Source organism: Pristis pectinata, chromosome 22 (genome assembly GCF_009764475.1).
Source record: "Pristis pectinata isolate sPriPec2 chromosome 22, sPriPec2.1.pri, whole genome shotgun sequence".
NCBI lineage: Eukaryota > Metazoa > Chordata > Chondrichthyes > Rhinopristiformes > Pristidae > Pristis > Pristis pectinata.
Genome location: NC_067426.1, coordinates 17,604,888 through 17,749,066, shown reverse-complemented (window position 1 = coordinate 17,749,066; position 144,179 = coordinate 17,604,888). Strand labels below are relative to the sequence as shown.

Here is a 144,179-nt window from a genome sequence, read left to right as displayed (position 1 = left end):
GAAATAAACAGTCAACGTTTCGGGTCAAGACCCTTCATCAGGACAGTCTCGACCCAAAATATGGACTGTTTATTTCTCTCCATAGATGCTGTCTCTATCCACCTATTCACAGTGCATCTGATTACGCAGCAGCTCACCTAACTGCTGTTTTCAATCCATTCATTTATTGTTTTTCATCCTTATCTATGTTCTCACAGCTTCAATGTGGATTACCATTCTTTTGCTGACACCTTGAATCCTTCCAGAGCTGATCTGAGTATCCCATCATGCTCCATGGTTAAGTTATAGTCATAGTTTATTATAAACATAGATGGAGGAACTCAGTGGGTCGAGCAGCATCTGTGCTGCCTGTCAGAACTGCCAGTCCTGATGCAGGGTTTCAACCCAAAACATCAACAATTCTTTTCCTCCCATAGATGCTGCTTGACCTGCTGAGCTTGTTTGTTGCTCCATATTCCAGCATCTGCCGTCTCTTGTGTCTCCATAGTTTATTATAATCCTGAAAATATTTAAGATCAGAATTTTTATTGTTGAAACTTAACTACAATTCACAGTGATTATAGAGAAGATCGGAGAGTTGAGTAGCGTCCTCCACTACTGCATAATGCCAATAAACTAAATCCGTCCCTAATACGCCAAGTAGATACCCCAGCTATAATTGATCACCAGGGCAGACTCTTTTCATGAAGTAAACCAGAAAATGGTGGAAATGCTCAGCAGGTTCGGCAGCATGTGTGGAAAGAGAAACAAAGTTAACATTTCAGGTCTCAGACCCCGTGTCAAACATTCAACTACATTTGCCCTTATTTCCGTCATAAAGTTAGGAGTTGGAATGTTGGTTGATGTTTACACAATATTCATTTCTATTTGAAATTCCTCTGTAAATGAAGCAAAGCATGCATGCAGCAAAAAAAAGCCTAGCATCCAATCTTTCCTCAATTACAATATTCCAGTCATAGAGCTGTAGAGTTATACAGCACGGAAACAGGCCCTTCGGCCCAACTCATTCATGACAACCAGGGTGTCCATCTAAGCTAGTCCCATTTACCAGTGTTTGGCCCCTATCCTTCTAAGCTTTTCCTATCCATGTACTTATCCAAATGTCTTTTGAATGTTGTTGTTATACCTGCCTCAACTACTTTCTCTGGCAGCTCATTCCACATACACACCACCCTCTATGTGAAGACGTTATCCCTCAGGTCCCTTTTAAATCTTTCACCTCTCATCTTGAACCTATGTTTTAGATACTCCTACCATGGGAAAAAGAGAAACAAAGGACTGCAGATGATGGAATCTAGATGAAAAACACTATGATGCTGGAGGAACTCAGCAGGCCAGGCAACATCTGTGGAGATGTATCAATAACAGGGTGACCAGAACTGTACGCAATACTCCAGGTGTGGCCTCACCAACACCTTGTACAACTGCAACATAAAATTTTGCTAAATCTCCTCTGCAGCTTCTCTCATACAATCACAACTTTCCTGAAATGTAACATATCAAAAGTCATCATGTTGTGCCCTGACTAGTGTTGCATAGTTCTTGCATAATGTCCCTGCTCTTATATTCAATGTCTCAGCTAATAAAGGAAAGAATCTCTTAACCACCTCATCAACCTAACCTGCACAGCCAAACTTGCAACAAGATTGTCCAACTTATGATAAACCAACATTGGCTACAAATTGTTCATATCCCAGCATGCCATGAGGAACCTAGAGACCTATAAATTAATTTTTTAAATAGGCTGTGAGCTGAGGGAGTTAACTGTCTGTGTCGTACATTGAACCCCTGTGGTGTGGCTGTCTAACAAATCTACATAGAAACATCAAACGTTGCAAGAGAATCACTCACACAATCCACTCTCAGTTCAAACAGTAATGTCCTAATTTGATTGATCTTTCATCATGGAAATGGAGAAAATCACATTCATCCTACAGGTGTGGTCCACATAGAGTCTCTGATTGTACAAAGCACAGCACTTTATGCACATTTATAAATTTATTCACATGTGCACATCTTGACCAATCCAAGATGAGAAGGCGCATGGCGAGTCGCTTCTGACGTTACCTTTCTTGAACAACATTCACTTGCCTTACAGCCTACTGCCTTTGAACTGGGTCTGGTTGTCTCATGCCTAAGGCAACTCTTTGTTCAGCCAAGGGCCTGGGTTACCATGGTGATGGTACCAGGGATGGGTCCATTATCTCCAATTACCACATTCCTCACAGGCGCCTTCTGGTATCTTTTGGTTTGTGTTCTATTTTCCAGACCAGGCCTGACTTATCTGTGGGTAAGAAATACACTTTTGACTTACACTATGTTTTGACAACTTGCAGTAAAACATCGATAATTTGCTAATCAATTATTTGGAAATCATGATGTTTTGGAATCTGGTTACCATGCACTCTCTCACACACTGGGGCCTAGGACCCCACACTCCCCTCACACGCTGGGGCCTGGGACCCCACACTCCCCCTCACACACTGGGGCCTGGGTCCCCACACTCCCCCTCACACATGGAGGCCCAGGATCCCTGTTGTGGGAAAAGGGTTCTTTCAGGTCTCAAAGGTAGAGGATTCTGGACACAGTCTTTGGATTTTAAAAAATGACTTTATTTACAAAGAACAACTGCGGGAAAGGAATGAACAGGAATGGATGCACACTCACACACACGCACTTGGGTGATCGCAAAACATGAGGGGAGTCGCAACGAGGGTGAAGTGCACACACACACACAGTGAACTAGTTACAAATGATCAGGGAAACTGCAATACGGTGCCTGAACCCCCTGACTCTGGGCAAGCATCGGCTCTAAGCTACTGGGAATCTACTTAAGACGCTCCTAAAACCCTGTGGAAGCGCACACTCTTACCAACGGTCCCTCAGCGTGGTTTTGACCCTGGCAGCAATCAAAAAGAGAGAGCCACGCACGTGTGGTATCCTTTATAGTGCTGGAGAACTGGGTGGAGCTAGCTCAGGTAATTCAACAGGTCCAATGAGTCATGGCCAGGTATGAGAGGTGTGCACGGGGACCAATGGTCAAGGGTGTGTGCTAATGGGTGGGTGGAGCTAGACCTTTCGACCAGTACGCGATAGGGTCACATGACATCCATGACCTTTCACACTACAATCCCACACTCCCTCTCACACATGGGGGCCTGGGACCCCACACTCCACCTCACACACTGGGGCCCGGGACCCCACACTCCCTCTCACACATGGGGGCCCGGGACCCCACACTCCGCCTCACATACTGGGGCCCGGGACCCCACACTCCCTCTCACACACGGGGGTCCTGGTCCCCACACTCCCCCTCATACACTGAGGCCCGGGACCCCACACTCCCCCTCACACACTGGGGACCCCAGTCCCCATACTCCTCACATATGGGGCCTCAAGTTCCCACACTTCCCTCTCAAACACTGGGGCCCGGGCTCCTGCGCTGGCTTTCACACACTGGGCCCTGGTACTTCTGCTCCCTCTCACGTACCAAAACATGGGATCCTGCACTCCCGCTCACACACTGGGGCCCAAGGTACCACACTCCTTCTCAGACACTAATGCTCTGGTTTCTGCGTTCCCTCTCATACACTGGGGCCATGGTTCCCATGCTCCTTTGGGATTCACCTGGTTCTGTTTCCCATGCTCCCTTGAACTGTGTGGTTAACACTGAAACCTTTGAGCATGATGGGAAAAAGAAGTCAACTTTACACGACTTTGGAAAAAGGAGTCGCCTTTGCACAAACTCCCTAGCCTGGTATAAAAAAAAGTGGAATCAGATTGCCCCTTCAGCTAACTAAACTGATTTGAAGGTTGCTCAACTTTGATGGAGGCCCAGGTCACTAAATGAATGATGGAAGAGGGAACAGATGTGTCCTGTTTACCCAACCCTCGAATAACGACCTCAGTGTCATGAGATCCTGGGCAGGGTATGTCAACGAACGTTCTAGATCAGAAGAAACCACATAAATAAGGGGCCATCAAGGACACCAATGGCAATAATCCAGGAACAAACTTTGCAGAAGGAAGACCCTGAGTTTGGAACTCAGAGAAGATTACAATCCCCATCGGAGCGAGCCTGGCCAGTTCACCTTGCACAGGCAGTGTTAGTCCAAGCCGTAAGTCTTGTGTTTTAGTATAATGAGAGGTAAGTTAGAACAGTGAATCAAATGTGGAGGTATTGGAAATTAATTGTATGTCAGCATGTCAAAGTAACTTGAGTACTAATAAAGTTGTACTAACTAAATTGTACTGTGATGATATTGAATGTACTGTCCGAGAGCTCTAAACGTAAGTCAAGACTTTAAGTTCTATCTGGCACAAGTATCTATGAGTACCCTCACTATAGGGAGGTCATACTGTATCAACCTACACTTCAAGGACTAGTTTACTTCACTACTTTAGTCTCTATGGAAAGGTGTAGCTGTCAATAATCACTATTTCGAGTGGTGAGTCCCTCCTCCCAACCAAGGAGAAGATACTTCCAGCTAACTGAGCAGTTTAAGCAAGCACAATTCTTACAAGCTAAAAGTCATACCGACAAGTTGCAGACGGACAAGTCATCCATCACAAATACCAAAGGCTGAGGAATGAATTCTGGGTCTTCTTTCTGTAATGCCTTCTCTCTGTCATTCTACCCCCCCCCCCCCCCCCCCCCCCCCCACCCCCTCCACTGCTTTCTAACATTTATGCTGTTTTTTTCACTTAGTTGACATCAGTGGCGTGTGATGTTTTTTCAACCACATTTTCAGGTCAGGTCACTGGAGTGTTTAATTAAGTAAACATGGATCCTATTGTTCTCTTGTTTATGTTAAGAGGCTGAGCAGGGAATATTGGTTAGTAGTTTAACTTAGCAAACAACAAATATCTTGAGCTTTGGACAAATTCTGCTGTTTTTGCAAAAGGGATTTTAGCTTAATGAGCAACCACTTCTTGACCTTTGGACAGGTCATGCTGCTGTGCTAAAAAGATAAGGTTAGCAATAAGCCTTTTTGGGGCGGGAAAGTGAATATCCATTGCAGTACTAAAGCTAGTTTGAGAGTCTTTTTGTCTGATGTGTCAATTAATATCGAAAGAGGTAATTGAGTCAACAGTTTGTTCTATCCATGTAAGTTCCAGGGAATGTGGGATACTCAGTGAATGTCCTGATGGGCAGGGTCTGTTTGATCTCAAGCACTGAGTGGCACAAAAAAGTCACAGCAATTTGGTTTCATTTATGTTCTCCTAAGTTTCATTTTCTTTTTCCGGAAGTGCAAAAAAACACAGTACAACTGAAGACGTGTTATCTTCATACAATCTAATTTCTGCTTTGGCTGAATTTGGCTGACTGTTTAAAATGGTATTAAAAACAAGTTGGAATGTTTGAAGCAATGAGCAGGCAGAATTAGTTAATTTGAGTTAATTTACATGTAAAAGTCATTTTGTTTTACCGAGGTGATTGACCATGGAACAGTTCCAGAGCTGGTAGAAGCACTCGTCTTTTGCGGTTTATCTAGAAGAAGTTTGTTGCATTTTGGTAAAAAAATAACATAATGGAAAGAAGGTAAGATGAATAATTCTGTGGAAGGTGTTTGTTGCTTCTCAAAGGTCGTCTGTTCACATTTGAGAGGATGTAGATGAAGGGGGCCAACTATTAATCATTTCTTCCCAGAGATGTAGCAGTTGTGCCGATGAGTTTGGCATCAAACGGGGTGAAGGCAAATGCCAGCTTCTTCATGCCCTGATGCACAGTATTTTAAGGCTGTAGTGATTTCCTAAAGAAAGAAGCAGTTGCATATTTGTAGCATGTAGTCATCTGTGAAGAGGAAAGCACCTCGGGATGGTAGATTTTACAGGGCTGTTATTGTGCAGATTTTAAGGTGAAACCAGTTGAGATGGCTGTGTGCAAATGTCCACTTCTGTCACTGCCTCAAAACAAACCGCTGGAGGAACTCAGCAGGTCAAAAAGCATCTGTGGTGGCAAAAGGAATGCTGACGTTTAGGGTTGAGACCCTGTATCCGGACTGAGAGTGCGGAGGGGAGATAGCCAGTATAAAGAAGTGAGAGGGAGGGGTGAGGCAGGGGCTGGCAAGTGATAGATGGTGGAACCAGGTGAGGTGGGAGATGATGTGTAGGTGGAGATGTGGAGGAGGGGGAGGGATAGAGTTAGGATGCAGTGGCTGGTCAGTGGTAGGTAGAGACAGATAAGGAAATAGAAAAAAAAGGGGGCAGATGGAGCCAAATGGGGAGGGTGGAGGATGGAGGTAAAGACAGAGGCTGGAAGATGATAAGTGGAAACAAGGTGCTGCAGACAGTGGAACCTGATAAGTATGGAAGGTGATAAGTGGAAGCAGATAGGGGAGGGATAAGGGACAGATGGAACCAGTTGGGGGATGGGAATGAAACTGGGTGACGGGGGTGGAGGGACCATAAGCAGAGAGAAAGGAGCACAGGGAGTGTGGGTTACCTGAAGCTGGAAAGTTCAAAGTTTGTACCACCGGGTCGTAGATTACCTGGGCAGAATATGAGGTGCTGCTTTTCTCGTTGCATCTGGCCTCACCCTGGCAGTGGAGATGGCCGAGGACTTCTCTTTGTGGTTTTATTACAACTTATCAGTTGGTTCGCAATTTTGCAAATAATATATCTCACTCATACTGTGGCTGAAGATAAAAACTTTGAATTGCAATGAATCACCTGAAGATGTTTTACAGCTTCCCTCATATGACCTATTTTTATCTATACATTCATAATGAAAGATCTGTATCAAACTGTTCCTCTTTTTAGTACATTCCTCCCCACAGATTTTGAACACTAAGTGTTCAGATTCCGCTGTTGACACCTTCAGAATCACTGGGGAAAGTTACACAAAGTTATTTAAGAGAACTATAATCACTAATACAAGGGTGAACAGTTCCCTGGTATGATAAGATGGACTCTTTGCCTCACAATCTACAATTTATTCGGTATTCAGTTATTGCTTTACCTTGTACTACCTCAATGCACTGTGTAATGAATTGATCTGTATGAACAGTATTCATGTCAAGTTTTTCACTGTACCTCGGTACAAGTGACAATAATAAACCAATTCCAATTCCAAAGTTGTGGTTATGCAATGTGTTATCTCAGGACAAGGTGGAGCTTGTCCTGAGACAATACATTGTATAACCACAACTTGATGAGACAGATTTTGTCAAACTCCCTTAGGTTTGGTTAAAATATCTTGATACCCTAATCTGTAAATGCAGGCGTTTATGTGGCTATGATCCAGATAACAGGGTTCTCGGGTGATGGGCAGTAACTGGATTGTTTGCCAACTCTTGACAAAGGTTAATTCCAGCCCTACAATGGTCTTCTTGAGTAGAGCTGTGTATCTTGGGTTTGGAGGGTTTGAGAGCTGGGCTCTCCAGATTGAAGGTGGTGCTCAGCACCATAATGAGAACTCAAATAGATTCTTTCTCTTAATTTCTGGTGTGCTTCAAAACAATAGCAGATTCCACCTGACTTTGATGGACAGTCACTATTCCTTTGTTTAAAAGACATTTGGATAGGTTCATGGATAGAAAAGGTTTAGAGGCATATGGACCAAATGCAGGCAAATGAGACTAGCTCAGGAAGACACCTTGGATGACATGGATGCGTTCGGCTGAAAGGCTTGTTTCTGTGGTGTATAGTTTTATAACTTTACAACTCTGTGAGAACAGGGTGTGAGGACAATGAGCAAAGTTCAGATTATTTGCTTTCCACATTATCAGCATGATGTCATGGCAGATCTAGTGCTTGTTGGTATATTTAACATTGACAGCACAGGGAGTGAACGTGAAACCTGACGGATAACAATCTTTTGCTTTGGACAAAGTGAGAAATCTTGAGACACGAGAGATTCTGCAGATGCTGGAATCTGGAGCAATACACACAAAATGCAGGAGGAACTCAACGGGTCAGGCAGCATCTATGGAGGGAAATAAATAGTCGATGTTTCGGGTCAAGACCCTTCATCAGGACTGAGAAATCTTGAGAGTTGGGTTCAGTAACCCAGAACTACAATGTTTATGAGCAAAGGCATAGATGACTCATTGCACAAATCACAACTTGATGAGACAGAGTTTGACAAATTCTCTTGATCTTTTTATCATTTACAAACTAAATTGTAGCTACCCATTGCAAATCAGAATAACTGTTTCTCTTACACTATTTTGTTCACAGAAGCCTTCTTAAATGACATGAACTAGAAGCTAAAACAAATCTTTCAAAGTTTGTAATGCATAGTCCAGTCATGGTTTCATTGTGTTCTCAAAGCCAAGTTAATCAGATGTTCCAGCCAGCTACACTCATTCCTAGATAGACCAGTCACAGGGTATCTCCCTATCTCTAGCATAATCTGTTCATATAGCTCCTGCCTTTTATTTACCCAATTTACCACCTATTGTGAATTCTGATCTCACTGTGACGTGGTGTAAGATTATGAGGCTTGATTTGAAGTGCCTCTTTAACAGACCACATATTGATGAGTGTGGCAAAATCATACCTAGCAAAGGGGAGACTGTGATCAATGAAGCTGATCTCCCAGGGCGATGCTGGTGAAGGCAATGACAATGATGACGAAGAGCAGGCCGGTGGCGACGGCATTTCGAGATCTTTCTCTGAATGTGTAGCTGTGTGATGACAACATAATCTGCTGACGCAGAGGCGGATTTCTATGCTGCTTGGGGACCATTCCAATTTCTCTTTCCAGCAGCAATAAGTGGCCATAACCTGTTCCTTCATGACGGCTATTATGGTGAATCTGGCTGGAGGGCAGGGAGTTCATAACACCATCAGGGTGACAGTGAAGAACCTGAGTGATGGGAACCCCGTAGACTGCAGATGCTTCTTAAAGAATGTTCTGAACTGCTGCAAGTTCAACGCCAGGGACATCTTCTGTCTCTAGGACTTACCTGTAACAGAGATTTTGATTTTAACTTTAAGAATGTTGCAGAATGGCAGAAGCTACTGCAAGCTCTCCAGGAGACGGGCAGTGAAACGTCACTTTTGCTGATGGAGACAGAGCTGCTTTTCACCCTCGCCATGCAGAGGTAAGTACAATCACCTTACACCGGTTCAAGCGCCATGTTCTTGCTGCCAGTGTGCTTGCTTCCTGTCCCATTACATCGAGGGAGCAGGAAGCTGCATCAGTGTGAACAATTTGGAATCTGTCTGAGCAAACAGCAGGTCAAGGTCTTGCTGAGAGTTGATGAGAAGGGAGCCATCATCCACCTGCCCTCTGTGTTCGCAGTTGGAGTAAATCATGGATACCTGGTGCATGCAGGGTTGCCCGGAGTGTGCCGTAACTGCGACAAACCGGGACATCTGGCAGCCCAGTGCAAAGCAATCATCTACAAGCACTGCAAACAGACCAAGCACTGCAAAGAGACTAACTGCAGCAACCTATGTGGGGAAGCAGGACACTTCTGCCGGAGTCTAACCCAAATGTGCTTGTACTAATGCCCAGGCAATAAGAGGGGGTGCTGGCAACAAATCCTCAAGGAATGAAGAACACACCCCCTACTTCCCCCAGATGAGTCTCCAGAAGAGAATGAGACCAGGCAAAGTGAGGGAAGTCCAAACATCTCAAGCTGCTAAGCTCCAGCTGTCAACCTCCGGTCTCTTCCCAGGATTCGGAGCTGATGGAAGAGGAGGATGCAGAGGAAGAAGCAGGGGAATGAACCTCCAAAGTGACCTCAGAGAATGATAAGACAAGTGGGAAAAAGTGACTGTTGTCCCAGGATGAAGCGGCACCAGCAAATTGACGTTGCAGGCAAAGGAAGTGATAGAATGGGAGGTATGTGAAGGAGGAGGATAGTCAGGAACCTGCAAGGGAATTAATCAACCTAGCGATCCAGGAGACCAGGAGCAGTGCAATGTCCATTGCACCCCAGTTCTGGGAGGTTGAGGATACCAACACAGAGCAGAAACAGCTGGAGACAACAACATTAATGGAGAACCAAGCTGACCTCCCCTCAGCAACACCGCCAGCCAGCCTCAGCATAGGGGAACCCATCCCCGCGGGGAGACCACTGCCTGTACATCAGCACAAAAACAGTGCAGAACTTGCTAAAACTGTGGGCAGGTAGGCACAGAACAAAAGTCTGAGGCAATGTGACTTTGAACTTTAAAAGCACAAATTCTGTGTCTGCAAATCTGATCAATCAATATGCACAGTGTGAAAAGCACTACACGATGTGTGTCAGCTTGGGATACTTTGCGAAGGTAGAGCCTGACGTGATGCTTTGGTAGGAGTGTGGCCTACATACTTCTGTAACTAAAGTGAAGTGGTTATGGTGATGGTCCCGTGGGTCGTGGATATCATTACGAGGTGGGGAGGGGTGCAAGGCAATCATTGCTGCGTCTGAGGCCTGGGTATTCTACTGCAACTTCACTATCAGTGGTCAAAGAGGTGGTTGGTGGGCACGTCCTCATTGCAGACATAACTTACAGAAATGCTCTGCTCCAGCTAGTCAATATGTACACCTCACCCGGCAGAATGAGTGCCTGGCTGTCCTCCAGTGGCTCCCACCACTACTGGTGAAATCCTGACCTGTTGTTCTGGTTAGTGACCTGAACTGCTTCATCAATACAGCTGGACAATCCAGGAGGGCCAACTGAAAACTGTACGGCACCTTCAGACTCCTGATGGAAGTGAGGAAAGATACAAAGCTTCAACAGCCCTATAGATGGAGCGCAACAGAAAGTCAACTGGTTGAGACCAGATGGTTCAGTCCAGTCCTGGATAGACTTCCTCTTTGATTCCAAGGAACTTAGAGTCAGATACAATGATGTCATGCCAGTGCTCTTTTCTGACTACTGCCTCCTTCTGGCTGTCTCTCAGTTACAGGAAGACCAGAAGGCAGGCAGGGAGACATGGAAACTGAATGTACAGGCACTGACCCCAGAAAACATAGAGGAACTAAAGAGGGATTACACAGGTTGAAGGCCCTCTTTGATTCCCTGCTACACTGGTGAGAAGCAATCAAGGAGGACATCAGAAGGTCTTCATCCTCAAAAGTGTTCAGAAGGCAAGACAGAGTCAAAGGGAATTGCATCAACTCCAGAAAAGCATGCAGGTTCTGCTGGAGTGGAGGAGGGGAAGAAGACCACTGAGGAATGAAGAACCAACAAGTGTCGTTCTTCATCTCCATCTCCAAGGTCATCATCCAATCCAGAATCTGCTCCCTGGAGCAGGATGAGACATGTTCACATTACTTCTTCCAAAAGATTCACACAGAGAGTTCTGTGATCCACAGCCTTCAGAAAGAGGACAGCTCAATGATATCCTCAGAGCCAGACATATATTAAGGATCTGCAAACTCTTCTATGCCAATCTATATGACAGAAAGGCCACAGACAGAACAGCCTCCTGGAACTTTCTGTGCTTTACCTCTGCAGGTTTAAACGACAGAAAATATGAGACTCTGGATCAGCCACTGACCCTAGAGGAGCTGACGAGTTCAATCTATTCCCTTGAGATAAATAAAACCCCCAGAGACAACAGCTGAGTTGTACTGGGCTCTGTGGGACTGGATGGGCCTTGACCTGCTGGAACTTATGTTTCTAGCTGGCAGCATGTCAGAATCCCTGTGGAAGGGCATCATCGCCTTCATCTACAAGCAGAAGAGGAAGAAGGAGGACATCAGAAATTGGCAACTTGTATCACTGTTGAATGTGGATTACAAGAGTCTGTCAAAGCCTATTCTGGGACAGCTGATCCACCTTAACCAAACCTGCACCATTCACCAGCACACAGATCAAAACCTCCCTGTACACGAATGATATCACCTTCTTCTGCTCTGACCTGCAATCAGTCTGCTGATTGAACACCATTGTTATCAGATTCAACTGGCCTCGAGGACCAGAGTCAATGGCAAGAAGAGCAAGACCATGTTCCTTAGGAACTGGCATGACCAACTTTCTGTCCCCTGCACCTTCAGGGCTGACTACCTGAAGGTGCTGAGGATTTGCTTTGGAGGAGCTGGGGTGTGTGGCAGGTGGGAACTGCTGGGGGATAGCCAGTGGTTCATTCTGAAGGTGTGCACGTTGAATAGCTGGAGCAGAACGTTTCTGTACATTACGAATGCCATGAGGACAAGTTCACCAACTACCTGTATTGCGAAGGGTCGTGGCTGTCATGTGACAGCACTGCCCATTACCTGGTCGAAAGACACACCACTGCCAATCAAGGTTTGGCTCCACCCCATCCATCAATGCACACCTGACCATTGGTCCCTTTAAGCACTTTTGTACTTGGCCTTGGGCCATTGGCCTTTGTGATCGATTAGACCTTGCTGGCACTGGGGCCATTGGCCTTTGTAAATTACCTGAGCTGGACCCCCCAGCCCTCCAGCACTATAAAGAGTGCCACAAGTGCTTGGCTCTTCCTCTTTGTCTGCTTTGAGGGATCATCCTGCTTCACTCCAGGCCGAGGACCGTGGATGGCGCTGGAGAAATCATTGGTGAGGTGTGCACTGTTTAATGGTTGGGAGCATCTTAGTTAGTGTCCCTAGTAGCATAGGACTGTGCCTGCACTGAGTCAAGGGGTGGCGGGTATCGTATTGTTTTTCCTTTCTTTTTCTGTACCTAGTTCATCGTGTGTGTGTGTGTGTGCGCGCGCGCGCGTATTTTACCCCCGTTGAGATTTTCCCACGCTTGCTATAAACTGCACGTGTGTGTGTGTTATTCCCATTACCATTTCCCCATGTTCGTCTTTTGTAAATAAATCATTCATCTCCAGACTGTGTTCAGAGTTCTTGGCTTCTGAGAACCTGAATCTGTTTCACAACACCACCCAAACTCAGCAATAATGAAGTTGCCTCCTCACAACAGAAAACCCAGGCTGGAGACACAGCAACTGTTGCCCCCGACCACACTGACAGCCCCTGTGACCATCATCACAACCATTACCAGTAGCTGTGGAGACGTGGTAAGCCACACTCCTGCAAAAACAGCACATCAGCCTTGATCTTGATGAGGTGTCCTAAGGTAGCAACAACTCACACTGTGCTTCTCATGTGGCACACATTGATTGACGCACTTTGAACACCCATAAAGGCATCACACTGGTTCATCTAGTAAAGCAGCTGCCGTACAGCTTTACTAGCAATCCTGACGTCTGGTGCTGTCTGTGTGCAGTTTGCACATTCTCCCTATGACAGTGTGAGTCTCCACCAGATGCTCTGGTTTCCTCCCACATCCCACAGATGTCCAGGTTGGTAGGCTAATTGGCCACTGTAAATTGTCTCAGAGTGCAGTGAGGAGTAGTATCTGCAGGAACATAGGGAGAATAAAATGGAACACAGAAATAATTAATTCTCCATCCCGGGGAATATCCCTGTAACTGTCTGCAGCACCTAGTACTATACTACATTCCAGGATACTACTGGTGCTGTATAACAATTTGGAGGATTAAGATAAAATGAGATATCTTTATTAGTCACATGTACATGGAAACACGCAGTGAAATGCATCTTTTGCGTAGAGTGTTCTGGGGGCAGTCTGCAAGTGTCGCCACATTTCCGGCGCCAACTTAGCATACCGCAACTTCCTAACGTGTACGTCTTTGGAATGTGGGAGGAAACCAGAGCACCCAGAGGAAAACCCATGCAGACACGGGAAGAACGTACAAACTCCTTACAGACAGCGGCCAGAATTGAACCCAGGCCGCTGGCGCTGTGATAGCATTATGCTAATGGGTAATGTGCTTAACTGCAGCGGCAAGTTTCAACCAAACAGGATGTGCAGACAATGTGCAGTGCATGTATTGCTTGGCTTCCTCAGTCTCTTTTCTCTTGGCAGGGCCCAGTGACTGTTTGTGGTTATACCCCAACCTCCAGAGTATTTAGCGTAATGCCAGGACAAATCTATTGTTCCAAACATTGCTGCCCACTGCAGACCAGTAATTTTTTTTTGTTAAACTGATTGTTTTGCTCTCTCTCAAATGCTGTCAGACAGACAGGTTAGGTCAAATAATTCAAAATTCAGTCCAATTCATTGGTGACCATAATGATTTCATTCTTGAAGCTTTTTGGCAAAGCAAAGTTGTTCAGATATTCTCGCTGACCACACCATTCATGATTGGACAGATCAGTTGTGGTTGTTCTACCTCCCTGTTCTTCACTGAAGCTGGATGTGCAGGTTCCTGCTTGAGATTTCTTCAGGGGACCATCCTATTGTGATATCTGATCTATCAGCTCTGTGATGTCATTGTTAGAATTTTCCCATTCAATGGACTAGGCCTCAATGTGGCAAAATCCCCTGGGCTTTAGTTTTCAAAGTTGATGCACTAGAATGCAATAAACAGATTTCCATATGGCTGGGAATGAGGTAATGGGTGGTGATAGTGATGTTTGTCTTCTCTTGGTAGAGGATGGTTGTAGTTCTCTTTAAAATGCTGGTTGACTTCCAAAAGGCATCTCTGTCTCTGGGTTTCGGAGTTCTGTGGAGGTTGTCAGCTGCTGTTGGTCACTGGTGTGGAGCTGCAGGTACAGGTCTGTGATTGTACTGGAAATCATACATCGGGTCCTACTGCTGTGATGGAGGGTTGCTGGTAGGGCTTTGGAAGGAGCTGAATCCAGTTCTCACTGGACTAAACTTTGGAGGGAAAGCTTTTCAACATGTCCCTGAGAGAATGTCACAGAAGATGAAACAGTTCTTTTAATCTCTATTATGTCTGGAGAGAAATCTCTTCGCGGGGTGCAGTTCAGTAAACAATCATGACTATTGGCTATCCTCCAAACTAGCCCAAGCCAGGGATAAGAGAACTACCAATGATAAGTACTGGTATGTGTTTAAAGAACAAGGTGGAGTACTGCGCTTGAGCGAGGGGAGGAGCCTGAGAATGAGCCTCAGTAACTATGTTCAACAACTCAAACTCCCTGATAGTAAAGGCGTTGAAGATCTACCTTTGACTGAACAATTGCTACCAACTTAGCATCAATGTTACTGTATCCAATAAACTGTTCATTCAGCTTACATATTTGCTACAAGTTAAACAGGGTAAGACAGAGCTTTTAAATTTCTCAACTTTTCTGTCTAATCTTTCAGACCATAATATTTTCATTGTTCTCATTTCAAAGCAAAGCTGTTCCGATGTTCTAACCGACTGCATATGCTTCTGAACAGTGTATCTCCCTTCCTTTAACCCAGACTGGTCATGAAGCCCCCTCCCTTGGATTTACCTAAATTACCAACCTATTATGATGCAGAGTGTGAGTGTGAGGCTTGCTCAGTAATGTCATAGTATGAATTGTCATGTTAAATGAACCACAAAATCCTTGGGCTGGGAAATGTCTTGCTACAAAACCATTTAAAAATGAATTTCTAAATGTTAGTGAAAAAGCTGCTGGGGTGCCGGGCAGGGTTGGGTTTATTTGCATTCTACCAATTAAATAAATGCATACATTTATAACCAGAGGGACCCTTTGGAGCCATTTAACTAGATCTTGAATTTTCTGTTTGCCTCCATTTGCCAATCTTTGGCCAATTTATCAACAAAAGTGTTTGAGCTGACCACCCAGTTCCTTGAGTATGCTCTATCATTCAATTAGACAACAGTAATCTTACTAATTTTATCATATCTAATCATGATTTTGAAGAACAACACACAAAAAGCTGGAGGAACTCAGCAGGTCAGGCAGCATCTATGGAGGGAAATGGACAGTCGATGTTTCAGGTCGACGGTCTCTTGTCTCTCCATGATTTGGAAGATCTCTATTAAAGTTCCTCTCCACCTTCTCTGCTCCATGTAGGATAGCTCCAGCTGTCTCTTTGCATAACTGATTTAGCTTTAACAAGTAATTATTTCAAAGATCCTCACCACAAATGTTAGGCTGACCGTACTTTCTGGTTTATACTTTTCCCCGTTTTGGAATAGGATGCCCCAGTTGCTAATATCCAGTCCTGAGGTGTTGTTTCCATTTCTAAAGAGTCTTGCAAGATTGAAAGCCATCCAGTGTTTCATTTTCCCACCCCAAAAAGGCTTATTGCTAACCACAGCTTTTCAGCACAGCAGCATGACCTGTCCAAAGGTCAAGAAGTGGTTGCTCATTAAGCTAAAATCCCTTTTGCAAAAACAGCAGAAATTGTCCAAGGCTCAAGATGTTTGTTGTTGGCTAAGTTAAACTTCTAACCAATATTCCTCTAAGTTAAACTTCTAACTAATATTCCTCAGCCTCTAAACATAAACGAGAGGACAATGGGATCCATGTTTACTTAAACCCTCCAGTCACCTGGCCTGAAAATGTGGTTGAAAAAACATGGGCGGCACAGTAGCGTAGCGGTTAGCGCGATGCTATTACAATGCCAGCGATCGGGGTTTGATTCCCGTTGCTGTCTGTAAGGAGTTTGTACATTCTCCCGTGTCTGTGTGGGTTTCCTCCGGGTGCTCCAGTTTCCTCCCACATTCCAAAGACGTATGGGTAGGTTAATTTGGGTTTTAAAAAATGGGCGGTGGGGACTCGTTGGGCCAGAAGGGCCTGTTACCACGCTGTAAATAAAATTTAAAAAAAAATCACATGCCAGTGGTGTCAACTAAGTGAAAAAAACAGCATAAACATTAGAAAGCAGTCGGGGGGGGGTGGGGGGGGGGCAATGACAGAGAGAAGGGGTTACAGAAAAAAGACCCAGAATTCATTCCTCAGCCTTTGGTTTTGTGATGGACGACTTGTCTGTCTGCAACTTGTTGGTATGATTTTTTAGCTTGTAAGAATTATACTTGTGTTTGGAAATCCTTTGTAACTTATGAGTTGTTGTTAAGAATTACTTATTAGAATTAAATATGTCTCACATAAAATAAAATAAACTGTTTAAACTGCTTAGTTAGCTGGAAGTATCTTCTCCTCGGTTGGGAGGAGGGACTCACCGCTCGAAATAGTGATTATTGACAGCTAGACCTTTCCTTAGAGACCAAAGTAGTGAAGTAAATTAGGTGCAGTCACGACAGTGTAGTGGTTAGTGTAATGCTATTACAGCGCCAGCAACCCGGGTTCAAATTCCAGCCACTGTCTGTAAGGAGTTTGTACATTCTCCACGTGTCTGTGTGGGTTTTCTCTGGGTGCTCCGGTTCTCTCCCACATTCCAAAGACGTACGGTTTAGAAAGTTGTGGGCATGCTATGTTGGCGCCAGAAGCGTGGCGACACTTGTGGGCTGCCCCCAGAACACTCCATGCAAAAGATGCATTTCACTGTGTGTTTTGATGTACATGTGACTAATAAAGATATCTTATCTCATCCTTGAAGTGTAGGTTGATACAGTATAATCTCCCTATAGTGAGGGTACTCGTAGATACTTATGCCAGATAGAACTTAAACACTTGACTTAAGTTTAGAACTCTCAGACGGTACACTCAATATCATCACAATGGTAAGAAGGTTTGTGAACTATGTGGTTGATGTATAGTAAGAACAAAATTGCTGGAATCATTCAGCAGCTCAGGCAGAATCTGTGGAGAGAGAAACAATGTCAATGTTTCATGTCAGTGACTCTCCATTAGATGTATAGGTCGGCCAATATTATCCATTACCTCTTGTGTACTGACTATTATTGACTCTTGATCATGTAACGTCTTCATTTAAAAATTCTCATTCTTGTTTACAAACCCATCTGTTGTTCCCTTTCCTATTTCCTCTCCACTTTCCCTCACACTCTCTCTGAAGCTTCTTCCAGCTCTACAACCATCAGATCTCTGCAGTTGTCCAGTTCAGGTAGCTTTGCCCAAAACTTCTTCTTTATCTCTTTCCTCCTTTGTTCCTAAAGCTCTTTCTCAGTTCTGGTGAAAGATCTTGGACCTGAAATGTTAACTGTTTCTCTTTCCCGCAGATACTGCCTGACCTGCTGAGTTTTTCCAGCGTCTCTATTTTTGCTCCTTATAGCCCGCCTATTTGACCAGACTTTAATTTGCCTGTCCCTCATAGGTTCTGTGTGCAAGTCTCAAGCTTTGTTTGATAACACTCTTGTGCAACTCCTGGGTATTTACTGTATTAAGAGCACCAGATGTTAATTGAATGGCAAAATAAGTTTGAAGATGAATGAGCTGCTCCTCTACCTTTACCTTCTTACAAATGGACCTGCTATCTTACAGATCTTGACCCAGATATGACAAGTGTTATCATACTTCATTCTCCACAACATTCCTCATGATTACAGCACCATTGTAGAATGAAGAAGTAATCTGAAACTCTCCACTTTCCATGGCTAAATGCTGCCTTCACTCCCTTCGTTGTGTCTTCACTCACACCTCAAACAACCAGCACAAAAACTCAATCATTTTGTCACAAAGCTAGAGATGATTTATGCAGCTGGCTGCAGTATCCTCCCTTTCCTCTTGGTACAGGACTCAGCCCTGCCTCTGACCCTCTCAAGGTTGTGAACAAGGCCAAGGAGAGGTGAATCTTGGGCCATTAACTCATTGTTTACTGTGATGTAGGTTGCTCGGATACTGTTTGTCAAAGGCACTTCTGAATCAAAGGCAAAAGCTTTTATTAAATTTCAGGGACTTTTTCATTCACTGTATCGATCGACTTTGTCAGTCTCTGCACGTGAAGGGGACAGCAGGAACACACCAAGAAAGAATCTTGAGTATTTATCATCAGAGACTGGTTTCTAAAACTTTACTAAGAATTATTGTGAATGTCTTGATTTAAACAGCTAACTCTGTTCAATTGTCACTATCACTATTTTGCTGATATTGCTACTTTGACAAATCTGGTTTGGAAATGTGCTATTATTCTATGTGAAACAATAGGAGACTATTCTCCAGTAATTCATTTTATAGTTATTTTTGGATATGTTATTAGTTCTAAATTAAATGGCTTACATATTGAAGTGGTAGTTTAATAGAATAAGTGAAGATAGTGAGATAGGGAGAGAAGCTTAATGTAACAATGGGGATTATTGTGCAGTTTTCAAAATGTAATTAACTGTATGTACTGAACCCTCCAGGTTTAAGAATTTATCTTTGAATTTTCCAAATTCTTGGGTGAACTGTCTTTTAAAAAAGTACTAAAAAAGTACCTCTCCACCCTTTTGTTCATGTTTTCTTTTGGTTTGTTAATAATCAAAGTAGTAACAGATAAACCAATAATTATAGCAATAAATTTGCATTTTAGGGAAAGTTTTGCGTATCATGGTCAGCGTTATAAAGACCCCCTTTGTCAGTAATGATATTATAAACTAATCTTTAATCTAGTCTCTGATGTAAGTAATTACTGGTGTGTTGATGTTGACAATAACTATCCGTATAGCCTTGTTGAATGTTGATGGAAAATGTGAGACAATTTTATGGGCCCATGCCTCTTTGAACAGGCCTGAAATCACCATGACTTGTTTTGAGAAGAAATTTAACATTCAATGGTGAATCTTTATTCTAGCAGTCTTGTATTGATTGGAAAGCTTTTAACTGGTGCACAGCTCAGCTTTCATATTTTTTCTTTCTAGTAAGGAATTCTTCTGGGATACTATTGATGAAAATGGTTTACTTTGTTTTCCATGTTCACTTGTGTTCTAATACAGGCTTGTACACCTTCTTGGAGTCATATAGTTATAGAGTAATACAGCATGGAAACAGACTGTTCAGCCCATCTTGTCCATGCTGACGAAGGTGCCCACCTGAGCTTGTCCCATTTGCCTGAGTTTGGTTTGTATCCCTCTAAAGCTTTCTCATCCATGTACTTATCCAAATGTCCCTTGAATGTCGTTATTGTACCAGACTCAACTACTTTCTCTGGCAGTTCATTCCATCTATGTACTACCCTCTGTGCCCCTTAGGTCCCTTTTAAATCTTTCCCCTCTCACCTTAAACCTATGCTTGGTTCCCTTTCCCTGGGAAAAAAGTCTGTGTCCATTCACCCTATCTTTGTCCTTCATGATTTTATACATCACTATAAGGCCACCCCTCAGTCTCCTATGCTCCAAGGAATAGAGTCCTGGCCTGCCCAGCCTCTCCCTACAACTCAGGCCCTCGAGCCCTGGCAACATTCTTGTAAATCTAAATTCTTGTTGGGAGGTACAGTAAAACTCTGATAAGCCAGCACCCTGGGATTTTGATGGTGTCAGATTATTGGAGTTTCTGGACTGGTGGATATTACTCCTATTTATAACCAACACACTTTTAATTCACTTTTTTCTAGATGTTACACAGTAGTATAATACATTTTCCAGTGAACCAGGTGAGTTTAAATGGACCAAGGGAAACTGGACCCCTGTTAGCTTAAAAGTAGTACATAACCAGGTCCTGGTCATTTAAAGGGAGTGGAGGATAAAGATCCAGGTGAGCCAAATGCTGAATTAGTAGGATTTCTGAAAAAATTGAAGTTTTATTGTAATAGGCATACATTGGTGAGGTTAATGCCTAATGGGTTTGGTAATGATGTTTGTAGAGTCATTGCAACTTGGTTTATGTGTGGTAATTTGTCTTCCATATTTTTGATTTTTACCAAATTTCAAGAATTAATTACCAGACCTTTTTATTAATGGAACTTGACATTTACTGAGTAACACCCATTTTCAGTTATTCATTTTTCTCAAATGTTGATAACTCAGATGAAAATCAAAAATAAATTCTATGACTCAGATTTATGTTAACCTGTGAAGTGCATTTACAATAATATGAAGGTTAAATTTCTCAGCCAATCACAAATGGCAAGATCACATGATAATCACATTAAGTCATGTGATCAGTAAAAACGGCTGCTTGTAGCCGTGGAAGGTTTGTCCTCTCCTACTCCATTCTGAAAACTATTTGGAAGAAGCCCTGGAGTCACCAGCAGTGGCCATTTAAAAAGGCACAGGTAAAAAAAGGAGCAAAATTCCCAAGTATCATACAGGATTTGGTAGTTTTTATGCTGATTTTTTCACCTCCATTTCAACCCAATTTTGATGTAAGGAAAATAAACCTCAAAAGTCTTTTCAAAAAGTAGATGAAAATGTGAATCACAAAGGATAGTGTAGCAGAGATCTAACCCAATGAAAGAAATAGAAGCAGGATTAGGCCATTCCGTCCCATACACCTGCTGTGTATTGAATGCATTTGTGGCTGTTTTTTTTTCCTCAGCAGAACCTTTGTTCACTAACCCCACTTCCTTTGATTCACTAAATGTAAAAAAAGTTATCAATCACTGTCTTGAGTATCTCTGGTGACTGACTGACCATACACAGCACTCTAGGATAGAGAATTTCAAACATTAATTAGCCTCTGGGTGATAAAATATTTTGTTATCTCTCCTGTAAATGGCTGTCTCCTTATATTGAGAATGTAATCCATTTTTCTAGGCATCCCCCTCCCCCCACTTTGTGAAAACATCATCCCAGCTGTACCTCGTAAGCCCCATGACATATTATCTAAATTGCAGAGAGTACAGGCCTGTTCTGCTTAACCCCTCCTCATACGCCACTAGCATACCTCCATCCCAGGAATCATTCTGGTGAACATTTATTGCATTCCTTCTGTCAGAGGTATATCTTTCCTTGGGTATTTCTGTACATGAGGCCATTTTCTTACCAATATATTTGCTGTGAGCTGTCTTTGGTTTTGTACAGAATGAAGTGCCCAACTTGTTGATGGAAGGGATTTCTTTTGCTTTTAGTTGCACTGACCTCTTTAAAGTTTGACCTACTTGGGGTCAGATGCAACCTTAAACTTGGTCCACATTAATGTTTTAACTATTTGTTGAAAAAGAGACCTGATTATTTACCACAGTTTCAAGCTGTATAAACTGGAACATATTTCATACAATGCAACTGGAAGACTTTTATCCCAAAAAGTTAATGTCAGTTCCTAGAGCATTCCCTTCTGTCCCATTGCCCTCCACATACACTTATTTTCCTATAACATTTTCTCACTCACATGGTCATCAACTGTCCCTGATTCTCCTACCACTCACTATACCAGGGTAATTTACAGTAGCCAGAAGGTTTAACCTACTATAATTTAACCATTTTACTGATCACGTGACACTCATGATTATAGTGTGATCTCGCCACTTGTGATTGTAGTAATAACTGACCTAACCAAATTTAACTTAACAGAAGGTTTTTGGGATATGGAAGGAAACCAGAGTGGTATGGGGTCTTAAGTAGAACGTGCAAACTCTAAACATCACACCCAGTGCCAAGATCAAACCCAGGTTACTGGAACTATGTGCCAGCAGCACTAACTGCCAAGTGTACCAGCTTAGTGGCAGCATTCTCACCTTCCAAATCAGAGGGTTATCAGTTCAGGTAGCACTGTTGAGAAAATGTTATAGGAAAATAAGTGTATGTGGAAGGCAATGGGACAGAAGGGAATGCTCTAGGAACTGACATTAACTTTTTTGAGGCTATAGGTTGCTATTCCATTGTAGCACTGCATTATTAGAGTGCTGGTGGTGTGCTGCCCTCTATGATGTGCTGTCTTAGATGATGTGTCATCTGTGGCCAGGAATGTTCTCTCAGGAAAAGAACAGGGATATTTCAATGTCCACTCACTAAGCAACATCAATGAAGCATGATCTAGTTGATATTAAAACGTGGGACCTTGATGCTATTTTCATCACACCTGACAACTGAAATCACTTGGCCAAAAGAGCTGGAGGTAGCAGAAGATGTTCTGTGAGGGCAAGTCTTTCCTTCAGATACTGCACCCCCCTCTTCACCTCTTGGACCTCTTATTTCAGGCACGTAATTAGGAATGCTGGCAGCAGTCCGTGCAGCATGTGTTAGCTGGAGTGCATGCAGCTTCATTGAGGAAAATTGCAGCAAACCAGAAGGTGGATGCGCAGGGGGAGCCCAACCAATGAAGAAACAATGATCATGGCATTGTTATCAACAGGTCCCATGATTTGGAGGGAAATTAAGTGGACATAATGTTCTCCCTGCACTGAGGACAATGCAGATACATGAGAACCAGGGCAAATTTGCCCCATGTCTATTTTAGTATGAGGAAGGGTTACAGGCTATGTGAAATATCTAGTACAACCTTAAGGGAAGTACAAAGAGAGAACCAGATGGGGGACCTTTGACATAAATCTTTGAAAATGGCCGGATAAGTTGATAAGACTGTGACAATGATTGAGGAATATATTCCGATGAACTCTTCTGCTGTTCCATTAATGGACCAGTGTGGACTATCAGATCAGTATCTGGAATGAGAATTGGTACCATTGACCTGATAGTAGAAGCAAGAGCACTTTTACTGATCCTAGATCAACTCTTGGGTAGTGAAATGCAGATGTGATGTAATTAGTAATTAATGCAAGTATAAGAATTTTTAATAGATGTACTAGCTAACAAATGCACTGTAACTAAGCTGTACATGGGAAATCTTTGTGACTCATTAATGATTAGATGATAGTTTGTCAATCATGACAGATTTTTACTGGACATTCATGAGGCTGCAGGTACTGGAATTTGGAGCAACAAACAAAATACTGGAGGAGCTTAGCGGTCAGGCAGCATCTGTAGAGGGAAATGGCCAGTCGATGTTTCAGGTTGAGACCCTTCATCTGGACTGAAAGCTAGAGGGGAGATAGGATGAAGATGTGAGGGGGAAGGGGTGAAGCAAGTGCTGGCAAACTATAGGTGGGACAGGTGACAGGCAGAGAGAGGAGGGAAGAGTGGAGATAGCGACAGAGGCTGGCAGGTTGTAGGTGGAGGCTGCAAGCAACAAAGAGCTGCAGATGATGGAATCTGATAGGAAAGCGAGATGGGGAAGGCAGATGGGAACAGCAGGGGGAGGGGATCCAGTGTGTTACATACCAGCAACAGTAGAAACACAACGAGCCATCTAATAAGTGTTAGAAACTATTTTATTACTATGTAATAATAAGAAAAGTAAAAACATTAGAAATTAAACATTAACCCCAAAAATATAAATTTGAATTGTGTGTGTGGCAAATTCCCAAACCCCAAGTCTAGGAATAGTTCTCAAAGTTCAGTTCAGCAAGTCATAAGGTGAAACGTGAGCAAAGGCTTTTGCAAAACCACCGTTGACTGGAGAGAATATATGGAGAGAATGTAGACAGAATTTACGAAATCCACATGTTCCGCGATGGAACCCATGTGACACCTCAATTACCGAAGATCTCCATTGCTTTGTTCCGAAGTATCTGCCACCCAGAAGGCATTTGATACGTGGCTGCCCACAGGAATACCTGCTTTCCAGTACAGGTTAACAACAAAGTGGACTCCACTTGATTGCTCCAAAAATCCATACATGGATTGTAGTGACAGACACAGCTATTGTTCTTCATCCATCGATACAGAGACCAGCAGTCAGTGTCTGTCTGTCTGTCTGTCTGTCTGTCTCTATTGCTCTCTCTCTCTCTCTCTCACTCTGCAAAACAGCCAGCATGCTGTTATAGTCTTGCTGTCTTGGAGATAACACCACACACACACTACTACTCTCCTGTCCAGGTGCCTTAAAGGGATATTCACCAAATAGCAACCTGGCTCATAACAAGTGGAAGGAGTGTGTGAGTGATGGGCAGAGGGAGTGGGTAGAGGAGGGGAAAGAAACAGGGTGATGGGGGCTTGGGGCAGTTGTAGGAAGGACTGGGTAGATCAGGTGGAGAGAGAAAAGGGACAGAGAGATTGCAGTTTACCTGAAAATGGAGAACTCAATGTTCATGCCTCAGGTTGTAGAGTACCCAGGTGGAATACAAGGTGTTGTTCCTCACCCTGGCAGAGGAGGAGGTTGAGGACAGACAGGTCAGTGTGGGAATGGTGAGGAAATTAAAATGGCTAGGTATCAGGAGCTCCAGAAGGCCATGGTGGATGGAGTGCAGGTGCTCGGCAAAGCATTTCCTAGTTTTCTGTATTTTTTTGTCATTTTTGAATATTTAAAATAACATAGGAGGAGAATACTGTTCAAATTGCTCCAAAAGAATGGTTAGCAACCTACTGTTTGAGCAATTAAAATCACGTATTTCTACACACATCTTTGAACTGAATTTTAACATTCAGTCGCACCTGTAGTGTTTACCGCACACCATTGAGTCACTGTCATACTGATTTAACTATCTTGTACGTGATGTTGGTGAAATGGAAGTTGAGAATGACTGAGGCATACAGGGCTCAGTGGAAAATACCAATGCACAACAGTCATTGAACGCAGTTTGATGCTAAATTAGATTGTGAAAACTGCTGAATACAATTAAGAGACAATGATGATCACATTGTTTAGCCCTCTGGCTAGCTTGAATTCTGCCTTCTGCTCTGGTTGCCAAGCTACAAGGGAGATTTTCAGTGTTCCGGGAAGAGGCTGAGTTCCCATGGTGGGGATCTGAGTCATGAAGGAAGAATAAAATGCACAGACTTTGTAACCTGGAAAGATGTTTGAGAATTAACATAGAACAAAATACAAAATAAAAGGGAAAAGCTAAAAGATCAGTACCAATAACTCAAAAGATTCTTCTTCACGTATTGTGGAGTAGACTTCCCGAAGTGTGGGTACAGAAACCCGAGAATCAATTAAGAAACGATTGGTTGTCATGGTTTCAGGTTCTTTCTGCATAGAAAATTAATGACCCTCTCCATCTTGTGATCCCTGGAAGTTCTTTAAGGGAGAGAAATTCACTGAAAATTTGAAATGTACCTTATAGTTTAGGAATAAATTATTTTAGCAATGAAAAATAATCTGAAGCTATTATGACCCTTTAAAAAGCATATTAAAGCCAATGAAGTGTTTTTGAAATGTAGGAAAGTTGAGTTTCTTCCAGTAGCTTGTCTGGTTCACTTAAAAAAGACTGTGAACTGAATGGAATGAACTTCTGAGAGAAACAAAGGACTGCAGATGCTGGAATCTAGATGAAAGAACAACAAGATGCTGGAGGAACTCAGTAGGCCAGGCAGCATCTGTGGAGAAAAGTAGACGGTCAATGTTTCAGGTCAGGACTCTTCTTCAGGATTGAGGAAAGGAAAAGGGGAAGCCCAATATGTAGGGGGGGAAAACAGAGCAGTGATAGGCAGACAAAAGAGGTGAAGCAGGGTGGGCACAAGGTAGTGATGGGTAGATGCAGGTAAGAGATGTAGGCAGGTGCAAGGGAGGGGAGTGCAGATCCACCAGGGGATGGGTCAAAGGCATGGAGGCAGGTGGCGTGGGGGGAGGAGAAAAAGGGGAGAGAGAGAGAGGACTGGAAAGGGAAGAAAAGATGGGATGGGTAGGGGTAGGGGTGGGGGCGGAGCAGTTGTTTTACTTAAAGTGGGAGAATTCGATGTTAATGCTATTAGGCTGTAAGGTCCCAAGACGGAAAATGAGATGCTGTGCCTCCAGTTTGCATTTGGACTTCTGGCAGTGGAGGAGGCTGAGGACTGACATATTGGTGATTGAGGGAGAGTTGAAGTGACGAGCAACAGGGAGATGCAGATTGCGGTTATGGACGGAGCGCGGGTGTTCTGCAAAACGGTCACCTAGTCTGCGTTTGATCTTGCCAATGTAAAGGAGGCCACACTTGGAGCACCGAATGCAGTATATGATATTAGGGGAGGTGCAGGTAAATCTCTGCCTCACCTGAAAGGATTGTTTGGGTCACTTGGTGGAAGTGGTGTAGGAGCAGGTGTTACACCTATGGCGGGGCAGTGGAAAGTCCCCAGGGTGGGAGCTTGATGGGTGGGGAGGGAGGAATGAACTATGGAGTCGAGAAGAGAGCAGTCCCTACGAAAGGCTGAAAAGGGTAGGGAGGGGAAGATATGCTAGGTGGTGGGGTTCCATTGGAGATGGCAGAAGTGGCGGAGGATGATGTGTTGGATACGTAGGCTTGTGAGATGAAATGTGAGGACAAGGGACCCTATCCCTGTTCGGCCTGGGAAGGGTGGGTGTGAGAGCAGAGATGCAGGAAATGGCAGGGGTATGGGTGTGAGCTCTCTCAACCACAGTCAGGGGGAAGCCACGGTTAGTAAAGAAGTCTCTGATGTCCTGGAGTGGAAAGCCTCATCATGGGAGCAGAGGCGAAGAAATTGAGAGAAAGGGAAAGCGTCTTTGCAAGAGGGTGGGAGGAGCTGTAATCGTGGTAGTTGTGGATGTCAGTGGGTTTGCAGAAGATGTCGGTGGATAATGAATCTCCCGAGATGGAGATTGAGAGATTAAGAAAGGAGAGAGGTATCAGAGATAGTCCAAGTGAATTGGAGAGCCAGGTGAAAGTTCATGGCGAAATTTATGAAACTGTCAAGTTCCACACGGGTGCAAGAGGTGGCATCAACGCAGTCATCAATATAACAGAGAAAGAGTTTGGCAGTGGGGCCAGAGTAGACTTGGAACAGAGATTGTTCAACGTAGCCATTGAAAAGGCAGGCATATCTGGGGCTCATGCGAGTGTTTGTGGCTACACCCTTGGTCTGTAGAAAGTGAGAGGAATCGAAAGTGAAGTTATTTAGGGTGGGGACAAGTTCAGGCAGGTGGAGGAGAGTGTTAGTGGAAGGGGACTGGTTCTGTCTCTGGTCAGGAAAGAAGCGGAGGGTGGTGAGGTCATCATGATGGAGAATGGAGGTATATAGGGGCTGGATGTCCATGGTGAAGATGAGGTTGTGCGTGCCAGAGAACTTAAAGTTATGGAAGAGTCGGAGAGCGTGTGAGGTGTCACAGATGTAGGTGGAAAGGGATTGGACCAGGGGACAGAATAGTGTCCAGGTACAAGGATACGAGCTCAGTGGGGCAAGCACGCAGAGACAATAGGTCCTGCCGGGACAGCCCTCCTTATGGATTTTGGGAAGAAGATAGAAGCGGGCAGTCCTAGGTTGCGGGACTATCACGTTGGTAGTTGTGGGGGGGAGATCTCCCGAGTGATGAGGTCAGTGATGGTGCAAGAGATAATGTTGTGGTGGTCCTCAGCAGGGTCGTTCTCCAGGGTTAGGTGGGAGGAAGTGTCCGAGAGTTGGCGTCTGGCCTCTGCAAGGTAAAGTTCAGTATGCCAGACCACCTTTGTCAGCTGGTTTGATGACTACATCAAGGTTGGTGCGGAGAGTGTGGAGAGCAGAGCATTCAAAAGGAGTGAGGTTGGAGTAGCTGAGGGGAGCAAAAGAGTCAAGACGCCTGATGTCATGCTGACAGTTAGCTATGAAGAGCTCCAGGGAAGTTAACAGGCCCGGTGGAGGAGTCCAGGTGGAAGAAGAGGGCTAGAGGTGGGAGAGCGGGTCAATGGAAGGAGGAGAGGACTCCCTACCAAAGAAGAATGAACCATTTCCTTCTCTGAATTCCTCTGGGGTGTCTGTTCATAAGTCAAGTCTGGAGAGAAATAGCAACCTTGGTTCCACCAAGGAGACCCAAGAGACTGCAGATGCTGGAATCTAAAGCAACGAACACTTTGCTGGAGGAACTCAGCGGGTTGAGCAGCATTTGTCGGGGGAAAGGAATTGTTGATGTTTTGGGTCAAAATCCTGCATCAGGACTGAAATGTCAAGATTCCTTTCCCCCTACACAGATGCTGCTCGACCCACTGCGTTCCTCCAGCAGATTGTTTGTTGCTCTGGTTCCACCAAGCTTGGATTCTCAGAGACACGAGTGACTACAGATGCTGGAATCTGAAACAACAAGCAGTCTGCTGGAGGAACAGGTCGAGCAGCATCTGTGGGAAGGAAAGGAATTGTCAGTGATTCGGGTCGAAACCTTGTACCACGACCAAGCTTGAATTCGTCCCTGAAGCGTTTGGAAATCTGAATATTCCAATTGTTGCTGGATTGAATCCCATCAACAGCTTTTCAAAATGCTGCTTTAAAAAACAGAATGCTTTCCATCCCAATACATTTGTGTGATAATGGTCAAAACATCAAAAAGTACTATGTTCCTTTGAGAGGACAATAGGAACCATTTTCGCAGACTAGCTGCAGACAAGGTTGAGATAAAAATGTTCAATCAAAGGGGGGTTGGTCAATCACATTATCATAGGTATGTCTGTTTGTTTTACAAGAGAGTTGGAGGTGTGATGGATATTCACTTTCCAGGCACCAATGGTGTCAACTAAGTGAAAAAAAAGTATATATGTTAGAAAGCAGTCAGAGGGGAGGGGAATGACACAGAGAAGGGGTTACAGAGAGAAGACCTAGAATTCATTCCTCAGCCTTTGGTTTTTGCAATGGATGACTTGTCCGTCTGCAACTTGTTGGTATGACTTTTTAGCTTGTAAGAATTGTCATTGTGTTTGGAAATCCTTTGTAAGTTACAAGTCGAATTACTTATTAGAATTAAACGTCTCACTTAAAATAAAATAAACTGTGTTTAAATTGCTTAGTTAGCTGGAAGTATCTTCTCCTTGTTGGGAAGAGGGACCCACTGCTTGAAATAGTGATTATTGACAGCTAGACCTTTCCGTAGAGACTAAGGTAGTGAAATAAACTAGTCCTCGAAGTGTGAGTTGATACAGTGTAGTCTCCCCATGGTGAGGGTACTCATAGATACTTGTGCCAGATAGAACTTAAAGTCTTGACTTAAGTTTAGAGCTCTCAGACAGTATACTCAATATCATCATGGGGAACTTTTGGGCAACTTTCAAGTAGCTCTGGTTAGAATTGTTCCTTTACACACATGGGAACAGGTTGTCTGAGGGGTTGCTGCAATGAGTTATTTATTCAAAATCTTCTGGAATTAAAGAGAAATATACGTGTGAGTAATACTTAAATTTTAAGGCTGTTTGCAAAGAATCTGTGAAAAAAGGTGATTGCACAGACAGGAATGAGTTCCTTGAGTTTTGCTGGAGCAATTTTTGTTCAGAGTTAGAGAGAAATACCTGAGATTGAAGTTTCAGTTAAAAGCTAAAGTTGTATGTTGTTAGAGTATAGAGGACATGTTACTGCAGGGCGTTATATTTTATAATCTTCAGTACTTTTGTAATACCTTATGTTATATTATTTGCAGGGCTGCAATTTAAATTATTTGTAACAGTTGCTCAGTCTTAATACATTTTTAAAGATGGTGAGTTGTGCTGCTCTGTGAGGCAACACATATAAGACCGAAACGGTCAGCATTGCTGCATTGTTTCTCATGTTAAATGAGTGGTGCATGTAAAGAGCAACTTATTTGTTAGTGAAGAAGAATAAGAATGGGGGCGGCACAGTAGCATAGCGGCTAGTACGACGCTATTACTGCGCCAGCGATCGGGGTTCGATTCCCGTTGCTGTCTGTAAGGAGTTTGTATGTTCTCCCGTGTCTGCGTGGGTTTCCTCCGGGTGCTCCGGTTTCCTCCCACATTCTAAAGATGTACGGGTAATATAGGGGTTTAAAATGGGTGGTGCGGACTCATTGGGCTGGAAGGGCCTGTTACCACGCCGTAAATAAAAAAAAATTTAAAAAAGAGTATCCCACTGTGAATTTATATTTGATAGGGAGACAAGGTTACAGCCCTTTCCACTAATTCCATAAATTTGTTAATTTCTGAACATCTTTTGATTTGTCAAACTTAGGAGCTAAGTAAAAACAGAAAATGTTGGAAACAACTCAGCAGGTCAGGCAGCGTCTGTGGAAAGAAAAAACAGTCACAGGCCCTTAATCAGAACTAAAAGCTAAAATCCTTGTACTGTTTACACTTTCTGTCATTGCTTCATTTTACTGTGAAATATAGTTGTGGAAGTAATTCTGTCTTGCCACTGTGCACTTTGTATTTGCTTCCATTAATTATATTAAAGTTAATCACAAAATGACTTGTTCTTCATTTACTGATGTTGGAGATTGGAGCAATCCTAATTGTAATTTGACCCTGGGACATCTTGACACTATAAATAAACCTTGTATGGTTTTAAATAAACCTTGTATGGTTTTAATTGAATTTCAGGTTTGATTTAACAATGAACGCTGTTGAAATACATGTCTGATTTATATTAGAATATACTGTAACAGTAATGGTGTTTTATGGATTTCAATTTTGGGAGGTGTTCTGTGATTCACTTGTCACTACAAAGATTGTGAATTCATGACTGTTTCTCACTGATAGCATAGCCATTAATAAACTGTCACTACAGTGGTAATTATACAGCAAACTTTCTTTGGAAGCAGTTTACTGTTGAGGGATTTTGAGAAACCAAAGAATGCATATTCTAGTAAACTTAAAACAGTTTTGTAAGCCTTTTAAAGAGGTTCTAGCTGCAGTCTATTAGTTTTTACAATAGTGCAGTGAATCTAGTTAGTAGGAGGATTGGAACCGCTGACCATTTAAGCATCAGTAAGTCACGGCCATCCCTGCACGCACAGCAAATGTGAAGTCCAAGACCTGCTGTGAGACAGATGACTTGAAATATGTCACTCAGTACGCAACATCTGTCACTAGGCTCCACTTTGAATCCAGCAGTGGATTCTACTCTTGCTGGAATTCTTCACCATTACACTGAGGAATCACTTCTCCAATCCTGCTGCAGGCAAGATCTGGCAAAGTATGGCAAAGATCTGGCAAAGATCCCATGGTTTCAGTAAGATACCAGACCTGTCGATTGGTATTGGCTTATTATTATCACTTGTACTGAGGTACAGTGAAAAACTTGTCTTGCATACCGAACGTACAGATCAATTCATTATACAGTTAAATAATTTTTGTTTACTTTAACTTAACATATTAATTTATTTCTAGTGTTTTAATTAACTGCATTTTTATTTTTCGAAGAGATTTTTCAAAATTGTTTAATTTTGTATAATTTGTAAATGTCTCTGTATGCAAGAGATGGATAACAACTTGAAGTCATAGAGACGTACAGCGTGGAAACAGGCCTTTTAACTCTTGACAGCTTTGACAGAAGGCAAAACTTTTCCCCAGTTCTGTCTTCTGTCTAAATCTGTCAGGAGTGTTCCAGGAGTAAGGCATGTGCACTATCCCACCAGAGTTACAATTTGTGACCCTGACTTCATGGAGCAGAGGACCAGTGAGGTGAGTCTTCCACATCCAGACAAGGTGAATATGGGTGGCTGGGGCCTTCAGTGACTTCCATTGTACCAGAATGGAAGCTTTATTTTGGGCAACTCTTTTGGACCAAGTATCATTGGTTACAATGCAGAAAGAGGCTATTTGGCCCTTTGTGTCTGTACTGGACAAAAGCCTCAACGGTGAATGGTTCAGCTTCTTCCTCCACTAGATTTGTCATGTGAATGCAGGGAGTTCAGTTCTATATCCAGATAATTACTATCAATGATCTCCCCTCCTGTTTCTACACCAAAACCTCTGGAACCTGTCAAAAATCTATCCTCTTTTCTTCTCCCCCCCCCCCCCCCCATTCCTTGTCTCTAAGCTGCCCATTGTTGACATCATCCAAAAACGTCATAGTTTCATATCTTTACTGACAACACCCAGCCCATCTTACCAACACTTCACTTGCCCTCTCAGATGCCAGTGCAAAGTTACACTTCTCATTCAATATACAAGAACATACAGAGCCTGAGAAATAGAAGTGGGAGCAGGCCATTCAGCCCCTTTTGTCTGCTTTGCCATTCAGAAAGATCAAGGCTAATCATCTACCTCAGATGTTTTACTACCCTATCCTCCTATCTCTATATCCCATGATTCCTTTAAAAACCAGAAATCTATCATTTTTAACATAATCACTGACTATATTGCAATATCCCTCCAGAATTGAGAACTCTTTAAAAAAAAACTCCCCACCCACTGAGTGTAGAAATCCTTATTTCAATCCTGAAGTGGTCTACCCTTTCAATATGAGAATATTATATGGGATTGGATGAGCTTACTCATTAAATGTTGGAAAGATTGTAACCATTGTGTCCAGTCCCTATAACAATCTCCTGTTTGCAGCTTTGGCACCGACCCTTTTAGTGTTGTCTAAGACTGAACAGAACCTTTTGTAGTTTTGAGATGTATTTGACCCTCAGCTGTACTTTTGACCCCACATCCTCTACATCATTAAGTCCCTTGGTGTGATCTTACTTGTGATCAGCCTTGCCTCAGCTCATCTGCTGAAACTCGCATCCATAACTTTGTTGCTTCCAACCAACTATTCCAGTGTACCCCTGGCTGACCCTCTCACCTTGTATTCTCTGTAAATGTGTGGTCATCCAAGACTGCTGTTTGTGGCCTAGCATGCACCAGTGTCCCTTTCTTCACTGACCTATGTGGCTTCTAGTTGGCAATGCTTCGGGTTTAATTTTAACTAACTTTTAAACCCCCTTCATAGCTTTACCCTGGCTTATCTATGGAACCTCTTGCTGCTCTCAAACTCTCAGATCGAGACAATTTCCCAAACCTTGCTGGCATCTCTGATTTTGATCACTCACTGTCAATGGCCCTACGTCCTGCTGCCAGTCTTCTCATTGTCAATTTCTCTTTACTCATCTTCTCTTCATGAATCCTACTTCTTTGACTAATCTTTTGTCACCTAAGCTATTCAGTTCTTTTTTTATGGGCTCAAATTCTGTTTGACAGAGCTCATGTGAAATGTGCTAACATGCGCTAGTGTCCCTTTCTGCACTGACCTATGTGGTCTCTAGTTGGCAATGCTTCTTAGGAGCATTTAACTGCGGGACATTTGTCCCCTTGGGGCATTTAACTGTGTTAAAAGTGCTATATAAATTTAACTTGCTGCTAGCATATCATCTGTCCTTCTAAAAACCCTACAATAAGTTTATCAATAAAGTATATATATGTTTTTTAGGGGGACGAAACAAATCCACTATGAGTAAAATAATGGATGGAGCTCAAAATGGTATCTTTTGCAACGTTGAACTGAAGATTGAAGGTAATGATAAGGCACCTGTTGGTTGTGCTACAGCAAAAGAATTGTGTGTTCCTCAATTCAAGAAAAGAATTTCACCCATTACTCATCTGCACGCTCCATTCAAAAGGCCAAGAATTGTTGAAGAAATGTGTTCATTGCCTTGTGGTAATAAACTATGTTCTAAAATGATGGAATCACCAACAGGCCACCGACATTATGCTCAGTCAAATAACTTGACAGGAGATCCACGTGCAACAGTGTCTGCAGACACACGGCATGTTTCTTCATCTCTCACATCAGATGAGAATGAAGACCTTGATGATTCATTGCTGGAATTGGAGGAAAAGGAAGGTGATGGGGAGGATCTAATGAACCTTACATCAGAGGAAATAGATAAGATTCTCCAGGAATCAGATGATAACATTGTTGATAATTCTGATTCATTTAAATTAGGTGATGTGAGTGGAATAGGTGATGACGCACTTGGTGAGCATAAATATAGTGACATTAGTTGCTTCTCTTTGTCTCCCCCAAGTACATCACAGTTGCCCAAAAACTACCTTGTTACTGATGAATTAGAAACAAGTTATTTAGGTAATGACTTGACAGCAGATGTTTCTGTATTGAAAGTGGACAAAGAGGTTAATCAAAGTGTCAAGTCTGAACAGCATAATCACAATTCTGTTCATGAAAATACTGAGATAGAGAAACCAGAACAGCCTTATTACATATCAGTTGACAAGGTTGCTGTGATAAATCCTATGCAAAATGGTGCGGATGTAGAAACTGATGAGAGAGACCACATACCAAGCAGCAACGAAGCAGGTCCTGAAACTCAGGATAAGATGCTCATAGCTGTCTCGCCGGGCACTTCATCAAACATGCTCAAGGAAGACAATAAGTCGATATTGTTGGAACAAAATATTTCTGAAGAAAAGACAGATCGTGGAAGGGTGAAAGAACACACCACCATTCCTGGATCTCGTGAAGATGAAGTTCCTGATCTGAAGGTAAACAGGCTCTAAATTATTTTTATGTCTTAACATTGTATAAGAAGGTTCCATTAGTTACATAGCAAGTATGTCTTGCACAGCTGAAGTAAATTAAATAATATGTGGAAGTCTGTAACCAAGTCTTTGAGAATATTATCATAACCATCACAGTACTTAATATGATTGATTAGCATGCATTTTCTTAGAAGCTCAAGCACAAAATTGAAGGCAGTACTGAGGGAGTTCTGCCCTGTAATACATGACAGTTTTTTAGTAAACCAAAATCTGTTCAGTTCACTTGGGTTCATGTAAAATATCCCAAGACCCTATTTTGAGGAAGTGCAAGAGTGAATTGCAGGCAGCATTAACCTGTAGAAGCTAATATCACTCGAGCAAGGATTTATAAGGAAGAAAATATAAATTAGATTTATTTAAATGATACACATAAAGCTAATTAAACAATTAGAAAACACAGAAGATTAAAAAATTACAAGACCCATTTTATGCTACAGATTGTTAATCAAGTACCGCTCTGGATCTTTTCTAGCGCAGGATTCAAGTCTTGATGTTATTGTTAATTAATTGTACAGTTAATTAATGTTTTAATTATTTATAAATATTTTAGTAAACTTTAAAATGTATTAAAACTATTTAAAAAATGATTTGTTCTTAAACACTTAATTTTAATTGTTAATGTTTCTGATATCAAAGATAATCAAAACATTTTGCTTTGCTCCACCCATTCCCCTCACATCTTTATACCAGGCGATCTCCCTTCTATCTTTCAGTCCAGATGAAGGGTCTTGACCCAAGACGTTGACTGTCCATAGAATGCTGCCTGACCCGCTGAGTTCCTCCAGCATCTATTTGTTGCTCCAGATTCCAGCATTTGCAATCTCTTGTGCTTTAACAAAGCTGTTTCTTAGTGGAAAATTAGCCCAAGTTCATGCCTTGAGGATTGTTGCATTGTATATATGTGGGACCAGGAGATCTCTACATTGGCACATTTTAACTTGCCGTGTGTAGATACCAAAAGTTCTGTCCATATTTATAACACAGAATGTGCTTCACTAAAGCATTATTCATACAGGGAAATCTGGCCTGTTATTTTTTCCCCATGGAACCTCTGTCCTGGTAAAATCACGCAATTGATTTTATTTCCTTTCGCTAAGTGATACCAAAAATTGTATGGAGTTCTAATGCACTTTTATATATTTTTTATTGAATGGCATCTGACATCCCTTTACCAGCATTGTGACTTGATCTGTTTCCTCAAGTTTCAGTTTCCTTAATCCTATATTTTCCTTGCTTCCCATTGTCCTTGTCAATGGAGGTGGGTAGAATAGATAAGGTATCTTTATTAGTTACATGTACATGGAAACACAGCAGTGAAATGCACCTTTTGCGTAGAGTGTTCTGGGGTCAGCCCACAAGTGCCGCCATGCTTCCAGCGTCAACGTAGCACGCCCACAACTTCCTAACCCGTACGTCTTTGGAATGTAGGAGGAAACCAGAGCACCCAGAGGAAACTCATGCAGACGGGGAGAACATGCAAACTCCTTACAGACAGTGGCCGGAATTGAACCCGGGTTGCTGGTGCTGTAAGACGTTACGCTAACCGCTACACTGCCATGCCGTATTGTAGGTTTTGTATTATAAACTTGTTGACTATATTTGGAAAATGCTCTAATGTCTTATAGGCTGTCAGCGAGCACAAGCAGAGTGTTGCGGAATCTCCAAAAGAGAAGGGGCAACAGAAATTTAAGCCAGCAAAACAGGCAGAGCACATCCAGAAACAAGACAGAAACAAGGTAAATCGTCACCTATGAATTTACAAAATGGCACAAAAATTGTTGATACTGTTTTTGTTATAGACTGCATTCATATCATAAATAGCAAATTATTTATTTTAACATAAGCAGAGGGTGGTGGTCAAGGGGTGCTTTCTTACTGGAAGTCTGTAACCAGTGCTGGGATCATTGTTTGTCATTTGTAAATGACTTGGATGAAAATGTAGGTGGAACGGATTAGGAAGTGGAATGGTAGATAGCAGGGAAGGTTGTGAAAGGATACAGAGAGGCATTCTCAGAAAAGGAATTCAGCATGCTTGCTTTCACAGGCCAAGGCATTAAGAGTTAGGTTGTCACGTTGCATCTGTACAAGGCATTGGTCAGACCGCACTTGGAGTATTGAGTACAGTTCTGGTTGCCACCCACTACAGGATGCGGTAACATTAGAAAGCGTGCAGAAGAGATTATTTAGCTTTACTTATAAGGAGAGATTGGATAAACTAGGTTTACCTCTCACTGGAATGTAGGAAGCTGAGGGTGACGTTATAAAGTTTTATAAATTTGAGAGGCATAGATAGGTGGGATAATCGCAGTCTTTTTCCTAGGGTAGGGGAGTCTAAAACTAGAAGGCATAGGTTTAGGGTGAGAGGGGAGAAATTTAAAGGAGATCTGAGGGTTATGTTTTTCACTCATAGGGTGGAGGTTATGTGGAACAAGCTGGCAGAGGAAGTGGTAGAGGCAGATCCAGTACAATTACAATGCTTAAAAGGAACTTGAACAGTTTCTTGGTTAGGAAAGGACTAGAGGGAAACGGGCCTAGTGCAGGAAAATGGGATTAGTGTAGATTGGTATCATGGACCAATTAGGCTGAAGGGCCTAATTCTGTGCTGTACAACTCTGACTCTATAGGACAGCAATTAGTAGAATGCTTTTTCATGTCTATGATTTAGGTTTAGTTTGGAGATCAATATGTCATCAGTGAAACCAGTAAGCACAGTTCAGTTCCCAAGAAATGTCATTATGTTTGTAGTTTATTCCCAGAAAATAAACTTTTTAATATTGTTTTGATACCTTATTTTATTTTCCACATATTAATGCACATCTAGTTTATTATCTGTCTTAAACTATTACTTCCAGTATTCTCTTCAGCCTCTAGATGGAAGCAATGCATTATGCCACCCAGAGCAGTTATTGAGCCTCTGTAGACGCTTGCGTTTATGGCAGTAGGTTACACAATTTCTTTTGTATTCCTTGCACACACATTATCTGGTCCATTAGCTTGGAATGTTTCCAATCTATATCGTCATGTATCTGTGCAAAAAAGGGGCTCGGCTTTAATTGAAAGAGGGAAAACAAAGTCTTTTGCCCAGGATTATTAACAAGTTCATATGTTCTTTTCAGATTGAAATCTGCATTTAGTGAGGAGATAGAAACAGCAGAAACGTACATATCTTAAGCATGTTGCAAACCACGTGAAGGAAAGTTATAAGAATCAAGGTAACCTGTAGTGCGTGGAGTAACAACAGTGTGTTGGAGAAGTTTGAAATAAGTCTGTGAATTCCTGAAATGTGTTTGTAATTTTGAATCATCTTTTTCTTCTAAACAACAAATGCTACAATATTATAGGAGGGGGAAAAGGTCTAATCTCTGAATCCAATGAACATGGAAATTTTCCATTCGTAAAGTTCTTAGGTTTGTGATGATTTTGGTTAACCTGTAATGAAAGTAAGTTTCATTGTTAAGGTAGCAAAATCAAATGCATTCTCTGTAAATTGGACCGCATTTTATTGCACAGAATCCAAAGAGGAAATCCTTTCCATTAAATATTTTTATTTTCTTAATGTTCCTTTTCCTCTTCCTCTTAGGCTTTCAATATTTATTCTTTAAAATGTAATTTTCAATGCAAGCAGGAAGGTGAAAAGTTAGTAATTATATTATTTTTTCATTCCCTATTTTGTATGTATTTTTTTCTGTTCTCTCAGATATGGAAACATGAGGCAGTGAAGTTTTAGAATATTTTATGTGGTGACTATAAACCATTATCATGGCTAATCTTATTGTTATCAATTTGAACAACAAAAAGCAGGATCATATCTGGTGGTTATTTCCATATTTGCCACAGACATTTTGTTGTTGAAAGCAATCTTCTTTGTCTCATATCTAAGTTGCATAAGATGCTGATAATGGTACTGGGGAACAGATTGTATTGATCTTATTTTATAACTTTGCTTATAGAAATGGTTGAAACAATCAGAACCAATTAACATTTGTGATGCCAACTTGTGTAGAGTGCTACTTTGCAAAGGTTGTACTTGTGTTGTAACACATAGTTTATAGGTCCCTACCACGCACTGACTTGGTTTATCCTTCCTTCCCCATACTCAGCTCCATCTGCCTTTTTTCTTTATCTGTTTTCACCTATCAGCCATCAGCCTCTGTCTCTAAACTCCCCCTCCCACACTGGGTTCCATCTGCCCATCATCCCCCACTTCACTTGGTTCCACCCATCATCTACCAACCCCTGTCTCGTCCCTCCTTCTCACCTCTTTGTACTGACTCACTCTACATTCAGTTTTATTGCACGTCCTCAACCCGAAATGTTGACCATTCCTTTGCCTCCGCAGATGCTGCTTGACCCACTAAGTTCCTCCAGCAGTTTGTTTTTCTTCCAGATTCCAGCAGTCTCTTGTGTCTCCTCTCTGCTTATTCTAGTTAGCCAACTGTAATAGTTAACTGGCACTAAATCTTTGTCATTGTTCTAGGCATTGAGAGAGGGAGACAATAAAATCCTTTGCCACATAACCTTTATTTGAGTCTACTGAAGGAACTCTTCACAAATTAGTGAAGTCCTTTTCACAGTCCTGATGCCTCAAGTAAAACTTCTGGCCCCCAGGACTCCTGTAGTAATTGCCTACAGATATTTGCTCTGTTGTAGTGATGCAACAAACATGTTTCAACCCAAAACTTCAGATGTTCTTGGGATAGTGCTTCCCCTGCCCAAAATCGTTGGTAAAAATGTAGAGTAAACTCTTAATAGCAGTAATTGATATTACATTAATCAGCTACTTTAAAAGTGTTGCCATAAAATGATCTTGTGCTGTAGGGACATGACATCATAAAGGACAAAACATGAGAGAATATTAACGGTTCTGGCAATAAAACAATTAAAAGTTGATGCTGTGGTCAGCGTTCAGACTAAGGCTTTAGGATTTCCAAAAGATATCTCCAAAATAGCAGCAAATTTTAAGAAATCTGATCACGTTCGATGTGAGGAACAAAGGACTGCAGCTGCTGGAATCTAGATGAAAAACACAACGGTGCTGGAGGAACTCAGCAGGCCAGGCAGCATCCGTGGAGAAAAGCAGGCGGTCAACGTTTCGTGTCAGGACCCTTCCTTACAACTGAAGATAGGAAAAGGGGAAGCCCATATATAGGTGGGAAAAGCGAAGCAGCAATAGTGGACAAAAGAGGGGAGGTGGGGTGGGCACAGGGTGTTGATAGGTAGATGCAGGTAAGAGATAGTGCTAGGCAGGTACGGGGAGGAGGGGAGAGCAGATCCACTGGGGGATGGGTCAAAGGTAAGAAGAGAGGAAAAAAAAAACAAAAGGAAGCTAGGAAAGGGAAGAAGAGAAGAAGGATGGTGGGGGGGGGGGGGGGGGGGGGGGGGGGGGGGGGGGGGGGGGGGGGGGGGGGGGGGGGGGGGGGGGGGGGGGGGGGGGGGGGGGGGGGGGGGGGGGGGGGGGGGGGGGGGGGGGGGGGGGGGGGGGGGGGGGGGGGGGGGGGGGGGGGGGGGGGGGGGGGGGGGGGGGGGGGGGGGGGGGGGGGGGGGGGGGGGGGGGGGGGGGGGGGGGGGGGGGGGGGGGGGGGGGGGGGGGGGGGGGGGGGGGGGGGGGGGTGGGGGGGGGGGGGGGGGGGGGAGGTGGAGATTACTTAAAGTGGGAGAATTCATATTCATACCATTAGGCTTGCAAGGCTCCAAGATGGAAAATGAGATGCTGTTCCTCCAATTTGCGCTTGGAATTTCTCTCGCAGTGGTGGAGGCTGAGGACTGTCATATCAGTGATAGTGTGGGAGGGGGAGTTGAAGTGACCGGCAACTGGGAGGTTTGAGCAGGTCGCGGTTATGGACGGAGCGCAGGGTGTTCTGTGAACAGTCACCTACTCTGTGTTTGGTCTCACCAATGTAGAGGAGGCACACTTGGAGCACCGAATGCAGTAGATGATCTTAATATCAAAATCTTACAGCAAAGTAAACCACAATGAGGTGACTGAAGACGTAGGCTGTTTTAGTGGAGATGAGCGAGGGATAGATGTTGGGCTCTCCTTTCAATTGTACAAAATTATGGTATATGTGACCATTGGATAGGTCAAATGGGAAGGGTCAAACGGAAAGAGGGCAAATGGGAGTTTGGCTTGATAATTCGCCCAGAAGATGTCACCTGCAATAATGCAGCACTGCCCTAAATGCTGCACTGAAATGCCAGCCTAGATAGTGCTGAGCACCTCACCTCCCAAGTATGTTGCCACTAAACCAAGGCTGACACCGATAAAGGTTGCATTACCTCTAGGTCCTTTTCATAAATATTAAACAATGGTATATAAATTGGATAGTACTCTTCAAACTATTTCTTCATCAGTCAGGGAATGACCAAGGTGATCCAAATTACTTTTTTCCAATAATTAAGCAATTCTGGTTTGAAGTCATGGCCTCTGATACTGATAGTAGACATAAAAATGCAGATTGTCCTTCCCTACTTAAAATGAAATAGCAATCATGGCAACTTAATCTAGCAATCACAAATACCTTTTGGCCGAGCTGTCTTGCACCTATTATTGATCTATCAAACTGTTTGATTTGGAAAGCACAATAAAAATGTGAATCTATAATTTTGCTAGAATTAGGGAATTGTTTATTGCAATATTGCTCTCCAATGCAGAAATGGACAGATTTTCTTTCTTGTCTGTGTTCACCCTATAATTTGTGGGGGGAAAAGAAGCTATCTTAATACTATAACTCCTTAAGCATTCTTGAAAATTCAGTTAAAAAAATGTTGTGCCCGATGGAGTGAATATACTGTATGTTGTAACTAACCTGGGCGTTAACCATTGCAGCAATCGTGACATTCAGTTTTCCAATTTTAGGTAACCTCCCTTCTGATGGATTCCTTCCCCTTTTTCCACTCCCTTTCCCTCTCCTCCCCTTCAGATCCTCCCATTTTTTTTTGTCTCCTTTTCCTCAACTCCCCAGACCAGACCCCCCGTCACTTACCTTCACTCCAGCCTTCCCCCACTGGGTTCCATCCATTCACCTACCTCGCAGTTCACTCACATTCTCTCCCCCCCCACCCCACCCCACCCCACCCCCCATCGCCAATCTGGTTCTGATTCCATCTGACATTCACCTCTACCCTAATGGCTCCTGTTATTACCTCCTTTACATCAGAGTCCAGCAATGGTAACCCTTTGTGCTCCTGTTTATCTCCCTCCAGCAGCTGTCTTCAACCTTAACATTCCCCTCTCCCACCTTACTCTGTCTGCCTCTCAATTTTTTTTCTCTTTGCCTCCATTTATCATTAACTTGCCACTTTCTCACCAAATCTACCCTCCCTCCCTCCCTCCCTCCCTCCTCCCGTCCCCCACCTGGCAACCTGCCTGTCATATTTCAACCCCTCCTCAGTCCACCAATCACCTCAACTCCTGTCTACTCTCTGGACTGGCCATCTCTCCACTCCAACTCTCAGTCCTGATGCAGGGGGTTCAACCCAGCACTTTGACAATTGCTTTTCTCACACTGCTGGTAGGATCCGCTGAGTTCCTCCAGCAGATTGTTAGTTGCTCCAGCAATCGGTGATCCTTGCAAAGGGAAAGCATTTCAAATTGTAATTTTCATTGTAAACCATTTCAAATAAAACCACTCTCCCAATGGGGTATGGGGCTGAATTGTTGCATTACAAGTGAGGGCGTTTCTATTTTATGGATGCTGGCATCTTTTTGTACTCAATCCAGGTGTCCTTTCATGCTTGGTCATGCACTTTGAGAATTGGACAGTTTAACCATAAAAGACTTCTTTACTGAAGATCATCCTGTGTGCTTAACATATCTATGTTGACAACATATCTATATGGAAAGAAACAATGGCTAATTTATTTTCTTGTCCCTAAGTGAACTGTGCAAACTAGGTGTAACTCTCCAGTTTGATCCACCCCTCTGTAAGATTAGCTTTATGTAAGATGGCTGTGGAAATACGATCAATATTGCTCTGTACTACACTGAATGTAGATATAATTTTAAGCAAGATACAGCTGTGTACTCCATCTTGTCGTTTAGGAGAAAGATTTCCACCAATGTGCATAATTAATTTATTTTGATCATAGTGTCATCAATTCTCTGCATAAAATTGCTGGAAATACTTGGTTAATTGAATAAATCAAATCATAAGTTAGTCAAAGCTATGCAGCTGTAACCCCACAGGTCCTGCATTCTTCTCAAGTAATAAATCCAAATTTGGAAGTAATTTCAGTAATACTGTGTGCACACATATACATTGATTGTAATGGACAGGGAAGGTGGTTCGCTTTATCCATTGAAAGTTGTCCAATCTTCACAGTGTATCAGACACATTGTACAATAACTCCAAACTAAGCTGGTTATTCAGACAAGTCAAGTTGGATGGAACATGTTTAAATTATTGACACAAATGAAGAAGCTGGAAAAAGGAAATCAACCAAATAAATAATTTGACTTCTTGAACTCTGAGAATGAACAGACAATTTAATTTTGACAATCAAATATTTATCTATCACTGTGCCTTCTTGAACATTTTGATAAATTAAATGGACAATATATGACTTATTTGTTGGTTTAATTGATTAAGATGTAAAATAACTCCTTTTAGAGATTGGAATATTCCCCAACTTGAAATATAGTTGGGTATAACCTGGTGGCTTTTTTTTCCGCTTTGTAAATGTTCCCTTGTTTTTTTTAACCTTTGGGTTCAAATGAGATGCCTTTGTCTACCATAGATTTTTATTGTTCAAGTATTTGAGAGTCTTCAGTTTGCATAGTCTACTACCATTCATTGTGTATTCCTGGTGAAACAAGTTACATGTAGTATTAATCTGACTTTATCTGAAAAAAGTGGAGAAGAAATCTTTGCAAAACCTAGCACACAGTTCAAGCAGCATAAATAAGTGCATAAGATATACAAATAAAAATGAGCTGACCAGCCTTTGAGAAACATATGACTATAATTTGGAAACATGTTTTCTATTCTGTGACTTTCAACAGTAGTTGAGTTTCTTTGCATTCCTGTTACATGACAACAGTTACAAGCATTCCACATACAACTGCTGCATCTTGAAACTTTGGAAAACCAGATAAAATGTAAGATGTGATTGTAAAATGACCACAAATTTAATGGTTTTTATTTTGCAGAACAGATGCAAGAACTGCAGTGTTTGGTGGACAAGGTGGCTGACAGAGGTTATTTCAGTTTTCGGCAGCACTGCTCAGACCTCACAATCAGGTAAAATAAACCTGAAATAATTGAAGCATCGATTTTTTAAAATTGAACATTTCGCTGCATTTTTATGGCAAACATTGTTTGCTTCACTTTTCCCCTCAAACTACTCACAAAATTGTGTACCTCCCATTCCATGAATATTTTTCTGAATTAAAGGATGAGGTGAAATATTGCAGGGCTCTTAGTGACGGTTACTATGCCTTTCCTCTTTCCTTCACCTGTCTAATATTGGTGCTGGAGTGTGAGAAATAACGGGGAGAACTTAAAGCAATTATTTTATATTAAAACAAAAAGGTTACACAAAAAAGCATTAACTGAAACCTGGTTGCCAACTGGACAAGAATGGACAAAAAATATATTTGAGATTATTATTACATTAGATGTGTGGTATCTTTTGTTTGCTGAGCACGGTGATGATTTGGATAGAGGGCCTCACGTAAGTAGTGTCAAATATAATGAGTAGATGTAGACCACTTGGCCCCCTCCAGCCTGCCCCACCATATAATATGATCATGGTTGACCTGTCCCAGACCTCAGCTCTTTAGTGCCAGTTCTCCATAGCCCTGAATTCCTGACCTTACTTCCACAATCCTCCAGGGTAGGGAATTCCAGGGATTCACACCTTCTGCAAGAAGAAGTTCATCTGCATGTGAGATTTAAAATGACTGCCCCCTAACTTTTAACTATGTCCCCTCATTTGAGAGCCCCCACTTGACAACTATCCTATCATTCCCCTTTAGGATCTTGAATGTTTCAATAAGATCATCCCTCATTCTTCTAGACTCCAGAACGTTGATATAATTTCTTTACCCAAGTTTGCAAAGAATGGTAATAAAGGAGGCAATGGTGATTCTTTAAAAGATCAAAGAATACTGATAATAATTGGTTGGAAATTGACAGATGAAATTCAATTTCATTTAGCATTAAGCAATATATTTTCAGTATATTCTAAATGAAGTAAGTTCAATGGTGTGGATGTTCAGGAGGATTAGGATTACATATACTCAGGGCACTGAAGATAATGTCTCATATTAATAACACTGTAAGGAAAGCTAGTGAAAGTGTAAATTTTGTTGTTAGCTAAAGAACATTGATGAGCAACTGATATAATGCCGACCGTCTGTAGTGTTGGGTTCCAATACAGTAAAGATTCTGCACTGCAAAAAAAATAAAGAACTTTGCATCTGTATACAATGCCTTGATTTATAAGATGAAAGATATCATTTAACTTTAACAATTTTATCAATTAATTTTTCTGCTACTCAGCATTTGTGGAAAGAAAAATTAGTTATCCTTTCAGATTGAAGCCCCTTCATCAGAGGCTAGTGTTTCCTTTTCCACAGATGATACCTGACCTGCTTTGTGTTTCCAGCAGTTTCTCTTTTCATTTCAGATTGCCAGAATCTGCAGTTTTTTGATTTTGCTGCTGTCACCTGGTCCTGGAGAGCAGGAAATTTTTTTTAAAATCTGGGTTACTATTTTATGTTGGGGTGAGTATTCCACAACTGCCACTAATTGAATCTATACAAGCCATGGGAGAAAAAAAAAACAAGAGTACATATAAACAGGGAAGAGACTGACAATCTCAATGAGAGAAATGCTGGGAAGGTCAATGGTTTTATCAAAAAACAGGAAAATATCACATTTCTTATTTTATGGATCAGCGGTCTTGAAATTGGGAGCAATAATTTTTCATAACCCATTGGTCTGTGCAAGTAATTGCTTCTATCCAAAGAGACCTTAAATCTGACTGGTACCTAGAAACTTCAGATGGCACTTGCTGTATTTTGCTTACAGTGAAATATTTTGCGAATTTGCTTTAATGTTGTAACGCTTGTTTTTTCAGAAATTATATGAACCGGTACACGTGTAGATCCAAGATTGATCTCAATGAATGGGCAAGCAAGAATGGGAGAAGTCCCCGTTTCAGTGAAATTGCACATTTTCTCCAGCGTGGTCCTCACCCCTAAATTGCACAGCCTAGAATCAGTTATATTCTGCGGACAAAGTACAAAGTTTCAGGTTCAGTCTATGTGGGTTTGTTTTTCAAGTTTCTGGCAGATGTTTATCCTATGCTTCTTAGAGAAACATCGTATTTAGTCTTAAAAAGATGAGTGCCTGATTGAGTGTATGGATATGTACTTGTCTGTAGGAATGGGGGTTGGCGGGATGGTCAAAGCCATATTCTGCTCTCTGTCTTGAGAATCAAAAGAATCCCAGGAATGTTGTATGAACATGCACAGCTACAATTTTTAGTTTTGAGGCAGTGTGCACAATTATAAGCTGCCAATAACATGTCTAAAGGAGTAGCAATTGAGAGGCATTATATTTTTGAGTCATGTTTAATCCTGAACACAATAATATCTGTACTTGCAAATTATACCCTACAATTGCAGATTGCCTGAGAAATTCAGTTTTGTTAATGAATGTAGTAATTTTAGAAATTGAAGGTAATTCATCTGGGCATTTAGAAGCAGGATTCTACAGCACTGGAAACTGCTTTGCATTATTCACTATTTTGTGAATATGTAACTGGCAATAGGGTATAATTCATGTGATTACTTTTTCAAAGCAGTAGTAATTTGGTAGTGATATCTGGAAAACAATTCTGCTTGTCCTTGAAACTTTCAAGTATGAGGAAGAAAAAGAAAGCAGTGAATTGCTTTTAACCCTTTATCTCTTATTCCTTCTGGGTTCAGTGCAGTTTGAGTGCTAGTTACGTTGTGATGACCTTTTAAATTCCACACACTAGGAACTGAAGGGGAAGTTGTTCCAAAAACAACTTTTTATTAGCAGTCTAATGCTTACACTCCACTCTGTGCCATTGCTGTCTGCCCCAAAATAGCAGTTTGAGCACTATTGTCAACAACATTAATGGTATTGGTACCAGACCTGCACCACATACCAGGTTTTGAAGAAATTTGCAGCCTGGGAGTTGTTAGAGTTTTGGATTGTGTCACATATTTATTTTGCAGTAAAGAGTGCAATTTATCTTCAGACTTCATTGAGAGAATTGAATTACAGTAAAGCATATTTCCCTTATTTACTGTGCCTTTAGTTAAAGAATTGTAATTTTTATATTTTTTTGATATCAAACAGCTAATTTAAGTCATTGACCCTTTTATATTTTCTATGACAACTGATTGACAGTTATTAATTCACCGTCTAAGTAACCTGCCAATAATGTGGAATAGTGCTTAATATTCTTTGATTATTTACCTTTTTCTCACACTTGTATAATCTTCTTCATGCTGTTTTTTGTAGCAATGTTTTAATGCCTTTTGTAGTTATGTATCAGCCTTTAGATAATTAAGACCATGATTGGACTGTGATTGTATCATCGATGTGAAGTGATTTTGCCTTATGCTAGTATTGTTGCAGTGCAGTTTAAAGCTTGGCACAAACTGACTGTCACCTGATACTAAATCACGGTAATGTGCAATTGTCAAGCAAAAATTACTCTTGGCACACTGTGAATCAAACTGATACAAATGATGCACAATGGCACCAAAAAGTTTTTAAAAACAAATTTGGCAATTGTGTGGGTGATTGCTGTATACTGTTAAACTATCATAGTAATATGCAATGTTGTATAATAATTTAAGTATTGGTTGTAATTTATTTAGATTTGGTAGTAATGTTAGATTACCCAAGTCATCAGCCTTTGAGGAAAGAATTACATTTATCATTACAGCAGGCCTCAACAGGTGGGTTGCTATAGCTTAGCCTCTTACTGCGGTCTCAACTCCAGGCTTCTACCTCTAGTTCTTACCTGCTTGAATCCTTCCATGTTTAATGATTTTGAAAGTTTTACCAGAATTAGGGATAATCACTTAAAGCAGGTTGGAGGCTCTTCCTGGTGCATCACACCAGTGCCACACAGGAACTGCAAGTAGTGGATCATCCAGGGGCAGCACTTCCGTAAACTGAGGAACCTGGAATAGGGCAGACCATTTTAGTTTTCAGTTGGTTAAAGACACATTGGTTACAATGAAAGGAGGGGACACTGAAGCCTATTGATTCTGTAAAACAAAATCAGTATTGAATAATAACAGCTTTTACTTTGAATTGTGTACAAATATATTGATGGGTGATTAAACATGCACTAAGAGTGTTTAACGATTGTTAGTTGTGCTTTGCAGTTCAGTCCAGTTAGAAACGAGCATATTTGTGTTCAGTCTGCCCTGCCCATTATTGAGAGTTATCGGAGAGGAACCTCATAGCATCGCAGAAAAGAGAGTTCTACTCAAGTACCTAATGTGCTGGCTTCAACCATCAAAGACAATGAAGGAGGTGACTGAGAGACATGCAAGTGTTATAGTTTGAAAGGTAGTTCGAAAAGCTGGTCAAATGCATTTCGCTTTAAGCAATTTGAAGGGACTTGTTTGAAGTGAAGATTTGTTACAACCACTCAATGTTTTGATATATAGCCCAGATTACACAGGAACAAAGTATATTGGTTAATAAAGGGTCTACTGAGGCTGTGAAAAACAAACTGCTTTATTTGACGATGTCACTTGCCAAGAATACAGATTGCATAATGAAAAGTTGCCAATGTAGTCTTTCATTTATATCAGTTTCTTGTTGTAATTTTTGTTGGTTTTATATTTCTTCAGATGTTCAATTAAAGAAGTTTTCTTAATGTTTACCGATTTGTATATTTTTCATTTGTTACTTTAATAAAATATTTAATGAAATATTCAACCCTGATAAGTGTGAAGTGGTTCATTTTGGTAGGTCAAATATGGTGGCAGAATATAGTCTTAATGGTAAGACTCTTGGCAGTGTGGAGGATCAGAGGGATCTTGGGGTCTGAGTTCATAGGACGCTCAAAGCAGCTGCACAAGTTGACTCTGTGGTTAAGAAGGCATATGGTGTATTGTCCTTCTTCAACTGTGGAATTGAATTTAGGAACCGAGAGTTATTGTTGCAGCTATATAGGACCCTGGTCAGACCCCACTTGGAGTACTGTGCTCGGTTCTGGTCGCCTCACTACAAGAAGGATGTAGAAGCCATAGAGAGGGTGCAGAGGAGATTTACAAGGATGTTGCCTGGAATGCGGAGCATGCCTTATGAAAACAGGTTGAGGGAACTCGACCTTTTCTCCTTGGAGTGACGGAGGATGTGAGGTGACCTGATAGAGGTGTATAAGATGATGAGAGGCATTGATCACGTAGATAGAGACTTTTTCCCAGGGCTGAAATGGTTGCCACAAGAGGACTCAGGTTAAGGTGCTGGGGAGTAGGTACAGAGGAGATATCAGGGGTAAGTTTTTTTTACTCAGAGTGGTGAGCGCGTGGAATGGGCTGCCGGCAACGGTGGTGGAGGAGGATACGATAGGGTCTTTAAGAGACTTTTGGATAGGCACATGGAGCTTAGAAAAATAGAGGGGTATGAGTAAGCCTAGTAATTTCTACGGTAGGGACATGTTCGGTACAACTTTGTGGGCCGAAGGACCTGTATGTGCTGTAGGTTTTCTATGTTTCTATTTGTGACAGTTTATTCTGACCAAGTAGTTTAGACAAATTATGCATAGAAGTTAGAAAATGCATAATCCAAAGAAGTGCAATTGTTTTGTGAAATCCATAGTAACTGCTTCCAGGAATATGGAATTTTTGAATGCATAGTGGATCTCCTGAAATATTGCTCATGGTGATTTGGTGGATGCACAATTTTGTAGTTTCCACCAATTCCCTGCATTACACATTGTGACAATTGCTTCAGAACAAGAAAAGCATAACTACTTCTCCCTACAAACAACAAAATGCTTTTCCACATGATTCTTTTTATATCACTTGCCATGTATCTATCTTGTATTTCTTTCCCACTCAGCCTTTCTCTTAGTGTACATTATTAATTTTTCTTGCAGTGAGTTTACTATGGTTTCATTTGTCCTGGAGTCCATTATTTTCTCACATCAGAGAGCTCTTGGTACTGTTGTCTTTGTAGCTGGGTAAATGAATATGTCTCTGTTGAAAATCTGTTCTTTAAATGTACATTAAAATATTGGGATGGAATTTGCTGTGAAATAATGCCAACATTAACCCACTGCTGCTGTCTCCTTGATAAACGTGAGGACACTCAGGACTCATGCACAGATTCAGTGAAACTGGTGAAGCTTAGCCATTTATTTCTGGCCTTGACTTCAGCATTGAATTCTTTATAGAATCCAGCTGCATCACGTTAGACCTGGCAAAGGAATAATGAGCTCATTCATTTGAATGAAGAGTTGAATTTGCTCTAATGCTTTTAGTGTTCCAACTACTTTAAAATTTTTTTTTAATGTTTTTAATTGACTGTTAATAGGTTTTGAATATCTAGAATATTCAAAGGCATTCTAAAGTTCTTGCTAGACTTGACAGCTAGCAAAGCCTGCGTGCATGGTTGGTATCTGTGTAAGTGGCAAATTCAGGTGGCTCAGAGCTGGCAGCAAATTCTGACCCATAGCATGTAACTCTGTGTTACTTTTGGTCATGCAATAAGGTGTGATGTTATAGTTTGCAGAAAATGATTATCATATTCTTTTCATAATTTTTCCAAAAGCAATGCTGTTGCAAAGTACCAGGAATTTCTCGTGGGGCACAGTATTGCAATAACATGTCTATCAAATAGACTAACACATATTGTAGATCAAATATACAATGGACAGTTTATGAAAACATACACATAATAGAGTAAAGCATAGTTTTCTAATTGTAAATTTTCTGTTCCTGTTGTTTCCTTCATCTGCATTTCCATGTTCAGTTACAAGTCCATAAGTTCCAAATTATAGTGCCAATTAATTCCCTCAATGAATAACTGAATCAGAAATGTTTGTAATTTATCTCTTTGGTGTTTGTGAAGAGCTTATGCAAATTGATTTCTGTGTTTATGCATTACCACAGTGACTATATTTAAAGTGCTTCAATAACTGTAAAATGTCTTCACATTGACAAAATAGTTATGTACGTCACCTTTTCTATTGTAATAGTTAACTGTCATTTTAGTTGCAGACATAATATGTAAGCATTCTGATATACAAATGATATATTCAGTTCATTCTGATTTCAGTTACAATTCTGTTCAGTTATTCATTACCAAATTCATTGGTAGTACTTGGGAAATAAATCTCTTCTGAAGTATTGCACTAGCCACAATGCCTCATTAATCTGCATATCTGAAAGGTTTGTTAATATGCAAGAGTTAAGTAATAAGCCTTACACATTTTTGAAAAGTTTGTTGCTACATGCTCTCACTGCCACAGTATCCTCCATTTCTGAAACCTCAACTTACATTGACAATATAAATCCAGGTATATAAAATTACCTGTAACATTTATCTTTTAAGTAATACTTTGGCTGAAATGGGGTAATAATTAATCAATGTAAGAGTTATAGATTGTCACCAAAGGATGTTTAAAATAATCTCTAAGCTATCTATTGTGAGAAAAAATAGATAGTAAACACAAGAATATAGTAGCATAGTTTTTATTTTGAAAATATGCTCATACATTTTTGTATCATTTTACAATATGTAAAGTCATTGGTAAAAATGTAAAATCCTCTAATTTATATACAGCAGTAAGTAATCATGCTAGCCCTCTTAATAGTTAATAATATTTAACATATTTGCAAAATACAAAACTCTTGATACCCCTAATTTTTGTTTGTTTAGCCGCCATGCCAATATTTTTCTTGACAAAAAATTCAGATATCAGATGCAACTTTAAATGAAAGGTCAACAAATGGCAGGTACATCAGAATTTGAATAAATCGGTTAACAATTACAAGAATGGAAAGCAATTTAAGTAGAGAAGGTCATTCCTGTTACCCAAGAGATTCAAACTATCAACTTTAATCACATCCTCCTGCCTTGTTCCTGTGCCATTTAACTTATTGCAATGTTTTTGTTTAATAGTCAAGACATTATTGAATTGTCTCCATTAATTATTTGTAGCAATGCATTATTGCAATTAGCCATTGGGTGTTTTTTTAAAACCTGTTTGTACCCCCTTGTAATTGGTTTAATGTTAACCTTTGCAACAAACAATTTAATGAGCTTGACCACTTCTATCACTGCTAACAGTTTAGGGCTGCTGTGTGTTCCTGATACAAGGACCAAAGTTAATTAACACAATCCTGAATGCTCTTTTTTCACTTTGAGCAGTCAAAGGAAGCTTTGTGACATCTGTGGATCTTTTCCTCCATCTGCCTGATTATCTCTTCTCTGTGATACTACTAGAGATAGGGTGGCTTTTTTGGAAATCTGGTGCTGGGCATGTGAATGATGTGGCCTCCCCAGTGGAGCCAACCTTGAATATATGGACAATTGAGCCTCCAATTGGAGAGCGAATTCCAAAGGTCCACTACTCTCTGAAGAATTTTCTTGTCTCTGTGCTGAATGGCTGACCTTTTATGTGAGACTGTGACACTTCAGAGAATAGAAATGTCAACTCTGCATTTACCCTGAGATTTCATGTCATCTCTGTCTTAAATCATCATTTGCTATGGTTTTACTAAGGCTGCCAAACAATTTTTCTATGACTAAAAAATTGGGTGGTCTGTAGTTAGCCAGCTAATCCCTTTATCATTTTTTTTTGGAGTTGGGTAGAGTATTTGCCATTCTCAACAACTTTGGTGTGATCTCTGTTTTGAAAGTACCTTAGAAAGTTATTCCTGGGATGTGTTGTTAAACCTCCTTTCAATTATTAGTCTAGTACAGCATTTCACTCTTATCGCCTGCTATGTAAATTTCTAAAGGTTTCATTTCAAGTACTTGTGAATAAGTGCTCACATAGTATCTTTTACCTTTTGCCGTCATTCCTTAGACATTCCATGCTTTGATTTATATATAAACATCTTCCTTCTTGCTATTCATATAGATTACTAGTCTTCTGCCATACTCATGATCTTCCTATTATGTGCCTTCATTTCTCCGCCCTTTTTATTTGTAATATTAATGTAATTTAGTCTCATTTATATATAGCTATCTGGACATTCATGCAACACCATTACACCTGAAGATATTTTCGTCTTTGCCAAATTCACTCTGCACCTGATTACCATTCAGGCCTGCATTCTGGGATAATTTCATGGGCTGAGTGATCTGATTCCATTCACTCAGAGGTTTTTTTTCGAGTAAACTGGCACCTGAACCACAGACATAAGAACATTTTATAAAGACAGAGTGTATGACATTTTGTGTTATCTTATTATCAGAGCAATGTGAAATTAGAACAATTTTAAGCAGAGAATTGTACCCCTCTGCAGTAGTTGAGAATTTCCTCAGAAGTGTTCTCCATCTGCTATTGGACATGCAATTGGGGTCCATAAAGTGGAGTTACCTCTTTCAGGCAGCTCTGAAGAAATTCTTCAGCTATGTTGCACATTTAGTTCCATGCTGATGCTCAAAATTAATACATGATCCTAAGGACTTTGATGGATCACACACCAATACATGAATTGATCAAAGCCCAACTCTTCAGAGTGAGGGTATATTGCAAATCATAGTTTAACATCCAAGTAATTTCTGGGTACTCTGAGAAAAACTTTCACTCTGCTATGTTTCAGGTATATGGCCACAAAAGAGTTGAAAATAGCCAATCATCCCTTTCAAGGTAAATTGTACTACCAGCAGCTTAAGTGAGTGGAATAAATGAAATGCTGTATTTCCAAGATGGCAGCATGGTTTGCAAAGCAATCTGTTTCATTAAGTACTTTTGTATTGCCCTTAACTCTAGCTGTATGTTGTAATATTATTACCACAGGGATCAGACTTGAAATAGAAACAGCTGCTATGTTAATGCCATGGGCCACAAGAAGTAGCAAGGAAGATCATGGGTGGAAATAGAGGATGGCCCTTCATGAGAAGGGTATCACGTACTGTATATTAACTTTTAATTTTGATCTCCCTGAAACACCTACCAGGAATAAGTGCTTCACCTATTTTAAGAGGAGGAATCTTAATTTGTATGGAATTTGGGATAAAATTTGGGCACAGGTTGCTAAGATGGTTTGTGCTTTTCCAGTTGCATTTTCCTGCAATTTTGCATTAAATATGAAAGCATCTTTAGACCCTTGCATCTGTTTTTTATTTGCTGCTTTGAATACCTTAGACTATTTTGTTAGGCCCTCTGGTTCTTCATTCTTTCCAACAGTTGTAAATTTTAATTTCAGTAAATTAAAATTCTTCCATTGACATAGAAAGTTAGAAAAGGATCACATTGTTTTAATTGTTTTAAATATGTTTTTGTATGTTTCTGCCAGCTATCATTTTGTAATTTGACTCTTTCATTTATTGACATTTATTTCTTGGCAGAATCTCTCATAAGTATGTAGCTTTAAGCAATCATTGTAAATATGCAAAAATAATAAAGGTGATTTCATAAGCTTGCACATACTTGTATAGATAATTAATTACCCAACTTCTGAAGGGAATTTAAAAGACCTGGAGAACTAATTTGAACTTGATTTTTATAGATCATTCAAAATCACATAGTGGAAAAACTTTTGTAGTTGGACGGTAATACAAACTTAAGTTACTTTTTACTCTTGCTCTTTGGAACATTAGTATCTCCTTCCTGTGCAATATATTATTCACAACTGTGATATTGGTCTGTGCTCAGATCTTTACCATTTTCACTTTGAAAGAAATTTAGGAGTGCAATCTGAGATTTTAGGCACGATATTTTGTCTCTGCTTGGGATCATTTTGCTTATCACTGTTAAATGATCAGCTCAGTACGCAGGAGCTTAGCTACAGGTACCAGTTTTTTTTATCAATACAGCATGATACAGAGTGCCACCAGATATTTGTAGATAGAGTCTCAGAATGACTGGATTATTTCTCAAATAATACGAACTGCCATAAGCTAACATATAAGTGAGTACAAAGGGGTAGTTTTCAATGTTCCAAGACATTCCAACACCATAATGAATATAAATAGCCAGTGAACTCCTCGATAGACTCCTCTATTTTTAATTTCTGAAACCTTTCAGTAACTTCCTCCCAGTAAACTCTGTCAATGGAAGTGAGAGGTTCTCAAGGTTAGGCAGTTTAAGGCAAAGCTACATCCATACTGAGGCTGGGACTATAATAGCTGTGCTTTCACTCTGTACAAGATACTGCTCTCTTAACAATTAACCCAGCTTTCTGATTGTAGGAGAAGCCTGTCACTGTTTGGCAATGCCAAATGTATGCGAGAATATTGGTTGCCAATTTACTCACCTTTGCCATTTGGTTCTACTGAAGTCGATGGAATAGAATTACAGAGGTAATTGATACAGCAGCTGAAACTATTGTGTGCATCTAGTAAAGGCAACCCAAAACTCATTTCAACCCCAAATTATCCAAACAATGCTTGTTATAAAATATAAAGAGGACACAGGAAAAGCACATAGAACACTACAGCACAGTACAGACCCTTCGGCCCACAATGTTGTGCCGACATTTTATCCTGCTCTAAGATCTATCTAACCCTTCCCTCCCACATAGCCCCCTATTTTTCTATCATTCATGTAAGAGTCTCTTAAATGTCCCTAATGTATCTGCCCCCACAACCTCTGTCGGCAGTGCGTGCCACACACCCACCACTCTCTGTGTAAAAAAAAAACTTAACCCTGACATCCCCCTTATACCTTCCTCCAATGACCTTAAAATTATGTCCCCTTGTGTTAACCATTGTTGCTCTGGGAAAAGGTCTCTGACTGTCCACTCAATCTATGCCTCTTATCATCTTGTACACCTCTATCAAGTCACCTCTCATCCTCCTTTTCTCCAAAGAGAAAAGCTCTAACTTGCTCAACCTATCAGCACATATGTGGATTAAATTATCTGGATCTATGACTCTAAGAGAGATACAGCACAGAAACAGGCCCTTCAGCCCACGTAGTCTGCACTGACCATCAACCACCCATTCACACTAATCCCATTCTCCCTACATTCTATCAACTCCACAGATTCTACCACTCATCTACACACTAGGGGTAATTTACAGTGGTCAATTAACCCAGCGACAAGCACGGTTTTGGGACTTGAGAGGAAACTAGAACACACAAAGGAAATCCACATGGTCATGGAGAACTTGCAAGTTCCAGTTGGCACCTGAGGTCTGAACCTCGGTCCCTGCCCCTGTGTGGCAGCGGTTCTACCAGCTGCACCATTATTACCGCCCCACAATGACTTGTAAATTAGAAATTGTTTATTAGAGAGATGAAGATTTTTTTTTCACCCAGAGAATGTTAGAAGTGTGGAATTCACTACCTGAATCAGTGGGGGAGGCAGAAATCCTCATCACGCAAACATTACTTGGATGTGTACTTGAAGAGCTGTGACCTGCAAAGTTTACAGACCTAGTGCTGGAAGGTGGCATAGCAGATGCAGAATGGGCTGAGTGGACTCCTTCAATTGTGTAAACTCTCAATGCAAATAACCCAAGTAACTGGAATGACCTCCAAAGCTTCACAGCTTAAAGGTCAGTGAAATTGGTACTGAGCAGTGCTGCCATTTTTTCTGGGTTTGGGGTATGGTGTTGCAACTAAAGTGTAAACTAAAGCAAAAAAACGAGTGGCTGGAGGAACTCAGTGGGTCAGGCAGCATCTGTGGAGGGAAATGGACAGTTGAGACCCCTCATGTGGACTGAGAGTACAAGGACGATAGCAGCCCCTCACCTCTTCATAGTGGCTATCTCCCTTCTACTCTTTCAGTCCAGATGAAGTCCAGTCCACCCTTCATCTGGACTGAAAGAATAGAAGGGTGATAGCCACTGTAAAGAGGTGAGGGGTTGCTACTCTCAGTTCAGATGGTCTCAACCCAAAATGTCGACTATCCATTTCCCTCCACGGATGCTGACTGATCTGTTGCATTCCTCCAGCTGCTCATTTTTGCTCCAGATTCCAGCATCTGTAGTCTCTTATTTTTCCCATGTAAACTCAAGCAAGTTTAGAGTTTTAATATCTATTTTTGAAGACTGTAAATAAGGGTTATATCTTGGCTCTATACTCATTAAAATTTATCTTTAATTATATGAAGATAGATTGTGGGATCTAGCAATGTGCAAATTGGCTACCACATTTACCAAACAGTGATTACATTCCACAAGTATATTGTGGGCTGTAAAAGGTACTTCTTTTAAATGACAATATTTTCCATAGAAATTCACTGAAAATAGTGATTAGAAAAAAATCTTGACAGATATTAATAGTATACAACATAGAGTGAATAAAATATTAATGACAATCTACTGTTGCATTGCATTAATGTAAATGAAGTCCTCTTGTATTATATATTATAAAGCTGGAGTCAATCCAGCTAACATTGTTAAAACTAATAGCACTGGCAGAATTCATTCTCTGTAATTTACATAGCCCAGTAGCAGTATGTAATCAGTAGTTCAACACACCAGACACAAATGAAATATGGCCATTTTTTGATGACTTTTGTAAGCTTCATGAATCAAACTGTAAAACTGTCTTAAAATATATAGATAATGTCTTTTTTTTAGGTCTTTACTAATGGCCAGTATATTGATATTTATATTTATCTCATATTGATAAAATGCTGTGAGATTTTAAATGTATTGCAGGAAATCTTTACCTTATAAACATGACATGGAAGAGTTTGGAATATATTATGACACCCCCCCCCCCCCTATTTTTCATTCCAATAACTGGGATATGGTGGAGTTAATGATGTCTGTCACTGTCATGAATGCTATTTCATGACAGAATATCAGAAGAGATGGCTGAGGAAGAGTAGACTGGTCTATTTTAATTTCCCCCCTCTATAAGTCTCCTGGTGATAAGATGCCTCGTTTCCATGTGCTGTATCCACTGATTAATCAATGAACTGTTTCTGAAATTGAGTCAAGTATCTGGAGAGATGGCTATTCTCAGTATCAGCCACTCAACAGACCTTTTTTAGTATATTACTTATGGAAATCAATCAGATTTTACAATTGCAGCCAGGTTAAATAAAGTTAACCTTCTCTGGAAGTCAAGCAATAGCTATAAACCCATAGTAAAAGTTGTCTCTTGTGCACTTATATAATGCATTTTAAGATCTGATACATCAGTAAGCTATCTGTAACAATACAGGATCATACAATTCTAAACTATCTCTCTCGAAGGGGAATATTGGTCATAAGCTTGGATTCATAGATGTACACAAATGTGGCAAAAACAATGGAAGTTCAAGACTCTAAAGAAACAGAATTTATGTCAAATGACTTTGTTATGGTTTCAAAAAAGTGTGCCCCTTGCAAACTATAATCTCTAATGATTGAAGAAGGCTTGAGGAGAGAGTCATAGGTGAGCACTGAATGCTATGTTAACCTTTGTGAATTTGTCTCTCGTATCATGTATGAGTGAGACTGCGCTGAGATTACAATTAAAGGAACATGGTGCCTTTGCAAGGAACTTAAGTTAAATGAGAAGTAACAGAAATGACCTTTGTTGCATCCTTTTTTTTTCTTAGAGGCAACTATTCCAAGTTATCTCAGTTGCATGGTTCACATAAGTACATACTTGATAGAATTAAAGTGATCTACAATTGTATTTATGCAATACTGTAACAATATAAACATCACAAGTTGCTTTAACATAATTTTGAAGTGAGTTATGTTTGACTAATGTTATGTAGCCAAACATAAAACCTGAAGTAGTTCTGTTACAAGCAGCTTATTCATGAGAAATATTTTCTCCTGTATATGTTTAGTTTGCTCAGAGATATTCAGTGTGTAACAGCAATAATGAGCATGACTACAAGGAAGATAGTCTGTGGATAAAATAAGAACTTTTGAGTGTAATGCTGCAATAATATATTAGGACAAGGTTGAAATCAAAGTTATCTCAAATCTGGAATTTTGATGATTATAATCAAGCTTTGAGCCATTCTCGAGGAAGAAGTGTTGCTTTAAAGAAATTGGATTTGAAAAAGAAACACATTCTATAAAAAGCAGGATATTTGGGAATACATAAATGCATGATTTTCTAAAGGTCAGTTTTTAAATCAATCACAAATAACAATATAATTTTACTTCAGGGAACATTGTAAGGAATAATATGACTTTATAGGACAGGTCAGTGAAAAAATAAGAAGCTAAACTTCATCCAAACTCTCATCTGACTCATTCTGAACTAAGGTATGGATAGCCATGTCTAGTGGAGTCATCTTACCATAATAATTATGTAAGATTAATGAAGGTAAGTTTACAGGACCTCTTGGATCAGTTGGCTCACATTCTATAAAAAATAGTCTACATTGTACACAGGAGACGCAAATCATTGGCATTTTACTAATACTCTTGGATAGCATTATCACGCATATTTAAGGAAGCATTGAAATTTTTAAAAATAGCATGACATCTGATTGTGACACTCCCTAATTCAAAAAATATGGAATCCATGTCATTGAATTATGGATTTAATATAGAGTGACAATTAAACACACAAAGGATTATATCATCATCTTCTGGGAAATTACTCTCTATTTATAAAGGCACATCTTTTAAACAAGTTTGCTTCTATTTTAAACTTTTGTTTCATTTTAATCCACTGCAATCATACTACGTATTTTCATTGCCCCATATCACGTTGATCCGAGCTCCAATTCACAGTTCTACTTGAGTACAGAGAGGGAAAGTAATAGGGGTGGGTATTCCTCTCTGTTGTCTTTGGCAAAGGTAGAGTTTGTGGACAACATGAGGAAGGAAAACCTTCAAGTCTCTATCATCAATAAACATCCAAAGTACTTCCTTGGTGTCCTTGGCAGTACAATGTAGACTCGACATTGGTAATAGGTTTCACTGGGATACAGAAAGGAAGAGGGGAATCCCAGTCTCCCAGCTTACCTCGGTTATAAAATAATCACTGGTTTGCTCCATGTGTGTCTATATAGGTAGGTGGGTGGGAGGGAGGGGAATGGTTGAGTGTCTTGTGGTGGGTAACCCTTGAAGATCAACTCAGCCTTTTTTTTTGTCTAAAGGGCTCATTGCCAACAACTAGTGGCAGGTCTGGGCTCCAGCCATGGGGCATGGCATTGCAAGGGGTGCATCCTACAAAATAAACTGTCACGCACAAGGAAGCAGAAGGCCTCCTCTCTGATATTCTGTAAACATCGTCACCAGAGATCTTTCAATTAGATCTTGGCTGACCTATACCTTAGCTCCATTTACCCAGTTTAGGCCATATACCTTGCTATTCCATATCCTGGTGAAAGGCTTCAGCCAACAGCCCAGCCCATAGTCTTGAGGAAAACAAAGCACAAAAAAAATGTCAATTTGAGTTCTGTGTTTTGATGGATTGCTCAGTACTATGAATTTAAAATTTATTTTAAAACTGTCAAAATAGAATTAGATGTCCCTATTTTACCATTTGTCTGCAATTTTAACATGCAAATTTACACAAGAACAGAAGAAAATGGAGCAGGAGTAGGCCGCCTGGCCCCTCAAGCCTGCCCTGCCATTCAATATGAACATGATTGATCTGTCCCAGGCCTTACATCCTGTACCAGTACCACATAGCCCTCAATTCCCTTATCTTTCAAAAAATTATCTACCTGCTCTTCAAATGCCTCCAGTAATCTAGTCTCCAGAACCCTTTCAGAAATTTTCCATAGTCTGGAAGAATAATCGGTTTTAAATGAATGACTACTCCCTTGTAATGATGTCCCCTCTTTTGAGGCTCTCTCATGACATGGTGGAAACATTTCAACATGTACCATGTCATGAGCACTTAGGATCTTGTATGTTTTAATAACATTACCCCTCATTCTCCTAAACTGCAGAGAGATTAAAATAAAACAGTTTAGTATCAGGTTTTAGTATTTTTGTATTAACACTTATTGCTCCACAACTATATACATTTCAAATGAAATGGTAGGCAACACATAAATCACCACAATTCACTTGTACTGGTACCTGCAGAAACATACCATGGACAGCACTATAAAAAAATGCCAATGTTAACATTGCTGCAATAGTAGTTTTAAAGCATAACCATAATTCTGTCCAAGGATTCCTCCAATTAATTAGATAATACTAATTTGTCATTTGCTTATCACATCACAAGAGTTGGCCATTCAACCCATCAGATCCACACCAGCTCCCAGATGAGATATCCCATCAGTCCCTTTCCCCTCCTTATTTCCCTACAGGCCTGTAACTTATTCCCTCTCACATGCCCATTAATTCCCCTGGTCAGAATCAAAAGAAAAGAAAAACATATATTTTGAGATCACTCTGTACATCAGAGACACGGTGTGAAAACAAATAGGTTCCATAACCTGAACCGCATTGATTGCACTCTGGATTATGAACACATTTTTGCAATAAATAAAGTTTGTCTTTACCAAGTCTTCTCTGCTCCCTAGTTTGGTATAGCTGCACATTACAGTTAAGAAAAAGAAGGTAAAAGAAAATCCTCAATGTCTTTTTTTTTGTAATTAAGAGTTTGGTCACCTTTATTTTTAAAGGTGTACTGTTAATTACCATAAAGATAATAAGAAAAGAAATTGTGTAGATGAATTGTGCTGGCTGATGTTAATGGCTCATGGGAAGAAAAGGCTGGAAAAATTAAAGTGCTATCTCTTTGCAGATTAATTTCATTTTACGGACTGTATGATAGAGGAAATATCCAGCTTGTAAGTCAAAAAATCATTCATAAGCAAAACAGAGATTTAAAATCATTCAGTATGGGAATAGAAATATAATAACCTTTGCAATAAAGATGTTCTTGATGAACTTCAAAAGTCGTCTTGCCATTCTCCTTGTAGAGAAGCTACCCTTTATTGTACTTAGATCATGAAGTGATGTCACCTTAGAAGTTGTGGTCCAAATCACATTCCTCATTGTTTCTTTAAAGATACTTAATATCCTTTAAGGTCTGCATGTCATCAGTCGCTTGCATTTCTGCAACAGCTTTTGTCAATTGTTAACATTTCATCCAATGAACTCTCAGTGAAAGAATTTTGAAGCAATGCAACCATTTCTAAATGTTTGTTTCTGTATCAGAATATCCCTTCACAGGAATGTAGAGATGAAATCTTGGTTAAATTACCTTTTGCTGCAACATAAAAAATGCTCAAAACCTTTGAGTCTTTTCCACAGTTGAGGAATAAAAGTGTCTCTTGGCCTTGTTGAAGATGATCTTTCTTAGGAAATCTTGATTAATATGTGCTTTTAATTCTGTTTATGAAGCAGGGCACTCACAGTATTCCGATGCTGGCTGCTTCCTCCCATGAGAAAGTTAATGGATTAATTAAACCATCCTCTTGGCCGCATAGCAGTCAGGCTTCAATGATATTTACAGAAGGCTTGTTCTTCGGAAACTGAATAAAAGGATGAAATTGTTATTTTAAACAGTATTTCATTATCACATGATGTTGTCAGGACTGGCTTTACAAATATGGATGATCTGTTTGATGCTTAGCCATTGGATAGCTCTTGTGAATTTAATACTTAAGATAGTTCATGAAGGGCAAAGCAAAATTCCATTTGTTTGGAGATTCTTCCCTGAGATGATAACTTATCATTACAATACTACAGAACAATAGGAAGGCATTCTACCCACAAAGTTTGTGCTGGAAGGTATCACAACCTGGTTAGTGCCATTCCAATCATTTCCTTTCACAATTGTAGACTGAACTGACCACAACATAGAAAACAGGAGCAGGAGTAGGCCACACAGACCTTCAAGCGTACCCCCATCATTCAATATGAACATGGTTGATTTGCTTAAGTCCTCTTCTGTGCCCTCAACTCCCTGATCGTTCAAAAATGTACCTACGCCCTCTTTAAATACCCCCAAGATCTTGCCTTCACAACCAAAGGTTTCAGGCTTTCTAATTAAAAACAATATTTTTAATGCACTAATTTATTCCCCCTTTGGGTTCATATGGACATGTGCCATTACACACTTTCTCAGTATGAAAGTTAGATAACCTGGAACCTGCACTACTATTAGCTGAAAAGATACTTATGTCTGAATGCCGGCATTAGGCCTGGAATCACCAAGCATTCTCCTAATACCCAGTTATGTACATTAGACAGATAACCTGACTTTACTGAACAATTTTCAGATCTAGGGCAGATCAATACAAGCAGTAAGAAACTCAAATTTCCCTAGTATGGAATAGAAAGCAGAAGTCACAGTATCTTGAAGAGCTGCTTTAATTATTCCCTTTTCTATCAATTGCACCAGATGGCAGCTTTAGCCATTTTGTTTTTACGCTTAGCTAAGTAGAGCACAACACATATCTAATTTTCGAACTGCCATAACAATTATGATTCATGTGCAACCAAGATACACACAATAAAAACCTTCAATGTTTACACAGATCCTTCTTATGTTTGTTGATAAAGTGATTGCATCAGTGATAGAAAGAGCATTATTTTGGCTGCCACATTAGCAACATTGCCACAAACTGCATACCCTTTGCATTATCAGTTTAAACAGTTAATGTCTTGCAATTAAGTCCATTTCTTTGAACTCGCAGAAGTTTTTTTAACAAATTGTCTTTATTCTGTATAATTCAGTACAATTCACAGTCAACTGATCTTAATATAAAAAATGAAGTGCTTGTTGCTGTTTCTCAGCCTACATTTTGACAAACTCAATAGCTTAAATTGCCACAGAGGGCAGTGGAGGCCAAATCATTGGGTGCATTTAAGGCAGAAGTTGATAGGTTTTTGATTGGTAAAGGGGTTAAGGGTTATGGGCAGAATGTGGGAGAATGGGGTTAAAAAGATCAGCCATGATTGAATGGCGAAGCAGACTCGATGGGCTGAATAGCCTAATTCTGCCCCGATATCTTACGGTCTCATGGTCTTAAATGTTGATGTACCTACTCCTAAGTACTGGGGAATTCTTAAAATTTTATTTGCTTATTTGAAAATTTGCATTGTTTTTTAAATAAACACTTTAGACTAGAAGCTTTCAATGTGTGAAACCTCATTGCTGTGGAAAGTGCCTGTGTCAGTTTGATGCTTGGTCTGGAGCCTTTGTCACTTCAGTGAAAGGGAAGCCCAAGGTTTGTGTGAGGTAGAACAGGCCATACCCATGCAATTGGGTATGTTGTCCATTCCCCTGCAAGCTCCTGCCCTTCTTCAGAATGGTGATCAAGAGGTAATGTGGTGGTCAGCATATTGGGAGTGGGGGGAAGATGATCACCACCAAACACCAGGGATTGGGAAGAGGATCCCAATGGTAAGAGATCAGCAGGGGCGATAAGATCATTGGTGGAGATGCTGATCAGCAAGATAGGAGGAAAAAGAAACCCATCTTAATGAAGATACACAGCTTCAGAGTCACCAGTAATGTCCAGGTGAATGTCTTAGTATTCAAGGCTTGTGCCATTCACAGGCCCCAGAAGTGTGGTTGGATTTTGTACAAATGACATGACACAGGTGTTTTCTCCTTGATGTCTCTGCAACTGTCCAGCAGTGTCTGTAACTGGATCACATTTATAAAAGTGCGCTACTAGCACACAAAGTTCTAAACATAAGCTTTGCAGAAAATTCTCTTGTGTGAGGAATTAAAAGTTGGCATTACTTGAGAGAATTTTTGTGTTATTATCTTTTAAGAATTTTTCATTCTGGAAATAATAGCTTAAATATCCTAGGGCAATGTTGAAAGATTTTCTGTTTATGTAAATAGTTTATCTTTGGTTTTCCAGAGAGATTGTGAGGTCATTACTTTTCATAGCAGTACAGCCTTTTTGAGAGAATTCATTCTTTCAATCCTTCGACACATGCTGATTTACTCACTGCTCTTGCCACTGTAATAACACAAACAATTGGCAGAGCTTCTGGTTAGGTATATGGCATTGTTGTTGGGTACTTTCTTAAAGTTCTCCTACTGCACAACTGCAAATCTGCAGGTATCTGTCACTTTATTTCTCCACAATGGTTTCTATTGAACCTCTAGCAAAGTAAATTCTTGGATTATGTTTCAGAAGTCTGTACAAGGAATGTGCCAGTGTATGCAAATGGTCTCAGATACAAAAATTATGTATAAATTAAAGGTGGCTTCATCTCAAAATATGTAAAACCTGTGCCACAATGCACTTTGCAAATTATATTATGTACATATTATATAAATACACATATAACCTCTTCACAAGATTATCTCTTATGTTGATCCCGCACATAACAATGAGAAGTCTCCTCACATTTACAGGATTTATTATAGATCTGTCATTCTGCCTCTAGTACGGGGAGTTGGATCCAATAGTATAGAAACATAAAGTGGTGGAATACTCAGCAGGTCAGGCAGCATCTGTGGAGAAAGGAATAGAGTTAACATTTACCTGAAATGTTAACCCTGTATCATTCTCTGTAGAGGCTGCCTAACATGCTTGACAGTTTTCAGCATTTTCTGTTTTTAAATCAGATATCTCATACCCATAGTATTTTGCTTTTGATGTAAGAGAATGGAGAACTGGTTCACGGAATTTCAGAATTCAAAGTAAGTAAGTGCAAGAAGAATGTCTCTCTAATTATGGAAGGAGGTGGCCTTTCATTCATCTCTTTCTTCCAGAAGGATGAAATTACAGCATCCAGTTGTTTCCAAAACCACCTACATGTTGTGCAATATTGTACAGACCTATATACAGGGATTGAAATTGTAACATGGGGTAACTGCATTGTGCTGCACAATATAAAAGCAGCTTTAAATGATTCAAATTTTTACCTTCACATAGATCCAGGAGATATAATGCAAATGCTTGTTACTCTTCTGCATATCAGTCTAGAATTTGCCCTACCACAGCCTGGGCCCATGCCTCTGATCTGCTGCTCTAATTTATTCTGAAACAATGTATTAGCTTTCAAAGCATTTCCAAGACTATACATCAGTGATGCCAGTTTCATAATATGTAAATATTTTAATCAATTTCCTTAAAAATCATAAGCCAAGACTATCATTATTTTTCTCTCCCTGTACCTATTAATCAGGCTATACAATGCCAGAGTACGTGTACATTTCCTTGTGTACAAAGTGGATGACAATGCTGTAATTAGCACTGAAATACACAACCAAAGAAACACTGCTGATCTAGTCTGCATAAGTGTCCAATGGAACTGACTGTTGTGATTCCTGCAAGGGTCAAATTCAGGATGATCTACAATGCCTTGTCCTGTTGTACAATAAATGGATTCACCTCACTGTACTGCACGTTTTGCCTGTAAACAACAGCTTGGATTTGTACCGTAGTATAGGTGTAATAAGAGCTCCCAAGGCATTTCATAGGAATGTTATCAAACAAATTTCACACTGAGCATCTGTTGTATTATAGCATATGACCAAATGCTTAGTCAAAGAGATAGATTTTATGGCTATTAACCAAGGGATATTGGTTGGAGAATATTCAGAGACAACTGACTGAAGGTAAAATTGGCTATGCGACGTATTTATTTCTGCTTTTATCCACCATTTGCATTTCATATGAATGGCAAAATAACATCTTAAAGCTGTGAATTACACTTTCATGAGCTAAGTGTTCTTCATTTGCCATGGTTTGTCTATATTGTTTCCTTCTGGTGTGATCTCTAGCTCTTTTCCTTGCTGGAATCCATCCTAGTTTGAGCTGTTGTGACAGAACCAAACCTTGCCAAAACAGCAGTATTTGTCAGTATGTGACAACATATCAAAATGTGTTAGGAGCTAACTGTGAGGATTTTTTTCCATTGTTGCTTGCTGTTGCTTCTGTCACAAATGAGATCTTTGCTGAGATTCTCAGTAATTGTTTCTTAGGCTGAGTATTTTAAGGATCACCTCCTAAACTACATTTTAAAATTTAAAATTTGCCAGGGACATTTTTTTGCAAGGTAAATACATGAAGTAGTTAAATTGGATCGCTCCAGAAAACAGGCACAGGGTTTGCAATGTGTAATTAAACCATGCTGAATCAAACTGGTGAAGGTAGTATATAAACGTAGCATGATTGTAGCATCTTGCTCAGTGCACTGTTAAATTGACTGGTGCCGCAGAAAGGGAGTTTAAGTTAGAGAGTAGCAACACTGGCTGAAATTATTCCATACTACTGAAAGGAAGGCTGCTCCTTTTAAAGGGGAGGAGAGGTGTAGTTTCGAACACTGATGTGAGTGAGGGCTACAGCACAGCATGGACAACTACAGGCTCCACACTTGCCTGCTGTTGAACTGGACGCTTAGTGAGAGAGATGACAATGACTAGACGTGCAGTTTACCAATGAAGGAGAGGAGCATGGGGAAAAAGGGGGGCAGGAGACTCAAGTTCCTCCAGGGCCACACAGTGAGAACAGTGGAAGATGGTAGCTCAGCAGGCGATGGTCTGGAGCCATGTGTCGAAAAAATGGATGCAGTTTTGCAAACCTATGACAAGGACAAATGGTTAAGGGCAGGGAGTGCACCTTCAAATGGCACTTCCCACCAACTCTACCCCTAGCCTCACACTGTGCTCAACACACCACTTGACCACCCTCATAAGCCAACAATACCTGTCAATCAGGTATTCATATATATATATATATATATATATATATATATATATATATATATATATATATATATATAATCAGGTATTCATATATACGTGAGACCAAACCCCCACAAACACTTTGGTGCCACAAGATTCATTCTCATATTTCAAAGTCTGTGCACACTGCAGCACATCACATTGAGCACTAACTCACTTCCTCTTCCTTCTCTTTGGGAAGACAGGGTAGGACATAATCTCTGGCAGTGGCAGCTAGTATCACATAACCATTCTTATTCTATGAATATCCCAAAGATAAGGCTGCAGCAAATTGGAGTGGCACATTGCTGGGGCTCTGACCAATGAGGATGCTGAAACTTATGGAGATGAATGAAAACATATCTCTAATTCTCCTCCTTGCATCCTACTTCCTCCTTACTCCACAAGCTGAAAATAATGTAAGAATTCATCTATCCTACAGAGTAAAGGTCAGATGTGCTGCTATTTGACTTTAGAAAAATCAGCATATGTATCTTTCTTATTGACATCTTATACAGTTCAATCTTTAGTTTTTAAGTAAATCTGGAGTTAATATTTTCCTGAAGACTTTCTACAAACCAATAAATCCTATTGAATGCATCCAAACTGAAGCAATAAAAGCAGAGGGGACAGAAGAAGTTCACGTGAAGGCCTTCACACCTGCTGCTCTGGGGAAGGAGGTGCAAGACAATTAATCCATTCTAAGGCACTCTTGAACTTGCCTTTAATTACTCCTTGTGGAAAAGCAGCTCTCCTGTCTGTGGTGATATTGCTAGGGATTGACCAGCCAGATGGCAGAAAATCAAGGCAGTGAGTTTAAGCATTCTGTTTCCCATCACTAATGTGTCAGCAGCTGATGAACAACAGGAACCAGGATACAGTGAAAACAGGAAGTTTGGTAAAAGAGTCCATAGCAATATGAGGAAAAAAGTAGTTTACATCCCAAGTTTTCATGATCTGCAGTGCACTGCCCTAAAAATGTGATGGAAGATGATTCATTGGTATCTCTCAAAGGGGAACTTGCTCACAACTTGAAAGGGCAAAATAATGCAGGGTAATTTGGCAAGATCAAGGGAGTGGCATTGATTGGATGGCTTTATCAGAACAGGCATGATGGGCTAATGCCTCTTCCTGTGTCATTTCATTCTATGATGCTGTGATAATTGTATGTCAACTTAAATTAATTGGGGAAAATGTGAAGAGCACAAATCTCCCAGGTGAAAGAAACCATACTAAGGCAACAATATTGGTTGTGTCTCAAGCAGTAACACTCTCACTTCTGATTCAGAAGGTTATTGATTCAAGTCCTACTCTTGAGTACGATAAAATAAGTTGAGGGTCCAGTGTGTTGCTGAGGGATTGCTGCATTGTAAAAGGTACTGCCATTTGGAAATGTGGTTTAGTTAGAAATGTGTCCATTTTCAAATGTACCAAATATAGAATCCACCGGATATTGTCCTCCATTTCCAAATTCTGGTTCCAATGACTACATTGTGTATTTGGGCTACATAATATAGAAAAATTTTGTTTTGCCCATTAAACTGAGAGATATTTCATGGGCCTGAGGATCCTGAAAGGACCCATGGCACCACATGAAGAAGGACAGGAGAATCATCCTCAGTATCCCTCGATCAACATCAAATAAAACAGATAAACTGGTTTTTCATCACACTGCTGGTTAGGGAATTCTGCTGTACACAAATTGGCTGTGTGTTTTCTACAATACAGAGGTACTGCATTGGTTGTAGAACACTTTGAAATGTCAGAGGTCATAAGTGCCAAATAAAACATATTTGACTTTCTTCATAATTTTTACAACTTAGGAAGTAGTTCACCAGTTGATAATAAGCACATTATCAAGCAAAATTGACCAGCCAGGAAACAGTATAGGAAGGTATAATATTTATCATCCTTAGTAAGGAAAATTGAATACTGAAACTCCTTTTCTCAACATGCTGTAGAAAGTTTGCCCTTTTTTAATGATGCCAATAATTAGTGCATCCCGGCAACAGATACTGGAATTAAGACTCCCAGTGCTGTTACCCAACATTCACAAGTTTGTTGCTGGTATTCCTTTTGACAAGAAAAGCCCTTTTCTGGAATGTGTGAACTGTTTTGTTGATGATGTGTAATCTTGCTTAAGGAATCAGAGTCAGGTTCTCAGGTGAAGAGTAAGGAGAAGCTTGACAATCTACAAAGTGAAGATATGGAAGTTTTGGGATTGAAATTATTCTTCAGCAGTAACACCATCTGCTGCCATGGCAACCAGTTTGCATAGTGCCACTTAAGCCAGTGTAGAAGTGTAGTCCAAATGATACACCACCAAAGACTAGTTTGATTACCATTTTCACTCCTGTCAGTAGGAAAAACTATAGACAGTCTTTAACAGTGTTGTCAAGGCTACTAGGATAATTAAAATCAGGGCCAGCTTATCTCCAGGCCAGTGTAAATTATAACTTCATCATTGTTCCAGGCTGGAGATCTTAACTTATTTAACAAAGTGACTAATCTTCCTAAATATTTATTTGGGGAGCAGTGATCATAATACTGTTTAGAATATTTATAGAAAAGGACAAGGATAAAGCATAAAAATACTTAACCAGAGGAAGTAATTGTGTGGGGACTAATTACTGTGAGTTGAAAAGCAAACTCACCCAACAGATAAGAACCAGAAACTAGAAGGAAGGATAGTAATTAGACAATGGGAGCACCTCACAGAGGAGATGGTTCAGGTACAGAGTAAACAGCAAGCTCTGAGGGTGAAAGTAAGGGCACCCTAAGATATAACTGTCCGATGACAATATTTAGAGGTGGAAATTTGTTATTGATTGCTTTAATTAAAATGGCAAGATTATCAGTTGCCGGTTGTCCTCACCTGCTGCACATTAAAGCTAAACATGGGGTGAATACTCTTGATTTGCTTTCGCTGGGAAAGAGAATGTTACCAGTGTAGATGAATGGAAGAGACAGTGGTAATCTTGGCTTAGATAAAAATAACTAAACAGGAGGTATATAAAAGACTGACAATCTTCAAACTAGAAAATTAAAGAGACCAGGTAGCATGCATTCTAGAACTAAAAGAAATAATGGTTGAAATTCTGCAGAGTCTGCACACAATCTTGCAAACCTGCTTGAAAACAGGGGAGGTCCCAAGTGATTTCTGGATTGTAATTACTACAACATCTGATGGAAAAAGAAAGGAGAGATACACCCAGTAACTGCACCACTGTTGGCCCATTGCCTTTGGTGGAGAAACCTCTAATTTCTGGTTGCCTCTCACGTACATTCTCCGCCTCCCTCTCATTCTGGTCTTTGTCCTGAATCTCTTGCACTGCTTCATTGCAGATCAGAAACAACAGCTCACCTTCCAACGATGCTCTTTGCAGACTTCCAGAACTAATGGTTAGTGCAACATCTTAAGAAAAATGCATTTTTTGGCATTTTTACTCCAAGCATATGTAATTCCTTCAACATTTCTTTGGTAATTTCATATGACCTAGACTTTTGTTATCTCACACTATCACTCTTTTTATCTTTTAATCTCTTCCTTCACCCCAAGATAGACCTTCCCTTTTTCCTTGTACTCCCACTCCTACCCCTTCTACATTATAAACCCTTTTTTCCCTCTATTTCCAGGTCTGATGAAGGTTCAGCAACTTTAAAAAAGACAAACTCCGTTTGTCTCAGTTTGTCATGAGCACTGAATTTCCCAGTCTTCCTTTCCGACTCCTACTGGATCACCGAGGCTCTCTTACCCCTTTTTCCTTACATGTTCCACCTATCACCCACCCGCCTGTCTCTGTACTCCTCCCCACACTCCCCTTTCCACCAGGCTCCATCTGCCCATCACCCCTCACTTCACCTGGTTCCACTGATCACTTACCAGCCCCTGCCTTATCCCTCCCTCCCACCTCTTTACACTGGCTATCTTCCCTCTACACTCTGAGTCCTGATGCAGGTTCTCAAACCGAAATGTAGACCATCCCTTTGCCTCCACAGATGCTGCTTGACCCACTGACTTCCTCCAGCAGTTTGTGTTTCCATAATTGCTGTCTGAATCTGTTGAGAATGGCCAGACATGTTCATTCAGGTTTTGATGTACAGAGGGATCTTGGGGTCCATGTCCATACCTCCCTAAAAGTGGCAATGCAAGTAGGTAGAGTGGTAAAGAAGGCATATGGCATGCTTGCCTTCATTGCTAGGGATATAGAGTACAAGAGTCAGGAAGTCATGTTGTATTTGTATAACACTTTGATCAGGCTGCACTTGGAGTATTGTGTGCAGTTCTGGTTGCCCCATTACAGGAAGAATGTGAAGGCTTTGGAGAGGCCTCAGAAGATACTTAACAGGATGCTGCCTGGATTAGAGGGTATTACCTGTAAGGAGAGGTTGGACAAGCTTGGCGGGTTTCCTCGGCGGGTCAGAGGTTGACTGGAGACTTATAAAATTATGAGAGGCATAGGCAGAGTAAATAACCAGACTCTTTTTCCCAAGGTAGAAATGTAAAGTACTAGAGGGCATGGTTTTAAGGTGAGACGGGGAAAGTTTAAAGAGGATGTGCGGGGATTTTTATTACACAGAGTGGTATATGCCTGGAATGCGCTACCAGAGGTGGTAGTGGAAGCAGATACAATAGTGGCGTTCAAGTGGCTTTTAGACGGGCACATGAATATGCAGGGGAAGGGATATGGACCATGTGCAAACAGAAGGGATTAGCTTAATTTGGCATCATGATCAGCACAGACATGGTGGGCCGAAAGGCCTGTTCCTATGCTGTGCATTCTAATGTTTTATGTTTTCAGTACCTACAGTACTTTATTTTGTATATTTGAGGGTAGCAGAAGGCTTTTTAATACAGACATTGATTGTAAAAGTAAGGAAATTATGCTAAAACTTTATAAACCGTGAGGTAGCTCTCAGCTGAGGAATTGTATTCATTTCTGTACAAGAGACTTTAGGAAGCTAGATCTAAATCTTAGTGGGACATACACTGCACTCTTACCACATTATCACTGAAACAAATCTGTAGCATATATCTTGTAATCTAATAACATAACTGTCAAACAAACCAAGGAATGACAAACTTCAGCTATACAGTTAGGACCAAGAAACTGAGAAAGATGAGAGTTGTTCCAAATTGTAAACAGTTGCGTTAAGAGTAAATGAGGCAAAGCTGTTTTCAGCTGTGTAAGGATTGGTAACCAGCAGATCCAATTTAATAGCTGGCAACATAATGAGTTGGCCTGATCTGTAGTACTCTCCCTGAAAGCAGATTCAATAATTACCTTCCAAGGAGATGTGATAAATACTAAAAGGAAAATATATGTGACTCTGATGAAAGAATCATGTGTCGGGACTGATTGAATGGCCTTCTCTGCTTTGTATTATTCTGTCACTCTTAATTAGTGTGAGGAATTTACCAATACTTAATGGGTGACCACAGTTGATTGACAAACAACTTACCTCAAATGGAGGTTAGAATTTCTGTGGGTTGAAATAAAATTTCAGCAAATTTGGTGCATTTTTTACTCTTCACCTGAGAATCTTTTCTGATTTTCAGTACTTTTCCCGATGAAGTAAATTCCAAGAAATCATTTGATGTAGATACAGGAGACTGTGATTGTTTTTTTTAATCAGATGATGACCTCCAGAGTGTTTTTAATGGATCTAAGAATTAGGATTATTAATCAGTACAGAATTGCTTGTCACTTTTTTAGATTTTTATCTGCACATTAAACTGCTAAATATCATTCCTAACTTTTATGGTTACAATGATTTGTTTCACAGCTATATGACTGGTTTAAAAGTTATATCACTTTATACACTGCAGACATTTAAGGAGGGAAGTGATGACAATAGTCAGAAGTGGAGTGAGAATAAAATCTATGGAAAAGGATTAAAGGATGGCACTGTGAATGAAGTACAGGTTGGAGACTGGCTAAGAGTGGATCAGGAGAGCAGGCAGCAGGTTTCATGGAGGAAATTAATTCAACAAGCCCTGCAGTAGCAATGAGTGGAGGATATGAAAGGAATTAGAGAGAATCTAGCAGAAAAAGACTTAGCTGAGAAGATGGAGTGGGTCACGGAAAGAGAATGTAGTCTATTTTTATTGAACTCAGTTTAACCTTAATAGTCCCTACCCTAATAGCTGTTTAATTCACTAGTGATGGAGATGATGAAGCAGTGCATTGCTAACAATCTAAGGGTATTTGTTAGTTTAGAAGTGATTTGAAACTGTACATTTTTGACATCCACTGATTAAGTCTAGATAATAAAGAGCTCTATTGATATTCATTCCTTTACCTATTATTCATTGAATCCTGTTGAGAGTTTTAGAACAGCAACCACCACACTTGGCAATGAAACATTAGATTTCTTTTAAAAAACATCCTGTGGAGCCAAGAAGAGCAGGAGTGCTCCCCAGCTTCACAAATGAAGCAACTGGCCCAATAGAAACCTGGACGCTGGCTCACTGTAGAGAGGGGTTGGCAAAGACAAACACATATGTTTACAGAAATAGATTGATTGAAGCTGGTACGGTAACAACAAGAAGGTGTTTTATTGAAGTATATGATGCAGTTAAATCAAGTTTACTTTCAATTCAGGATCAAAAACTGCTTGAATATACAGCCAGTGAGTGGCTGATGTGCAAGTTGTTACAATTTCATCATTTTGCTTCTCCCGTACACATTCATTCAGCCTTACTATATGCTGGCATGGTTTTATTTGTTCCAGTATAAACTCTTAGAACGGCAGCCATTTTCTCCTACCTTGCTGCGTAACAGCCCTCCTGTTGGGTGCTCTGGGGTGCTGTATTCTGAGGAGCTCTTGGCTTTGTCCTTATTATTGTTAGGTTCATTGTCTTTTATGATATCATATTGCCTGCAAAACAAAGCTATCACACCTGACAAATAGAAAAGAAGAATCAATTGTCAGTCAGTACTGAGGATGTAGAACTAACTAAACCATGCAGGGAGAGCACGTGTAGAAGAAAAAAAACTAACAGAGCCACATTCCATCTCACATCCATTGTGCTTCATCAGCAAAATTCTTTAGCATCTACTTAACTCATCAATTAGTATTTCTGGTAGTTCTTAAGTACTCAGAGGATAGGGAGTTTATAGATTAATGGATTTTGTTGCTTTGTAGGAAGCAAATTGGCCCATTGCTCCATCTGAGAAAGAGCTGTCCACCTGAGATTGTTTCTTTAGCCCAAGGGAAATGAAACTCAAGCATCAGAGGGGCAAGTTTTTCACACGGAGGGTGGTGGTTATATGGAATGAACTGCCAGAGGAAGTGATACAGATACAATTACAGGATTTAAAAGGCATCTGGATAGAAAGAAGTAGAGGGATACGGGTCTAATGCAGGCAAATGGGATTAGTATAGATAGTCAACATGGTTAGAATGGACGCAGGCCCGTTTCTGTGCTGTACGACCCTATGACTCTCTCTATGACTCTATAACATGACGCAATTGGTCACCTGTAAAATGCCCCTAGTCAGGTCTTTCAGAAATGGGGCAGTGACTTGTACATGTAAATCTATTCAACAGATGGAACTGTCTCAAATGAGCCAGAGGCATTGGCAGCTAAATCACTTGGGCCTTGTTGTTCATAACTCTGTTAACATAGCAGCTGTGACATGGACTTCTGTCCATGAGTGTTTTGTTTATCAAAAAAATTTGCACTGGAATGCATTATCATACTTTTTGAACAAAGCACTGCTGTAATGGATCAACACTGAGATGGTGTTGTGCAGAACAACTTACCACTGGGCGTCTACTACATTAACATCATTCACAAACAATAAGAAGTTGAAATCTACACCTGAGCCATTAGCTCCTGGAAAGGAACAGATGAATTGGTTGAAAGTCTCTAATCCGGCATTCTGTGGTACGGCATGTTTTGAATATGTAGTACAGATCTGTATTAATTAACTGATTCCAACTAAGATCAAATATTGACTAAGATCTGTACTAATCTGTAGCTAATTAACCTTACAGTGCAATTTTTGCAATCTCAGCCCACAACAATTTCAGCCAATAGCATATCCGACAGGGAAACTTTAGGTTATGGACAGATCTTGTAACCCTTATGTGACCCACTAAGAGAAACAACAGTTTCCTGCTCATAAGAAGATGATTGGGGTTAATTTATGTGGTCCAGGTTTTCTGTGGTAAGGCACCAGTCAGGTCCCAAGAGTGCTGGACTAGAGAGAGTTAACCAGTATTCAGACTGTCCAATCTTTGTCAGAATTGACTGGCCCAGTTACAGGGCAGCTGAAATATTGTAAATGACCCAGTATAATTAAAGAAATGGACTGGGCAGTTGCAGAATTAGTGGAGGTAAAGGAAGACATAGGCATAGGTACTGTGAAGGCTTCTGAAGGTGGAGAGAGTAGTAGCAATATGGAGGAGTTTAGTGAGAGAGTTACAGAAAGCAAAGAGCTGGACATCTTAAGGTTCTCTTATTGTTTGGATGTTGGAGAGGAGGCCTTATTGGAGGCCGGGTGCAGAACATCAGTGGGGGTGGAAGAGACTTGAAGAGATAGCGGAATGATTCATATATAAAGTAAGAATTTTAATTTGGTATGCTTGAGATCCCTGTAGGTTAAAGACAGGGTTGCCGGAGAAAATAAGAGGACGTTAATTGCAACATGGGAGATTGGTAATGAGAACATATCAGAAGTGAAACTTAGAGGTGATGAATTAATTAATCAGTTTAGGCACAAGGGAGGCAGTAGGAATGAGTTAGAGATGGTGGGGGTGTAGAATTGCGTACACTAATGATAGATAGGTACCAGGTAGGATTATAAGAGAGATCTAAGTGGTGTAATTGCCTACATATAAAAGATTAGCAAATTTTTAGGTCTACAGGGTTCAGTCTGATCTGGTGACAGGTTAGTAAGCACATGACCCAGATTCAACACACACATCTAATAGTATTTCTGAACAGGATAGTAAAAATATTAAATATTGAACAAAGTGGCTGTAATACTGTTTGCCATATTCTTTAAGTGCACATAAAAGGTTTCTGTATTTGAAAGGTAAAATTCAGACCCTCTCACAGTGCCAGACTGAACAGCAGGCAATGCAAAAACAATGCTGTATTTCCTTGACTGCTGAGAGGATAACAAGTGTAGAACAATCACCCACCTGCCCACATGACTAGAACAACCACAATGATGATCATCTCGCCTGTTCTTAATTGTGTATATCGCCGCTGCAGCATCTTTGTTGTCACCTCATCTGTAAGATAGAGGTTAAATGACTGAGTGACAGATACACAAGATATAATTTATGGGGTCAATTAATAAAACTACATAACTACTGAGAAATCTCTGACCACTTACCATGGAATGACTAAAGTTTCTATTTACATCATGGAGGATAAATATTAAAATATATTGTATAATAATTGCATAAAAATTATTTGTTCAAAATCTGAATATTAGATGTATATAGAGACCTAAAGATACGTTGAAGACTGTTATATACAATTATAAACTGTAGATGTATGTTACAGCTACAGGGAGAATTTTAAAATACTGTAGTTGTTATAACATCAATAAAATGTACACTTTATATGTAGGTTGGTGATTTTGGTGAATTCAGTAAATCCAGTATATTTCCCCTCTAGCCAATACCATGTTAGATTTATCTCCTAATTTCTTCCTCCCCCTGCCTCCTTTTTGTCTCTTCATCCCTCACCATCTGCTTCCCTGTCTTTGGCAATATCTGCTTCCAGGTTTGGCTGCACCCCACCCACAGTGAGGACTGAGGAAACATTAGTGGGACTACGTTGGCTGAACTTTGAAATTTTGATTTTATAAAGAGAGGCAGCGGGAGAGAGATAGAAGAATGCTGAGAATTTCAAGAAGGTTTAATGAAATGGGAAGTTGAAGCAGTATCCTTTTACTGTTTGATATTTTAGTGTAAATGTAGATGCGTGCAAACAGGGATGAAGTACGTGCCAGAAGGTTATTTGTCCATTTAATACTGTTATGGGAATTGTTTTGTTCCAAAAGAATCTGCAAAATTAATAAGACAAGGAAATAAACAGATGTTGTTAAGAGGCAGTCAGGAAAGAGATAATTTAAAAGAGAATGTTAAATCCAATCATTCCTGCCATTAGAGCTTAGTTTCTTTACTTCAGTACAGTGCTGGGAGGAACAGATGTAATACTGATGACTGCCATCAGCACTTACTCACTGCTGCCCTTCTCCACCTACAGTTTGCAGTCCAGCCCAGCATCATTGCCAGCTGCTTTTGAGGGCTCAACGATTCAGGCCACCTACTCACCGTGATTTTGGATGAGGATCAAGTTATAATTTAAAAGGAAGTTTTGTGGATTCACCTTTGGGCTCTTGCTCAGGCTGTGTTGCCCATTTTCTCCAGAACCTAGTGTAAGGCCAAGAGCACTTCCTTGCCCTTGACTCTGCTGCAGAGCCAGGAAGAATGATTAGGATATTAAAATAGCTTATGACTATGCATTTCCAGTTGCTAGAGTCAGGCCTTCCTTTGACTATGGTATATTTGTAAGTAAATAAGACACCATCAGGTTCTTGAACTGACCTGCACAACCCTAATCCTAGCTCAGCAATGGGACACTACAAACCACCCCTTGCACTATCATGGACTTGTCCCTGATTGTGTCTTTTTCTTGCATTAATGTCTTGTTTCTGCACAGTCATTTTTTTTCCTCTTCACTGCCTTGCATAATAGATGCATAGTTTATTTTCCGTGTGTTGTCTGTACCTACGTGCCTGTGATGCTGCTGTAAGCAAGTTTTTGATCGTCAAGCAACAAAGAATCTGCTAGAGGAACTCAGTGGGTTGAGCAGCATCTGTGGGAGGAAAGGAATTGTTGACATTTTGGGTTGAAACCCTGCAGAGTCCTTTCCTTCCACAGATGCTGCTTGACCTGTTGTGTTCCTCCAGCAGATTGTTTGTTGCTCCAGATTCCAGCATCCGCAGTCCTTTGTGTCTCTAAGTTTTTCATTGTACCTGTACCTCACTGTAATTGTGCACATGACAAATAACTTGACTTGACTTGACATGCAAGTCTGTAACATAATGATTTCATATATGTGATGTATCCGCACGTTAGTTTTTGTCAGTCTGCTTTAAAGTGCACGTCCTTCTTCCAAAGCTCCTGGCGCCTTCTGGAGATTATTATAATTAGAATTTACAAGCACTATAAGACCGGCACACAGACCACCTGCAAGCACATAATTAGTATCAAGGATTATCACCACAACCAACACATATATAACCTGTAAAAACAAACGTGGTGATTTAAAGAAGTTTTTTGTTGAATATACTGATTGATGGCTGTCACCACAGGACCTCAGGATTCTGTTTTCCAGGTCTTCCTGGGTGCAAAGTGAGTAGATAAATTTATGTTGGCAGTGGCAATTAATCCAATAAAACAAAGACCTGGGTCACGTGTAGCATAGAGAGAAATACTGATTATGGGAGAAGTAAACAGGGAATAAGTGCAGCAGTGTGTTATTGTTCAGGCAGGAGGTGGGACAAGGTAGTGGCTGAGTCAGACGGGCTATCTAGGTAGGTGGGGGTGTCCGATTGATTATGGGAGTCATTTACAGCTTATGTGGAAGAGTTGGAATAGTTCTTTATGAGGAACAATACTTGAAGAGCAGGCTAGTGTTAAGAACACAATGGCATGGAATACTGCAATAAAAGAGCATAAAATGTAGATTATTAACAGACTTTTGGAGACTGGCTCTGAGACCTATCACAAGCTTAATAATCTGGTAGCACTATTAGAGAACTAGTGCTGTTCTCTTCAAAGAGATTGGAGGAATATTTTAATTCACAGCCATTAGAGATAGCAGAGAGCTATAACTTTGGCACAAGGAATCAAAGAATTGAAGAAACAGTTAGTGTCTATGTAGTTGTGCTGAAAAAGCCCTCTTGTCTTTGAAACTTTGGCAATATTTAAACTATGCACTAAAGGATAGATTTGTGGCTTAAATGATGAATGGATCCTGTTAAAGTTGAAAGACACCAAGAGTCTTATGTTTGATCTGGCTTGAAGGACTGTAATCTTGACAGAAAAGGCAATGAAAAATGCGAAGGAATGTCATCAGTGCCAGGCACAAGTGTATCAGTTCTTATAGTCAATAGGCAGCGGTGAAAGCCCCATTCCAGAAGCAGGATCATGGATGTAAGTGGCACAAATCCATGTTGTAGGTGAGATGACACCATATTATATGATCTGTACCTGAGCCACAATGACTGTTTTTCAATATTACATATTAATTAATGACTGTTATACGTTACAGTCTTTAGCCCTAGAGTCTTTGGTACAACAACAACATGCACTTATGCATATTCTTTAATGAAGCACAACGTCATAATACAGGAGTGTTATCGATAAAACTCAGAATGGTCAATAAATACTGATTATGCCAGCAATACTCACATCCTGTGAAAAGAACCAAACCAAACAAAATTATTCTTGTGTGAAGCTAGATAGTGATCATTGGTCTATGTTCAACTGTCACCATCAATCCCAATCTTACCAGGTGTTTACATGTGATGATTTTCAATGGTATTCATTTGACTATGATTAGGAATAGACTCTGTGACAAGTTATTCTCTCCCTATTGCCTGGGAGCATTAATTACAGTGCCCACACACATTGCGGGTGAAAGCAGGAAAAAGGAGGCAATGTCAGAACTGAACTAGGTAATTACGCAAAGGATGAAGCTGACTTTTATAGCTTAGTGCAGGAATAACTACATAACGACATTAACCCTGAATCATTAACACAGTTATGGCCTATTTATCCTATACTGGCAAACAAGATTTGGATTTACTTCAGGTAGTACTGAATTACTGTGATTCTCAATTAGTTCACAAACATCAAGAATATAAGATTACAGGGTAGTATACAAATTGGTGCCTCTTATGTTGGCTGCAGTGCTGATGTACATAAAGAATGATTGAGGAGAGAAAGATGGAAGTTTATGTGTTCTTCTATTTATATTACATTGACATAAATTGTGGGATACTAATGTAGGAGCAAAAAGTGCAGGTGTCTGAAATTCTTTCATTTATTACATTAGGTTGCTTAAAATGATTGGCCCTGATAAAGTAGAAAGCTGGATGTCATAAGGAGACTCAAATATTTGTACAATAATGTGCCACAGCACAATTTCAAGACCTATGAGTTTAATGCAGATTACTCATATTCGGGAGAAAAGATTCCCTCTGCTGCAAGTTTTACAATTTGATAAATAAACAAGAATCTCAGTGCATCAAGAGATTGCCCTTCAATGAAATCTGAAGTAGTTCAGAGAGTATTACCAGAGATAGTACATCAACAATAGTGCAGGCAGCTAGGTAGAGATAACACTCACATTATTACACATTGCACATTAAATATTCTAATTGGTGATTATTTATATTTACTCAAAGAAATAACACAATTATGCAAGATGAATAAATTGAAATTAATTCTACACTTAAAAGACACTGGTGGTAAGTTATTGAGCATGTTTCATTTCATCCATGTATTATGGCCATCCAATTGATTATTACATCATTTCAGCTAAATTCCACTATTTGCAGTACATTTTTTGTTGTCTTGATGCCAGCACTTTGATTTATTATTCAGAAGTAATAGAGGATGCTCACAACGTTTATAAAATAGATTTATAACAGAGGTAGAAGTAATTCAATTTAACAGCTTTGTCTTTTGGTCTGCTTGTCAAAGGACTTTTATTATTACAGCACTTACCTCTTGGGTAATGGTTACTTCCTTATAAGATTTCTGAGGACATGTGTATGTTTTAGGTATAATTATACTATGCAGCCTAGTTGGATACGAAACATGCACCATAAGGAACTTAGATGGCAAGGGAATAAAAATATACATAATACGATATTAAAAATATTGCAGTAAAAATTGAAGATCGCAACTTAAATGTTTCATAACCATTAGTACAACAATTTTCCTAGTAATAAACTAGTTGCTTTCAGCTTACTATTATTGCTTTTGTACATTGCTTGTACACTATTGCAGTAGGATCTACAGGAACATTGCAGCCTAGTGTCAACTAAACAGTCACAGAAGCAAAATGTACTCCACAACACAATGTCTCTGTATGACAGGATGTTGGAGAAAGAATATCAGTAGGCTGCCTGAGCCAATGACTAATGAAGTCCAACATTTAATATAAGAAAAGCACTACTTACTAAAAGGTTGCTGCGTTATTAAGGTTATAATCTGTTTTGCTTAAAACTGTCAATTTTCATCGATTATTCACAAACCTTCAGCAATCCAATTTATCGATCTCTCTTGCACTCACAATGATATAGAGAATTAAAATGCATGCAGCTTTTGGTTTCATTATATACATTGCTATTTTAAAGAATAAAAACATTTGAAACCTTATTTTCATCCAATGAATTAGGTACTCCTATGCTAGATTCCAGCCATGGAAATTATTTTTTCTTTGTGCCTACTTATCATGTTTTATTGGCCTTAAACAGACCAACTTCCTGCTCCCTTAATGTGATTCTTACTAATTTTCTGACCACCCGGCTTCCATTTCTGACACCTACAATAGGAGGGGGTTCAGAGAAGATTTATGAAGATGATTCCCAGAATGAATTCCCAGAATGACAAACGGGGAGCGTTTGTCTCCTCTTGGACTGTAGTCATTGCAGTACAGAAGAATGAGAGGGGACCTCATAGAAACGTTTCGAGTGTTGAAAGGACTGGACAGGGTAGATGTGGCTAAGGTGTTTCCCATGGTGGGTGAGTCCAGGACAAGAGGGCACAGTCTTAGAATTAGAGGGTACCTGTTTGGAACAGAGATGCGGAGAAATTTCTTTAGCCAGAGGGTCGTGGATTTATGGAATTTGTTGCCACGTACAGCTGTGGAGGCCCGATCACTGGGGGTGTTCAAGGCGGAGATTGATAGGTATCTAATTAGTCAGGGTATCAAGGGATATGGGGAAAAGGCTGGGAATTGGGGCTAGATGGGAGAATAGTTTAGCTCATGGCGAAGTGGAGGAGCAGACTCATTGGGCCAAATGGCCTACTTCTGCTCCTTTGTCTTGTGATCTTGTGCACTGACGTTGTAAAGGAGTCTCCCACGTCAGGCACTATTGGGGGCTCCTTTCAAAACCATCAATTAAAAATAATCACCAATGGCTCCTTTGCCCATGTAAGCTCCCTACGTCTTCAAGGGACATTTTCTTTCCAAAGTGATCCTCCTCCAAATCAGATTCATCTTTTCAAATAATCCCTGTTATATCTCACCAGTTTGATTTCTCTATGCCTGACACCACAACAAAACAATCTCAATCAAAACCACATTCTTATATACAGTGACTGCTTTCATCACATCCTCAATATGTTGAATTTTCGGTTTCTTTATCGTCATCCTCCTTCAATTCTTCTCCACTGTTTGGTTTGGTGGAACCACCCATATTTGGTTTGCTTCTCACCCATCTGACGAGAACCAGATTACAAACTCAGGCTGAATCAGCCTGTTTGCATTATCATATTCAAATCCAAGCTCAGCCTATATCCTCCCTTTCACTGCTGTACAATGCCTTTTTCACCCTATCTGTACCTAAAATCCACATTTATGACATTGTCACTTCCATTCTCAACTTTTCCAGTACTCTATTTCCCAGTCTTCATCCCTTCATCCTCCAAAACTGCATCTCGTTCTAAATTATCTTCCTGTATCCCATTTCGACAGACACATGAACAGGCAGGGAATAGAGGGATACAGACTAAGTACAGGCAGATAGGGTTAGTGTAGAATGGCATCATGGTCAGCATAGACATGGTGGGCCAAAGGGCCTGTTCCTATGCTGTACTGTTCAAGGTTTTATGTTTTATGAGAGTTGCATAGGTGGGTGGGAGTAAAGCCCTTACTCCCTATGGACACAAGACATTCTCCACTCCGCCTTCTCCAGAGGCCTCCAGTTCCCTCTTTGACAGCCTGTGCAATACGTTACTCTTGACCTCACAATCTAACTCATTATGACCTTACACCTTATTGTCTACCTGCACTGCACTTTCTCTGTAGCTGTGACACTTTATTCTGCATTCTGTTGTTGTTTTACCTCGTACTACCTTGATGCACTGTGTAATGAATTGATCTGTGGGAATGGTATTGAAGAAAAGTTTTTCACTGTACCTTGGTACGTGTAACAATAATAAACCGATTCCAGTAAGGATTGTACTTAACCGACTCTTGAATGTCAAACCTGCAGGTTTCTGATTTAACATCTCCAGGTAAATTCACATCATATTAATCAAAAATTAGGACCAAGGTGTGGGCTAAAGCCAGACTTTCAAACCAGTGAGTTTCATCAGAACTGCATCCATTTCGTCTTCTTTCATTCACTGCCAAAATAAAACTTTGTGTTTCTGTTGATGCTTCAGTGAAGATTATTAATGAAACTTCTGCCAAATTAATGTCAGTCAACAAGCCACATAGTTAAAGTAATTTATTCATATATACATAATTAAACTTTATTAAAAGTCCTTGCAAATTATTTTGAATTGTTCTAATTTTGCAGAATGCAGCTAGTAGTCAGATGGTTGATGATTAAGCCGTTCTATCAAAGCGTACAGATTTACTGTTACCTTTTAAGGCCAATTTCTCAGCTTCCTTTGGGGTCCTGAAGGAGATAGGCTCACTGGCTGGGCTAATGCCTGTCAGACTGATGGACTGAACATGGACGGTGTACTCAGTGTCCTCCTCTAGATCCCACAGTATGCAGGAACGCGTTGTGGTATTCACTTCCTGGATAAGACGCAGCATTCGCACATCCTTTCTCTAGAAATAAGAAGTATCTTTTTAATGCTGGAACAGAATAAAACTGAACTTTGAACATTTTTAAGAAAACAAATGAGCTGAAAAAGAATTTGAAGTTCGGACACAACTCCTTAATATCAGTAAGTGCTATTTATGTTCTGCAATTAATTCTCTGATCACAGTCAGATTAGTGAAGTACGACAGTTAATTTGTGAGCTATAAGGAGACTGGTGGCAATGGTTGAAAGACGAGAAACAAGTTTTACCTTTTCTTGGTAAATGGTATCTTTGTTAAAGTCTGGTTTGTAAGATTGTCACAGTAATCACCTATAAGTACATCATACATGGTCATGCCAGTTTACACCAAATTATATTTTGTATGGTAGCTGTGCTCAACAATATTCCAAATTGGAAATTTTGCAAACTCTGATCAAAGATGTTAACACAAAAAAATAGGAGAATAGAAAATAGGAGCAGGAGCAGGCTGATCTGCCCCAGACCTCACCTTCTCTTCTGTGCCACTTCTCCACAGCCCTCAACTGGCCTTTCTTTCAAACAGTTATCTATTTCCTCATAAATATCCCCAGTGATCCAGCCTCCACAACCCTCCTTGGTGGAGAATTCCAGAGATTCACCATCTTCTGTAGGAAACTGTTCTTCATTTTAGCTCAAAGAGTGACTGCTGGCTTACAGCTCAGTGATGGTTACTTTACTGCTTATTTCCCTGCCCTGTTAAATATTCAGGTCTTTATTCCCCAATGACTGGGGCTATTCCTACTGAAAACTTTGTGGCATTGCACGCAGAGAAGTCAAGATGTTTTTATTGCTTTAGATAAATAAAGCAATAAAGAATAGTCAGAGGAACTGCTGTGAATCTGGCTTCTAATTATTATTACTGCATTCATATTTAATTAGCTGGATTTTCCCATCAATGCAATTCATTAAAGGAAGAAATATTGTAGCTTGTTGCATTAACGATGGCGTCAGACAGGTTATTGTGTTTAGTGGTGCTGTGCAAAAGTAAAATGCAAATTTACAGAGCTGTGCCTCTTTAACTGTGGAGGTTGTATTTAGAATGATGTTATTTGTAAATGTCTGTGTGATATGCAGGGATTCTAGAGGACTGAGCCCGTATGACCAGTTTGTTTGGAGTGCCCAAATTTCCTTTTGGCCATGATTGATTCTATATAAGGATAAATCTATTGGATCAAGGAGGTGGTGGTCTGGATGCTACCTGGATATTAAAGGTAGCATCAGTTTAAAAGGATGGTTAAAATGGAAGTCCCGTAAGAGATTCAGAAGGATTTTGAATAATACAAGTAAATGAAAACAGGATTTTCAATAACTTGACATTTCTGGATAACTAATGTTCTTGATTGTATTCATGCTTGCCAGAAGCTTTGATTTGCTTGTCCATGGTCCTCATATCCACTTACATGGTGCTATTTCCTGTGAGTGAGCTTGCACTAATTTTCATGATTGAAATGTTAATCACTAACCTGTGTGAATTAGGACTGCATTACACACACTCAGGACCAGGATAAATATCTTCCACCCTGTGGAATTCTATATCTTCCTGAGGTTTACAAGGCTGAAGGGCATGTTGTCTTTGGGCACTCTTGACCACAGACTCTCTCCTGCCTTTTGTACATCAGCTGCACCACCTTTATTTCCCCTTGGCAACACAATACCTCCCCACAATGCCTCAGGACAAATGCTGACCTAAAGAGATGGACCAGGGTTGGGGCAGATTCAGAGCATTGAACTGCAGAGGAAAATCACGGCCTAGAAACACAAAGATTATTCTGAGGGAAAGAATAAAAGAGAGAGGGCAGTGTAGACAAATAGAAAAATGGAGCAAAGATGGGAAAGGTCCTTTACACCAGTTTTATAATGTAGTGGTGTGGTTTTGATAGACTAGATCTGAAGGCATGAGGCTTTTAGTATGTCATGCTTTCACTGTATAAATTAAAAGGTACATAAATCATTTCCACAAAGGTGAACACACTTCTCCTGACAGATGTATGTGTGAAGGTAATAAGAATAAAAAAATTTTAAGGCTTTCTTCCGAGAGAATATTAAAATTATATTTGAGAATTGTCTCAGAGTATCCAGCAAGGCCCAAAAGGCATAATTCAAATTTCAACTTCTCTGCATAAATTATATGAAATTCCAAGAGCTATTTCATTCTGTGCGATGATTTCATTATCAAAAAAGTGCCATAATTATTTCAGGGATTGAAAATGATTCTGAGGGAACGCATCATGCTGAGTTTCTCCCTCTGCTGCCTACATTTATTAAATTGTTATAATTGTTATCTGGGTATACTGCCCTCCCAGCAGGCAGTCACTTTACATCTCAATTCCTCAATTTTCTGCAGCTTATTATTGTATTTCATTGCTTGGCCATCGAGTGCTATTGGATGATTCCTGATTTTCTCTTCCCCTTTCAATAACAGTGCTTCAACATCTCACTGTCTGTTCATGCACTGTAAAATTCATCCAGAGAGAACTGCGGAGTAGGATACTAGGCAAGTCTTGAAGTGAAATTGACGGAAAGGCAACATAGTACATTGGTAATCCAAAAGCCTGGACTAAAGCTCCAGAGAAAGGAGTTCAAATCCCACAGTGGCATCAGGGGAATTTAATTAACTAACCTGAAATGAAAGGCTAATATTTATTTCATGATTACCAATGTCGAAAAGCCCACCTGGTTCACTAAGTTCCATCAGGGGAGGAAATGTGCCCTTCTTTCTAGTCTTGCCTGCCTATGACACCATACCCTCAGTGATATGGTTGACTCTCAATGGCTACGCAACAGTACCAAGCTTCACTTTGGAAGCTGTAAGGATTCAAGTTGACAAAGCCGCTCCTCTTTCACAAGCAACACACAAAACACTGGCGGAACTCAGTGGGTCAGGCAGCATCGAATGGAGAGAAATGGACAGTCAACATTTCTGGTTGAGACCCTGCCCATTTCCCTCCATTAGATGCTGACCCACTGAGTTCCTTCAGTGTTTTGTGTGTTGATCCAAATTTCCAGCATCTGCAGTCTCTTCTGTCTCCTTCACAAGGGCAGTTAAAGGATGGGCAGTAGGGCAGTAATTGTCGATGTTTCCAATGATACCGTGGTTTAAGAAGGGAGCGCACCACCTCCCATGAGAGAATAAAAATAGGAAAACCAAATCCACTGCAGGAATTCAATTGTACCAAAGCACTTATCACACATTTACACCTGGCACTGTTTACAGTGCACCTTGATTCACTGCTTCATAGGCCATTTTTATCTATGTGTTGAAAGTATTGTACCTGGATTATTTTGTTTTATTGACGTTACATGAACTTTACAATGATACATTACATTTCTCTGTCAAAAGCAACCTTAAAATTGAACTAATATTAACATAGCAGGTATATGTCAAATGTTAGCATTCGGTTATTACATTTCACTGAGCACAGAATAGTGAGGCTCTGTTCCTAAGTTCTGAAAAAATCTATTTAAGCAGTCTTATTAACATTAACCACATCATCCAGACTTGCTCATCACCCTTCCACTGGCTGATAATGCTGAATATGTGACTATTCTTTAGTCTAACAGAGACTACTGGGTCTTTTGACATCTCACCTTAGAGGGCAGTGAGCTAATTAAAAGAAACTTTAATATTCAGATATTTTGGAGGAGTGAGTGATATCCATCTTGATTTTCACAGAATGACATTTAGAACTCTTGGTTTAGTAGATTGCTCCTATCTGAATAGTTTCTACAAACAATCTGTCTTATGGTTATAGTACTGCAGTGGCAAGGAAAGTAATGCCATTAAATTGATCTTTAAATCTCTGTTTTGAATGGTGTCGATGACTAAGACTCCGTAGGTTTAGAAGTCCAAAGGTTCATCATCCACTGAGTGAAGAAATTTCTCTTCATTCCAGTCCTAAATACCTTTGAGACTGTGACCCTCTGGTTCAAGACTTCTTGCCCAGGAGAAACATTCTCCCCATCTCTGCCTGTCAAGCCCCCATAGTATTTTGTATGGCTTATTAAAATCACCTTTCACTCTTCTACATGCAAGAGCATAGTGATCTAGCCTGCTCAATCTCTCTTCATATGACAGACCTGCCATCCTAGGAATCTTTGTTGCTCCCTCTATAGCAAGTATATTCTTCCTCACATAAGGAGATCATAATGGTACACAATACTCCAGATTTGGTCTTACCAAGGCCCTATATATTTGTAATAAGACACCTTTACCCCTGTATTCAAGTCTTCTGATGACGTACCATTTGACTTCCGAATAGCTACACCTGTAGATTAGCTTCCATTACAAGGACCTCGGACTCAACTTTACAAACATCAACTTTTTAAAAAACTTTACTATTTAAAAAAATACTCGGTCCTTTTGGTTTTCTGACCAAAGTAGACAATCTCACATTTTACCACATTACCTGTACTATAAATACATCATGAATGCAGCATGTAGCATCTACAAATTGTGTCTCGGCTACTCCAACCACACACCTTCTAAACTAGTGATCCTACAACCAAAGAGGACAAGGGGAGCAGGCATAGGGAAACACCACCACCTCTCCAACTTACACGCAATGCTGACTTGGAAATAAATCATCACACCTTGATTGTCTAAATCCTACAACCTCTCCCCACTGGCCACGGGAAGTGTACCTTCACCAGAAGGACAGCAGTGTTCAAGAAGATTGCTCACCACCACCTTGTCAAGGAGAATTAAGCAATGGCAATAAATGATGGCCTTACCAGAGATGCCCACATCCTAAAAATTGACCAGTTTCACATTTCCAAGCATCTGCTTTAGGACTCTGGTGGTGAATGTTGAATTTACTCTCCACTCACTAAAACAGTCCAATTTTGCAATGTTTATGCCATATTAAGACTACTGCTGACATCCACTGTCTCTATGTATATGAAGACAGAGTAAAATAGTCAATTTTTAATATTTACCAACTTGATTAATATTTAAGAACCTAAGAATGCCAAACCATTTCGAATTTTGTTTCCAGTGTAGCGGTTGCTACCGAGGAATAAAACAAGACTCACTCGGAGGATTGCCAAACAGAACTGGTTTATTTTCCCGCCTTGCGCAGGCCCTTTAAGGGAGAAAACTCCCGCCCAAAAAACCGGCAATGACGTAAGTCCCACGTCATCAGGACTTTCCCGCGCGCGGGTTCTCCCCGTCGCTCGGAAAGACGAGGCCCGCCGCCATCTTGGGCCTCGTCGCTCCGACACCGCGCGACCCGACTGCCGAGCCGGTTCGCCCGACTGGACGGTGAGTCGCCACACCAGTTACAATACCCAGAGCAAACACTGAAGCAATATCTGAAATAGTCATTCTGAATTCATTTAGTCTTTAGCATCATCTGCCCTGAGGTCTGTCCTGAAAGAGTAGCAGCTTTTCCTTAAGTAGCAATTAAATTGTAAAGAAAACAATCTACCTTTGCTGTATTTGCATCCAAAAGAAGTAATTCCAAGCTACTTTTATTTCCTGTTTCCTTCTCACAGTGCAAGGCACATATTAGGCATAAACACAAAGTAGGATGGGAGGAATTTGTATCCGAAAGTTCCAATAAAGCAAATACAGTAATACCTGTTGTGATATAGCATAGCCAATGACAGCATCTCCATCAGGAACCTCCCATGATACCACTGCCGAGTTGGCCTGCAGATGTCGCACTGTGACATTGACAGGAGCTGCTAATAGGTCTACAAACAGAGAAAATAATCATATTAAAACAAATCTCTTCAATTGCTACTCTTCACATCTCCTTTAAAAATACTGATCACTTAAACAGTCCTTTTTTGTTTGAATTTGCACAATATCCATCCAAATGATATTGTTCTCAATTTAGTTTCTAATCTCACTATTATGAGGGATGACAGACCATGAGAAATAAGTCAGGTAAAATGCAACACAGCATATCACACAATCTCCGTCTAATGTACACAGAGTTTAATTCAAAGTAGAACTGATATGTCAGTGGCACCTTATAGTAGTGTATTTTTCTGGAATTAATCCTCTCAAACAGATTTCATTTATTAACATGAAGTGTATAAGTTGATAACTATTTAAGTTTATCCCTGACAGTACCATCAAATTACCATGATCAGTAATTCACAGAATAAATCTTGAAACATTTTTTTCCTTTGAAATAAAACACTATTTTTGTTTTTGCTTCTAAGTCCTATGAAGTGTGGCCATCGGCTTTGAAGCTTAACAAGGATCTTTCAGCAAAGTAAATCACAGAACTCAAGTCACATCCCCTGCCTGATCTTGGATACTGTAAGTGCTTGCACACATCTGCTTCTAACAATAATAATCAGAGATGTTCGGTATAGAAACAGGCCCTTTGGTCCGCCATGTTCTCACCAACCATCACACACTCATTTACCTTAATCCCATTTTATTTTTCCCACATTCCCATCAACTCCTCCCAGATTCTACCACTCAGCTACACGCTGGAGGCAAAATACAGTGGCCATTTAACCTACCAACCCACACTACATGTCTTTGGAATGTGGGAGGAAACCCAGAGCACACAGAGGAAACCCACCTGGTCATGGGGAGAATGTACAAACACCACACAGACAGCACCATAGGTCAGGATTGAACCTGGGTCCCTAGAGCTATGAGGCAGTAATGGGACAGGTCTTCTGCCAAGCTGGGTTCACCAGTCATCTGCACCCTGGACCACACTTTGTCTTCCAGCATGGTCTAGCATACAATCTTCCACCAGGACCCACATCCCAATACATCAGCAAATGACAGGGCAGCAGAGGGGTTCACTCGATGCAAGTGGCTGGCTGCACTGACAGAAACAACTTTGAGGCTCTGCACTCCACCCTGCTCCCACTCCAGCTCACCATCTGCCACACCTGTCAATTAAATTGAATGTTTGTGAATATCTTTGATATTCATAACCACCTGTGAAAAATAAAAATGTTAAAAAATTGAAATAAAAAAAATTAAAGAGCAAAAACACATGCAGATGCACTTGAAAACAATTAAAACATTTAAATAATCTTAATTAAATCAAATAAAAAGCCTCAACTTATTTTTCCTTGTAGTTGATTTCTCTCATTGATTTCACTGGGCTCTCTGTACTTCTGCCTGCTTAACTTTGAGCTAGGTAATCTGCAGAAGTTCCTGCTGCCGCATTAGACTCTGGCAGGACAGAAGTCCTGTGGTGGGTGCCATGCAAACTGTGCTACAACCTCTGCCCAGGAACTGCCCATTTTGGGGCATATCCACAGCAGATCTATTGCCACTGATTTTTCATGACAGTGGCAAGATTATTCACTTGAGCAAAATACCTCAAGTTGGACTAGAGGTTACTGAGCACAAATGAAAAATGAAAATTATTAGTCTCCAAAAACTGTGTTCAAACATCAGTTTTATGCAAAGTTTTATCCATGTTTCTCTGAGGTGATTTTATTTTAACTGTCATTTTGTACTTGTCTCAAAATATTCACATTGCTTGTGCTCATGAGTGACCTACCTGCCTAACCCACTTTGAGCTGGAGCACAATCCCACTGCACAAATTTCCTTTGGGGAACTTGCTATTAGTTAAAGAAACTCTTCTCATGCAGCTTCTCTCTTGGGCAACTTAGCAACTTACTGGCTATCCCATTTAACTACCTGCCTGTTGTCACTGTTGTCATAGCCCATTTATAATTTAATTACTGAATGTTTATGGACTTAACATTACTGTGCCTCAAAATGTGGCCATTCTAAATTGTCAGGGACTTAATTTGTAATACATTAACATCATTAACTGGCTTCTGGAGGATTTAAACAGAAGCTGACACTTATCTCCTTAACTACCATATTGAAACTGCTGATTTTACAATGGAGTAAATTAAATTAAATTTTAACTGCATCCAAATTAGCCCTGAAGTAATGTTGGATTACTTTATCAGTTCCTTACAATATGTGTAAATGTTTCATATCTATTAACTTCACTATTTAGAACATACCGTTTGCTACTCAGTTATAATTCATTCTCTGGGTATCTATGGAGAGTAGTATCTCAACAACTTCTTGCTTCATTACCAAATGGACTTGGGAAATCATTGAAAATGCAGCAGCAGCATCAAAACTCTCTTGATATTTCTTCAACTTCATCTTATTTTAAAATTTATGTCACACTATTATTTTCAAAATATGTATCCCAGAAAAAAGTATTATCAGAATCAAAATGGTCCAAAATACATGAGATAGACTAGGTTAGTGATACTTCACAGTGCCTGTGACCTGTGTTCAAACCTGATCTCTGTCTCCATGGAGTTTGCACATTCTCTCTGTGAGCTCATGGGCTTCCTCTGGATGCTCCAGTTTACTCCCACATCCCAAAGGGATGTAAATTGGTAAGTTTCAATTGGCCGCTATAAATTGACTCTAGTGTGAAGGGCCTGTTTCTACACTGTGTACATCTTTCCTTCCTTAGCAGCTTAATGGATAAGGGGTCTCAGCAACAATGATTCCATTCTCTAATAATTGTTTTATTCAGTATAAATTTTGTTTCGTGTCTCTGTGGCCCTAATGCTGCAATGGTTATTTCAGGCTGTGATTACACTAATTAAAATGTGCCCTATAATTGATGGATTACAACTGGAGCAGTATGGTCCCAAAGATCTAAGCAGTGATGCAAGAATCAGATTACAATGCACCATAATATTAATCATAGATATAATTGCCTAAGTTCAATTTTTCTATTAAAATATACACATGAAAATGGAATACATTTCTCACAATAGAGGGATTTATTCCCGATTCACTCTTACCTAAATCTGTGGGGAATACAGTTCAGAATTGAACTCAGCCACCTTGTGGGTTAACCTTGTGTGCAATCCTTTCAAGACAATAAAGTTACCATTCCAACAAATTTGTACAGCATTCAGGTCCCATTCTTCAAGATTTTTCAAGTTGCTTCTTAATTTAAGTCTGTATTTTTTACTATTTTCATTATACTATTAATATAGTCAGCTCCAACAATTAACTGCAGTCAAGGAAATTGCTTTTATTGCTCTGCATGTGAGATGCCCTTTACGAGTCTCATCAGTCAAGCAGACAGTAAAATCGTAATGTTCATCCATTCTCTACAGGATAAATTATCAGTCACTTTCTTTGGCAATTAATTTAAAAAAATTCATAGAAGCAAAAATAATATAGGCATTTTTTCAAACAATATAATGTTCACAAAATTTACAAATTACCATATCCAAATGGTCAATTCTACATTAGCTCATCCAATGCTGTTTGCAGCTTTCCTTACATTTTTACCATATAAAACTATTTATTTGGATGAACTATGTACATGTTATCTTGTTTCTTAGCAAACTGAATGTAGTTTCCCGATGGGATGAGCTGTAACCATATGTGATACAAAAACCCATGAAGTTTGATGTATTTTCAACATCTGTTTAGCCTTTTTGCCACAGCTGTTGACTATTGAAAAACACTTCTGTCACAGAGTGGTATGACAGTCACGGTTCTCAATACACTTTGGAATTTCATTTAATGACTGCATAAGGTGATGACAGGCAGTAGTGACAGGTCGATATTGTCATTTAAAATTGATTTTCCCATTAGAGCACCACGTAATATCACAGCAGGATGCAGTTTCATGTAGTGACAATTAACACTGGAATTCCTGTTGAAAATATTAACAGAGATGATTTGAAAGAAGTGCGTACACTACACAAGCTTTTGTTTCAATAAGATACTTAGGTAGATAAAAAACCTAACCAGGTAGAAAACCTAAACTACTTAGGTAGTTGAAAGGAAAAGCTTTGGCTTTTATTTATGCTTGAATTATACTCATGGCTATTGAGAACTATTTGGTGATTCAATAATGTCCCAAGTAAAAAAAGTTACCAAATATTTTACAATGATGTTCAGTACCAAATATTTTTTCCAATAATCCAGTAAGTTTTCTGCATCTAATTGGTTTTCCAACTACTAGCCATGTTTTATATCATTCTTGAATGGTTCTCCAGTTCCTGCCAGATTTCAGTCCCTTTCATGCTTATCATGTCTTCACACCATTTTGCAAACATCCTGTGACCCATTAAGATTCCAGCATTTTCCAGAAGCCTCATCAATTTTTAAGGTACAACTATATTAAAAAATCAGCACCCTGTGCTGTTGCAGATTTTTGAGAACATGTACGAGAGGACATGGCTTTGGGGTGAAAGGGGAAAGGTTTGGGGGAACATTAGAGGGAACTTCTTCACTCAAAGTGGTGGGAGTGTGGAATAGGCTGCCATCTGATCTGGTAAATGCGGGCTCGCTCTTAACTTTTAAGAGTAAATTGGATAGATACATGGACGAGAGAGGTCTGGAGGGGTATGGGCTAGGGGCAGGTAAATGGGACTAGCAGAATAATGTTTCGGCACAGACTAGAAGGGCCAAATGGCCTGTTTCCTGTGCTGTAGTTTCCTATGGTTCTATGTATGAGTGCTCACCAGGGTGAGGGTTGCCAACCAGTGCTTACAACCCAATGGTCTCACCACTCACAAAACCCAAGTGGAGGCAAGTCATCCTCAATCCTCAATGATAATTCTGTGGTGCAGTCATTAAATCTACTTGATCTTTGAGTTAAGAGTTACAGTGATGGGAGGAAACATACATACAGTATCTAATTAAATTCAAAAAGAACTTTATCATTCTAAAGAAGTGTGCCGGACCTGAAACGTTAACTTGGTTTCTCTTTGCACAGATGCTCCCCGACCTGCTGAGCATTTCTAACATTTTCTGTTCTCATTTCAATATCTAATGCCAATTCTCAGTCCTAATAACTTGTATTTTACATTAATGTTGCCTTTAGTAATGATAGAACTCTGTGGATTGCTTTGAAGAATAACTACTGGAGTTGTCATGATAGTTCTTGATATGATGATAGAGCTGAAGGAGGAAACATAAGGGAAGTGTTTTGCTAACAGAATTTTCTGGCCAATGTTAATTTAGCTGACTCCTAGGCAAAATATATTTAATCTGAGGAGAAGAGTAATGATTAGGAATCCTAGAGTTAAAGACAATCTCTACCTGTAATTTCACCTCTCCTATCAATCACCATGGAGGTGACACCTGCTTTCAACTGATATATACGGATCCTTCTCGGCAATTTGATAGATTCTACCTGATAATTATGTAGTTTATTTCAGCTGGTCCCAGTTACTTTGTACAAAATCGTACACTTCTACCAAGAACCTAACATCTACAATTGGAATCCCAATGGCAAGCTTTGCTGCATTTCCAGGAGTATTATGCATTATACGGTCATAGTGGACTCTGTTATTTAGTCCATATGTAAGTACAGTTGAGGTTCTTCAAGGTTTACTTGAAGAGAGCATGGGCAAAGGACATGATATTTGATGCTCAAATGAAGAGTTGTTCACATAACCATCACAGGCTGGTCTTTGTTAAACAATGAAATGAATGGAAAATAATTATTGAAGATTTATACCACAGAAAGAGACCTTTAAGCCCATTGTGTCTGACCCAGGTGATAATGACTACCTAAATCAATCCCTCCATCCAGCATGAGATCTATAGCCCTATGGGTCACAGCTTGTCAACAGATGGAAGGAACAGCTGGATACTAACACATTATTGTTCATTGTAGTGGGTCATGAGAAATCCTTGTATTGCCACAAAGATTTCCCCATAACCTTTCCTCTGTATAATCAATCACCTGTATTGGACTATTAATACAGGTACATAATTTTACACAGGTTAAAGTGGTATCAGGTGTTTGGATAGTGATTTTTCAACGTGCTTCTGAGAAATCCTGTGCAATACTCCACCTCACAACTCTATTTGGTGAAACAGAAGTGTATTAATGATCACAATATCTTAGCGCAGAAGCCAGTCATTCAGCTCAAGACTGCTCCCACTCTTTATGAATAAACCATTTCAATCCCATCTCCTGTCCTTCATTTGTGGTCATATAAATTTATCTTTTCCAGAAAGACACTTTATCGGCACAAGCTGATAGGTTATGGCAACCTGGTGATTGAGGCTGTGGGCCCATTGCAGTCACACCAGCAATATTTTATTCAGGTTATCCTTCACCCAGTAGCAAAAAGAAGCCTTGATGAGGGCATCCAAAAGCCTTTTAGATAATCTTGCTGAATAAGAAATGGACTCTTCAGAGAGCTGAGTGATCCATGTTGGGCTGGAGTTGGTGGTTCATCCGTTGAAGCATCAGTAAGTCTTAGACGTCTGTATGTGTGCTGCTGAACGTGGAAATTTGAGACTTGCTGAGTGACAGATGATGTCTCAGGATCGCTCGCATAGGGTTAGAGTCCCCATTCATTTCAGTGGCAATTCCAGGCCTTTAGTCTGAAGCTAGCAGGCTATCTCCCAGTCGGCAGAAAATATTTTTTGTATGTATATCAAGGAATACTGCTGCAAGACCAATAAGGACCCAACACAAATTAAAATAGTTGTAGCTCAGCAGGGAGGCCTGAGAGATGAAACTGCATCTTAAGAGCTGGTTACTGATTGTAAATCATTCCAGACTTCAGGAGGTATTTCCAAATAAATTAAAATACGGGCAATGATAAAGTAGTGTTAAGAGCAGGAACAGTGTAATCTATGGGCCATTTTTATATTTTTCTCATGTATTTGGGCAAGTACTTGTCTTCTCTACTCGATATCTCATCTTGGCAGATATAATTCATTATGGTTTGATGTGCTGTTGCAAATAGAAAGAGCCCGAGCTGTTAAATTGCACAGGATTTGTGAGGGGAATGAGGCCTTCAGTCATAATGTTATTTGCAGCAACATCAAGGATCCCTGTAGTTAAAAGATTTCCAAGGCACTTTAACAGAGTGAGGACCTGGGCAGAATTTTAGGCTGATTACGGAGCCCAATTACTTGTTCTTTTGACTAAGGCCGAGTTTTATGAATATACAGGCTAAGAGTAACCTGAACAGAGTTCATGCCTAAATGACACAGTTTGCAAATGTTGGCTCAGCTGATGTCCATGTACCGATTTTCTGAGATCCCCAAGCTTCCCTGCAGACAGTTCAAGGCCTGATTTTCTCCCTTACTCTGGCAGAAAATTCAACAGCCTTTGTGTTATCCCTTAGTGGATTGTGAGCAATTCAACCGCTGTACCCTCACAGTCCTGTCTGAGGTTTGTTCTGTGAGCAGCAATCTTGGAGGTCCCCAGTATAAACTGAGAGCATGCTATATATTTGATGGAATTAAAGACAAAAAAAATGAAATAGTCACTGCAGAATTTTGAAAGTAGGGAAACAATTGTTAAGTAAAAGCCTTTTCAATTAAGAATAAAATGGACAATGCTCTTTTCCACACTTGGATTGCAATTATTGCCTTCTCATTCAAGTTCATTTGGATTCAAACAATACGCAAATTTGGAGAGCTTCCATCCTCCTCTGGACACTTTCACCCCCCTCTCTGGGTGCTAATCTTTAGACACCTTCTCCTTTGCAAGGATTGATGTCCTTAAAGTGTGTAACTTCCCCCTCCCATCCCTCATGTAAACCAGAGCCATCAGTGGAACACATTCCTGAGGTGTTCCCCACTGTTGTTCACATTTCATTTACCTGCTGTCATTTGCCAAGGCAATCCCTTCTTTCCCAGGCTGCACAACACCCACAAAAGGTTGGTCAAATGTTTTGGAGCTGGAAGTGTCTTTTATTGTTATCCCACTTTGTCCTGTGGCATATCTACAACTATTTTTCATGGTCACTTTCTCATCCTTTTTCTTTTACATTTTATTAGCTGAAATCACAACTCAGTATATCCCTAGAGCTTCTATATAATCCAAAAGCAGAATACTACAGATGCTGGAAGTCTAAAATAAAACAGAAGATGCTGGAATTATTCAGCAGGTCAGGCAGCGCATGTGGAGAGAAAAACAGAGCTGATGATCCATGTGGATGGTCCATGAACCCATGAACACTACCTCGGTTTTTTTGCACTATTTATTTATTTTTGTGATTTATAGTAATTTTATGTCTCTGCACTGTACTGTTGCTGCAAAACAACAAATTTCACATCATATAAGTCAGTGATAATAAACCTGATTCTGATTTCTTCAGAAGCTGCCAGGCCTTCTGAGTATTTCCAGCACTTTCTGTTCTATTCGTTTAAAAACTAGGTTATAATTTGTATTTGCATCATATACCTGGATAATAACATCTGCTGTTGATTTATGTTTGTGCTCAGGCAGAAAGCACATGACATCACATTGTAATGTGCAAAGAAAATTCATCTAAGGGTAAAATCTTCCCTGTTTCTAAACATTATGCCAAATTAACAAATTGTTTTTCATTAAGTATTGTGCTATTTACTATTGCCTAAAAATTAATAGCAGGGTCCCACTGCCTGTAGAACCACTGCCTGTAGTCTTCATACACTCATACTTACTTGGGTTTGGATAAGTGTTGGGCCATTATTGGTTCACCACATACTGGTGACCAATGCTATAACTTGACAACCCATCCCTCAGCTTTGCCAGCTGTAAAAGTTGTGATATTTAATAACCTTTACATGTCTCTGACATTAAAATTGAAGTAAATAATTTAAAAAAAACTTTAAAGTAAAATAAACTAAAAACATGCAATCAATTATAAACATAAAAGGAAGGCAAATTGATTATTAAGTTAATAACTTGCATCCCCTTTTCCCTCAAGCTTTTGCCCTACAATCCAATATCAATGGGGTTTTGGATTCTCCACTGGGTCTAATCTGTTGCAGTATCAGAAAAGAAATTCCCCCCAGTGAAGATTCACAGCAAGTCTGGACTCTGTTAGTTTGTCCCAGATTTCTGGTGACATCTGCCTGTAAATCTGGGACCTCCTACCATTTAGACAGCAATAGACAGTGAGATCTGGCCAAACAGCAGCATGTTCACTGAAGCGCATGTAATAGCAGTGTCTTATTCTCCATCCTTCACAAAAGGCCTTATAGAAACCGATCCCATTGGTAGAAAGGTCAAGAATTTCAGGACATAGAATGAAGGTGATTGGTACTTGCAGGATATGAATTAAGTGCCTTGTTTCTTATATTACAATAGAGACTGCTCTTTTAAACGACTTCATTTCTGTGAAGTACTTTCAGACATCCCAAGGAAGCAATACATGTTGTACAAATGAAAGTGACATTTTTGAGAGAATTGCCGAGAAATATCTCCTAACCTCAACGCTAAATGGCCTGAAACTATAATTCCTCACAGATTTTGGTACATTTTAAAGGGTGTTTTAGACTTTAACAGGCTGGTTGGCCTGTGAGTTTATGCATCCAGTCCTATTGAGCCAAAGGTGTAACCATCAATTGCTTGATGTTTCCAACAGTGTAAAAGGCATGAACAGGGTTCAGAAAGTCAAATGAGCAGATAGGTAACTTTTTAACTTAAATCTTTACTCTTGTGATTTTCCTTTGGAATTTTGCCACCTCTAAACTGGGGGAGGGATATGGCAGAATCCATTATTTACCACTGTGTGGTTTTTTGTGTTATTCTGGTAATTAATCCAATGAACAGAGAGAGTTTCGGGTTCACGAGGAACACAGTCTGCTTCTGTTGACAGCTATCAAGCTGTAAATACCAGAGCCGGCATCAGAGGGGAGAAGTTTCAACTGTTACACGGCAACAACAGTTTTCTTTCCTGTTTGCTAACAGGGAATGTGCAAATATATTCAGGATTTTTCATGGTACTTACTTCACACAATTGAAGGTGTCAGAAAAAGCACCGGAGAGGGGAGCAGAGCGGTGGGGGGGGGGGGGGGGGTGGTGGCGGGAGGTGGTTGCTGATGATGTAAATTAGGGAGCTGGTCCAGGAGGAATCATTAATGAGAGCTGCAATGTGACTATAATGTCAAATGTCTGGAGGATGATAAGGTGCAACAGAATCGGTGATGGCATGCGAGGTTGTGATGAACTTGCACGTTGCTACTTGTCGCAAGGTGGACATTGGAATGTGGCAGAAATGGTGGCCAAGTGATTGAAATGCACTTCACTACCCGATTAAGCAATGTTCCTTTGGACCTTTGCCTGGGAAATTAGCTCATTCTGAGGAGTTCCTGTTGTTAGGCACTCCATGACCATATCAATTCATAGCATTGTTCCATAGATGCCAGCAAATTGTTTGGTTTCTTGGAGCTGGTCCCTGTCCAGTGCTAAAACCCCAGCCCAGATAGGTCTTCTAATTTTTTTTTAAGTACCCCAGTGGGCTACCCAAGCCCCCTTAACATCTTGATGACACCAAATGAATGGAATGAATATTGGAGGCTGAGTACAATGCACAGATGCTGCTTTCCAATGCATTTAGCATTACTGACTGAACTTCTAGACAGGTGTGTCATGCACGATCCCGAGGTGTGCTTTGGGCCACATATCTGTACCCTCCGTAAGATTAACTCCACCTCAGCAACAGCGGCCAGCTCTGCCCTGCTTTAGTTGCCTGCTGCTGAAACGCTCAATCACACTCTTGTTACCTTTAGATTTGATTTCCTCAATGTGCTCCTGGCTGATCTCCTTGTTCTGCCCTCCATAAATCTGTGGTCTTCAAAAGCTCTGATAGTCATTTCCTAACCCACGCGCCAGGCCACTCACCCACCACTCTTTGTTGGCTCCCACTTGATTCTACGGTTCTCACACTTCTAATAAGAATCCCTTCTATGTAGTTTATTGTTAACTCTGTTACCTCCTCCAGTCCTACACCCCCTTGAGTGGTGGCGTAATGGGGAGGGATTCAAATCCCTGGGACAGTGGAACAGGTTTTGAGGGCGGTGGGACAGGACCACGTGGGCAGGACCAGGACCGATGTTTCGGGGGGAGTGCTTGTTAATGCTGCTGGGGAAGGCTTGTACTAAAATTGCAGGGCAGTGGGAGTCTCAACAGGGTGACGGGGAAGGGGAAACAAGGATAGAAGCAGAAGGCAGGAAGGGAAAGCAAAGATGAAAGACAGAGAAATCAAGGCAATAAACAAAGTGCAAATTAATGATAAGTGGACAAAGAATGTTAATAAGTTAAGCATAAAGGTTTTGTGTCTTAATGCATATTCACAATAAGGTGGATGAATTAATGGAACAAATAGATGTATCCAGGTATGATATGACTGGGATTATGGAGACATGGCTGCAGGGGGACCAAGGTTGAGAACTGAGCATCTAGGATAGTTCAATACCTAGGAAGGACAGGCAAAGAGGAAAAGGAGGTGGGGTAGTGTTGCTGGTTAAAGAGCAGATTAGCACCACAGTGAGGAAGGATACTAGCTCAGATGATTTGGAATGTGTACGGGTGGAGCTAAGAAATACCAAAGGGGCGGTACACATTACTGGGAGTTGTAAACAGACCCCCAAACAGTATTAGTGACACAAGGGGTGCATTAAATAGGAAATTAGAGGCATGCGCAATATGAGTACAAGTCTAAGTCATGTGTGACTCTACACATAGTTGGGTTGACCAAATTAGGATCAATACAGTGGAGGAGGAATTCCTGGAGTGTATTTGGGGTGGTTTTCTGGACCAATACATCAAGGAATCAACTAAAGAGCAAGCCGTCCTAAACTGGATTTTGTGTAACAAGAATGAATTAATTAGTAATCTTGTTGTACAAGGCCTCTTGAGAAGGAATGAGCATAATAAGGTAGAATTCTTCATTAAAATGGATAATGATGTATTTGATTCTTAGACTAGGGTCTTGAATCTAAGTTGAGGAAACTACAATAGTATGAGGCAAGAGTTGGCTAAAATAGATTGGGGAATGTTACTTATGGGTTTGATAATTGATCAACAACATTTAATGAACAACAATGTTTTCATTCCTGTCTGGCACAAAAAGAAAACAGGAAGGGTGGCTCAACTGTGGCTAACGAGAAAAATCAAGGGTAGTGTCAGATCAAAGGAAACATTTAATTTGGCCTGACAAAGCAGTGAACCTGAGGATTGGGAACAGTTTAGAAGGATCAAAGGGTTGCATTAAGAGGGAGAAAGTAGAGTGTCAGGGTTGGCTTGGAGAGAATATAAAAACTGGCTCTAAAAAGCCTCTATAGATATATGAAGAGAACATGGTAATAACAAATTTAGGTCCCTTACAGTCAGAAACAGTGAAATTTATAATGGCGAGCAAAGAAATGTCAGACAAACTGAACAAATACTGTGGGTCTGTCTTCACAAAGGAGAACACAAATAATCTCCCAGAAATATTAGTGAATCTACTGTCTTGTGAGAGGGAGGAACTGAAAGAAATCAGTATTAGTAGGGAAATGGTGTAGGGAAACTGATGTGATTGAATGCCAATAAATCCCTGAGCCCAGTGGTCTGCTCCTCAAAAAGTGGCCCTAGAAATTGTGATTGTATTGGTAGTCATTTTCCAACAATTTTTGGACTCTGAAGCAGTTGCGATGGATTGGAGGGTAGGTAATGTAATCGCACTGTCTAAAAAAGGAGGGAGAGAGAAAGCAGGGAATTATTGATTGGTTAGCCTGACATTGGTAGTGGGGAAAATGCTAGAATCCATTTTTAAAGATGTAATAGCAGAGCATTTGAAAAACAGTGACAGAATCAGTCAAAGTCAGCATGGATTTATGAAAGGGAGATCATGATTGACAAATTTACTGGAATTTTTTGAGAAGGTAACTGGTTGAACAGATAAGACAAAACATAGGACATGATGTATTTGGACTTTCAACAAGGTCCAACATAAAAGGTTAGCATGCAGAATTAAAGACTGTGTGATTGGGGTAATGTACTGACAGGGAGAGTGAGCTGGTTGACAGACTGGATACAACAGTAGGAATAAATGGGCCCTTTACTGAATGGCAGGCAGTGACTACTGGGGTACCACAGGGAACAGTGCTTGGACCTCAGCTCTAAACGATAACTGTTGTGAATTTAGGTGAGGATATTAAATGTAATATCTCCAAGTTTGCAGATGACTCAAAGCTGGGTGGGAGTGTGAGCTGTAAGGAGGCTGCAGAGACGTTCCAGTATGATTAGGCAGGTTTGCTTGAGCACGCAAACGCATGGCAGATTCAACATAATGCAGATAAATGTGAGGTTATCCACTTTAGTGGCAAAAACAGGAAGGCAGATTATTATCTGAACGGTAAGAAATTAGGAAAAGGGAAGGTGCAGTGAGACCTGGGTGTCCTTGTGTATCCATTTGATGAAAGTAGCATGTAGGTGTAACAGATGGTTAGATATGAAGTCATTCACTTTGTTAGAAAGCATGGAAAACTGGAGGATTACTTAAATGGTGAGAGAATGAAAGGCGTGGTGTTCAGAGGGTCAGATGTCCTGGAACATGAATTAATGTGAAGATACAGCATGCAATTAGGAAAGTAAACAGCACTTGGCCTTAATTGCAAGAGCATTTGAGTAAAAATAAAGATATCTCACTGACATTACATAGCAGCCTTGTGTAACCTCACCTGGAATATCGTTTCTCTCTATACATGCAAAAGATGGGAGTATAACCAAGATTCACCAGATTGATTCCTTGGATGAGGTAATTGATCTTGAAGGAGAGATTAAGCCCATTTCAAGATAATCATATAGGTCTGAAAACATCTCAATTAAATACTTACTGCCAGTAAAGTGCGTGTTAACCACTAAGGGATAAAGAGCAAATCTTCTGTAGTTCACTGGCTGGATTAATGACTCACAGAGTTTCTGAGGTTTGAACATGTTTGTCTCAGTTGGGTGAATCTCATCGGTCCTTCATTGAGATACCACGCGATAGGCTGGCAAGGCACTTGGGCCTGGCAAAGATGAAGAATTAGGAACTCATGGTGACAGGATTTACACAAGTGCTAAACACTGGCTTCCAACAGACTGAGAAATCTTAGAGGCTTCTATCCATTAAGGGTTATTTAATTCCATTTTTAAATAATGAAGTGGTCATGGGAGGAGTGAGAGACTCTTTTCTATCCACCAGGCAGGGTAATTCTCCTGGCCAGCATAGATCTCTCAATCAACACCACTAACACAGATGAACTGATCATATTTTGTTGCTGTTTGTAAGATCCCATTGTGAGAAAACTGACTGCCTTACTTGTCCATGGAACAGTAACTAAGTTTCAAAAGTAATCCAGTGACAGTTAAGCATTTCAGGGTCACCCTGAAGATATGAAAGGCACTACATATAAATTCATATGTTTTCTTTGCTGAATGATTTGGGAATAGTTCCCTTAGGTTGAAAACTTGCAAGCATCATTTTGCTATTTAAGGAAGATGAAAGAGAGAGAGAAATCAGGATATTACTGGCCAGTTAATCTAACATCATTTGTCCATAATTAAGGAAACAATGAGAGAAATGGGATGTTATGTTGAAGACGTTGGTGAGGCCAAACTTATTGTGTGCAGTTCTGCTCACCTACCTACAGGAAAGATATCAATAAGCTTGAAAGAGTGCAGAGAAAATTTACACGGATGTTGCCAGGACTTAAGGACCTGAGTTATAGGGAAAGGTTGAATAGGTTAGGACTTTATTCCCTGGAGCACAGGAGAATGAGGGGAGATCTTATGGAGGTATACAAAATTATGAGGGGTATAGATAGTGAAAATGCATGCAGGATTTTTTCCTTCAGGTTGGGTGAGACTAGAACTAGAGGTCTTAGGTTTAAGGTGAAAGGTGAAATATTTAAGGGGAATCTGAGCAGGAACTGCTTCACTCAGAGGGTGGTGTGAGTGTGAAATGAGCTGCCAGCAGAAGTGTTGGATGCGAGTTCAATGGTAGCATTTAAGAGAAGTTTGGATAGGTGCATGGATGAGAGGCATGGAGGGCTATGGTCCGGGTGCAGGTAGATGGGATGAGGCAGAAAACCAGGCAAGCATGGACTGGATGGGCTGAAGGGCCTGTTTCTGTGCTGTAGTGCTCTATGACTCAATGACTCAAACTGTACTTAATAACTTGTGGAGATAATAGAGGAGTTTAAAGGTTTCCCTAAACTTGCTTTAACAGATTTAGTTTCCCTAGAACATAAAAGGGATGATTCCAAGATCCCACAATCCTGCCACAAATAATAATCAAAGAGACTGGGGTCTTGACATTAAATTGAAACTCCTGTGCAACACAAACTTTTGTCTTCAAATTTATTCTTGCTGTGTACGACTGCAAATACTGTCTTTGTTTAATATATGATTTTGGGAATAACAGAATTAGTCATGGATGTTTATCACAAGAAAATAAAGGAAGGTGAAAGCATGCTTCTTCTGCACAATGAATCTTAGCTGATAAATGTGGTGAAACTTAATGGTGTATTGAAAAGGACAGTTAGACTATATATGAAAATATGGAGGGAGGGATTGTTCATTGAGATGTTAATAGCTAAACATGCCATAATTCAGAGAAATGGAAATTCATGCAGCAGCAACTTTTAATGTCTTGGAAGAATGCCAACAGTTGTAGGAGCAGAACAAAATAAACATTGTGGAAATTAAATAAGGAGACATCGCTGAAGAATCAGGAATGGGACCAAGTTAGGGCTGGAGAGGTGGAAGTAACACTGAGAAAATGAGCACATGAATCAAAGGAAGAAGCAACTGGGGTTAGTAAGGTAATAAATAAAACACCGCCACTAACTGTTAAAGCAATAGGAATGGAGAAGCTGATTTAAACTTCAATAGAACTTTGATTCAACTACACTTATTAAAAAATCTGAATTTAAATAACCATCATGCATCTTTACAGAGTACAAAGATATTTTTCTCTGCATTTATTGTATTATTAACAGTTTTGATTTCCATAATTTAAAATGGATATAGCAGGATGGAAAGATTCAAAAAAGGTGAACGGGGACAAGAACAACAAGCTTTCCTATGACAGGAAAGTTTGGATGAATTCCTGTTCTGGGATTGATAAAGGACTTTCAGATTACAAATGGTTTAGATGGAATAGATGCAAATTTCCACATGAGGGTAGACAGAATCAGCAGAAATAAGTGTAAAATAGTCATTAATAATCCAAAGAATTCAGGAAGTAGTCCTTATTCAGAGATTGTTTATAGTTTCCAATTTACAATCACATGCATTGGTCAAGGCAATTAGCAAAAATTGCCTCAACCAATGCATGATATTTAAGGTGAAGCAGGAAAGATACACAAGGGATTAAGGTCTACAAGGTTAAAATAATCTGGAAGATTATCGTAAGGAAGGGTGCGCCTTATGTGGAACATAAGTATTGGTATGGACCAATTGGGCAAAATAGACATATTCTATAGCGAGTCAATGGGGTGATTGCACCTATTCTGGAGGCTTTGATCTTGTACACCAGTTACCAACCTCTTGCTGAATTGATTGGGTTGCCTAATCTTCTTGTAAGCATTTCATAATATTTAATCACATGACATTTGACAATCAATTTGTCTGACCACTCCAATGCAGAGAGCTTTGTTTCCTGAGCTCTCCTGATGCCAGCTCTCCAGAGTCCAGCCAGATGAGGTGTAAGGAGTTAGGATGGCACAGTGGCATATTCTAGAGCTGCTGCCTCACAGGTCGAGAGATTCGAGTTTGATCCCGACCTCCAGAGCTGTCTGTGTGAAGTTTCAATGTTCTCCCTGTGGCCGTGTAGGTTTCCGCTGACATCCCAAAAAATGTGCTGGTTGGTAGGTTAATTGGGTAATAGAATCTGAGGGAGTTAATGGGAATGTGAGGAAAATAAAATAGGACTAATGTAAATTTAGTGTGAATGGGTGGTTGGTGATCAGTGCAGACTCAGTGGACCAAAGGACCTGTTTTCATGTTATATGACTCTACGGCTGTGGCTCTGAATCTCCTGCAATTCTTTCATTCATTCATAGGATCCAGACATTTCTGGCAAGGCCAGCATTTATTACCTATCTCTGAATGGTTGTGAGAAGTGGATTGCGATCCATCCACCTTCTAGAACCACAGCAATCCTTCTGGTGAAGGTTCACCCACTGTGCTGTTGAGGAGGGAGTTCAAGAAATTAGACCCAGCAACAAAGAAGCAATGACAAGTCAGGATGGTGGGTGACTTGGTGGGGAATTTGCAATCTGTGACGCTGCTCTTGGTAGTGGAGGTCAAAAGGCAATGCTCAGGGAGGGGTTCTTGGAAACAGCCAGTTATTCCTGGAGGGTTGAGAAACTTACTGAATTCAATGGGTTCACACCTCAATTGCAGCTAAATGTGCTTAACAGTTTGGTATCTCAATGTGCTACCATCTGACTGAAATGTTGTTAGGTCATCAGAACTCTTCTACTTTGCCTGATGCCTCTATCAACGATGGCACTTGTTAAAAATAAATTTGGCTATTGGCAGCAGAAACTAGTACACCAATTAACTTAAAAAGCAGAGCCAAACAATCTTGAAATTTTACATCTGCATTTCACTTCCAATTCTTGGTCCCAGAGTGTCTATTGGTAACATTATGACAGTCAATAAGTTGGAAGTGAGGTATGACATATGATATGGCATACAACTGTCTACTGTACAGCAAAAAAAGTCAATTTACACAAAAAGTAGAATCTATTTAAAGAAAAATGAAGCAGAACGGATGACCAAAACTACAGCAACTTCTCATGATTGAAGCATGGTAATTTCTCCAGAGTAATATGGAGCCAGACAATATTTACCCTTAGCTGTCAATTTTTCAGGGCGCCACTGGCTATCTGCATCCCAACATTCAGCTCGCCCTGACTTCCACACCTGTGTTCTGAAATTTGAAAGCCTGAGACAAGCTAGAGGTCAGGATGTGATGCACCTGACCTTCTGTTCCACCAATGGATTCAGCACTGAGTCCAGTGGAAGTGCACGGGTGCTGCCACATGCATTTTTCTTCCAGCCTGTCACCATTTTGCCTGGGATAGCTGGCGTAAGCAGAACAACCCCATTCAATGATTGAATGGGAATGCTGACAGAGTGAAATGAAATTGCAGGCAAGTGGTTTACTTATTTTTATTTATTTTAACTTAATATTTTTAATTAAGTCCTAGGACTTTAAGGCATTTTTAATTAAATTCAATTTTTAATCATTTTATAATTTAAGCTTATTTGAACTGTTTGTAAAAGACACTCTAAAACAGTTCAAAGGCCATTGACAACAATGAAGTATCAAAAGGTCATAAGAGTGTTGCAAGGCTGGGCCTTCAAATCCACCAACCGCGTCCTTGCCGAGAATTCCTGAACTCACACACTTTGATTAAAATTAGGTTTCAGTTACAATGAAAGGTTATAAAAGAATGCAAGTCCAACGAAACAATCACAGACGTGAACTGACCATGAATAAATCAGCAAGTATAAATTAATCAGACTGAAGAACCCTGTCACTCTTCAAGTAAAAATCTTATCGAATAGATTCTCAACCAAGGCCATAAAACAGTTAGACAGATATCAATGCCAGATTTGAATCCATAGTCTGACTTGAGAATTAATGCAATGGAACCCATTTCCACAAAAACTTTTTATCATTAGACAGGATATTACTTTAATCTTTACAGATAAGTCTCAGTTCTACTACTACAGTTCCTTTCTCCAATAAATAGTCTGGTATAATTTTCAAGTGGTGAAATTGGTTCTCCCTCCTCCAAGATGAGCTCACATTTGATGATCATTGAAGGAGGAATGCTTAAAACAAAAATCAAGTCATTGCTTTCACAATGGAATTGAGAGCCCTGCTCTGTCTGTGCTGCTGCTGTTGGGGATATTTTTTACTCCATTATCAGGCAGGTCAAGAACCAGTAAAGCTGTGACTATTTATTAAACTATTCTCTTTGGAAATACCAGCTGGATATCGTTCCACCTGGATTAAGTAAAGTCACTGAGTTCAGATTATTGTGAATGCTGTTTAAAGCGCATTGCTGATTTGGACTCAAATCCCACTGCACACGAGAATGAGGCAGGATGATTACAGAAACAGAGCTAGAAAATGTACCCCCACTGTTAAAGTGGGATCGGGGGTGGGGTGGGTGTGTTGCTGCAAGAGTTTAATGGGAGGCTCATGGGATGATATTCTATAACAGGGGTCCAAGGAATCACACATGATACCCTGTCCCTTTAAACACACTAAAAAAAGTTGTTTCATTTGTGCACTTACACTATTGCCAAGCTTGCAGAGGGAGTGAGGTTGAAGAAGGAGAGGAGAAATTTTCAGGGGATAGCAAAATTTGGATGGGGCATTAAGCATGATGCTAATTGGAGTGAGCTGGGGAGATGATGTGAATGGTCAGTCAGGAAGAGGAACAGGGCTGGGTACTGGGGCCGTACAGGGATACCTGATAACTAAGGCGGTGAGTGATCAGAAATGTGGAGCTGAGGTTACATTCAGATCAGCCGTGATCTTATTAAATAGCAGAACAGATTTGGGGAGGGGAGGGGAGGGGAAGAGGCAAGTGGCCTCCTCTGGTTCCGAATTCATATCCTTCCATTTTCGCAGGTATGTATGAGGTGGTTGGGATGGAGTTGGAAGCAAGAGTGTGGGGTAGGAGCACTCACTAAGAAAAACATGAAAGGAGAATCAACCTGGAGGAAAATATTTGCTTCAGACTTCCTGGCACTGTGTCAGTGTGGCTGGGCTCCCTAACTTATGCCAGAGAAGTGCTCAGCTGGTGAAGGGCAACTTCAGTATTTGCAAAGCCTGAACAATTTGCTGGTGTTGGATGCGTGAAATAACTTTGACCAAAATGAGGACTCTGCATGGTTTGATTTCACTTCAGTCTTTGGGTGTTCCTTTATCATATTATTGGAAGATTGAGAAGCATTCCATTGGTTGACTAAATCCCTGATCACACTTAGTGCATGGGTTTTTGATAAAATTCCACCCTGTAATACATTGCTATACAATGAATTTTCCGATATAGTCAGAGTCTTTTTCCCAGGATGGCAATGTCAAATAATAGAGGGCATAGTTTTAAGGTGAGAGGGGGATAGTTTAAAGGAGATTTGTGATCCAAGTTAGTGGCTATTTATCCAAGTTTTTTTTTATACACAGAGGGTGGTAGGTGCCTGGAACATGCTGCCAAGGGAGGAGGTAGAAGCAGATATGAAAGCAACATTTAAGAGGCATTTAGACTGATGTGTGAACACACAGGGAATAGAGGGATACAGACCACGTGCAGGCAGATGGGATTAGTTAGACTGGAATCATGGTTGATGCAGTCATCGTGGGCCAAAGGGCCTGTTCCTGTGCTGTACTGTTCCATGTTCAAGCTATAATCTTTCTGGATTTTTAGAAACCCCATATTGCTAGACAAAAATTCATAATTTAATTTGCTATAACAAATAAAAAAGTGTCAAGGGCAAGAAATAATCTGCTCCATTAAATCTGGATTCCCTAGACCTCTGGTTCTCCAGGGTAACAAAGTCTAATATCTGTTCTCAATTTAATTTTTAACAAAACTAATTTGTCTGCTGGCCTTACAAACTATACCACTTTGTAACGTTCTATAATTAATCATTTTAGAAAGTTTGACTTTTTGTAAAACTGCACCCTTAACTGTCTTTCTTATCTGTACTGCCGAGCTTCAGTACCTCTAATTTCTTTACATTTGGGATTATTCTTGTTTATTGTTAAATCCAGTTCAAGAAATATCCTGCACTTTTCATTAAAAAGATAAAATACTGCAGCTGCTAGTAATCTGAAATAAAAACAGAAAATGCTGGAAATGCTGAGTGAGTCTGACAGTGTCTGTGGAGAGAAAGACAGAGTTCACATCTCAGGTTAATGGCTATTTATCTAACTTTCTCTCTCTTTCTCCCACTCCACTGATTATCATGCTGATTCCAAATGTATTCCATAGTAAAGATATGGTTTGTTATTTAAAAACTATCAGAGTTAGTCATCTCTGAAGAGTATAGAGGTAAACCAACTGAATGCATGGTATACTTCCAGAATAAAACCTTGCAGTCAGCATTCAGAACAGAAGGTAATCAGAAGCGGACAGACACTCAGTCATTATTTATCTTAGGAAATGGACACTAGAAATGCCTCCCAGCTACAAAGGCCCTGGAAGGAGATGAAGTTTATGGAAAATAAAACATGAATAAAAAATTTCACAGATAATGTAAAATTGATTGCTTAGGCTATGAATTTTTGGCCAGCTTTACCAAGCAATTTTAAGGTTAGTCAGATTAATTAAAGGGCAGTTCTAGAGCTCAACTTTCCAAAGGAGCAGGTTATCATTAACTCCCTGCTTCAGCGCAGATAGTCTTTAACAATACTTTATAATCATGTATGTTACTGTGCTGAGTTCACTTTGTTGTTATCTTGTTAATGCTGCAGAGAAACAGTTCCACTATTGGTCTCTCATCCAAGTAGGCACCACTAATATAATTGTTTGAACAATCAAAACAAGAGAAACTTATATTAATATGAGATCATTAATATTCCCAACCTGATCAATTAAGTAGTTTCCAATCACAGAAGGCTTTTTAATATAAAGATAAAAAAGATCTTTTTAATAAAAAAGATATGATAGGTGGGTATAGACCTACTGATCTATCTATCTCTTGTGACACTTTTTGAATTGCAGTACATATGACTTGCCCCTAAATTAGAAGCTGATTCCAGGCAGAGGAAAACGTTTGATGCAAACCAGAATGGTAACAATGGAGAATTGGCTGCAGGCTTCCTTTGTTGTCAATGACTACAGAAGACCATGTGAACACAGGAAGAAGAAGCAGGACTAGATCATTCAGACCCTCAAGCATTCTTCATACATAGTAAGATTGTGGCTCATTCTTTGCCTCATCCCCATTTTCCCTTAGAGTTCAAAGATCTATTGAATTCAATCTTAAATAAACTGTACAGAATTCCAAAGATTTGCAACAATCTGAGTACAGAAATTACTCCACATCTCAGTCCTAGATGTCCCATCCCTTACTGTGACATCATACCCCTTAGTTCTAGGTTCCCCAGCCAGATAAAATAGACTCTCAGTCTCTACCCTTCGATTACTCTCAAAATCTTAAGTTTCAATGAGACTTTGCAATCACCAAGAGACCTTATCAGATTACCATTATCAGATGCCCAAGATGTATAAAGGCATTTATAACCCAGCCAAAGACAGGTGCAGCTTATATCTGATGCAATGCCGCATTCGTCATCTACCTCAGGCTCTGCTTTCCCAGTACATATCCCTGACCCCCTGTAGTCAGGCTCCCTGAATCCACCCCAACTTCCTGAGCACCCAAACTTCCAAACTTTCTCTTACTGAGGCTCTGATATCCCCACCTTCACTCCACGAGCTAGAACCACCTACCCACTCTTATTGTGTCTCCACCCCCACCATGACCTGATCTTGGTCTTGGATGCAATAATTTCCTTCGCTGTCTCCATAGTGGTTCGGTAGTGTCCAAGGATGTGAGTTACCTATCTGTTCCATAGGTTCACTACCCTTTGGCAAATGAAGAATGTCTAATCCATTTCTGCTCTTGGCTATCTTGCGAATGTGGTAATTGGTTCTCCCTGCAGACACACAGGCCTAGGACTTTGGATGCAGAGCACTGTTTTTTTCCGGAATCATGTTTGAAAATCAATTATTTTCCAAAGTGGAATATAATTGCGACTATTTTGGGGTCAAATTGTGCCACTCTGGAAATTCAACAGGGCATATCCAGTCTAGATTCACCTTCAGGTGTCTGTTGTAAATTTCACATCAGACACAGGTCAATTGACATCACAAAAGTAGTGAGGTTTCACTCAATGTAGGGTATTGGTGAGAGCTCATCAGGAGTACTGTGAGCAGTATTGGTCTCCTGATTTAAGGAAGAATGTTAAACACTGGAAGCAGTTCAGAGAAGGTTTAGCAGACTAATACCCAGGACTGACTGACATGCTAGGCTAGTATCTGCTAGTGTGTAGAAGAGTGAGAGGGGATTTGAATGAAACATACAAGATTCATTTCCTTTTGTGGGAGAACCTAGAAATGGGAGTCATCATTTAAAAATGAGCAGTATCAACTTAAGATAGAGTTGAGGCAATTTTTTTTCTCTTAGAGGATTGCGAATCTTTGAAACTCCTTTCCTCAAAGGATGAGTGGAATCAGAGTCTTTGAAGGTTTTTAAGGTCAAGGTAGATAGGTTCTTGATATACAAGAGGGTGAAAAGTTACCACCGGTATACTGGAATGTGGAGATGAGGTTACAATCAGATCAGTTATGATATTATTAAACCACAGAGCAGGCTCGACGGGCTAAATGGACTACTTCTGCTCTCTCTCTCCATATATATACACATATATATTTCCCTTACAATGCTCCTTACAGGGTTTCAGAATAATAATTCTTGGGCCAAGAGTCTCACTGAGGTAAATCCTATTCTTCACTTGCCCCAGACTCTGCCTTCCCACTGCCCACCCTGACCCCCTTCTTCCTGACCACAGATGGAAGCTACCTCCAACTTTCTGAACTGCCCAACCCCCTGTAATCTACTATTGAGGCCTTGATCTCCCTCCCTCATCCCACAACCTAGGACCACTCACTCCCAACGGGCATTAATCGGGCCATGACTGCTGGGCCTTCTTGTCCTTGTCCCTGCCCCCAGCCCATGACCTGAGCCTGGTCCTCACACACTAATTCCCTTCACAAACAGCCCGCAGTGCTTCAGTACAGTCCAGGAACTGGAGCCTCAAATGCCACAGAGCTCTGAACTTGGGGCTCCATTACTAAACGGTCATTGAGGTGCCACAGAACAACCCTGTGATGCACCTTTTAGAGTGCACATCAATTTCTAGTTTCAATTTCTGCCCGGACGTCTTGTAATCTCATCATTGCCTCGTAAACCTGGAGCACATCACCCCTGAGTCCATGCCTCTCTAAACTATGAAAACCAAACTCTTTGACTTGCTATCCAGGCAATAAAGATGGTTCACCATGGGAATTCTCTCATCTCTTTCCCAAATCTTTCCCAAAGCCTCAATATAAACCAATGAGTTCAGGCCAAAAAATCCAATTCACGGTTATTCAGAAAAAGCAAAACACATTAACAGTTTAACATAAGGATCTCCTATAAAAGGCAGCTGAAGCCAAACCATTAAATATATTCAAGAAGGAGCTAGATATAGTTCTCAGGACTAAAGGGATCAGTAGATATAGGTAGACAGAGGAACAGCCATGGAGATGATCAGCCATGCCATGTGGAATGATCTTGAAGGGCTGAATGGCCTTCCCCTGCTCTTATTTTCTGTTTCTATAACAACAGTCTCCTAACTTTCAGATGTACTTTTGGAGGACAAAATAACCTTCATCTAATGTTTCTGTATATATAACATGTTAGCACACTGAGTTCTACCTTGCTATGATAACCTGTACTCTAAGTTGTAAGCTTCTTGTACATCTGCTACAATAGGTAAGTGCTAGCCAGCAGGACAGTCCCTGCAGCTTCAACCATTACAGACGTAACTCTTGCTCTTAGCTACTCAGTAATCATTGATAAAAACACTGTCAGCTGGGTGTGAGGGCATTGGGAGATCTGTGCAGACATTTTATTTACCTTGCCAGGACCAAAGCAAACCTTCTTTAATTAATGTCTGGTGTGCTGACACAAAGTACAATAGATTAGTCATTAGAAAATAGAGCTTGCATGATGACCCAGTAATTTGGAATCCTTGTACTTTAACATGCAAGGGTCCTTCGTTGGTTCTTATTTTCAACAAATAAGGAAAAGAAGATTAAGACAGAGGTTAGAATAAAGTTGGCACATGTTGAAAATTTGAGTGTCTTGGCATCACCCTAAATTCCCTTAGAAATCCATACAACTTAAATTTCATTACATCATTTTGTTTCATTTATAATAGCACAAAAATAAATGAAAATCTAGGCCATCCACTCAGATGGCTGAGTGCAGGAAATCATTTAATGAGCTTTCTGGGACATAGTTTACTGTGGAAACTAAACAGATTCTGGTTATCAAAGGTAACAAAGCAAAATATCAGAATATTCAACCAAACCCAAACCACCAATAAAATATATGTTTCAGAAGATCGATTATTTAACTGATGAAGCTGTCACCAGATTACAAACTTGTCTTCAGTTGCCACTATCTCTGATTAATTTTTTTTATAACAAATTTAGTTTCTGATTCAATTCCCTCTCCATCACCAAGACTGTCCACTGCCATTTTTATAACCTCACCTATCTCCATCTTGTCCCATTTCATCTGCTGCTAAAATCCTTGGATGCCCTCTCAATTGGTTTCCCATTTTGCGTTCCTCAAACTTTAGTCCATCAAAAATTCTGTTGCACATTTCCTTTCTAGCAAGGAGTCTCATTCTATTATGACCTGTGCTTGTTAATTTGATCAGCATCCAATCCTGAATGCTTTGATTTAAATTCCACATCTATGTTTTACAATTCTTTTGTGATCTTACCCATTCTTATCTCTACAAGTTTCTGCTGCACTACAACTCTCAGAGGTCTCTGTAGTCCTCCAGTTCTGGCCTCTTGAACATTCCTGATTACCATTGCTTCACTGTTAACAGGTTCTGCCTTTACTTGCCCAGGTCTTGAACTCTGGAATTCCCTTCATTAACCTCTCTGCTTTTCTCTCACTTCTCCAATTCTGATGAAGGTTCATGTTAACTCTATTCTCCGTCTTTAGATACTGTCTAATCTGCTGAGTGTTTCCAGTACTTCTTGTTTTCACTTTAGCTTGAAGATATCACTGTTACTGGGTGACAGATATCCCTCAAAAAGGTACCTGGAAACAACCAGTGAGGAGAAAGAGGAAATTCATGCCAAAGAGACTTTTGAACCTTTGTGGGGAAAATTCTCTGAGGTTAGTAATAATATCCTCCCTTTGTTACTGACCAGAGAATGTAGGTAACTGTATTATACTAAAGAAATACTTTCAATGTGTAAAGGCTTATCAAACATCATAGTAAATGACTAAGAAAATGATCAATAACAGAAAATACCAGAAATATTCGGAATGTCAAGCAGCATTTAGGGAGAGAGGAATGGAGGCAACATTTCAGGTTTATGAAAGGTCATCTACCTGAAACATTAATTCCCTTCCCAAATGCTGTCTGATCTGCTGAATATAACTAGCATTCTCCATCTTTTATATCAGATTTCCAGCATTTGCAGTATTTAACTCTCGGAAGCAAGTGATTAAGATCTTGCATCTATTTACATTTATTCTTATTTCCTGACTGTTTCTTGTAATTGTAGAATATTTCATAATTTGAATGATAACCTTTTAATGTAAAATGTCATACCCATATAAAATGGGCAGAGAATGTTGCCAAACTGCGTTCAGTATTAAATAGCCAATTAAATGAATGAGATCAATCATTAAACTATTTTGAAAGAATAAATTTCAAATTAAGTATTAAATAACCCCTTCATAAATGCTCTAAAAGCAATCCAGTCACACCACCCGTCCAGCAGCGCTGAGGTTGTTCTGTCTTTTTACAAAGCCATTTAACTTTGCCCAGTTTGCTTATTTTCTTTTAAAAGTTATCTATATTGACAAGATTTTATTATTCCATTTCATTCACTCATTGATTAATTAACAGATAACACTTCAGGAATCAATACTGATTTACTCAGCTAAACCTTACTTCCTCTGATTTTTCACACAATTGCATAAACAGCAGTAAAATATGTATCTGGGGATCATTCATTTATTATTCAGCATAATGGTTAACACACTGGTTGCAGAATTAGGAGGTTTCCATTTGTTTTATGTGGCTTTGATTAAAGTACAATTTCCATCAGTTGTTGTATTAGCTGTTCATGTTAGCTGTAGGATAAGGTGTCAACGCCAGTTAGGGCTTGGTGAATTTAAACTGTTAATGTTTAGCTTTAAAAGGTTGCTCTCAATATATTGCATTGCTGATTATTTAGTTCACAGATACACCAACCAATTTTGATATTTTATGCTGGGTGGAATTCACATTAAATAATACAATACCCAGTTACTGCAATTCAAAGATAAAATTATTTGAATGAGCTTTTACAAATTTCACATTAAATTGTTCCTCTTGCATTTTAAATTTGTAACAATTGTTATCATTGCCTTTAATCATTACTCCACAGGCACAAATGTTAAGAGTGATTTTAATTAAATGAAATATATTATGATTGGATAATTTTTTATGATTTAAGAACAATGGTACTGGATGCAGAAAATTTCATTGAGTCATATAATATGGCAAAACAAAGATCATGACATTGACAATCCTCTTTTCTATTAGTGTTTCATTGTTTTTGCATTCAGATTTACTGTGGAAATCAACATATTTTCATTTCAGAATGGAATAACTGCTTATGTACATCATCCTATCCTGTGTTAAAGTATTGCCAGTGTTATGGTAGATTAGTCTAAGGTTTTAACCTTTTCAAGGCAGTGATAGAATTATTCACACTAAGTAGAAGATGAGAAAACAAAAATGAGGCATATACATCCATTCCTTTCAATTTATCAAAAATAGTGACTTGGATATACTTGGAATATTTGATCACTTAGTTCATTTTATCTGTGATTTTAGGTTGACTCTGCTGACCATTGGTGTATTTGGAATATATGCCATAAGAAATCATCTGTTATTAAAAATTTGACCCATTTATTCTCAACTCTTGGTCATAAATTCAATACAAGTCATGTATTGAGGCAGTAGTACCTTGTGAAAAGTAATGTTTCAAGCATTTTCATATTTGATTGCACTAAATTTACATCTTGAATAAAAATTAGTTTTTATTCACATACACCCATTTACCACAGCAAATAATAGTTTTATTTTAGAGAAGATAGTACTGAAATCGTTGTGACCATGAAACTTTATTATCTATTAAAATGTGATCCTTATTTCATTAAGTATGTAAGCTCTTGAAAATAAGGACCATTTTATCACTCTTCCACGGCATCCTTCACTTGCATTTGCACATTCCTTACCCTGTAAGATTGATAATCTTGTTTTTTTTTTGCCACTTAACATCCCGCGACGCATTGGAAGTAACAGACAGGTATTGCTCCATTGATTTTCCCTTCATTATCATGCTGCAACCTCCACCATCAGTCACCACAGGCAAACATCCGGTTCAGGTAGCTCTAAAAGTATGTAACATGCTGCAATGGGCAATAGTGTGCAGAATCCTATTATCATCCTCTCCTCATTACATTGTCAGAACGCACCACAGCCGCAATTCACGTTTGAGATGTTCAGATACAGGCGGCAACTCGCCGACGGGATATGATTTGGGTGGTTGACAACAGAAAATGTAGCAATTTAACGGGTATGGGTTTCTTTGAATCCCTCCCCTCATTTTTTTTCCTGAATTGTGCATGTCCCACCGTAGTGCACATGTTCTTAAGTTGAAGGCATCCAGCAGACAAAACCATTCGGTTCCAAATGGCCTTTGGGCTTTCTAAGACTGCCTCTATAAACATTATACAAATTTAAATTATGCTGTGCTGTTTCAAACAGAACTACGTTTTTGCAAGTGTGGATTCTTTCTGTATAAATGGAGAGAATAAGAACCCACCTTAAAATGTGGCATTCAAATTTGTTGCAGCATTAAAAGCTGTACTCAGTGAAGGGTTAAAGCATATCGAGATCAGGTAGTTCCTCTGCTTTCCATTAGAACAAAGGTAAAACATATACACAGCGACATTCATCGACGAACGGATCTCGGTGGCATTTTTACAAACAAGCGGTATGGGAAATAATCATTAAACAGGGCAACTCTTTTAAGGTCGACCAACCCTCCTTGCAAGTTTTTTCTACAACAAAAGGTCTATGTTTAAGATTGGTTTTAGGAAGATTGACACCTGTTTTCACCAGAACAGTTTCGGATTAATCCACGTTGACCACCTACCTGATCCAAGCATCATACTCCAATACCGCTGCCCCTTCAGTGCCCATTGGCAGAATTCCTGGGGGGCAAGAAACCCACTTAAATGCATGGCACAGAACATTTCTTGAGAGACTCACTGCAGGGGCAGAGAAGCGACAGCAGCCGATGTTTGACCTACCTGCTGTGATAAGGCAGATGTTAAAATAGCTGAAAAACAGTAGCACCGTTGATTTTATGTACACCAGAAAACGGCCCATTCCGTCAAACCTTGCCACACATCCTGAAAGCAATGCAAAGCCCCTCGACATCAGAAGTGAAGATCTTCACGTGCCATTGCGCTAGAAACTGCAATGTAACTTCTCAGCAGCGGAGCCCGTAGTATCCGTCTCCGAACAGGCAGACTGCATTTCAGAACCTTGGACAGAGCTACAATAGAATCCCGATGACAATTCCAGACGGCGAAGTTTTTCCTTAACGCGAGTGTCCTTGCCAGCAGAGAGAGCGAAGGGAGAAATCCCACGAAAGGATTGCAACAATATATCGTCCAAAGGCAATGTAATCGTTTCCAGGAAGCTACCGGGTCCCTGCTTCCAACGCAAATGATCCGCTGCTGTATTTCTGCGCCTGTCTGTGCAGATGGAGAGTGCCAGCTACCGAGGAATGCAGGAAACTGCAGGCCAATGGATCGGCTCAACGCAGCTGCCCTGTGATCCCTCCAACTTTGCAATTCCTTTTTGCAGAAAATCAAAGCGCAACACCTGCCAAAAAAAATCGGTGTTTTTTTTTCAAAGTTCAGGAATAAACTGGTTTGATCTCAAGCGAGTCTTTGTTCATCTATTGAAGCTTCAATAATTCGCGACCAGACGAGGTTTTTGTGCCGAAATGTGTCTAAAAGTGGCGGGCGGGGGGGGGGGGGGGGGGGGGGGTGGGGCGGCTGTAAGAAAGATGTTCAGGGGAAGCCTTATTCAGATGTTTGCAACTCTACCCAAAGTACACAGGGGACAAGTACAGTATAAAAAAAAGTTAATAAAATAATTTCGTATTTCCAAAAATTCAGGCAGCTGCAACTTAATGACAGTGACGAAAGGTGACTATCAAGTTTAACAGGCCGAATTTGTATTTAAGATTTCAGGACAAATGTATCTTATTTCTGTATAATTAAGTAAGGTTGGGAAAAAGGGGTGGTGCACGGGTTGCACGTTGACGTGGCTGGCTAACAGGAAACAGACATAAATGGTTGTAATAAACAATGTGCTGGAGGAATTAGCAGGTCGAGCAGCATCTGTGGAGGGGAAAGGAAACTGTCGAGTTTCAGGCCGAAAACTCTGCTCAGCCATAAATGGTTCTTCTTCTGGCAGACAAAGTGTAGTGCAGGGAATGTGCTGGAACCTCAGTCTTTTACAGTTAAAAGACTGTTTCTTTGATGAAGAAACCAAAGGTAGCCTTGCTATTTTTGCTGATGATACCAAGATAGGTAGGAGAGTGAGTTGTGAATAGACAAAAAGATGCTACAAAGGGATTGCACACAGGGTAAGTGAGTGGGCAAGGATCTTGCTGATGAAGTGTAAAGCAGGAAAATGTGAAACTGGCAAGAAAATTAAAAAGATGTTGTGGCGAAAGACTGCAGACTCCTAAGATGCAGAAGGATCCTAGTGCTAGTATACAGGTATTTGCACCCAACAGAATGTTTTTCTTATAGTGAGAGGAAATTAGTACAAAAGTATTAGCTTATTATTGTCATATGCAGTGAAAAGCTTTGGTTTTGCTTGCCATCCAGGCAGATCATTGCCATACATAATTACCTCAAGGTAGTAAAAAGAAAACAGAATGCAGATATAGTGTTGATTTACAGAGAAAGTGCAGTGCAGGTAGATAAATAAAGAGCAAACAAAGTGTATTTCAGTTATATAGGGCAATGGTGACACCACATCTGGAGTACTGTGTTCAGTATTAGTCTCCTTATTTAAGGAAGGGTGTAAATGTGCTGGAAGCTGTTGATAAGATAAGATATCTTTATTAGTCACATGTACATCGAAACACACAGTGAAATGCATCTTTTTTGCATAGTGTTTTGAGGGCATACATTACTGTGCCTGCACTACACTATTACTACACTATTATTACAGGTATTACTACACTAATACCTGAAATGGGCAGGTTGTTTCCTGGGAAAAGATTGGACAGGCTAGGCTTGTATCTGCTGGAGTTTAGATGAGTGAGATTGAAATGTATAAAATCTTGTGGTGCCTTGGCAAGGTAGATTTAGGGAGGATGTTTCATCTTATGGGAGATTCTGGAACTGGGCAGGTCACAATTTAAATATAAGGGGTTGTCCATTTAAGACAGATATGAGTTTTTTGCTCTCTTGGAGGATTGTGAGTCTTTGGAACTCCCTTTGCAGTGGAAGCAGAGTCTTTTGATATGTTTAAGGCAGTAATAGATAGATCCCTGATAAGAAAGGGGATGAAAGATTACTGGGGACAGGTGGGAATGTGGAGATGGGGTTTGATCAGCTTAGCCATGATGTTATGGAATGATAGAGGAGACTCAAGGGTCAAAGTGGCCTCCTCCAGCTCCTGATTCATATGTTGGTATATTTGTCACCCAAACGATCAAGGTGATTGGTAAATCTGGGAGAAGTGGAGATGGTTAGAGGGAGAATGAAAGGCACATAGAAACGGAAGCTTTTGAGAAGGCTTCTATCTGATAAAGTGGTAGGTGTGGGTGGGAGGTTTGACAGAAACATAGTGACTGAACAAGTAGCTTCCAATGATGGAATAGAAGGATTCATGGGATGGAAACAAGGAGATCATAAAAGAGGAAGAGTGGAAGCCAGAGAGGAATTGCAAAACCAGTGACATGCTTCAAGTCAGCATTATGGAGTAACCTGTCAAGCTGTGACAGGACTGAGCTAAAAAGAGTATGGGGCTGTGCTGGCAAGGACACATTGCAGAGTTTTACATGGGTAAACCTTTCAGATAGTTGATGTAGTAAGACCTATAGTAAGAAAGAATCAAATCTTGAAGGGGACAGCCAGTAATTAATTTGTAATGTGTCATGTGTCCAGCTCAACTCCACATATTTTGAAATAAAAGCTAATTGTTCTCCAAACAGATGAAGGGTTCAGGTGATGCAGATGCTGCAGTATCTGAGAAGTAGGCCAGGGCTACTAGGAATGGGGGAATAATAGAATCAGACTGGGCACCAATGAAATAGTCATTTAGAAAATCTACTTTTGAAACAGGTGTGGAGTAGAGCTATGGAAGCATATAATAACACTACAACAGAGTGAAGACGAATGTAGAAATAGTACATTTAGATGGGCTGAAATAAAGCAAACCTGTAATATTATATCCTTTATTTTTCTCTGGCTTTGCCCATGTTGCCTAATTTGTTAGCAGAGGTCAATGGTATTAATTTGTTATCTTGTCACTGTAGTGTGGCAGTTAGAAGTAAATTGCTTGTTCTGTATTGTACACAGTGTACCACAAAAATTGCATAGAAAATCGCTATTACACTGGGGTCATGATCATGAGTGTAGGGTCCAGAAATGAAGAGAATGTAAAGTTTTGCTTCAATGGTTAGGTAAATTGCATTAATTTACATGATACAAAACACAAATAACATTTAGAAGCAATTACTGCAGTTTGCAAAGTGGAAAATATTATGATTATCAATACTCAAATTACAAAATTGAGATTTCTGTTGGAATCAAGGTGATAATCTATTTTACAGGAAATTAAGATAAACCTGCTCTGTAATTAATCCATCATGCATGGTTCATAGACAAAATGATGATTAAAATGAGGAATTAATTGAGTATACTGAAATGAAATATTTTGTTAATGAGATTAGTATAGTTAAGCAGAGTATATACTAGAATAAAAGATTATATGGAAATCTTAGTGAGATTAAAATGTAGGATTCAGGCTCCCAAAACAAACATGAATCCCTAAGTTCACATTTCTCATAGTATTTAAATGAGTTAATTATGATTATATACACTTGTACTTTCAGTAAAGATTATGTTGTATGACTGAATATTTCCATACTGGAATAGGAAGCAAACAAGTGTATCAAATCATAACCAATAGTATGATGTAAAGTTTCTAAACACTTCAATGTGCCTCACCTACAACTTAGGTAATTGTTAAATCTGCTAGGATGTAACTCTTGCCAGTAACAATAATATTCACATGTCTAATTTTTCCTTTCCATTGAGGGCTGGGGTATGATATATGGCTGTTCCAATACCACCAACTTTATGACCCTTTGGTCTTTAATAGTATCACCAATGCATTGTTTTGAAATGTATTGGTTGTTGTAATGTAGGCCAACAGATGGTTATCCACTTCCTTAGATCTCACCAGCATCAGTGAAAATAATGACCCGTTATTCTCTTTTGGAAGGCACTGGCATACTTGGGTCCTGGTATTAAATGCTCAAATGCAAGAATTCTATAGTTGATTCAATCTACTGATTTAGTTGCATTTCCTGTTAGAGTGAAGTACAGAATTCAGGCTATGCCATCTCAGACTTTAATGTATGAGATAAAACTGCTGTTGACCTTCATTACTATAAGAATGTTGGAAGATATTCTGTGATATGTTTACTCTGATAGAGATGACTAGAAGCAAATTCTTTCAACCAACTGTAAATTATATCTTATCACAACACTAATCCAAAAGCAAAATACTGCTGTTTCTGGAAATACTAAGTAGAATTAAAATAAAACAGAAAATGCTACAAATCCTCAGAAGGCCAGGTGGCATCTATTGAGTGAGAATGTTTCATTCAACCTAAAATGTTTCTCACTTCACACATGCTGTCTGGTCTGCTGATATTTCCAACATTTTCTGTATTATTCTATAACAATACTTCGGTTCCAAATTATATCTAATGTTAAGGATTAACTGCATTGCAACTTTTAAAAATGAATAATCAGTAAGTGATATTCTGAACCAACAAGGACTGAATTAGAGATCCAAAATGAACAGTATATTGCCAAAAGGAATTGTCTGTTATTTGTTTCAGGGGACAAATGAGAAAGCTGCCAATTATTACACATCAGTACATTTTGGTGTGGCTATATTCTTAAGAAGTTATCCACTATTCTCAATGTGTGATCAATTGCAATGGATCACTTAGTCAGAAAGGCTAACTTCACTGTCTAAAACCTAACTATATCAGTCTGAAGGGAACCTACTCTGCAAATAAAAACAGAAAGTAAGTAATTGGTCTTGTTCACAAGTACCTGAAGCTGGAGAGTCACCAATGGATACTTAATCATGAATATCACAGTTTAATGACATTTGCTATCTTTCTGGGTCACTGCAGTATAAATCATGCTGTTCTTTCTCCTTGAACTGCTACTGCAGCCAAATGTATTTGAACAAACTTTTTAAGTGGATTCTAAGTTACTTGCAAAGCTGAACAACATTTAGAACAGTTCTGCCTGCTCTATATTTGTTTATTTTAATATTTTCTTAATTTCAGATGGTACATCAAAAAAGATTTATCTTTTATTGTTTGTTTCACCTATACAAAACTATATAGTATGTTGACTAGGGATGAAAGATAGTGGATTAATGATAAATCAATCTCACAATGTGGCACGTGTAAAAGTGTTCCTGACTATTAATCATCTTGGGACTGGCTTCTCAGCGTGTAGCTGACTATCAGATAGGGCTTACTGAGTTAGAAGGGTCAAATCTCACTCTAAATGCTTGTACAAAATCTTAGGTTTACTCTGTTGAAGGTGTTCAGGTGGAAATGAAAAAATCTTCTAATTCAAATAAGAGCGGTGAAGTTATTCAACCAACATCTAATGCTCTCTCAAGGTGATTTTCTGGTCATTATCACATTGCTCTTTGTGAGAGCTTTCTTTGACAAGTTAATTGCTATGTTTTGTACTATAGTACAGTTCAAAAGTACCTAATTGTCAAAAAAAGGTGCAATGGGAGTTCCTGCATTCCTTTTGTAGATGACGGGCTGCTCCAGCTAATTGTAGGGAGGGGTTCACCTAATTTAAACACTGGTGTGTTTGTCCTTGTATTACTGGTGTGGAGTTTTGAGGCTGGGTTATGGATGGCAGGTTAGAGGCAGGGGAATAGGAAAGGCAAATGAGTTGTGCTTTGATAACTGAGAAGGTAATTTTCCTTTGAAGTTTTAACAATACAGCATTAGTACTTTTCTTTGAAAAACAGTATGCCCACCAGAAAGCCATCCTGATTGAAAGACTTGTCTCCCTATTCTATGGGAAATCCTGTGGCATAAGGCTGCATCTCAGGAATAGATGGGTTTATTTGGATTAGTCATGGGAGGTTGGGTAGAACATAATTGGGTAGGTGGAGTGTTGTGAGAGGCTGGAAAAGAGTCAGAATGTAGAAGGTTTGGAAGTGGTCAGGAAGTGAATGGAGTTTGCCCAACTCCAATTGCTCTTGAAGGTGTTGGTGAGACACGTTCTTGAATCATGGTTGTCCTTTTGATCAATGCACTCTCACAGTGCGGTTGATGGGGAATTCCAGGATTTAGACTAGGCATTGATGAAAGAAAAGTCATGTATTTCAATGTCAGAGTGTTGTGTTGCTTGGAGGGGAACCTGCCGTTGTGCCTGCTGTCAGAGGTGTCATTGAAAAAGGCCTAATTGTCAAGGCATTTTGTTGAAATAAACTTTGCAACCAGAGTGTAATAGTTTAGGGTGGAAGTTTCCATGCCAATCAGGAAGTGGGTTTTATTCATGTCTGAGCTGCTCTTGTAGCTGGCTGGATATTTTCTGGATTAGTTAAACTTCTGGCCAATGATGATACTGGGATACTGATGGAAGGGGATCACTGTTGGAATATCAGTGGGAGGTGGTTAAGCTTCTTCAACCAGAAAGAATCTAAGTACCGGTTACATGCTGCTTATCAGCCAACCTTGTCCAGGTCTTGCTACCCTACTGGCACAGACTGTTTCATGACCTGAGAAGTTGGAAATGGAATTGAGCACTTTGCAGTCATCAGTGACATTCCCACCTCTGATCTTATCATGGAAGAAAAGGTCTAATGTACTACCCTGAGGAACTACTATAGTGAAGTTCAGGGGCTGAGGTTATTGACCTGCAGCAATCACAGCTATTCACCCTTGTGCTCATACAACTACAGCCAGATGAGAGTTTTCCCTTGATTGCCATTAACTTCAATTTTTCTTGGGTTTCTGAATGTCATATTCAGGCAAAGGCTGCCTTGTTGTCAAAAACAGTAACTCTTGATACCTAACCCTGGAATTGAACTTGTATTTCCTATCTGGACTAAGGTTGTGTGGAAGGAATTTTATTTCCTTCCAATTTGTATACCTTGTGAATTGTAAGCAAAGAATCATTGTCTGCCCTCAAAATATTTTCATGTCAGTTAGAATTCATAGAGTTGTACGCACAGAAATTGTTCATTTGCCCTTTTTTTTTGTCCTTTCATCAGCAGGGACAGGGTGTTCCCTGATATTTGAGAGGACAAAGCTCAGAAGCTCATCATTTTTCAGAAGCAGACCTTCAAGTCTTGATGGAATAAGGAAGGATGTGCAATGTCATGGGGCAGAACATCAGTCAAGATGAATGATAGCTCAAATAGAAAGAGGTGCAATTAATTTTTTTTCATGCTTGGTACAGCAGATGATCAAGAAATAGTCTGAAGGATTTTTGGATTCTTCAAACACAGGTTTCAAGAAAAGAAAATTTTGACTAGAGCCCTGGGTTAGTTAATTGCTAAAAGAGTTGTGGTTGGTAAGGAAATTGAGAAAGTTGGCCAAATTCGAAAAGTAACATGCAGTTTGCCAGGAACGCTACTGCCACAAAGCATTGGGTGTCTGTGAGAAACCGTGATAGGTACCAGTTGCTGTCTACATAATGATTGGAAAGAGGGAAGGAAAGGAACTGGAACATTTATTTTTGTCAGTCAGAATGGAAAAAAGAGCAGTTATTGTAAGATGAAGGCAAAGGTAGTCCAGAAAATTAAGTAGAAAACTATCATGCAGGATGTTAATCAAATATTAATCTCCCCACTTGTGGAAGCAGTATAATCGGGTATGCTGAGTTTTAAATTATAGTGCTGCTTTAAAGGCTGCTTGAAACTCTCTCTGTGAATCTTCTGTATTTTACTGTTAAATAAGACAAAACATTACAACAAGGTTAACAGTTTGGTTGTGGTGACCTCTGATTAACCTAAAAAGATTTTTTTTTATAAATCCTACAAATTCAATAATGTGACCAAGATGAGCAAATTAAGAAAATTGCTCTCTGCTCTTTATTGTGGTTGCAAGGCTTTGCCATCCATTGGTTTTAACCACACTACTACAATGGCTTTTGAGCTAAGCTACCAAAACCTGAGCTTGGATCTCCGCTCCTTCTTTCTTATTCAGTTCGTTATAGCTCTACACTCTCATGGAGCTGGCTAATCATTTCTCTCTGTTATGGCAACCAGAAACAATTTTCAGAGGTTTCCTTTAATCTGATATTGCCAATAATTTTGCTGCAGGAGAAAGTGGCAGATAAAGGTTCATACATGAAATATTAATAATTCTGTTGTCAGCATGGTTGTTGACTGGCTTGCTAAACCTTTCCAGTATTTTCTGCTTTTGTTCCAAATTTCTACCATTTGTAATTTTTTTGTTTAATGACATATAAACAAAATGGTTCACAAAGGTTTAAATTGCAGAGTACTGTAGTTCAGGACAATTGAAAGAACAGGAAAAGATTGACAATTATATATCACTGCCAATACACAATGCAGCAGACAGATGCTGATTATTTTGGTGGGGGCTTTGATTACTTCAAGGATTCCCTTCACTTCCCCTTAAAATTACGTAGGTGAGAATCAACACTTTTGATTCTTAGCTTAGGAACTTAGAGTCCTCTGATATTTTGTTGTGGAGTTCGCATAGTTTTCAGATTTGTATATTGGGGAAAAAATTCAAGTTGTTTACAGTAGAGAGGGGCCACTTAGCCCACCTAGTCTATTAATCCTTACCATCTATAATGAATCCCACAAGCTTTGAAGAATGCATTAAAATCTGTTTGTTGTTATTCCCCACATCCTTATTGATAGCACCCACGATGTAGTTGGCTTTATCTACATGCAGCCACATTTAAAGGATTATGCATTCTACTTCAGTGAATCCCTGTTGCTCCGCCCCCTTCAGCAATCCTCTATTAAATTTATCTTCATTTCTTTTTGCCAACAAGACTGCACCCCTTGAGGTTTTCCACATTAAATTACATAGGTTATCTATCTGTCCATTTGGCCTACTGCATAAATGCTGCCGAGTTTTTTCTTACTGCCATCCTTGCCATTTGGCAAATGCCTGGTTAAACAGATTATGGTCGTGTGATCTCAATCCCTGACACCAAATCACCTGTATAAAAGGAGCAATACATTTAGAGCCAGCACAGAGCCCTGGGATCCATCAGACTAAGCATCAGTCATCAACCCTTACCATTCCATCTGCACTTCTGGAGGAAGTCTTCCTTCTGTTATTTCAATTGCAAATACTTTATTTTTTTAAGCCTGTGTAACAAGTAGGCAAGTGCAGTAAATTCTGTCAGTTTTCCAGACTGCTTCGGTAAGAAGGTTCCTCAAAAGGAGGCAAAATGTCCATTGTCAGCACCACAGGGAACAAATACAGACGCCCCTCTACACCGAGACTGTTCCTGTCAACATCCAAGGGGAATTATACCCACACCTGTCATTAGACGATCACCAGCAGGGTTTACTTAGCACACCCCCACCTCCCACGTTAAATGTGGGTGTGTAAAACACCCACACTCACACACCAGCGCACACATTCCCTCCATACCCACATTCACCCCACCAATGCGTGCCCACACAGCGGCACATGTGCACCCACATACTGGCACACATGCACACATACCACAAAAAATTGCAGAGAGTGGGTGAAGTCCATTGGTCATCCACAATTAACACAATGTCATGGGAAATACAGTAAACTGATGAAAACAAAGAATAGGATTTTCTCAGTTTGCCCTTTGTAATAAAATAGAAAGAACAAAAGCACTTTCCTTCTCATAGCAATAACATCAATTTTAAAAGAGAACAACTGAAAAGTGCTGGAGTGGTTGAACTGAGCAAAGCTCAGTTGTGACTGAGACCTCAACAGGGGCGCCTTCAGACAGATGCTGAGAATTTATCATCTTGCAGCTCTGGCCAAAAGATGTCAGTCCTATCATCTCTGGCAAATTATAATAGGATGAAAGAAAAACAGGATCAACTGAACAGCGAATACTGGAACCGGGCCATAGGACTGGCACACATTGTGAGCAGGATGATAAGAGTGTGCTTTTGAAATCTACTTGGCAGATTTCACTGTGGACTTGCATCATAGGAAGTGGGTTTTGTGAAGTTTCACATGAAATTCTGCAATTAGTTTGAAAGAGGTCAAAGTTGTAAAGAGACTTTTAAATTCTGCAAGGCTACCAGCAGCCTATAATTAGTCTCACAACTGCTTATTTTTTTGTTCCATTAAATGCAAATTTTCTTATCTCTGTTTCAAAAGGTACTCGGCTTCCTCTTCTGTTGCATTTTTGTCTGCTCCCTGGCTCTTTCTGCATCTTGTACTATGTCAACAAAGGATGTTACTGGTTGTAGGAGCAAAACAACTGTGCCTTGACTACAGCCTCCCCCAGTGTCCACACTTGTGTTCTCAGTGACGGGGGGCTCTATCAGTCAGGAGCAAGAATACAGGCCTGGATGTCTGATGATGTTTCACAAGTAAACTGGGCTGGATAGTGATCGATTTGGTGAGCTTCATGTGCACGTTCCTCTTCAACGTGGAGACACAGAGAGGTCGCAGGTGCTGAATCTGGATCAACTAACAATGCTAGAGGAACTCAACAGGTCAGGCAGCATCCATGGAGGGAAATGAAAATTTCGGGCCGAGACCCTTCATCAGGGTAGCTATCGATACAGGGTTTTGGCCCAAAACGTCAACAGTTCCTCCCGACACACACCCCCCCCCCCCCCCCCCCCCCCCCCCCCCCCCCCCCCCCCCCCCCCCCCCCCCCCACCACATATGCTGCCTGACCGCTGAGTTCCTCTAGCAGACTGTTATTCTTCCAATTCAACATATAGCTTTCAGTTAAAGCATCTCGGCTGATGGATCCCTGGCCTCTTTCCTTAGTTGTTTCACTGACTGCAGGGACTGGCTCAGCAGCTCTCAACTACCTGATGCACTCTGGCTGAGTTCTTAGTGCACGACGTGAGATGTGTGGGTTACACTAGACGTCCGGAGTTCAGACTGTGTGACGTGGTTTCTGTATATGATCAAACTTCATGAAAAATTAAAAATAACTGAAAATTGGACCTTATAAGAATTACAGCACATGTGTGGTTGCCACTTTCACAACTTGTACAAGTGCGTGCATGGCCTGTGCCATCCACTGCCCACCAATACAGGAGCAGCACTTGAGATGTCTGTTTCACCATTACTTATAAAGGCCCTTCCCCGGGGAGGTCCCATTATCAGGAGTCTCACACTAGGAACCCCACCCTCCTCCATGTTAATGACCTTTACCTCACCTGACCCTCACCCACTCTGAAATTACTGATCCTCCAGCCGACCCCACAATCCATCTTACCTCCCACCAATCCCAGGCAGCTTACTTCCACCCTGATTCCTCTACCCTTAAGACAGTTGCAACCCTCTTGTCCTTTCCCTGACTCTTGCCTCCCACCATCCCATAACCATCCCCAGCCTTGGCCTGTTCCCCAGAAAGAGCAAGCTCTGAGGGCCTGGTCGGTAATGCATTGAGGCTCGGGCTTCCTGCCTTTCTGAACTTCCCTGCACTCCCTGTACCTGTACCTCACCGCACTTGTGCAACTGACAAAAAACTCGACTTGCTCTTTGGTCTGCTGTGAAGAGACAGGTCTCAGAGGCACCATCTAAATCCAAGGCAGGGATTTTTCCCTTTTTCTCTGTACATTGAGAAACTCTGGCTCGCATGTCTGCTAGTGACCTGGAAAAAAATAGATGAGAGTCAGTCTGGAAAGTGAATGTAAAACATTGTGACAGATGTGATGCCAGGGTATGCCTTCAGGAATGTTAGTGGGAAACGATTCATTCTGGATTTTGTTCAGCCTGCTGCTTTAACAGAAACATTAAAGGGTTTATGTTAAATGTTAGTGACGAATGTGAATTGAGATTTGTTAAAATCGCTAGGAATAATTCCTAGCCTTTGGACAGACATTTGGGCAGATGATGCCTCAATGTTACTACATTAGGCTCCATTTCCTGACTGAAGCACATTGTGGAGTGCCGGTGGGGGGGTGTGAAGTTAAATGATGACAATTAAGTTGAGGAACCTGGGCAGGCTGGTGAATAACAGTAGCCGCAGAGCCATAGAAGCAAACAAAAAATTTCAGATGCTGAAAATCTGAAACAAACAGAAACTAGTCAGATCAGGCAACATCTGTGTGAAGAGAAGCCGAGTCAACGGCCTCTCATTTGCTTTCCTCCAGTGAGGGAATACATGGGGCTATTGAGGCCCTCCAGGACCAAAAGTGGCCTGGCAGGAGTTGCCAGGAAGGTCTCTGTAAGGGTCATGAGTGCTCTCTATGAATGCCTGTACTTTGGAGAAATCTGTATTAACAGCAATTACCTGCGCTCACTCTGCCTGCTCCCGTGGTCCGATAGAAAGCAGATGAAGTCTCCTCTCCTGGAGGATGGGGCTGGGGTGATCTCCCTCATGCAGCAGGGGAGCTGTGAACTGAATGTAGCAGCCTGGAATAATCCTGAGGCCAGGAAGCTGAAAGTGATTATGATCTTGATGGAAAAGTGTTCCAGGGCATGTGCGAGGCTGTATTGGGGGTTGCAGGTTGGTCATAGTGCTCAGTGAGGACAAAGAATCCAGTTTAAATGTTGACTCTTCATATCTTAGCATTTTATAGGACACTGAGTTGGGTGAAACCCAGCTGTTCTGTTTGTAAATTAAGAACAGTTTTTTTCAGATGGTAACGTTGAAACATTTTAATGCAAAAAATTTGCTTGTTGCACTTGTAGACTTCATCAGGAAGAAATTTCACTGGAAAAAAAACTGCTAGGGTGATCGAAATCATGGCAAAATATCAGGAACTGAGTTCCCGACAGATACTAAGACACCTGAAACCTGCAAAAAAAAAATCCTGTGCTAATTTTCATCGACACAACATCTTTTCTGGATCTGCTTTGGATCAAATTTCTATGCTCCAATATGCAGCTGGTTATGAAAATTGACTCATTCTGGATAATTAATTTACTGTGATCATTATATTCAACCCTTGCAGCAGTCCAGTGCAGAGTCTGCATTCAGTCAGAGGGCATGGAGCAAACACCGGGTGAGTGCTTGTTGTCAAATTGGTTGCAAGTGAAAGTTGACAAGTTAGGGCACAAATCATTAATCATCACAATGACTTCATTTATTTTTCAACCACACTGGCTGACTTGCAAAAGTTAAATGTAACATCCATGCCTCAGCCTGAAACCTTGTGGTGTATGCACCAGGTTGCTTGGATATGAACTAAGAGTCAGAATAATTGCATTATGTCCTGATGATTTTACCTATGTCATCTTTTACTAAAGCCACGATTTAACCTCACATGACACACTTCAACCTCAGGGGCGTATTACCTTAGTTGTTAATGGATAAATAATCCAGAAGCCTGGATTGCTGACAAAAGGACAGGAGTTCAAATCTGCTCAAAGCAGCTAATGAAATATATTTCAGAATTCTGGTATCAGGACCATAAAAACTGCTTAAATGTTCTTAAAGAGTCAGATTGGTTTTCTATTTTCTTTATTTAAAAAAATATACTTATTCATAATACAGTGGCATGCAAACATTTGGGCACCCCTGGTCAAAATTTCTGGTTGCTGTGAATAGTTAAGTGAGTAGAAGATGAACTGATCTCCAAAAGTCATAAAGTTAAAGGTGAAGCATTCTTTTCAACATTTTAAGCAAGATTAGTGTATTATTTTTTGTTTTGTACAATTTTAGAGTGAAAAAGGAAAGGAGCACCATGCAAAAAGTTTGGGCACCCCAAAAGATTTGAGTTCTCAGATAACTTTTACAAGGTCTCAGACCTTCATTAGCTTGTTAGGGCTATGGCTTGTTCACAGTCATCGTTAGAAAAGGCCAGGTGATGCAAGTTTCAAAGCCTTATAAATACCCTGACTCCTCAAACCTTGTCCCAACAATCAACAGCCATGGGCTCCTCTAAGCAGCTGCCTAGCACTCTGAAATTAAAATAAATGATGCCCACAAAGCAGGAGAAGGCTATAAGAAGATAGCAAAGTCTTTTCAGGTAGCCGTTTCCTCAGTTCGTAACGTAATTAAGAAATGGCAGTTAACAGGAACGGTGGAGGTCAAGTTGAGGTCTGGAAGACCAAGAAAACTTTCCAAGAGAACTACTCGTAGGATTGCTAGAAAGGCAAATCAAAACCCCAGTTTGACTACAAAAGACCCTTCAGGAAGATTTAGCAGACTCTGGAGTGGTGGTGCACTGTTCTACTGTGCAGCGACACCTGCACAAATATGACCTTCATGGAAGAGTCATCAGAGAAAATCTTTTCTGTGTCCTCACCACAAAATTCAGCATCAGAAGTTTGCAAAGGAACATCTAAACAAGCCTGATGCATTTTGGGAACAAGTCCTGTGGACTGATGAAGTTAAAATAGAACTTTTTGGCCGCAATGAGCAAAGGTATGTTTGGAGAAAAAAGGGTACAGAATTTCATGAAAAGAACACCTCTCCAACTGTTAAGCACAGGATCATGATTTGGGCTTGTGTTGCAGCCACTGACAGGGGGAACATTTCACTGGTGGAGGGGAAGAAGGAATTCAATTAAATACCAGCAAATTCTGGAAGCAAACATCACACCGTCTGTAAAAAAAAGCTGAAGATGAAAAGAGGATGGCTTCTACAACAGGATAACGATCCTAAACACACCTCAAAATCCACAATGGACTACCTCAAGAGGCACAAGCTGAAAGTTTTGCCATGGCCCTCACAGTCCCCCGACCTAAACATCATGGAAAATCTATGGATAGACCTCAAAAGAGCAGTGCATGCAAGACGGCCCAGAATCTCACAGAACTAGAAATCTTTTGCAAGGAAGAATGGGTGAAAAGTCCCCCAAGCAAGAATTGAAAGACTCTTAGCCAGCTACAGAAAGCATTTACAAGCTGTGATACTTGCTAAAGTGGGTGTTACTAAGTACTGACTATGCAGGGTGCCCAAACTTTTGTTTTGGGCCCCCTTCCTTTTTTGTTATTTTGATACGAGAAAAGATGGAAATAAAAAAGTCATCTTGCTTAAAATATTAAAGAAATGTGTCATCTTTAACTTTATGCCTTTTTGAAATCAGGTCATCTTTTGCTCGCTCAGCTATTCACAGTAACAGAAATTTTGACCAGGGGTGCCCAAACTTTTGCACACTGCTGTATATACCCATAAATGTAATAAATACAATCAGGGCACATCTTTCTCTACATCCATTGTATCATCAATTCAATACATTTTTTTTACAAGGTGTCAATGCCACTCACGTTTCCTCCTTAATGCTCCTGTGAGTGTATGAGAGGCTGTGGGCCCAACCTCTCAGCATCCAGTAGTGGCAGGACTCTGTCCTTCCCCACAAAGCCTTGTGGTCACGGCACTAACCTTCAGTGCATCCCTCAGCAGATACCTCAGCACCTTGGAATGTGCCAATCAACAGCATTTGGTTGTGGACATCTCCATATGCTGGAAGACAACAAACCTCGGGCAGACCAAAGTGCTTCTTTCACCGTAGATAATATTCTATCAGCAGTGTGTATCCCTGGGAACAGCCTGTTTTCTAATGTCCTTTAAGTTACAGAGAGTGCCTTTAACCTAAATGCAGTAATTAAGCAGTATTTCAGGCAGCAGGCACTTGCTCCTTACCCAGTCAGGTCAATATTACCTCCAGATCTATAGCAATGTGGTTGACTCTTAATTGCCTGCTGAAACAGCCCAGCCAGCACTAGTTCAAGGGCTATTAAGATGGACAATAATTGCTGGCTTTGCCAGCCATAGGCATGAATAAAAAAGTCAAATGAAGAAAAAACAAAGCTCTTCCCTGTGGTGTTTCAGTTTAAAAGCTTTCTGAAGACTGAATTAGTTTTTCACTTCTTGGCTGAGACCGGGTAGGTCTAAAATAATAATACAACCATAAGACAGTTCACCTCTTGAAAATCCCTTCAACAGAAAGGATTTCATTCCAGACTTGTGCTTGATGTTACCCATCATAGAATCAGAGAGTCATTGAGTTATACAGCACAGAAACCCATTGCTGCTGGTTGAGGCAATGTAGCTGGGAGCTAGTGTGCAAACTTGCCACTGGAAAGTACATAATTAGGAAAGGTGCTTTGAATTTAAATCTAGTGAGTAAGCAGCATTCCAGTCTGCATGCTCTCAAGGGAGAGTCCAAGAAGCATATATTTTTTGCTTGGGTAGCCCTGACATTTGCCTAAAGCTTAGCCTGTCCCAAAAGAGAGAAGAGTGAAGCAGTCTATTATGACAACCATCCACTGGGCAACCAGAATCCTGCTGCAGGCCAGTTGTGCCTGAAGTTCCAAACTCCTCACTCTGCCACTCACAGCTTATTGTGCGCTGTCTGTAAAAGAGCAATAGAAACTATATATAGATGCACTCAGCTTATATTTTGGAGCAACATCTGGCAAGGGTTAAGGAACCCATACAGTACCTACCCTTGGTAATGCTTCAAGGGATCAAGTTGGCTGCCTCAATTCTGCCTGGTGATAATTATTGAAATGAATGGACTTATTGTCTTGGAGATCCATGGATTGTTGCTCACCCTAGTGTCTAATACATTCTTCTTTAATCTCTCACTGATGTACACCGAAGTAACTATCCTTTTTTATCACTGGCGCCTCAAGTCTTCTGCAGATTTTGTCTCCTGCAGACTGCATTGTTGGGATGTAATTTAGTAACGATGGCAACTTCAGTTTCTCAGACTCTACAGTCTGTGAAAGCGAGAAACATTAACAACTTCACACTATCCTATAGTACATTGTTCCAAAAATTACAATATCTATCCTGCTTCACAGTTTAGAAAAGAGGTGTGATTTTCTTAACTATTTCATTACCTTTTATTTCCAACAAGAAATTAAAGCCGGTTATCTTGATGTTACATTCCTCAGTATAGCTTTGCGCCACATTAGATTTGAGGCTCCTTCCCCACAGGATGATAAGATGTACCACAAACCACAACCCTGCCCTCCTGATAAGCTAGTAAGAATTTGCAAGGACTGTTTAATATATCATATACAGCTTTCCCATTAAGTCAGCAAGTATTTATTCAGAAACATAACATCCACACACCATGCTTGCAACATTAACTTTAAAATGAATCATTTGTTAACCTTTGTAAACTTTCCTGGTGCAAAATTCTCAAACTAATCAAACAGCAGAAGTAAGTAATTTGGAGATTGTTGTCAGATTTCACAGAAGGGTTCATTTAGACAGACAGGAGCATTGGATATTACACAGCTGGTGCAATGAAGCACAGCTGTGCCAAATGTAAGTTTATGCAAATAACATGGTACTAGAGGCAGAAATTAATAGCTATTAGTCTAGCTGCTGAAACTATTTAAATTCTCATTCAAACACCGAAGAAGTAATTTGACTTCAAGAGACATTGACCTGGTCTTTCCTTACAAAATTCCCACAATTTTTGGACCTTCTGAAGATGTTGTGGCAAACAAAATGGAAGAGGAGAGAACCTTTGATTCTAAAAATGGCCCCTGATCTCCCTCCCATGACTCACTGTGACACAGGAAGCACATATAAATGAAGCAGGAGTGCAGACGCAAGTGGCTCCTGTGAGTTCTCTGCATTTCACATGTAACCAATGGCTGATCCTCTCTATACTTAAGCCAGGTCTCCAGCTCCTTAATTCCTTTAGATTCAAACAATCCATCAAATTCAGCCTCCACAGCTGAACATCCACAGCATTGTGGAGTGTGATTTCATAGATTTATTAACTTCTGAGTTGAGAACTTTCTCCTTATCTTGATCCCAAATGGTTGACCCCATATTCTGAGATTTTGCCTCCCTACCTCCCTGAGTTAAGAGCCTCTCAGCTTTCACCCTGTCAATCATCAATGTTTCAATGACATCACTTTTCATTCTTTCCAACTCCATTGAGCATGTGTATCCTCAGCCTCTTGAGTTCATAGAACCACCACTTCATTACTGCCATAGAGACGTGGTAATGGGTACATCTGGTTACTCGTGGGTGGAAGAATGTAGAACATAGAACAGTACAACATAATACAGGCCCTTTGGCCCACAATGTTATTTTTAATTCCTCCTTATGCTTATCTAGTAGTCTCTTGAATTTGACCAATGTATCTGCCTCCGCCACTGCCCCAGGCAGCGCATTCCATGCCCCAACCACTCTCTGGGTAAAAAAAAGAGATAGAAAACATTTGGGAGTAATACTTTTCATCACAGCTTCAGCTGGGAGTCTGGTCCACAACTCTAAAGCTTCAGTTTCTGAGCATACAAAGGTAATTTGATTAGATTAAAAAAACCTTTATTTAAATGTCTTCTCTGCGGTTCCAGTATTCCGTGGTTTATGGAGGAAAAGACCGAGGACACGAGGAGGACACGATAGAGAGAGTGGAATCATGCCAGACAGATAACTGGCAAATGACAATTATCCATGGACCACAGAGATTCCACTTGGATTTTTCTCCTGACACCACAATGGAACTGTGCCACCTGTTGAAAGCTGACTCAAAACCACCTCACCAAGGATTCTCCTGTGTCCAGCTCTGTGAAGGTGACAACAGCACAAAGCTGTTATGTCTAATGATGCTTTCCGGACAGCCTCTGGTGACATTAGTCAGTCAATAACTCTGCACTGCATTGAACATGTCACAGACGCCCTGTTAGGCACATCATTGAGTTCATTCATTCCCAAATAGATGCAGCAAAGTGGAGAGAAGGACAGGGAGACAGAGACGTCAGCTGCTTTCTCAAAGCTGGTTTCCATACAAATAACGGGTACAGTTAATTCTCTCCTCATGTGAAAATCCCTTCAACAGAAAGGATTTCATTCTAGACTTCCAGAGAGTGCTTGATGTTACCCATCATAGACTCTGAGAGTCATTGATTTATACAGCACAGAAACAGGCCCTTTGGCCCAACTTGTCCATGCTGACCAAGATGTCTATCCAAGCTAGTACTGTTTGCATACGTGTGGCCCATATCCCTCTAAATATTTCCTATCCATATACCTGTCTAAATATCTTTTAAACATTGTAATTGTACCCGCCTCTACAGCTTCCTCTGGCAGTTCGATCCAGTTACCATCCACCCTCAGTGTGAAAAAGCTTCCCCTCAGGTCCCTTTTAAATCTTTCCCCTCTCACCTTAAATCTATGACCTCTGGTTCTCGACTCCCCTACCCTGGGAAAAAGACTGTGATCATCCACCTTATCTACGCCCTTTATGATTTTATATACCTCTATAAAGTCACCCCGCAGGCTCCTATGCTCCAAGGAAAAAGTCCCAGCCTATCCAGCCCCTCCTTATTACCCAAGCCCTCCAATCCCAGCAGCATCCTCGTGAATTGTTTTTGCACCCTTGCCAGCTTAATGACATCCTTCCCATAGCTGGGTGACCAGAACTACACACCATACTCCAAGTGTGGTCTCACTAATAACTTGTACATTTGCAACATGGTTTCCCAACTCATGTACTCAATGCACTGACTGATGAAGGCAAACATGCCAAACATCTTCTTCACCACCCTGCTTACTGTGTCGCCACTTTCCCTAACCCCTGGGTCTTTCTCTGAGCCCTACCATTTACTGTGCAAGTCCTGCCCTAGTTTAACTGACCAAAATGCAACACCTTGCACTTGTCCGAGTTAAATTCCATCTGCCACTCCTTGGCCCATTTTCCCAGTTCATATCGATCCTGTTGTAATCTTAGATAACATTCTGCATTGTCCACTACACTGCCAATTTTGGTGTCATCTGCAAACTCACCAACCATGTTTACAACATTGTCATCCAAATCATTAGTATAGATGACAAACAACAATGGACCCAGCATCGATCCCTATGTCACACCACTGATCACAGGCCACAGTCTGAATAACAACCCTTCACTACCACCCCCCTCCAAGCCAATTATTCATGTGCACAATTTAGGGAATGAACCTGATGTCTGTCGTCCTGAAATCTGCCTGACGTTCTCAAGCAATTCAGGACACATTTGATGCTCAGCCACAACAAATCAACTAGGGTGACAGGTGTTGGTCTGCTTTCTTCTTACCTTTATTGAAACACCATTAGCATAGTGCTCACATGGAAAATTTCACCCAAAGTTATATACCACCTTTTCCTTGGTCACTAATTACATATACACCAATATATTACAGTGAAAGAAACATCCTCAAAAGTGACAACAGAATTAGGAATCCAAATCCAGGAAAATACATCCAATCCTTTTTAATTCTTTTTATCATTTTATTGTTAAGGTTATTTTACCCTTTTGAATGCTTGGTGCTCTCTTAATTTCTTCTAATTACTTTATTAGCTTGACTATATTACTGTCTAAACTCTTCCAACTTTTGTGCTTTTGGTTACCTGAGGGGATAAACCACCTTGAACAAACGCTACCCCTGCCAACCAAATAGCTCACAATTGCATGTTCATCCAAAAGTTGCTATAATTCTCTGCCTGTTGGGCTTCACAGAATGTCAGGACACTGAGGTACTTGGGCACAGCAAACTCTCATTTCCAGAACTGATGCAAGACCTGACTTGTAAGTTTCATTTGAGGCTGAAGATATGTTTTCAAATCCCAGGACCAATGAAGTTTAATGAAGCCTTGGACATTTGCAGAATCGTTGTTGAATGAACCATTGGAATTCCTAAATGCTGTAAACCAACATCCTCCTCATTCTCTGCTGTGCTGTCATAGTGGTTATTTTATTGGACCAGTATCCAGGGCCCTGGATTATTAATCCAGAGATGTAAATTTTACTCCCACTAGAGCAGATGGAGAATTATACTCAAGTAATTTAATACATTTGGAAAGAGAAAACCTGTTTTAGTAATGACGAATAAAATCGTAGCCATTTCATTACTGCCCATGAGATGAGGAAATCTGCCATCTTCGTCAGGTTTGGCCTATTTGTGCCTCCACGTCTACCAACCCTCTGAAAAGGCTTTCAAAGTCTAGAGTCACCACTGCACTGCCCCTCGGGTTGGGGGAGTTGTGGTTGGGGGGGGGGGGGGGGAGCGGAAATGATGCCTCATCCAGCTGCAGCATGTGCCCAGCTCTACTTCTCACCCCAGCCCAACCAACCCACCCCTTAGAGCCAATTCTTATCCTGTGCTTATGGATGTGACTTGCTGACTTCCCTTAGCAACACTGCACCAGGGGTAATTGGAGATGGATATTGAATGCTGGCCTTAGCAACAATGTACACATCCAGAAGAAAAGTAATGCAGCCTGAGAAAAATGAACAGGTGGATCTTGACACCCCATTGCCTGCACCATATGCCATTTATTTGAGAGTATGCAAAGTGACTGATGTTCTTGTCATATCCTGCCCACTGTTTCCCCAGTCAGCAAGTTTACCAGGTATTCCCATGTGACCTACAATTCAAGTACTGACAAGATGGATACTGATAGAGAGTGTGACAAGCATACTAATCCATCGCTGCCCATCATGTTCCATCAGCCAAGAGATTTAACTCCAGTTCCTTCAGTGAAGATGTTCCCCTCCATCTGCGTGGCACAATCAAGCCTTGCATTTAGTACCACTCAGATATTCAATGGTACCTCCTACATCCTCTCCAAGGAAGATCATTGTGCAAGATGACCTATCTGTGGATGCCACTGAGTACCTAAGAGGTAGGTATAAATTGGTTAAATTATTACTTTATAATATTATTACTGTCACATGTACTAAGGTACAGTGAAAACTTGTCTTGCATACCGTTCATACAGATCAATTCTTTACAACAGTTCATTGAGATAATACAAGGTAAAACAATAACAGAATACAGAATAATACAGAATACAGTATCAAAGAAAGTGCAGTGCAGGTAGACAATAAGGTGCAAGGTCATAACGAGGTAGATTGTGAGGTCAAGAGTCCATTTTATTGTACTGGGGAACCATTCAATAGTCTTATAACAGTGGGATAAAAGCTGTCCTTGAGCCTGGTGGTACATGTTTTCAGGCTTTTGTATCTTCTGCCCGATAGGAGAGGGGAGAAGAGAGAATGTCCCAGATGTATAGAATCTTTGATCATGCTGGCCGCTTTACCCAGGCAGCGAGAAGTATAGACAGAGTCCGTGGAGGGGAGGTGGTTTCTGTGATGTGCTGAGCTGTGTCCACAACTCTGCAGTTTCTTGCAGTCATGGGCAGAGCAGTTGCCGTACCAAGCCGTGATTCATCCAGATAGGCTGCTTTTAATGGTGCATTGGTAAAAATTGGTGAGTGTCAAAGGGGTCATGCCAAATTTCTTTAACCTCCTGAGGAAGAAGAGGTGCTGGTGACCTTTCTTGGCTCTGGTGTTTACGTGTTTGGACCAGGACAGGCTATTGGAGATGTTTGATCCTAGGAACTTGAAGCTCTCAACCCTCTCAACCTTAGCACTGTTGATGTGGACAGGAGCATGTGCAACCCCACCTCCCCCCCCCCACCCCCCACCTTCCTGAATTCAATGACCACCTCTTTTGTTTTACTGACATTAAGGGAAAGGTTGTTGTCATGACACCATGTCAATAGGCTCTCTATCTCCTTCCTGAACTCTGACTCATTGCTGTTTGAGATACGGCCCACTACAGTGGTATCATCTGCAAACTTATTAATGGAGTTAGAACAGAACCTGGCCACGCAGTCATGGGTGTGTAGGTAGGGGGCTGAGGACTCAGCCTTGTGGGGCACCAGTGTTGAGAATAATCGTGCTAGATGTGTTGCTGCCTATCCTTACTGATTACGGTCTGTTGGTCAGGAAGTCAAGGAACCAGTTGCAAAGGGAGGTGTTGAGTCCCAGGTCTAAGAGTTTGAAGGTAAATATTTCAAAAGTATTCAAATTGAACCAGACAGTGATAGTGCTGCTACCATCTCCACAACTCTTACAATCACTGATACCCACCCTACCCACTCCTAACCATTCCTTCGCTCACCACCAAATCCTAACGCCCAATACAAACCTTCAGGTTGCTACCAATGTGGAAAATGGTCCAATATTCCATCTTCTCAGAAGGCTAAGCTGCTCATGGAGTCACAGCGTTTGGCCCTGTGATGTTAATGAGCCCAGAGGTCCAATTTTGGACTTGGCTTGGCCCTGGAAGGTGGGGAGGAGGGAGGGGGGAAGGGTGGTGTTGATGGGTAGGGTGTAGAGTGGAAATGGGGTTGGGAGTTCAGGTAGAGGTTTCCTGTTCAGTGCATAGTCTCCATTTCAGATCACCAGAGCTAAAAAGTTGGCTACAGAGATCTATCCTTGTGCAGATTGACACTGGCATGGCCCTTTCACGTTTGTTTTGGTTTAGGGTGAGCTTTCCAGCCTATGCACCCTCCACTTCCGCCCTGCACCTCTGCCCAAATTGTCTACATACACCAACCCACAGAGGAACTCTCCCACCTCCTCAAAGCAGCAAGGGAACAACCAACCCGCCATAATTAATGCTCAGAAAGATTGAGCAGATCTTCAAATGTCTTTTCTTTCACATAAATAATTGATAAATATGATCAAATGATCTGGATATTAAACCCGGAGGCTTTATCTTACAGTCTTATTACAGAGTTAATCACTGGACAGAAGATTATGAAATGAAAATTGAATGCAGTGAGCATAAACTGTATAAGGATCTATAAAAGCATAAACAGCTTTCTAAAAAAAATCCAGCCCCTGGATAACGGGTGTCCATAATAAATATCTGTTATTACTCTCACAGAAAGTGCTCATTTCACAGCTAATTATTTTTTACAGTTTTACAGACAATGCATATCCCAGCTAAAGGGACTTGGTGAAAATAAGCAGGTGTTATTATAAATTAAGGTTTGATGCGGCATGTGTGCATTACCCATTTTTATACACAAGAGAAATCATTCTTGTTTGTTCACCATCTTGGTTATGCTCATAAACAGCACAGTAACAGGGCCAAGACCACAGGGGAGAGGTGAATGTTCTGGCCATTTTGATTATCGGGTGGACCTCAACATTAGCAGCCAGAGCCTTAAGCGAAAACAGTCAGGCGACTAATGAATAAAAGGAAATGGATAATATTGTCACAGCTCTAGAAATGTTGTTGTCTCTCCTTTCACTGCTGCCACGACTGTCTAACCTTGCACACAAATAATGTCTGGTATTAGTTGGGAAGCAACTATTTCAAGGAGTCTTAGGCATGTGCTAGAAAGTTTGGGGAGATGTAAGGCTAGATTCACTTTGATGAAAGTGGCTGGAGTGGACTATAGTATGTTCTGAACTTTCCAGGGCTTCTGCCAAAGAACTTTCATTCTGGGTGGAGAACCTTTGGAGATTTCTATTCTGCACAGAGAAGGAACTTCAGGAACCTGAAGAAAGAGCAAACAGGGCTACAAATGCAGGGACATTAGATGGAAGAATGAGTGTTCATCAGAATCCTTTTTGAAGAATAGTAGACATCACAATGAGGAGCTGAAGACCCCCACTGGCAAATCACTGCAGAATCACACAACTTTTCTCCCACACATCTCCTTTGATTGCCACAGACTGATACATCTAAATGAAGCTTCCTCAGCAAGTGAGGGTTCCCAGAGGAATGCCTTCATGAAGTCGATCTTTCCCATACCATGCGAGGTTAAAGAGTGGAAAACTGTCACGATACAAAAGCTTCAGGGTAGCCACCCAGGATAAAAGCATGAGCTACATGATGTGCTGTTGATGGTTGCAGGCGGTTGCATGAAAATGGAGTAAAAGTCACCTGAAAATTCACGAAGGCACATCTTCAATAGATGCAACCTCCTTACTCTGCTCCCTTCAGCATTTTGAAGGCCCTGTTCCCTCCAGATCATGCTAGTTGCCTCTTCCATCTCCAGCAGTACCCACTGCCCTTCCCTCAGCTCCTTCCCATGCCACTTGTGGGAGATGCAGCATCGGTTCTTTTACTTGCATTCTTTCCACCACCAAGGGCCCCAA

At 40.4% G+C, this 144,179-nt stretch overlaps 2 protein-coding genes across 3 annotated transcripts; one reads left to right on the top strand and one right to left on the bottom strand.

Annotated features, from left to right (window-relative positions):
* Positions 1–33,755: 33,755 nt before the first annotated feature.
* On the top strand, positions 33,756–38,413 carry LOC127581899 (uncharacterized). The gene is made up of 3 exons (XM_052036729.1): positions 33,756–34,629; positions 36,312–36,422; positions 38,384–38,413. Exons 1-3 carry the CDS (start codon positions 33,766–33,768, stop codon positions 38,411–38,413), a joined length of 1,005 nt encoding a protein of 334 aa, XP_051892689.1. The 5' UTR covers positions 33,756–33,765.
* A 23,663-nt stretch (positions 38,414–62,076) lies between these two features.
* On the bottom strand, positions 62,077–119,532 carry fndc5a (fibronectin type III domain containing 5a). 2 transcript variants are annotated; one of them, XM_052036479.1, is made up of 7 exons: positions 119,140–119,532; positions 89,816–89,931; positions 84,031–84,223; positions 76,546–76,638; positions 74,160–74,293; positions 65,066–65,172; positions 62,163–62,224 (listed from the first exon to the last, which is right to left on the bottom strand). In XM_052036479.1, exons 1-6 carry the CDS (start codon positions 119,267–119,269, stop codon positions 65,080–65,082), a joined length of 759 nt encoding a protein of 252 aa, XP_051892439.1. In that variant the 5' UTR covers positions 119,270–119,532; the 3' UTR covers positions 62,163–62,224; positions 65,066–65,079. The 2 variants fall into 2 exon arrangements, with proteins under 2 accessions (XP_051892440.1, XP_051892439.1); XM_052036480.1 differs by lacking the exon at positions 65,066–65,172 and having other exon boundaries at positions 62,077–62,224.
* Positions 119,533–144,179: the final 24,647 nt, after the last annotated feature.

What these genes read in the sequence shown, in the direction of transcription:
- fndc5a (XM_052036479.1), bottom strand. Translation starts at nt 119,269, where the DNA reads ATGTCGAGGGGCTTTGCATTGCTTTCAGGATGTGTGGCAAGGTTTGAC. An exon ending in GCTATGCTATATCACAACAG is followed by an intron (nt 84,224 to 89,815) that starts GTATTACTGTAT and finishes TCTTATTTCTAG; the next exon opens with AGAAAGGATGTGCGAATGCT. An exon ending in GAGGGCTGTTACGCAGCAAG is followed by an intron (nt 65,173 to 74,159) that starts GTAGGAGAAAAT and finishes CTTTCTCCACAG; the next exon opens with ATGCTGCCTGACCTGCTGAG.
- LOC127581899 (XM_052036729.1), top strand. Translation starts at nt 33,766, where the DNA reads ATGTGTTCATTGCCTTGTGGTAATAAACTATGTTCTAAAATGATGGAA. An exon ending in ATGAAGTTCCTGATCTGAAG is followed by an intron (nt 34,630 to 36,311) that starts GTAAACAGGCTC and finishes AATGTCTTATAG; the next exon opens with GCTGTCAGCGAGCACAAGCA. An exon ending in AGAAACAAGACAGAAACAAG is followed by an intron (nt 36,423 to 38,383) that starts GTAAATCGTCAC and finishes CTGTTCTCTCAG; the next exon opens with ATATGGAAACATGAGGCAGT.